The sequence below is a fragment of the Gopherus evgoodei genome, chromosome 5, assembly GCF_007399415.2.
Source record: "Gopherus evgoodei ecotype Sinaloan lineage chromosome 5, rGopEvg1_v1.p, whole genome shotgun sequence".
NCBI classification, from domain to species: Eukaryota; Metazoa; Chordata; order Testudines; family Testudinidae; genus Gopherus; species Gopherus evgoodei.
Window position 1 is genome coordinate 17,345,109 of NC_044326.1, and position 144,179 is coordinate 17,489,287.

Consider the following 144,179-nt stretch of genomic DNA (forward strand, 5'->3'; position numbering starts at 1 on the left):
CGATGTCCGCGGGTCTCCGTGTCGATTCCGGAACTCCGTTCGGGTTGATGGAGTTCCGGAATCGATGTAAGCGCACTCGGGGATCGATACATCGCGTCCAGACTAGACGCGATATATCGATCCCCGAGCAATCGATTTTAACCCGCCGATGCCGCGGGTTAGTCTGGATGAGGGCTTAGATGCTCCTGGAGTACAGCATCAAACTCTGCCATGAGCTCCACACTTTTAAGTAAGTTTCCATTGTTTGGCACATACAGCTGATCTAAAGTGCCATGTAGCGCTAGGTTTTGGGTAGCAAGCATTCTCACAATGGCAATGAGCCTTTTAGAACATTTTGCCAGTAAAGAGACTCTTGCAATCTTCTCTTGATGCTGATCATCTATGGTGGCCTTTAACTTTAGTCTCATCTCAAGTTCTTTCCACCTATGGAATGTTTTCTGGTGATTTGCTGCCTTCTCATGGCATGACAAATTTCTAGCCAGATTTTTCCAGTCCTTTGTTCCTATAGAACCTAATGTGGCTGTAACATTAGACTGGAAGAGTTTGCAACAAAAACAGTATGCAGCATTCTGGGTTTTTGAGTACATAAGCCATGGTCTCTCCACTTTGTCACCATTGGGGATTTCATGCCAGTAATGTGTTGGATGGAAACTTCTATTTTCATTGTCTTTGGGGAACATGAAGTTTTTCACTTGCTGTGGCCCATGCAGGACAAGGAAGTCCCTCAGGCTATTGTTCAAGTGGGTCCACAGTCCTGGATCATCTAGACTTTAAAGAACTAAACTCAGCAGCAGCTGTTTCTTGCACCTCCACCACACTCTTCTCTGATTTACACTTTTCTTCAGGAATGTGCATGGTTACATCCATTTGAGATGGAGATATGGATGCTGCAGTAGCTGCCAGGTCACCTGCACTGTGACTAACTGGAAGATCAGGCATCTCCTCATCACTCACATCCTCACTGGGGCTGGAAGGCTCAGCATGAACATTTGTGTCTATGTATCTCAGGAAAGCTCCTTCCTGCTTAGAAAAGTTTCCTTTGCTTGCTTTCTTTTTCAGAATGCTACCCCAGAGGGGCATTTTCTTCTTTCACTCGTAACTGCTGTTCAGTGCCAACTATAGTGGCTCTCAACACTCAATTGAAGGGGACAAATAAGCAGGCTGGTAGCAGGGCCCGAGCGAGGGAAGATATCAGTGTTTTAAGAGCCTACCTGGCTCCTACTACTTCAATTGCCTGCCTGTTCGCCTCAAGTGGGTTTAGGGAAGCAGCAGGAAACAGGAAGCTCTCTGAGAAGTTGGTGTTAATCTGTCCAGGCTCCTGGGGGTACTAGAGAGGTACATAACAGGCTCCTCCTCATCTCTCTCCCAGCAGCTCCTGCTGCTTTCTGTTATTTCCTCTCACCTTTTCTCCTGCCTGCCTGTTATGTCTCTTGTGCTCTCCTTCCTCCAGCACAGCACTCCACTATCTCTGTGAATCTAGAGCAGAGAGAATACATATGCACTAGCAGCAGACACAATTTTCTACACTCTGGGTCCTAGTGACACCCCTCCACAGTCTGCCACCTGAGGCTGCCACCTCAGTTCGCTTCATGGTAAGGTCAGCCCTGTGAGAGGGCTTCAGGCAGTGCCACTTTATATAGCCAGGGGAGAGGTTATGGCCACAAGGCACGAACGCCACCTCTCTGTGGATACTGCTAGGCAAAATTCTCAGCTCTGGTGTGCTGCACACACGCACACCCCTAGGTAGAATACATGGCTGCATCCATTAGAAGATGAACCTTCCCTAAAACCATTTATGTTGGACACTTACAGGGTCATATTATCACCTTTTACTCTTTGGGCCCATACACCTCCAACTAAATTAATATAGCATTTCCTATTGTCCTCTAGAGGATGCTTATAAATTGATTGTTTAGTACTTTGTTTTAGTATCTTTGTGGGTATCAAGGTTAGGCTGACTGGTCTATAATTTCCTGGGTCCTCTTAATACCTATCTTTAAAAAGGGGAACAATGTTTGCCCTTGTCCAGTCCTCTAAGATCTCATGTGGCAAGGAGTTCCACAGGCTAATGATGTATGAAAAAAAATATTTCTTTTACAAGTTTTTAATTTTCTGCTTTTAAGTTTCATTGACTGTTCCCTTGTTTTCTTTTATGGGAAATCGTCAACAGCAGCATCTAATGTACCTTCTCTAGGTCATTATTTTGTATACCTTTAAAATATTCCCACTTATTAATCTCATTTCTGAAGTAAATGGTCTCAAATCTTTTCATATGGGAATTTCACATGTACCTAATCATTCTCTTTGCTCATCTGTGACCCCCCTATATTTCACCCCTTTAAAACAAGGTGCCCAGAACTGAACACAGAATTCTGGGTGAGGATACATCATGTTAAATTGTTTGCCATCCTATTCCCTATGCATTCTAACCCGTTTGCTTTTCTGGCTGCTGCTACACATTAAGAAGTCTTCATTAAGCTAGCAACAGCCCAGGTTCTTTTTCTGAGTTGTTACAAATAATTTAGGACCCTGTAAGTGTACATGCAGTCCAAAATTATTCCTTCCAAAATATATTACCTTGCATCTGTCAAAACTGAATTTCATCTGTCATTGTGTTACTCATTCACCTAGCTTGGTTAGCTCCCTCTGAAGTTCCTCATAGACTTTTCCAGACTTGACTAACCCCCAAAATTTTGTACCATCTGCAAATGTTGCTACTTCACTACTCAACTCAACTCCTTTTTCAGATAATTGATACATACATTAAACAACAGAAGTCCTAGTACAGAACCTTGTGGCACCCTGCTGTTAGCCTTTGGTCTTTATGAAAATTGACCATTTATTTTTATCCTTTTTTTCATCTCTTAGCTTGTTTCTAATCCCCAACATTACTCTGCATCTCACTTTATGACTACTTATTTTCCTTAGTACTCTCTTGTGAAGGACTTTCTCAAAGTTCTCCTTTATATGGTGTTTTACTGACATGCTCAGAAATTTTAGTACCTTAGAGAGGCATGATTTTATTCCCTCTGTGGAAGTCATGCTAGTTATATACACTGTAGAAAAAATAACCAATACACAAGAGAATATGGACACAGTCTGATACTGCAGTCCTTATTCATACAAAATCCCATTGCAAAGAAGACCCCATTTCTGTTTTATCCCTTGCCATGAGGCAGAGGCACCATGGAACCAGTTATATCTTAATGAACCCACTGCTGTCAGGGAAGGTTCTGAAAGAACATTCGACGGGGCCAGAACCCTAACTGAATTATTTTCAGGCAAGGTAAATTCCATTTAACCTTTGTATAAAGAAACACAAATGTCTTCTCTAAAGCAATTTAAATAAGCATTTTGAGATCTTTCCACTATGTAACAGTAGGGCTGTGAGTGCAGGCAGGGCTATTAGTAGTCAGAAAGATGCAGACCCTTTTCCCTCTTTCGTTTTTTGCTGTTGTTACTATTATCCTCCATTCCATGTAATAATGGGCTTAACATCAAGTGAAACTGGAAATGGAAAGAACAGTGAAAGATGACAGACTTGAAGGGATTTTATTGGGACTATGGGTTACTCCTAAGGTCAGAATCAGTAAGTATAATTACATTCCTGGCCTTTACAACAAATGTAAAGTAACTCCGAGACTTCTTTTGTGTGCTTGTAATTAAACATGCACTTTTACTGCCCTCTGCAGTATTGTGAAGTTACTTTGATTCCAACACATGAAAGCTTATTAAAAACCAGATGCAGATACAAGTCCTCCATTTCTGTATTACATTCCTATTTCTGAAAACAAAACATTTTTCAAAATAAATGGAATAGCCCTTTTTTTACAGAACACAAAAGGGGACTGTGTTTCAACTAATAATTAGAGGTTTTTCATTACCTCTCAGAAATTCATTTCCATACAGACTCCAGCTGATAAAAAACTCCCAACACATACAACTGAACCTCAATTAACCCACAGAGAAAGCTCACATTTTTTGGCTTAAAGCTAAGCTGTATCTGGAGCATCAGAGTGAGACATATTTGGATAAATTAGCTACCTATTGTAGCTAAACATGATTCAAGTGGCACAAATGAAAGGTTCAAAGAATGAACCCAGTATTAGTAATGCAAATATATAACTGTGGGCAGAAATGACAGATGCTGTATCTGGATTATTTAAATAGAATTCATATTTAGATACCACAGTGATTAAATACTGGATGGATTAGACAGGGGCATCTCACCAACACTATTAGCTTCCTCATCCAGTTATCATTTATACTGCACCCAAAGTATCCTTCTGTCTCTCCCTGCTCCAAGAGGTTACAATCTCTCAACCACAACTGGTACTGAGGGGGTTTTGGTTTGTTTCTCTCTGCCTCCCACATATGTTTATCTCAGGCTGAGTTCAGAGGCAAAGATTTAAGATTCATTAATTCATGCTGAGAATTTCAGAACAAAAGTGCATAGATATAACAAAAAGAAATCCAAACAAAAGGGGCCTTTCAGTGAATATAGACATCCATCAGAAAAGCTCTCTGTGGACTAAGCATTGCATGTTTTTATAAGTACTTTGATCAAATATATTGGCACTTCCCAGAAGGACGCACACAGACATTTGGTACAAGGGTTATTAGCTCAAGACTTGCCTCTTTATGCCAATCAATAGCTTCTATTCATACTAGCAGCATGGCAAAGCAGGTATTCTTGCGGATTCTCGAGCAGGTAAAATCCCTTTTACCAAGTATTTGCATAAGATGGACTCTGGTGGTTGAATAGATATATTTTGATTTGGTAAACATTAATTGAACAGAGATATTGTTTCTGATTAATTTTTCTTGTGTTCTGTCATAATAGGTCTTAAACTGAGCATAGGTCCTGGCAGCCCTCCACACAGAAGTAATTTTTACCCAAAATAGCTGCTTGTTGTTGAATGTAAGGATATTAAGGAGACTACTCTATTACTGCACATTCACCGAAACAGGTTTAATTATTCCATGTTTATCCACCAGAGGGCTTTCCTGATTGAACGGCAAGGAGCAGCCTGCAGGTCTGAAAATCTGAAGCCCAGTTTCAATTGCAAAGTGTTTAAATATTCCTTTAGTCTCAAGCATAAAAAAGCAACCTCTTTCTCCCAAATTGATTGTGACCAGTATTTGTTTTAACTAAATGAACCATCAAAACAAATTTCAGAGTGGTAGCCAATGAAGTGGGTTTTAGCTTATGCCCAAATAAATTTGCTAGTCTCTAAGGTGCCACAAGTACTCCTCATTTTTTTTTGCATCAAAACAAATGCTTTTTATATGGCACAGTAGTTGTAAACCAGGAAAGTTACATTCAAGAAAACAAGTCAGTTCTTTTTAAAATATAGAGAGGAGGATGGTGTAGATTATATTTGGAACACATCTAATTACAAACTTATGATTAGAAGCACCCACTGATTTCAGTTGGCTTCATTTTTGGGTATCCAACTTGGAACACAGTGGTTATGAATTTCAGAAGTACTGAGAATCTTCAGCTTTGATTGACCTCAGTGGATGTTCTGGGTGCTCAGCACTTACAGAAATTGAGCTCAAAGTGTCTCAAGCTGAGCACATAAAAACTGAGCCACATAATATCAAAAGCCAATTTTGAAAACATTAGCCTTAGACCACAGACAACCAATGGAGCAGTGAGTTATGTGGCAGTATTGAGCTGATTTTATTGCCTCCATACAACTATCCTACTGAGAAGAACACAGCCGGCTGCCCAAGCTCAGAATTGTCTCCAAAGCAGTGACTGTTACAGCCACATGTTCACTTCCCTTTAGCCCTACTTAATAATAATTGGAGATATATCTATCTCCTAGAACTGGAAGGGATCTTGAAAAGTCATTGAGTCCAGCCCCCTGCCTTCACTAGCAGGACCAAGTACTGATTTTTGCCCCATATCCCTAAGTGGCCCTCTCAAGGACTGAACTCACAAGCCTGGGTTTAGCAGGCCAATGCTCAAACCACTGGGCTATCTCTCCTCCAGTACTTGAGCATTGGCAAGCAAGACTGTAAAAGGGGCTGCTGACAGTTAACTAGGACCATACCATGATCTCATAGTGGTTGTTGGGCACGTGCTTCCCCATCAAAGCAGATCACAAAGGCAAAGAATAAAAAATGTGGAAACATAAGAAGTGCAGATGAATTAGTCGATTGTCTAATTTCCTTCCATCTCACCACTACTCTTGCAGCAGTGAATTATATCTCCCACTATGCCAGTAGGGTAGCTATTATTCCCATTTTACCAAGGGGAAAACACATTGCTACACGCTTTATTATGCAAAATGCCACAAAGATTAAGAAAATAGACAGCAAATCATGGAAGGTGGTGTGGGCCATGAGGTATACTCTGATGGAGCTGAGCAAGAGCCTGTCCTGTTTCAGTTTCAAAAGGAAGTCTAGGAAGTTAGAGAGGGTCACAGTATGGAGTGTCAAGTATTTATGGGAGCACCACATGGAAAGCATTTCCACTTTTGCAGGTAAGTCTTACAAGTGGAGTCACTTCTACTACGGAGGAGGACATACTGGACTTGCTCATAAGAGGCTAGTTCGTGGGTCTTGAATCATGAAGGAACCACACCATAAGGTGGAAATAGGATAATCACTCAGGAACACACCTAGACTATTCATGACATTTGGGGAGCTTATGGATCAGACAGGACTCACAGAGGTTATCAGAATGGGTTTCCAACTGTATAACTGATGGGCAGGATCCCCTGGGAGGCTAATATGAGAGGGAAAGGAAAGGAGTTGGTTTAACAGATAAGTGTTCGGTGAGCTTAAACACAAAAAGGAAGCTTACAAAAAGTGGAAACTTGGACAGATGACTAGAGAGGACTATAAAAATATTGCTCAAGCATGCAGGGGTGTAATCAGGAAGGCCAAAATACAATTGGAGTTGCAGCTAGCTAGGGCTGTGAAGGATAACAGGAAGGGTTTGTACAGGTATGTTAGCAACAAGGTGGTCAGGGACAGTGTGGGGCCCTTACTGAATGGGGGAGGCAACCTAGTGACAGATGGAGAAAAAGCTGAAGTACTCAATGCTTTTTTGCATCCGTCTTCAGAGACAAGGTCAGCTCCCACACTGCTGCATTGGGCAGCACAGCATGGGGAGGTGAGCTGCCCTCAGTAGTGAAAACAAGTTAAGGACTATTTTAAAAAGCTAGACATGCACAAGTCCCTGGGGCCAGTTGCAATCCATCCAAGGGTGCTGAGGAAGTTGGCTGATGTGATTGCAGAGCCATAATCTTTGAAAACTTGTGGCAATCGAGGGCGGTCCCGGACGATTGGAAATGGGCAAATATAGTGTTCATCTTCAAAAAAGGGAAGAAGGAGAATCTGGGGAACTACAGACTGATCAGCCTCACCTCAGTCCCTGGAAAAATCATGGAGTAACTCCTCAAAGAATCCATTTTGAAACACTTGGAAGAGAGGAAAGTGATCAGGAACAGTCAACATGGATTCACCAAGGGCAAGTCATGCCTGACCAACCGGATTGCCTTCTACGATGAGATAATTGGCTCTGTGGGTATGGGGAAAGCAGTGGAAGTGATATACCTTGACTTTAGCAAAGCTTTTGATACAGTCTCCCATAGTATTCTTGCCAGCAAGTTAAAAAAGTATGGATTGGATGAATGGACTGTAAGGAGGATAGAAAGCTGGCTAGATATTCGGGCTCAATGGGTAATGGTCAACGGCTGTATGTCTAATTGGCAGCCAGTATCAAGCAGAGTGCCCCAGGGGTCAGTGTTAGGATATAGATATTCAAGCCTGTCTGGCCTATACTTTAAGAATGTAGGTGTATTCTTATCACTTAGCTAAGTATAGAAGTATAAAAGTAAAAATCAAAATCACTATCTGTGTATCTCTCACTGTGACAGTCTGAGGCCTTGTTTAGTCATATTGAAATAAGGCAATCTGGGGCTGTTAGGAAGGTGATCTGATCTATCACCTCCAGAGAAAGGGAAGAGCCTAAAACATGTATAAGGAAATTTAGTTTGATAGTTTTCTGTCTGGTAAGAACTCACTTATCAATAGGCACAGGTGGAGAACCCTTATGTCTGTATAGATGTAATTGTGAAATCCTCACTTCTGTATTGTTTTGTATGTTTATTTGCATGGTCTCTGTCTGGTTCTGATTGTTTCTGTCTGCTGTATAATTAATTTTGCTGGGTGTAAACTAATTAAGGTGGTGGGATATAATTGGTTAGCTAATCATGTTGCAATACATTAGGATTGGTTAGGTAAATTTTAGTAGAATGATTGGTTAAGGTATAGCTAAGATATTACTATATAAATTAGGGGCAAACAGGAAGTAAGTTGGGATTCGAAAATAAGGAAAAAGGAACCTGAATTTAAGCTTGCTGGAAGTTCAGCCCAATAAACATTGAATGTTTGCACCTTCGGAGTTCGGGTATTGTTGCTCTGTTCATGCGAGAAGGACCAGGGAAGTATGAGAGTAAAAGAATAAGCTTTCTAACCGTCAGTCCTGGGGCTAGTTTTGTTCAACATCTTTAGTAATGATCCGGTTGATGGGATGGATTGCATCCTCAGCAAGTTCACAGATGACACAAATCTGGGGGGAGAGGCAGATATGCTGGAGTGTAGGGATAGGGTCCAGAGTGACCTAGCCAATTTGGAGGATTGGGCCAAAAGAAATCTGATGAGGTTCAACAAGGACATGTGGAATCCTGTACTTAGGATGGAAGAATCCCATCACTGTTACAGGCTGGGGACCGACTGGCTAAGTGGCAGTTCTGCAGAAAAGGACCTGGGGATTACAATGGATGAGAAGCTGGATGGAGAGTCAACAGTGTGCCCTTGTTGCCAAGAAGGCTAATGCCATAGTGGGCTGCACTAGGAGCATTGCCAGCAGATTGAGGGAAGTGATTATTCCTCTCTATTCAGCACTGGTGAGGCCACATCTGGAGTATTGCATCCAGTCTTGGGCCCCCCACTACAGAAAGGATGTGGACAAATTGGAGAGAGTCCGGTGGAGAGCAACAAAAATTATTAGGGTGCTGGGGCACATGACTTATGAAGAGAGGCAAAGGGAACTGGGCTTATTTAGTCTGCAGAGAAGAGTGAGGGGGGATTTGATAGCAGCTTTCAACTATGTGAGGGGGGTTCCAAAGAGGATGGAGCTAGGCTCTCTCTGTGTGGAACCTCCATCCTTAGATGTTTTAAGGCCTGGTTTGACAAAGCCTGGGCAAGATCATTTAGTTGGGGTAGTCCTGCTTTGAGCAGGCAGTTGGACTAGATGATCTTCTGAGGTCTCTTCCAACCGTAGTCTTTGTAAGTCCTGATGTCCAGCAGGTGGGAAAGGCAGCTGACAGTAAGCCTGGTCTGGACCCTTTTAGCTAGAACAAAACACTTGCTATTCCATGTTCTAGTCTGTGACAAGGAGCTCTAGGTTTAGGAATCCCCACTTGTGAAAGATGTTCTTAAGTCTTTTACAGACTATTTGGGATAGTCCGAGGACCGTTTACTGAGGTGAGCTGCTTTGTCAACACCTGGGAGATACAGGGCCAGTGGCGCGATCTGTGAGGAATATACCAAGTCCAGAGCAAAATGTCCTGCCAGCCTGACCTGGCTCCTTTTTACCTGCAGACATAATGCACAGCTGTGGCACTGTGTCAGCACTCAGACTGTGTATCCCTGGAGTAGAGTATAGGCCATATTTTTGAAGGTGACCTAGATGAGCTTCCCCCCAATCCTGAATCTATTACCAGTGTCTTATTAGGTAGAGTTGTAGACAGGGGTACTCTATTACACAACTGAAGTGTTTTTTTCCCCCACCAGTTTAATGAGGACTTCTCACAGGACCATGATTATCGTGTCCATGCAGTGCCTCTCAGATCGGCTGGTCCATAGTAATCCCAGTAAGTGTTGCTGGAAAAAAAAGAAAGATGGTTGCTAAAAGTGAGGGGTGGGGACAGGACACTGTTAGAAACTATCTGCCAAGCTGTGGCATGAAACCTGCTATCGAGAGGAAGACACTGAGTGCACCATATCTGAGGAGGCAGTGGGTTGCCTTTCTCTTCAATGGCTCCAGTGATCTCTATTGTTTATAACAGCATGGAGCAAAGGGAAATTATCTGAAGGAGATTTGAGTTCTGGCTTGCTTTCTCTTTGGGAATGGAATGCACAATCCCAAAGAACGTAAAGCAGCTCTACAGTCCTTTAATGAACAGAGGGCCTTGTTGAGCTGAAGATGGACGACCCACAATCTTGGTTTGGACCTCCCTGAGTATTCTTGATGACTGGAGCCAGGAGGATCTTCATACTGCCACTGTTGTGGCCACGGTGCATGCAGCTGTATCAAATGCATCCAAGCAACCTGCATGGATATTTTAGCTGTATGCTGCCCCTCTGTCATGATGGATTTTAACTCTTTCTATAAACGAAGACAATTTGTTCCAGCGCAGATAATCATATTTTGCCAGACACACTTTGTCATTGGCAATGCACAGCTGGGGAATGTCAGAGTAGAACATATCCAGTCTCTTAGGGTTCTTTTCCCTTGGTGTTATTTTAGTAGCCCTTGCTCTTTGGATCCTTCTTGAATACCCATTATGATGACAAGAGAGCCTGGTGCTGGCTATGAATAAAACTACTCAGAACTTTATAAACTTCAACCCTCATAGCACACCCTGTGAAGGAGGAATTTCCATTTTACAGAGTGGTAAAAAAAATCACACTCTACCTTTCCCCCCGCCCCAATATCATATATAACAGGGGGCAGAGAAAGGAAAGGAACTCATGTCACATGCTCCGCTCTCTAGACCATCTCCTTTCCTAGCATATCTAGCTGTCATGCTATTCCTAGGCATAGCATGCATCCAAGACTTCATTAGATTGTTGCTTTGAAGAAAGCTCAAGCAACTTCATTCTTATTACTTCCACAAGGAAAACATTTTTTTTGTAAAATGACTTGTAAATATTTCATAATATTGAATATTTTTATTTTTAGCAACTGTCCCATACAAAAGCAATAGAAACATTAACTGCTTTCAGTAGAATGTCTGTACAAAGTTATCATTTACAACAGTTTTACATTAAAAACAGTGAATACAAATCAATCACATTCCCTAGAGATAGTTTATTTTCTCTAAGTGTTAGATAAGTTATGTCTATCCATGACTATTTACAGGTACCAAATTTAGGCTACAGCTTAATGCAGCACTGCCACACTTCAGTTTTGTTTTGTTTAATACTGAAACCCTATTTAATTTATATTGTGTCCTTTCCCACCATTACAGAATAAGCTTTTGCAAATGAAAGGAATTTACTTTAAATGAATCAGACAAAAGGAAAACCTTGCAATGTGGAAAAAGCACTTACACAAATATCTTTGCCAATTAAGGGAAATCAAAGGGTAAGTTAGAGACTGGACAGAGGCTGGAAACAAGGACAGAGCCCTCCTTCTAGATCAGTAGTTCAAGTATCTAGTCTAGATCAATAATGAGCTAAAGAATGAATGACAACCTGAAGTTTTACAGAACTATGTTGGAGGGTAGCTGCGTTACCTTTGGCTGTTTTTTCTATGACTAGTTCCATCTTCTGAATAATTACAAAAAGCAGTCTTGTAAAACCATCTGATATACATAAATTAGAAGTCAAAGAGGAAGTTGAATAGAACTTATGTTATGTTTTACACAAATTTGGTCCAGAAAATACGTAGACAGACCACAAATTAGGGAACAGCCCTTTAACTTGCTTAAGCTTCTGCACTATTGACAGGTAGGGAACAACATCCCGTTTGAGAATATCAGGCTAACATTCCACGATTTTTTAAAAGAATGTTTCCCTTAAAACAGCCTGCACAGAGCACCATTTAGCTCACGGTACTGAAGTCTTTAAGTGGCTCATTCAAACAGGCCTCCAAGTCAAATTCGCCTTCCACCTGATAGTCAACATGTCTAACCTTGGTGGGAGTGCCAGAAAAGGTATCCTAGAACAGAAAATTACATTAGTGATTAAGAAATTAAGGTCAGCGTGCACCTCATCTATTTAATATTTCCATCTTCATTTCATTATTTCTGTATTTCATTATACTGTTCTATTTTCACTAAAGTATCATGTGATGTGTTAAAGGCAGATCCATACCAAATTTCAATAACTTAATATTAGTGAATGCTTGAACATATACCACCTTTTAAAAGATTGCCCTTGCGATATTGCACCTATGTATATGGATCCATCTCAAGGCTATACTAAAGCGCTATACAAACAATACTATATCAGAAGCAGCAGAGACTTGGAAGCAAGACTGTACAGAACACTAGACCTTGTACTGCTGTTTTTTTGCTCAAGAGGTCACAACATTTTAGACTACTTAGGGGAACTGAAAAATACTATTTCTTTTATCTTTATTATAGTGAGAATATTTGTCATAAAAATATAAAGTGAGCACTGTACACTTTGTATTTTGTGTTCTAATTGAAATCAATATTTGAAAATGTAGAAAAACATCCAAAAATATTTAAAATAAATTTCTATTAGTGTTCTATTGTTGTTTAACAGGGTGATTAAAACTGATGAATCACAACTTTATCTTGTGATTGTGATTTAAATCATTTGACAGCCCTAATTATTAATTGGAAATATAGTTTAGTTGAATAATTATGGCAAAATATTACTTACATAATTGTCTTGAGAGCTGGCTTGAGATTCAGTAGAATTACTTCCTATGGATTCTGTCTCCATCTCACCAAGATCAACAGGAGTGCTATAAAATTAAAACAATTCAGAGATTTAGAGCAAGTTAAAATCTCCCAATAATGCAGTCTACTAAACTATGGTACAGTTTAAGGAAGTGGTGCAATTCCAACAGCTGTGTCACTTAGGGACCTCACTGCATGCAACACTCAGATGCAATAAAAAAATCCTGCATTGCTTGCAATGAACTTGGTGAATAACTTTAGGAATTCATAACCTTGTGTTCTCTTTTCAATTCAGATGTCAATTTTTGTAAGTTTAACTGTTTGAAATGATAACATGAATCTTACTAAAGAATGTCTGACTCACAAAAGTCACATTAAAGATAAGCAAAACTCTTTTAATCTAAAAATCCACTTGCTGATGCTAGAAACAACCAGTGTGCTCACAGTATGTTTGGAGCAAGAGATCAAAGCAAGATTCTACCAGTTAACACGTTGAGTTGCTGCTGTTCTTCTAGGAACCTGTATAGACTTGGTGGGGGTGCCAGAAAAGGTTTCACCCATTGGTGAGGGGATGACTATCAACTCTGAGGGTCTTCAATATGCAGGAATAGAAACTAGTGAGGAAGCTTGTAGCAACCTGGGAAGAGGAGAGTTTTGCCAGCAGTTTGCAGTGGTCTCCCAGGGAGATGCAACAACAAAAAAACGTGGTTCCCCTCAGCTCAGGGAGTTGGTGAATGAAGAGATCTCTCCTCCCTTCCCTTCTACTAGCAGCCGCTTTTTTTTTTTTGGGGGGGGGGAAGGGCAGGTGGCACTATCTTTAGACACTCCCTTATTTGTTCAGTAGGCAGCTTTTTTAAATGTTCCCATTGTTGCTACAAACAGTAGGAAAGCTAGCTTTGACTTCCCACTGGCATTTTAGCTAGTGTCATCTAGCTCTGCTCAGAACTTGTTTAGAGAGCATGGTAGTAATTTATTAATCAGTGAACTTTTAGAGAAATAGATCTAGCGTAGACAAGGCCTTCAAAAGCAAAGCACAGGATGTTTTCCTCCCCCAACCCAGAAGCAGGTAACTTTGCCTCCGTGCCCCAGTTTCCCCTGGGGAATGAAGATGATGATACTGACTTACTTTATAAAGGATTTTGAGATCAACTGCAGAAAAGTGCGATACAAGAGCTAAATATTACTAAAGAAGTGTGCCCCACCTGCCAGACTGAAGATGTTCTAATCTCCAAGCCACATGCTCTCAATATCTATCACACAATGAACACATGGGGTAGAAAATTCATAATTTGATCTTAAGTAAATGATCAGTTAAGTAAAAAAAGGCTTTGGAATTTTCTTGAAGCTAGGGTTCCCATTTCTGGAGAGACCATACTTTGGAAATGTCAGATGTTTCCTGGGCTCAGATAAATCAGTTTTGGGGGGGGGGGGGGCTTAAAAATGACTATGTACTTAATCTTTAACTTCCTCCTGGGGTAGGAAAGATTCTCCCCCACACACATACACACCCCAAATGCATCCCCCTCAAACCCAGCACATGGTCCCAGCAGCCCATTCTCCCAGGGATTATATTCGCTGGTTGCAGAAAAAAATCATCATCAATCTTGTATCTTACACTGTGCTCCTGTACCAAAGGCTCAGAATTCAAAGCCTACCAACTGCGCATGATAGGGTTGTTATACAATCAAGCACTTAGTCAGGAAATGCCATAATGTAGATTGCACAGGCAACCTTAATTCAGCCCCCTTGTGTATGCATTATACTACTCTCTTTAATTACATGATCATATACTATTTCTTCCACAGCATTCAGGCTCATACACTGCACAGGATGGTGCTGAAGGAATTAATCAGGGTTGTGTGGTGAATGAGGCTGTCTCTAGGATCACTGCCTCATTCACTATAGAAGTAAGAACATATATAGAGAACAAGGCAGGGGATTGCAGGAAGGGAAAAGGATGGCCTTGTGATTAAGGCAGACAAATAGAATCATAGAACTGGAAGGGACCTCAAGAGGTCATCTAGTCCAGTCCCCTGCACTCAAGGCAGGGCTAAGTATTATCAGACTATCCCTGAGAGATGTTTGTCCAACCTGCTCTTAAAAATCTCCAATGACGGAGACTCCCTAGGCAAGTTATTCCAGTGCTTAACCACTCTGACAGTTAAGAAGTTTTTCCTAATGTCCAACCTAAACCGCCCTGGCTGCAATTTAAGCCCACTGCTTCTTGTCCTACCCTCAGAGGTTAAGAACAACAATTTTTCTCCATCCTTCTTGTAACAACCTTTTATGTACTTGAAGACTTATGTCCCCTCTCAGTCTTCTCTAGACTGAAAAAATTGGGTTTGTTTAATCTTCCCTCATAGGTCATGTTTTCTAACCCTTTAATAATTTTTGCTGCTCTTCTCTGGACTCCCTCCAATTTGTCCACATCTTTCCTGAAATGTGGCGCCCAGAACTGGACACAATACTCCACTTGAGGCCTAATCAGCGCAGAGTAGAGTGGAAGAATTACTTCTCGTGTCTTGCTTACGATACACCTGTTAATACATCCAAGAATGAGGTTTACTGTTTTTTGCAACAGTGTTACACTGTGACTCATATTTAGCTTGTGGTCCACTATGACCCCCAGATCCCTTTCCGCAGTGCTCCTTCCTAGGCAGTCATTTCCCGTTTTGTATGTGTGCAGCTGATTGTTCCTTTCTAAGTGGAGTATTTTGCATTTGTCCTTATTAAATTTCATTCTATTTACTTCAGACCATTTCTCCAGTTTGTGCAGATCATTTCGAATTTTAATCCTATCCTCCAAAGCACTTGTAACCCTCCCAGCTTGGTATCATCCACAAACTTTATAAGTGTACTCTCTATGCTATAATCTAAATCACTGATGAAGATATTGACCAGAAACGATCCCTATGGGACCCCACTTGTTATGCCCTTCCAGCATGACTAAACCACTGATGATTACTCTCTGGGAATGGTTTTCCAACCAGTTATGCACCCACCTTACAGTACCTCCATCTAGGTTGTATTTCCTTAGTTTGTTTATGAGAAGGTCATGTGAGACAGTATCAAAAGCCATACTGAAGTCAAGATACACCACATCTATTGCTTCCCCCTATCCACAAGGCTTGCTACCCTGTCAAATAAAGTTATCCGTTTGGGTTGACACAATTTGTTCTTGACAAATTCATGCTGTTACTTAAGCATCACCTCATTATCTTTTAGGTGTTTGCAAACTGATTTCTTAATTATTTGCTCCATTATCTTTCTGGTTAAACAGAAATTAAGCTGACTGGTCTGTAATTCCCCAAGGATGTCCTTATTACCCTTTTTATAGGTGGGCACTATATTTGCCCTTTTCCAGTTTTCTGGAATGTCTGGCTCAGATCTCTCCTCATTCAGCTCCTTGAGTATTCTAGGATGCATTTCATCAGGCCCTGGTGATTTGAAGGCATCTAACTTGTCAAGTAATTTTTGACTTGTTCTTTCCGTATTTTACACTCTGATCCCACTGCATTTTCAGTGGCATTCACTATGTTGAATGTCCAATCGCCACCAACCTTCTTGGTGAAAATCAAAAACAAACAAAGAAGTGAGTAATGACGTCTGCCATTTCCACATTTTCTGTTATTGTCCTTCCCCTCGTCATTGGGTAAGGTGCCTACTCAGTCCTTGTCTTAGCGATTGGCTGAATGGACTTGTATGCTCTAAAGTTTTACATTGCATTCAAAAACAAAACAGTGATGTAACAAAAAACAAATCTACATTTGTAAGGTGCACTATGGTACTTTTTATGTAGTGAATTGAAAAAACCTTTGCAGTGCAAATATTTGTAACACAAAATAAAGTGAGCACTGTACACTTGTATTTTGTGTTGTAATAGAAATCAATATATTTGAAAATGTAAATTACTATATATACTCGTTCATAAGCTGAATATTATTGGTAAAAAATGATGCATCAAAGAGCGAGGGTTGGCTTATAAATAGGTCTACCCCAAAATTTGATGATTTTAAACTCTAGGGAATCATTGAATTGAATATTTAATACATTGTCATCATTTTGTTTCCTTGGAGTGTCGGCAGGCATGGAGCCCCTCAGCTCCCTGTGGCCGCTTTTTGCCATTGCCACAGCTCCCATTGGCTGGCAATGGCAAACCGCTGCCACAGGGAGCTGAGGGGCTCCATGCCTGTGAATGCTCCAGGTAAACAAAACATCCCAACTGGTCAGCAGCTTACCCTGACGGGCCAGGAGCCAGTTTTCCAACCCCTGAAATACAGGGTCGGCTTATGTATGGGTCATACAGTCTTTGCTATTTTTACCAATCCATTTTGGGGGTCAGCTTATAAACAAATAGGATAATGAACGGAGTATATATGGTACAATTGGTATGTATTAACTGATTAAAACTGTAATTTTTTTTTTAGTTAATCGTGTGAACTAACTGTGATTAACTGATTGGCCTATCAATGACAATTGGTTAACAACATAGTAAAAGCCTCCTGATTGATTAATAATTAAAATCACGTTTTAATATCATGTGCTGCAAAGAGCCACTCAAATGCAGGCTCCTGAGCTGCAAGTATTGCTGATTTATACCATTCTGAACATAAGATAGATCTAATAGCTTCCGCCAATTTGTGCTGTGCTAGAACAGTGCTTCAGATATGAAATAATGTTGACAGTGGGGATTGGTTAATCTATTGACTAGAATGGGCTTTAGGTTCTGGCAGGCAGAGCCTTCAAGTCCTTAGTAGTAGCTTCTTGGGTTTACAAAGATATAGCATTCAAATCTGGCAAAAGGTAGCCTGAAGGACTTGGAACAGAAGTTATCCTTAGTGACAATACACGTGGACGCCAGAGGCTTGCTAAATATGGAGAGCCAGGTGAGCCTTACATAGTTTGACTGAAGGTGAACTGAATTGGAACTTAGCTATAAACAGAAAAGTGTTTATATGGTGTGAACATTTAATACTGCTTTAATCACTTTGAAAAGCTGTAGATGAATAAATTAAAATGTTCAGATGAATCACATGATAGCATAGTCATATTTTCTGAAGGAACTGTAATATATTAGAAGAAAAATTGCTTGACTGATACATACATTGCTTGTAAGTCACTTCCTTCTTCAGCAGGAGGGTCCCAAGAATGCAAAGCAACCTTCCACAGTCTGATCTGCTGGTCCCAGGACCTACGGCTATACTTCTTAAATTTATTTGGAGTCCTAGGATGGACCCCTGGTACTCGATGACACCTATTTATTCAGAAAATTATCATGAAAATTCCACTATAGCTTTTCAAATCATCTTTAAAGTGACTGAATTTGTCTAACACTGGAAGTCTATTAAATCCCATTCTTAGAATATTTTGGGTTGGTTTTGAACCCAGGCAGGTATTTAAGATAGCTCAAGTTTCTCTCTCCTTCACCCCATGAAGTTTGGTCTACAAACAAATTAAAATAAGTAACCAAATGTGAAGAATCAGACATGCACAATGTTTACATATTTATAATACACTAACAAAACTTACCTTGGAACTTCTTTAATGTATCTGTCATATGCAATTGTGTTTTTTCCATAATTTATCTGTTTTTGCCTTCTCATCAGAACCACTTCATCTGTCTCAAGTTCTACTGTTACAGTGGATTCCTTTGAATCAGAACTAGAGAAAAAAGATTTGAATTGCATTATATTCTTGTGAGCACCAGAACACAAAAGCCCCCACAGTTACAGCAATTCTTAGACCTGCTGCACCAATTCAGTTTATTTCTAAAATGGCTGTTCAGGATTTTGTTGAATTAGCATGTTACAAGGTGAACTTGTTAAAACAAATTACTTCAAATTGATTATTTACAACAAGGAAATCATGGACATACAAGGAGTTTAAAAGTAACTATTGCAGGATATTTTTCCATTGACATCCAGAGATGAATTTACACTTACCTTCCAGAAGAGGACTTCCTTTCTCTTGCAAATTCATTTATCAAGAGCTTTCTTTTGTATCTAGAAAAGAGTTTATTCAGGATAAATATTTGCTTAAAATATAAGAAAAATGTATGTTACTTTCATAAATTGTTTCCATTGAATAATTAATGTAACTTCTATTAATGTTCATCTTCACTGCAACTTTGGCTGGCTGGCTGGCCTTGCCCACATGCTCAGGGTCTAACTGATCGCCATATTTGGGGTTGGGAAAGAATTTTCACCAGGTCAGATAGGCAAAAAACCCCAGGGTCCCTGCCATTCTTCGCAGCATGGGTCAGTTGCAGGTTTAAAGTAGTGTAAATGGTGGATCTCTGTAACTTGAAGTCTTTAAATCATAATTTGAGGACTTCATTAACTCAACCAGAGGTTAGAGGTCTAATTCAGGAGTGGGTGAGGTTCTGTGGCCTTCAATGTGCAGGTCAGACTAGATGATGATGATGGGTTACTTCTGATTTTAATCATCTTTGAAGTTCAAAATCATAGCTGCACGGTAAGCATTTTTTCGATCATGGAAATGGGTCTTTCATCTCTCTTTTGGAATCTGAAGATTCATCTTTCAAAACTCCACCTAAAGTCTTATCACAGTAATTATCATGAAAACAGATGAGTAGTGGATAGGATGACATTCAAAGATAGTCAATCTCACAGCAAGACAATCCTGAATCTGCTAGACTGTTGGCAGTTCAGTGATGTTGGCCACCTCCTTCCAAAGGACTACATCACTTTTACAGTATTTCTAGGTCTAAGCTGGCCTGGGAACAGAAATCAGAACTTATCTCTTATGGCTGTCATACGTAGGGACATTTCATTATTGTACTGCTGTAATACTGAAGGTAAAAAAGCAGCTAAGACTCTACAAGAAGAGCTATTTTTTGCAACACTAATCATATATAACCTACGGTACCTTGCAATTTCTTTATTAACATTGGTCCTCATTTCATCTTCTTCAACTACAGATCCCCAGTCTGAACATCTTGAAAAGGGCCCAGGACCTTCTGGTGTTGTAAAACTGAAAAACAAAATCTCTGCATGAAAACTGGAATGTTATCCCAATTCCCACACCTAATTAATCTCTAATTTGATAGCTATTTAAAGTATTTTCAATAGAACTGCTTACTTAATGTATTCCTTATGTGTATCCAATCATATCTACATGCACTTATAAAAAAGTCTACAAAGTTTCAGACTAGTTACTATTGCAGAGCTTGTATAGCTTGTGAAGCTGGTGGCCTGGTTATGCTAGAGCGTATTCAGGTCAATTCACTTGTGTACATTGAAGTAATGGTTAGATATATAAGCATGTATTCAGATTTTTAAACTCCATGAAAACTAGGTGAATGTTACTGGCACTGTTTTCATTTATCTATTCCTGTCATAATGTAATAGCAAACATTTACACAGTAAATACCCTGATAACTAAATTACCCATCAAGGAAATCTTGTGAAATGCTAATGAAGGACTTAAGGACTTTAACAAAAAATGCTTATTTCAAAGTGAGTGGCCATTATGCATATGGTGGGAGGTCAAGTCTCTGTGCATTCCTCACACATTGTCTTAAAGGGAAAAGCCCATGTGGGTAGACATAGTCAGCATGCTTTTGTGTAAAGGAGCTATAAATATGGATTCAAGAAATGATCCATCATCTCTGGACTGTTTGGATTCTAACAGCGTAGAATAACTGAACAAGAAGAGGGAGATCCCCAGAATTAATCTAGGTAGCCCTGAAAGTTTATTACATCTTTGTCATTATTGGAGTTATAAACTGATTTACTGGTTATATTTTACCCGCTTTAACCTCTCAATAACTCTTTCTTCTTAGCTAATAAACCTATAGTCAGTTTACATCGTCTTTGGTGTAAGATCTGGAGTATCAACAGATCTCATGTAAGTGGGCTCTTGGGACTGGGAGAAACCTGATCTGGTGTGGTTTTTGGTCTGGGTGGCAAGATAGTCGTAGCCTCTCCAGTCTGACTCCATGGTAAGACTGGTACAGTGAACCAGGTGTCCGCCTTGAGGTAGACACTCACTGTTGAGAGTCACTCCAGACAGTATAACACAGCTATGGGAGAATGATCTGTATTCTGTTATGTTTCTTGCATCAACAAATTGCAGAACTGATAACAGGACCATGCAAGTGTAATTTAAGGCAAGGGAAATGCACAGGTGAGAGAATCTGTCCTGCCAACAACAGACAAGCCACAAACAAAGCTTGACGTTCAGCTGCTAAACTGCGTTTGCAGGGTCACATGGGAAGAAACGTCTTCCTTGTAAATGGAGCACATTCTGAAGCCGTGAAATGGAAGTGGGACACAAACACTGAACTCAATGACAATTCAATTTTCAAAATACTACAAACATTTCAGTAGTATAGCTTCTCGCTTATAATGCTGGCCTCTTCAGTTAAACAAAAACTACAGATTGTGCGGTAGCGAAGGGAAAAAATAGCATGCTTTATATTACATTAAAAGCCACAACAACAGGGGTGGGCAAACTTTTTGGCCCGAGGGCCACATCTGGGTCTGGAAATTATATGGCGGACCATGAATGCCCATTAAATTGGAGGTTGGGGTGCAGGAGGGATGTACAGGCTTTGGCTGGGGGTGCAGGTTCTGGGGATGAGGGGTTAAGGGTGCAGGAGGGAGCTCTGGGCTGGTACCAAGGGGTTCGGAGGGCAGGAGGGGGATCAGGGCTGGTGCATAGGAGGGAGTCAGGGGTGCAGGCTCTGGGCAGTGCTTACCTCAAACAGCTCCCGGAAGCAGTACCATGTCCTCTCTCCAGCTCCTATGCAGAGGCATGCCCAGGTGGCTATCTGCACTGCCCTGTCTGCAGGCACTGCTCCTGCAGCTCCCACTGGCCATGGTTGCCGGCCAATGGGAGCTGAGGGGACAGTGTGCAGAGCCCCTTAGCTGCTCCTGTGTGTAGGAGGCGGAGTGGGGACATGCTGCTGCTTCCCGGAGCTGCGCGGAGCGCTTGCACGTGCAGAGTGGGGCAAGCCCCTGACCCGAACCCCTGCTGGAGGTGGCAAACCCCGGACCTCGCTCCCTGGTTGGAGCTTGAGGGCTGAATTAAAATGTATGAAGGGCTGGATGAAGCCCCCGGGCTGTAGTTTGCCCACCTCTGCACTACAAGCAGCAGATCTGACATTTTGCCTAAATTTTGTTCAGCATATTTCTGGATTTCTTTTTCAGTTACTGCAACTAGAAGGCTGAATAGTCTATCTTTCCTCTAATATGGTGCCCAAAATTGTGCTCAAGACTCCAGGACTGGGCTATGGAAAAAATCAGAGATGGGAAAAGTCCTTTCGGGCAATCTAGTTCATCACTCTGCTGATGCAAGACTGCTTCTTAGAGCACTAGTTCTCACTGTGGCCCCAGGGAGGTGGTGGTAGTGGTTGGGGGGGGCGGGGGTCACAATTTTTTTTTTTTTTTTTTTAAATTCACAGCAGGTCTAGGTTTAGTTAATGAGGAGAAGAGACTGGGATCCACCTCCCCACCCTGATAACCCCACTGGGGTAGGGGACCCTCACACACCTGCTTGTGTCCCAAGCAATAGTGGCCAATATGCTGGCTATGGTGGGGTGTGTGGACACACTCAGTTCCTCACCAGACAGCATTGTGTTGTCTCTCCTGGACCTGCGTGGGTCACTGTGGAGTGGGCTAGATCAGGACTCCTAATGACCACCTTGTCAGTACCCCCCTCGCCTCCCCCCATGTCATAAACAGATAGCTAAAGGTTAACGTCTCTTTCACGTGGAAAGAAGTAATCTGAAACACCTGACCAGAGGACCAATCAGGAAACCAGACTTTTTCAGGTCTGGGTGGAGGGAAGTTTGTGTCTGAGTTCTTTGTCTTCTGCCTATCTCCCTCTCGGCTATGGGAAGGATTTCTCTATTTCCTGCTTTCTAATCTTCTGTTTCCGAGTTGTGAGTAAAAAGATAGGTTTGGTTTTTTGTATTTACATGTCTATAGTTGCTGGAGTGCTTTGAATTGTATTCTTTTTGAATAAGGCTGTTTATTCATATTTCTTTTAAGCAATTGACCCTGTATTTGTCACCTTGATACAGAGAGACCATTTTTATGTATTTTTCTTTCTTTTTATAAAAAGCTTTCTTTTTAAGACCTGTTGGAGTTTTTCTTTAGTGGGGAACTCCAGGGAATTGAGTCTGTGCTCACCAGGGAATTAGTGGGAGGAAGAAGTCAGGGGGAAATCTGTGTGTGTTAGATTTGCTAGCCTGACTTTGCATTCCCTCTGGGTGAGGGAGGAAGAGAGATTAGCTCTCGGTAATTCTGTTTTCCAGGACTGGGAACGGGGAGAGTGGAGTCCCTCTGTTTAGATTCACGGAGCTTGCTTCTGTCTCTCTCTCCAGGAACACCTGGAGGGGGGAAGGGAAAAGGTTTATTTCCCTTTGTTGTGAAACTCAAGGGATTTGGGTGTTGGGGTCCCCAGGGAAGGTTTTTTGGGGGACCAGAGTGCCCCAAAACACTCTAATTTTTTGGGTGGTGGCAGCTTTACCAAGTCCAAGCTGGTAACTAAGCTTGGAGGTTTTCATGCTAACCCCCATATTTTGGACGCTAAGGTCCAAATCTGGGACTAGGTTATGATACCCCACAAGCCCTGCTAGCCAGCAAGCTGCAGCTGCAGCAGCCTGGATGTTGGCCATTGGTGAAAGACCCTCTAGAATAGGACCAGTCTGCCACTTCCCTGACCCTTTCCAGGGGACTGCCCCACTAATCTCTCCACCAGCAGATGTGTCCTCAGTGGGGAGGACAAAGCAGGGATGCCTGTTTCCACCACCCAGCAGTTAGAAAAAATGGGCTCATTACACAATTCCCATGCAGTATGTGAAATCACAATTTTCACAGGGCCCTACCGGTAGACAATTGGCAGTTTGCAGAGTACTTCTCTGTGACCTACAGAAGTGGTTTCAGGACTTTTCTAATCTTTCCAGGGACTTTTCCAAGCATCTTAATTCATACCAATACAGCTATGCTTGGTATGCGTATTATGCATGTTGAATTTTTTTTATTTTATATTTTTAACCACAGAATTGTAGGACTGGAAGGGACCTCAAGAGGTCATCCAGTCTAGTTCCCTGCACTCATGGCAGGACTAATTATCTAGACCAGGGGTCTCAAACTCAAATGATCACAAGGGCCACATGAGGACTAGTACATTGGCCCAAGGGCCGCATTACTGACACCTCCCCTACACCGCCCTCGGCCCCGCCCCCACTTCAACCCTTCCATAAGGCCCTACCTCTTCCAACTCCTTCCCCGCTCCCATTCCAACCCCTTCCCCGAAATCCCCACTCCAACTCTGCCCCCAGGAGGTGCAGGAGGGTGTGGCAGGCGCTCAGGGCAGGGAGTTGGGATGCAGGAGGGATGAGGGATGTGGCCGAGGCTCAGGGCAATAGGTTGGGGTGCAGAAGAGGTACAGCAGGCGGCACAGGGAAGGGGGTTGGGGTGCAGGAGGGGTGAGGGGTGCAGCACGGGGCTCATGTCAGTGTGCAGGTATGGCGCGGTTTGGGTGCAGCAGGGGGCTCAGGGCAGTGGATTGGGGTGCAGAAGGGGTGTGGCGGGGGTCTGGGTGCAGGGTGTGGCAAGGGGCTCAGGGCAGGGGGTTCGAATGTGGAAAGGGTTTGGGGGGTAGGTTCTGGCCTGGCACGCATGGGGGCAGGGCAGGCTCCCTGCTTGCCTGCCCTAGTGCCGCTCTGGGAAGCTGCTGGAACATGAGGGAGCAGGGGCATAGGGATGTGTGGCGCTGTTTCAGGCACCACCCCCAGCATCTCCCATTGGCCGGGAACGAGAAACTGCGGATAATGGGAACTGCTGGAGGTGGTGCCTGAAGCAACATCAACAAACACCTTTGAGCCTTGCCTCTCCTTCCCCAGGTTCTGTCCACTTCCCGGAGCAGCATGGGGGCAAGGCAGGCAGGCAGGGAGCGAGCCTGCCCTGCCCCGCCCCTGGTATGCGTTGGGCCAGAGCCGCTCCAGGTAAATGCGGGGGAGGGTGAGGAGCTCGCGGACCACAGAAAATTACCTCGTGGGCCGTATGTTTGAGACCCCTGATCAAGACCATCTCTGAGAGGTGTTTGTCTAACCCAGGGGTGACCAACCTGAGCCTGAGGAGCCAAAATTTACTAACGTACATTGCCAAAGAGCCACAGTAATACGTCAGTAGGCTCCCATCAGCTCCCCTCCAACAGCCTCCTGCCCACCAGCAGCCCCGTCAATCAGCACCTTCCCCTCCCTCCCTGCACCCCCCCGATCAGCTGTTTTGTGGCATGCAGAAGGCTCTTGGGGAGAAGCAAGGGCATGGCAGGCTCAGGGGAGAGGGTGGGAAGTGGTGAAGCGGGGCCAGAGCCTGTGGCAGAGCCAGGGGTTGAGCAGTGAGCACCCTCTGTGGCACACTGGAAAGTTGGCGCCTGTAGCTCCAGCCCCCGAGTCAGTGCCTATATAAGGAACCGCATATGGCTCTGGAGCCACAGGTTGGCCACCCCCTGGTCTAACCTGCTCTTAAAAATCTCCAACAATAGAGATTCTATAGCCTCCCTAGGCAATTTATTCCAGTGCTTAACCATCCTGATAGTTAGGAGGTTTTTTTCTAAAGTCCAACCTTAACTGCCCTTTTTGTAATTTAAGCCCAATGCTTCTTGTCCTATCCTCAGAGGTTAAGGAGAACAATTTTCCTTCCTCCATGAAAGCATTCTTTAATTGACTGTGCTGATTCAACTACACAGATTACAAAAAAATAAAGAAAGGAGGATGTAATTTAACTGTCACAGAAAGGTAATATCAGCAAAGTGCATTTTTCCCAAATTGTTTACTTAACACTTGCTTTTTCACGTAACCAAGCTCTAGAGCTGCCGCACAAGTCACAGAACTGCATCACAATATAAAACTTTGGATCTATGGCATTACAGTATGTTGCTCCATGCTCTGTCCAGACCAATCTTAAGCATTTTAATCAATAAAGCCATAATCTCCCTTTTGACTGTCGTAAAACCTAACATTCCTCACCATGAGGACACGTTTTCCAATATTCAGCTCAAATTTACCTTTTCTAATTTTATCCCAGTGTTCCTACTTATCAGACCTATTTTGCTGCTCAACCGATGTTTCCCATCTTGGTGGATCAGGGCACAAAGTAGCAGCATGAACAGAGAACAACATATGACCTCAAGTTGATCCCCTTCACGTAGCCTCCCAAAGCTAAAGTAGCTCCTTGGAAAGGCATCCACACTGCTTCCCTGCTCCTGCAGTAGCCCTAAAGCATCCAGTCCTGGGAAAGGCTCCCCTGAGCTTTAACTCATGTCACTCCCCCAAGTCCCTCTTCTCTGCTCACTCATCTCAAACATAAGGTCACATGATGCCCAGACTCTCAAAGCAAATTATCAGCAAGCTGAGCAGATTCAGGCCTTCCGGGGAGGAGGGGTGCCATTAACCAAAAAAAACAAAAAACAGGGCAGAAAAGGACAACCCAGCTATTTATTCATCACAGGAAGATAAAAAGGTATGAAGTCACCAAGCAATGTTTTCCCATCCCTTTGTTTTCACACCCTACTGGTACTTTAATCCCTGTCTCTCCACCTCCCAACGTTACTACATAGTGATATATCACAGGAGGGTTGGAAAGTTAAAATATACTGGTCAGTTTCACCGTTTCTCATGCACAAGAAACACAGGCCTGTTTCAGCTGCATACACTATGGACAAACCCTTTATTAAACATACCTATCCAACCTGTTGTCAGAAGGTCCATACTTGTTTTCATCATCAAAAACGGAGGAATGTGAATCATTTTGTTTTCTGCATTTCCCATCTGCTCCACGTTTCCTTCCTTGAGACCAACGAGCTGGGTGTTGTGGGCTGCTGGGAAATAGGTCAGTCTTTAAAAAGTGAAACTCACATGCTGGCTTTGTAGTACCCTTTTACAGCCACAGTGCAACAAAGGTTGCAATAATAAGCATACGGGCACCACTTTTACCTTGAAAGCAACACCCAGCAGTTCTCTATTTGCCCCTGAAAGGGCTTCAAGTTCTCAGCCAGAATCTGCACAGAAAATACCGTCTTCATGGACGGGAGATAAAAACCTGGGGGTTCTCTTTCCAGTCTGCATCCCCTCCCCCTCTTTTCCCGCAGTGGGAGCTCACGACAAGACCAGGTGTTTCTTCGCCCCCTGCGCGACGCTTCCTTCACCTCAACCGAGCCCCAGGATACTCGCCCCGACTCCGGGTGGTGCTTTCACCAGCCCGAGGAAGTGCCCCGGCCCTGGCGGCTCGCGGGAGGATTCACACCAGGCCCCGTCTGTGGACGAGCCCAGGGACTGCCCCGGAAAACGGAGGCGGGCGGGCTCGGGGTCCCCCAGCCGCGCTTCCCCGCCGATCTGGGGAAACTCGGCTCCCTCCTTCCCTCCCCCACCGCGACGCTGCTGCCACCGCCCCAGCACCCCGCGGGCGGCGGCCGGACCGGAGACACCTGTCTCCCCCCCACCGCCCACCTGCTCTCGCTGCCGCCGCAGCCGTGGGGGCTCCTCTGGCGGAAGGACATGGCGCGCGGGAGGCTCGAGCCCACGGCTAGGTGGGAGCAGCGCCGGTACCACGGCCGGAATGTGCGGTGAGGGGCAGCGGGTCGCTGTCGCAGCCGCCTGAAGTCACTCCGCTCGCGCCTCCCGCCCGCCCAGACTGACCGGGAAGCTGCGCTCCCGCGCGACGCACGCACCCCGCCCGCCTCGTGTTAGAGCGCATGCGCGGGCGGCCAGGGCCCGACCATCGAGGAGAGGGGGGCGAGCTTGGGAGGAGAAAGAACCTGCTGTCTCACGCCGGGAGAGCCCCCTCCCACACCCGTTCAGCCCGGGAAATGATCCATCCCTATCAGCGGAGGTTCGGAACGGGCACATGTCCTCGTACTGGGGGGCATGTTTCTCTCCCCCCCCATGAGTGCCCTCGTGGGCTCGTCCTACAGCTGGCGCCGCGCGCCCTCTCCCTTCTTCCCCTCTGAAGGGCTCCGCCCCTAGGGGGGTGTTGGCGGGAGAATCTGAACCGGGCAGCGGGGAAGGGTTGGATGGTTGCAGCCGGTGGCTTGGCGGCTGTATATCACGCGCCCTGGATCACGGGGCGGCGTGGGGCAGCGGTAGGGGCTCGTGCCACAGCCTGTCATTGCACCCTGTGCACGCCTCCTGCATGACGCCCATAGCGTGCTGCCCCTTGTTTTCTTCAGGTGCCTCTAGTGACCAGATGGCCTGATTTTATAAGGACAGTCCTGATTTTGGGGTCTTTTTCTTATAGAGCATCCTATTACACCCCCACTCAGTGGCGAATTAACAAATTTGCCACCACTAGGCCCTCAAAAAATTGCCGCCACCCCCACGCCAGCTCACCTCCGCTCCCCCATGGCAAGCGTGGGAAGGAGCGGGAAGAAAGGGAGTTGTGGTGCTCCAGGGATGGTAGTGCTGGAGCAGAGGTGAGCTGGGGTAGGAAGCGGTTCCTACCCCCCGGGTTACTCCTCATGCCGGCGGGCCCCAGCTCACATCTGCTCTGCCTCCTTCTAGTGCTACTACTCACTTCTCTCTCCCTCCCAGTACGTTCACCCAGCAAGCCTGGGAGGGAGGTGGAAGTAGGGAAGTGAGGCACACCTGGGGGAGGAAGCAGGCTGGGAATTTGGGGAAGGCGGAGTTGAGGAGAGGGTATGAGCAAATTTGCCACCCTAGGCCTAGGCCTTTTTGGTCTAAGCCATAATATGCCGTTTCCGCCACCCCCTGTCCTGATTTTTCACATTTTCTGTGTGGTCACCCTAGACCGTGCCTTGGGTGGTACTGAGTTGCCTTGCTGGGTTTTTTATCGTACCACAGTGCTCAATGTGGGTGCATTGTATCAGGGTATGGTGCAGTGCTGTGACTGCTAGTAACTTGCGCTGCAAATGCTTGCCCAAACATAGAGTTATTCCAGAATAGCTGTTGCACTTTACATTCACCCTTACCTTATTCTGAATTAACTTTCAAGTTTAGACAAGCCCTAATAGTTTGTATGTTGAGTTACACTGCAGTGTACAGAACTGTATTGCAAAGTGTATTTTGCCTGAGAGCATTTTGTATCACTATCCTAGATGTGTAATGTGCTTCTGTGGATGATATTGTGATGAATTGGTTATACTACACTATATTACACTGCAACACAAGATATATATGTAACATATATCCATTTATATAACATGTATGTGTGTTTTTATAGCTGGGTTGTGTGCTGTCCAAAGAACAAAAGCCCTGTCCCTAAAAGCACATGGGTTTCTCATATTGCTGAGAACTGCACACAGTAAGATTGTGTGCAGTTTCTGTATGTAACATTTACAATACATAAACAAGTTTATTGAACATATGTTGTAATCTGTAAACAAAATATCTCAAACAAACTCTCCTCTTTAAGTAAAAAAAAAGTAACAGGGTGGATAGGTGCAGTCCCCAATGCTTTTCTTAAAAACTAGAAACAGAGTGAGCTGTTAGTACGTCATACTGTATCTAAGCAATGGCTGGTACTAGCTATTTCAGAGGAAGATTCACAAATCCCCACAGCAGGCAGGTAAGAGACCCTGCCCACAGGAAAGTTTCCCCCAAATGCCCAGTAGTAGAGGTTGGTTTTAGGCTGTTCAATATGAGGGTTTGCATCCTTGCCAAGCAATTCAATATTTACTATTATAATTCCATATAGTGTTACTCATAAAAAGTCATCTCTCTTAAGATCCTTTTAATCAACAAGACCTGGTGTATGCCAAAATTTGTTAGCATTAATGGAGAAGCAGCTAAGAGTCCTGCAGCACCTTATAGACTAACAGACGTATTGGAGCATGAGCTTTCATGGGTGAATACTCAATTCGTTGGATGCATGGAGAAGCAGTTTGGGGGACTGCTGTGGAATCCAGCTCCTGTTGCAGAATTTAAGCTTTTTTTTTTTTTAAAACAAAAGTTTTCTAACTCTTATAGCTGTAAAAAAAGCCTTCCAATGTGAATGGAATATAACATAAGAATGGCCATACCGGGTCAGACCAAAGGTCTATCCAGCCCAGTATCCTGTCTACCAACAGTGGCCAATGCCAAGTGCCCCAGAGGGAGTGAACCTAACAGGTAATGATCAAGTGATCTCTCTCCTGCTATCCATCACCACCCTCGGACAAACAGAGGCTAGGGACACCATTCTGTACCCATCCTGGCTGAAAGCCATTAATGAACTTAACCTCCATGAATTTATCCAGTTCTCTTTTAAACCCTGTTATAGTCCTAGACTTCACAACCTCCTCAGGCAAGGAGTTCCATAAGTTGACTGTGCGCTGTGTGAAGAACTTCCTTTTATTTGTTTTAAACCTGCTGCCCATCAATTTCATTTGGTGGCTCCTAGTTCTTATATTATGGGAACAAGTAAATAACTTTTCCTTATTCACTTTCTCCACGTCACTCATGATTTTATATACCTCTATCATATCCCCCCTTAGTCTCCCCTTTTCCAAGCTGAAAAGTCCTAGCCTCTTTAATCTCTCCTCATATGGGATCCATTCCAAACCCCTAATCATTTCAGTTGTCCTTCTCTGAACCTTTTCTATTGCCAGTATATCTTTTTTTGAGATGAGGAGACCTCATCTGTACACAGTATTCAAGATGTGGGCATACCATGGATTTATATAAGAGCAATTCTTTATTCTTTATCCCCTTTTTAATGATTTCTAACATCCTGTTTCCTTTTTTGACTGCCACTGCACACTGGGTGGATGTCTTTAGAAAACTATCCATGGTGACGCCAAGATCTTTTTCCTGATTAGTTGTAGCTAAATTAGCCCCCATCATATTGTGTGTATAGTTGGGGTTATTCCCAATTTGCATTACTTTATATTTATCCACATTAAATGTCATTTGCCATTTTGTTGCCCTATCACTTAGTTTTGTGAGATCTTTTTGAAGTTCTTCAGTCTTCTTTGGTATTAACTATCTTGAGCAGTTTAGTATCATCTGCAAACTTTGCCACCTCACTTTTTACCCCTTTCTCCAGATCATTTATGAATAAATTGAATAGGTTTGGTCCTAGGACTGACCTTTGGGGAACACCACTAGTTACCCCTCTCCATTCTGAAAATTTACCATTTATTCCTACCCTTTGTTCCCTGTCTTTTAACCTGTTGTATAACAGATATGTTGTGTTTTTGGCCTTTTTACTACTGGGAAAGTTAGGAGCTGGAATTCACCCTTTTTGTAGTTCCATCGTGGTAAAATAGCAGTAGTTTTAGGGGAAAGAGATTCTCTCTCTAAGAGGAAGAGAGCAAATATCTTTATTTTAAAAGATATATTAGGTTGGACTTTTGGAATCTGGGCAGGAAAGGAGAGGTCTTCTGCAAACTTGGTCTGCAGGAAGTGATACTGTGGGGAATGGAAACGGGTCTTTCTTTCCTCATTTCCAAAGTCTTAACCACCTCCCATGTCCCTAAGCCCCCTCCCATACCTACCCTCTCTCCCAAAAGCCAACACAGTAAATCTGTTTTTATATAGCCCATATTTCACCTTGCCTCTATCACCATGGGTCTCACTGAAACATATTTTAAAACCCTCCCAGTTCTGCACTGGCCTATCACTTTCCCACCACCAATCTGGTGTTTTTCTAAGGGACCATGTAATAGCCTTGTTCAGCAGTCACAAGAGCTCTCCCCCACAACCATCATGGAACGTGGTGGATTCAACAGCATTGTACTTCTTTCTCTGCTTAAACATGTCTCACCTACAACATCCTATCTGCTGTCTGAATAGCGAGGTGAGGAGAATTACCCCATGGTGTACTCTGATATGTGCAGTATTTTCTTCTGCTTCTGTAGTGTGGGGAGTTGCCTATCTGGTGCTGTAATTGTGGTTAAAGATGGATAACTACTAAAGCTGGATTTCCACCCTGGCCTATCAGTGGATAGCTCCTGAGAGCACTCCCTAGTTAATACAACGAGGAGTCTTTGTGGCACCTTAGAGACTAACAAATTTATTTGGGCATAAGCTTTTGTGGGCTAAAACCCACTTCATCAGATGCATGGAGTGAAAAATACAGTGGGCAGTATATATATACAGCACATGAAAAGATGGTAGTTGCCTTACCAAGTGGGGGGTCGTGCTAATGAGGCCATTTCAGTTAAGGTGGAAATGGCCTATTCTGAACAGTTGACAAGAAGGGGTGAATATCAAAAGAGGGAAAATTACTTTTGTAGTGCTAACAATGCCAATGCAATCAAGGTGGACATCAGCCATTTCTAACAGTTGACAAGAAGGTGTGAGTATCAGCAGAGGGAAAATTACTTTTGTAGGGACTCATCCACTCCCAGTCTTTATTCAGGCCTAATTTGATGGTGTCCCGTTTGCAAATTAATTCCAGTTCTGCAGTTTCTCACTGAAGTCTGTTTCTGAAGTTTTTTTGTTGAAGAATTTCCACTTTTAGGGCTGTTATTGAGTGTCCAGGGAGACTGAAGTGCTCTCCTACAGTTTTTTGAATGTTACAGTTCTTGATGTCTGATTTGTGTCCATTTATTCTTTTGTGTAGAGACTGTCCGGTTTGGCCAATGTACATGGCAGAGAAGCATTGCTGGCACATGATGGCATATATCACATTGGTAGATGTGCAGGTGAATGAGCCACTGATGGTGTTAGGTCCTATGATGGTGTCCCTTGAATAGATATACAGACAGAGTTGGCAATGGGGTTTGTTGCAGGGACTGATTCCTGGGTTAGTGTTTTTGTTGTGTGGTGTGTAGTTGCTGGTAAGTATTTGCTTCAGGTTTGGGGGCTGTCTATAAGTGAGGACTGGCCTGTCTCCCAAGGTCTGTGAGAGTGAGGTATCATCATTCAGGATAGGTCTATTTAGAACACATGGCCTCCTACTATCCTAACCTATTACAACCTTGATGATGCACTACAGCCCCCAACTTATTACAACACTACCCAATTTAATGGCCTCTGCTTGTCTCCCCTCCCTGGTTATTCAAATCATTTCTTGAGATATACATCTAGATATTTCATTCCTTATTTTCCCTTCTTCTCTCTCCACTCCACCATTCAGGTTATGGCGGGAAGACTTTATCAAAGGAGGACATTTTGCAGCACGTGCTGAAGGCTGTCAGACTCAGGATTAGTCTAATCCAGAGGTACACCAGGATAACAATGCTCTTTGGGCATCTTAAATTCCCTTTATGCTGATTTATCTTGGGCTAAGGATCTGGCCCATTATGTATGATTCAATCTGACTTCCACCTGTACCGTATTTAGCTGGTAAATATTAGTTGAAATTGAAAACCAGAAGCCTTCTCAAAATTAATTTTTAAATTCAGCTCTTCAAACAGTGTTTAAACCAAGCTACTTACATTCATTAAAACAGCTTCCTTAAAAGCTAATCAAGTAAACTATAAAATTTTAAAAGTAGATAAAGCACTTAACTAAAATAACTGCACTAAACCTTTGGGAGAAAGTGTAATGTGTGAAAAGTATTTCCATAAACAAAACTGACATTCAACATAAACTCCGGAAATATCTCAAAATCAAATTCTCATCCATCCTGAGAAGTGGCACGGAGAAGAACCACACGGAAACTCATGGAATATCCTCAGATTTAACCTGAGGATGTACACAGCTGCAGTATACAGAGATTTAATACAATGAAAATACTCTAATCTGAAGTGACTGGGTTACAGATCTCTGCCTTTGGACCATATATTTTTGTCTCAATTAAAACAGAACCTCATGATTACAATTTCATTCATAACACGGGATTGGTATAAGACACAAAAAAATCATACTTGGCTGGACAAAATGATATTTGTAGCATAGCACATTATACCTGACAACAATGAATGGACACACTTCTGCCATTAGTGGGAATATAAATGCCACAAGTCTCTAGACATTAAATATTCACACTATGGCAGTGGCACATACTAGTGTAACTAATGCCTGAATTTTCAGAAATGCATGCCCAACACTACTGTGCGTAAAAATGGGGGATTTGTATGCAAATATACAGTACCTACAGTACCGATATTGTGTATGCACAAGGGAATGTAGACCTGCACACACACTTTTAGGATTTCCACCTTAAATCCGTTTCCAGGAAATGATTATTCTATAAATATTTTATTTTACAAAATGAGTTTCGCTATTTTTAAAGATGAACAGTAAAAAGAACTGTTCTAAATATTGCTTTTATCCTAAGGCATGTTAACAGGACAGGATGGATGGAAAATACTTTTAAAGCGATTCTTCAATGCAGGTTATTACTTTCTGTGGAAGATAGAAAAAGGACCTTATTTCTCCTTATACTCTTCAGGCCGCTGACCTGATGAAGCCACAGAAATGGATGTCTATTTCTACACAATATTCACTTAGTCGCCATTAAAGTATGCAAGTCAATTAAAAAGTTGGGGGGTTGTGTAGTAAGAGACCATTGGCCCATTTTTCATTTTCTACTACCTCTAAAGATAAAGCTCATTGAGGTTTGAAAACAGCTGGTTCTCTAGTCAAACATATCCAATAAGATGCTTTCAGAAGTTAGGGGCATGTTGGACTCTTTCAAACAATCTAAACTTCTGAAGTTGTTTATTTTAAAGAATTTACGTCAGTTAGTATTCATGACATTACAAAAACCATTTTATTTGGTAAATATTAGTGAGTCTTCTAATACAGGGGTTCACACAAGACATTTTTTGATGGCCTCTGAGTGTGGCCACCAACTCTTGCTGTCTGACAAATTTTCCTAAAATACTTAATTTACTTTAGGAAAAATAAATAAATAAGCGCATATGCATGTCCAAATCATTGTAATTTATTTATGGAGGGTTCCAGACTCAATAAAAATAATGTACAGTTGCATTTTGGTGTCTCAGCCCCTGCTGCCACCCCCAGGCCCCATAGATCCCTCCCCAGGCTCCCAATCATTCCCCCCCACCCCCAAGCCTCACACCCCAGGCTCATCCCACTCCATGCCTCTTGACCACAATGCCTGGTAAGGCCAGCCCTGCTGAAGCCCCATTGCCCGGGGCAGATGCCCAGAGCTGAAGCCAAGGGAGGGTGGGCGGGGGCCTGAAGCCTCATCAGCAAGGGGAGGGGTGAAACCCAGAGCCCCCCAGCTGAAGATTGGCAGGGGGAGGGTCTGAAGCATGGAGCCCACTGCCAGAGCCCCAGAGGGGGCTGAACGCAACCTCTGGAGTCCTGTAGCTGAAGGGGGAAAGAGGAGAGGGGATGCCCTCTCCTAGAGCACCTGGACACTGCAGGAACGGGCTTCTGTTTGACCCCTCCCCCATCTCTGCCCAGGTGGCTGTCATGGCCACAGGAAAACACTCTGGTGACCACATGTGGCCACATTTGAAAAACACTGTACTTCTATAGATACAGCACTACCCTTAAAACATGCAAGAATATTTTACATTTATGTGTATTAGTACATTTGGTATACTACAATATTATAAAGTGTTACTAAGCTCTATTCTTACGACACAAAGATTCACTGAAATTAAAACTTCCAATCACCTCAAAGAGAGGCTTTTTATAGTTAAAAAAGTAAAGAAATATACAATGAATCTCTTGAGCAAGCTGCTCAGATAAGAAAGCTTATTAAAAAGACATACTGACAATCATCTTATTTTTACTTTATTAAAAAATACTCTGCAATTCTATAGTGCTTTTCATCCAAGGATCTTACATCCCTTATGAATTAAGCTTCATAACACCTCTCCAGTAGTAGATTATTATTCCAAATGGGAAAACAAACATAGAAATTGAGTGACTGTCAGTGGGAGAGCCAAGTTCAGACTCCCATTTCCCTGCTACACCTACTCCATCAAAGACCACACCGCCTTACAACTGCGTTGTGCAAACTTGACTGAAATAAATACGATAATAAAGTATCCTTATCTGCAAAAATTATTACAGAGGGAAAATGCACACACCTATCAGAGAGCAGAATTCAGCCCACTAAGACTGTGTAATATGAGCTAAAAGAATACTGTAAATGTCACTTCAAAATAACCTCCCCACAAACTACTGGAGAATATTTTAAATTATTAGTTAGTGTTGTGATTTTTTTTCCAGACGTAGCACAAGCCTGAAGTTAAGGAATTCAATTTGATTCTAGTCAAATAAAACACTGATGTCAGTTAGCAATTTTTTACGAAGGAGATTCAGATCCACATGATCAGCCTCTGTGTCAAGTTTCCATTACATACAATCTGAAACAGCTGAAATGTGAAACCCAGGAAAATCATCATTATTAATTAATATATAGTATAAATAGTAGCCAGTATTTCATAGTAAAGAGTGAATGCCTAACAGTTGTGATGCATGCTCAAGGGAGTATTTTCCCCAAATACAAATAGTCTGGCAGTTTATATATATGAATATTAAAATAAAAAAGAGGTCTATATGCCATTTCTAAGTGCCCTTAAACCTGTCCACAATACGAGTTTTAACTATATTTGTAACCAGTTCTTGACATGCCTGGTTTGTGTCTACATATCACACAGGCTGTGGATACACCAAAGTTTAAATGAAATCTCTCACTGTTGCAGCTCACTGCTTGTATTACTATGCTTAGCAGAATTGTTTTGTTTTGTTTTTTAAATAATTTTGGCAGATACTACAGACGTTTATTTGTAAGCTTTTTTAAAATATTTTTATTTGTTTGGTTTGAGCATTGGCCTGCTAAACCCAGGGTTGTGAGTTCAATCCTTGAGGGGGCCACTAAGGGCTCTGGGGTAAAAAAAAAAATTGTCTGGGGATTTGTCCTGCTTTAAGCAGAGGGTTGGACTAGATGACCTCCTGCGGTCCCTTCCAAACCTGATATTCTATGATTCTATTTAAATGTTCACCTTTTCAGGAAATGGCGGGGGGGGGAGGGGGAGAGGCAGGGAGGGAGAAAAGAGGGTGGTGGTGGTCCAGACAATAATTATTTAATGACAGTAGATGTTGAGATTCAAAAAGTTAAGGCTACCGAAATGGCATTCTTGCTCCAGCTCCGTTAAAGCCAGCATTACAACATGCTTTATACACATTGAGGTGGGACTCTAATAAGTTCTCAAGCAGCATTTTTCTCACTTTGCCTATCTATAAATTTCAGTTAGTATTGCTGGACATATTTTGTCATCAGTTTGTGCATGTATGGTGAAATCAACGTTTACTGACATTTACCAATAAAAATCTAATTCTTAAAAGCATAATTGTTACCAATGGTGAGATCTCTAGTGTAGAGTGGCTGCTATTATTTTTTACACTACGCCATCTACTTCTGCTCAAAGTGGTCCTACATGACCTACAGTGATTCAAATGCTGGCGACTGCTAGCACCTTGTCTACACTCCCAGTGCTACTATCTACCCCTTGTGGAGCTGCATCAGTGGGAGGTTTTAAGGAAAGTGCCAGAGTAGACAAGGCCACACAGGCGCTAGTACTAAGGTCTTGTCTGCACCAGGAAAATCTCGAGACTTTCTGCATTGGTGCAGCTCCATTGTGGAAGCTGTAGTATAGGAAAGCACAGGCATTTTTACCACTGTGTTGTCTAATCCACACTCTGTCTACACTACAGCTTCAACCACTGCTACCAACAGTGCAAAACCTGCTGACAAACGAGCCTGGTGGGGACACCAGAGGTATGCAAAATTCTCCTATTCATGTTAAAGCAGTGATAAATGTTTATTATCAGGCTTCAAAATAAAGCAGAAAACCAAATCAAAACCTATTTCACTAATAATGGTCATATCTAAAATAGTCAGCATGGCTACACGTTCTTATCCAGTCCTGACATCCCATTCATTTGGAAAAGCAGTTGACTAGGAAAAAGCTACAGGTTTTGACACAGCTGAACATTCTTTTGGATTACTCAGAAAATTGAGATGATCACTGCTCTCCTTCCAGATATGGACAATTCATGCTTAACATTAGCGTTAGCTAGAGAGTGTTGAGACTCCAAACAGGGAAAAAATAGCTTTAGCCATAAGATGCTCTAAACAGCACCAAGAGCACTTCAGGTTAATGAACTGAATAAACGATGCTTTTTGAATAAGCTTCCTTGTATACTAAATATATCTGGAAACAAATTATTTTGTATTTCTATTCTTCTTTGTGCTAAGCTCCCTGCAGAAGTTACACAACTTTGGGAGTTCCTAGATGTCTATAGTAGTTGATCTGTGGGCCTGTTTTGGTGGAAAGGAAAAACACAACACCGAGACATCTGTTTTGAGGAAAGCCCACAAAGATTAACATGGACTTTACAAATGGATTCAAGATGAAGAAAGGTAGGTTGCGATTTGAGCCGACTATCCTTAGCAATAGCAACCTGCTTAGTACATCTTATTATAAAGGAAAATTAGCCCTTAGCTAAAGAATCATTAAACACCAATGCTTAATCCTGTAACTAGAATAGCACTTAAAATTAGCTTACCAGGTTTTCACCTCTGATATAAGGGAAGCAAATAGGGCACTAATATTGGTTTAAAGTGCATCCAAGAGTCTGGAAATGAAAAGCCAAAACCCCCCCACAAAACTCAACAATCTAAAATTTTAACTGTTATGTTAGTGAATAAAAACTGAGAACACATTTGTGAAGTGGGAAAAAATTAAAAGAAAATGTTGGGTTGCCATTCTCAGGGCTCTGAAGAAGAAAACTCCAGAGCTTTTACCTCTTCAGAAGCAGAAGAGCAAGAAATAAATCTAATGGGGCTTGCATCCAACCCTGCTGTGAATACATTCAGATTTCAAAAGGTGAATTGTACCAAGATTATTCATTGTATTATGCAAACATCTAAAATGCAAAACTTGGCTCGGCAGGTTGGACAAGGCACTTGGCTTGATAGCCAGGTCTCTGGGTGCTGCTGATCCTGCCGGCTGGCAAACCATTTCCCCATGCAAGTCAGGCACCACATAGGACGACAGTAACATTGCTGGCATTCTCCTTCGTTTGGCTCTTGACAATTTTTAACAAGCTTGATGTTTGCATTAGTCTGCATACACCCTATACATGGCTCGAGCTCCTATAGAAAGAGAAAAAGGGTAAAGAAGCATAACTGTATAGCAAATTATTGCTTTTATTGTTCTTCAACAACATTTACGAAGCTACTTGAAATGTAATGTTTTTTATGTATTCTCCTTCCCCCAAAAGGAAGGAAGATCTATTGGGTGAAATCCTGACTCCAGTGAAATTAATGGGTGTTTTTCAAGATGGCCAGGATTTCACCCACTGGGAGTTTTCCTGCAAATGTTGTATAACTGAAAAGGACAGCCTATCTGGGCATTTATCCACAGTTAGTCATGTTGAGTGTGCACCTGCAGCCCCCTGGGAAAGGTGCAGGCTGGAAGAACAGTTATTAATGGTTTTATTAACAATAATAATTTGCATTGCCATTGGGCTTTCCAGCCCAGACCCTCAAAGCATTTACGTGGTCCAGCAGATAGGGCACTAAACTGGGAGGATTACACCTGAGTTCTATTCTCAGCTTTTTCAATCATTAGTGTGGCCCTGGGCAAGTCACTTAATCACTCTGTGCCTGACTTTGCTCATCTGTAAAACGGCCTTTATCATACTTACCATACTTTGTACAGCACTTGACTCTATACGTGAAAAGTGCCAAGTATTATTTATAATCAAATTAGCCTCATAATTCCCCTGCAAGATATTATCTTCATTTTACAGAGGGATCAAGTACCTTGCTCAGAGTCACTCAGAGAGTTGAGATATCCTAGATCTCCCAATTCCCATTTCTGTGTTTTAATCCCCAAATCATCACCTCTCTTTTTCAATGTAGACCACTACTTATGGTATCAGTCAGTATCAAGCCAAAACCCAGAAGCCCAAGTACTTTACACCTAAAGATAGCACAAGCTAAAAGGACTGAAATAAAGTGACTCTCTCTCAACCCGACAGCTGTACAGTTCTGAGCCTGAAGGTTTGTTTCCATTGACACTTGGTCCTTAATATTACTGAAGAAAAGATTCAAAATACTGTTTATAATGAAAATAAGATCTAGATTAGGAATCATTTCATGCATTAAAGATCCATAAAGATGTTTAGGCACCTAATTTCCATTGATTTCAAAGGACATTGGGTATTTAAAAACCTTTAAGGATCTGGGCTCAGATCTAAAGTAACTTAGCTCTCCAGAAATACAAGATGTAAGGTGTAAGACTAGCTAAGGCAAATTGTCAAGGCAAGGTGAAATTGATGCCCATCAATTTCAATTACTAATAGGAGTTGTGACTTCAGCTTTCTAGACACCACATGGAAATTTAACTCCATCGTTTCCAAATTCCCCAGGTAAAGCCCTACCGTTGACATTAAATTAAAATAAAACTCCTTATTATGATATTTCCCGTCCTCCCCCTAACTTAATCAATCAATAGCTTCTTTTGGAGCAAACAGCAGAAAAAACAGCCAGGTTTACTTTACTAAATATTTACTGAACTGTAAGATAACCACTATGCAAACACAGTAATCATAAATTTGATTAAGCCAGAAACTACAATTATTATAATGTCAAGTGATTAGAAACTCCCACCTGATTGCTGGGAACAGGGTATGTCTGATTAATTTCTACCAGCGATGTAAAGGTTTCCAGAAACAAGTCACTGAGGCTCTGATGGATCACAACGTTAGCTGCATTACGGATTGGAGCATGAAGTTTCTCTCGTAGTTCCCCATACTCTGTGGAGTTCAACCTAAAGAAGAAAGGATGGAATAGAATGTCATCTCATCATCCATTTAAGTAAGAAGAGAACATTTATCTTGCTTGCTACTTTGAAGCATAACATCAAAAAAGTGAATACCTAGAAAAACTGTGTAGCTTGATGCAGTCTGATATCTAGTCAAAATAAACTTTGGGCTTTTTTTTTTTTTAAATAGGTAGTAAAAGGAAAAGCTTTATTTTCCTTTCCACAGGTCAAGCCAAACCCTGAAACCCTAAACTTGTTCACTTTTTTTTTTAATTATTGTGGCTGGTTCGTGTGGGACCATATTTTCAAAACTGGCTTCTTGTCTTGAGCGCCCAACTTGAGACACCTTTGGCTTGTTTCTTCAGAGATGCTGTGCACCAACACTCCCACTGAGTTCAAATGGAGTTGCAGGTCTATGACACCTTGGAAAATCATGGCCAAGTTCAGTCAAGCTGGGGCTCCAAAAATTGGGACATCACAACCCTGAAGCCACTTCTGAAAATGTTGGTTTTAAGCATGCATGAAAGGGGCTAGTCTGACAATCCTGAAGCGTGAAGCCATCCCTTTAGCTACAGGACAGTTATAACCTGGATGGTGCGTGCTTCTCACACTGGTCATCATCATGCCTCAACTAGACTGAGATGCACAGCTACTAGGGCTCAGAGTGTAGTTCGGACTTCATGCTCATTCAATTCCTTGGCCTCTCTGCCAAGACTGCCAAAAGGGGCCATACAAGAGATAAACCAAAATATTACATAAAACCAAAATAACTCTTGTTCACCAGTAAGTGTAAATCAACTTACTGAGTCTCTTCAGGATTTACATATGTTACCTTGCCCAGTCCCTTCCCCGACCTATTTGCACTCACTTATTTACATCATGTCTAAATTCTAGTTTGTAAGCTCTCTGGGGCAGATATCAGTTTAGTTATTGTTCCTGTCAGGCACATATCACATAGCTAGGTGCAATACAAATAAATAAATAAATTAGGGCTGTCGATTAATCACAGTTAATTCACACGATTAACTCAAAAAAATCACGATTAATCACAGTTTTAATCGCATTGTTAAACAATAAAATACCAACTGAAATTTATTAAATATTTTCGATGTTTTCATACATTTTCATATATATTGTATTCTGTGTTGATTAAAATCAAAGTGTATATTATTTTAAAAATAAAAGAAATAGTATTTTTCAAGTCACCTCATACAAGTACTGTAGTTAAATCTCTTTGTCATGAAAGTGCAACTTACAAATGTAGATTTTTGTTACATAACTGCACTAAAAACAATGTAAAACTTCAGAGCCTACAAATCCATTCAGTCCTATTTCTTGTTCAGCCAATTGCTAAGACAAATAAGTTTGCTTACATGTACAAGAGATGATGCTGCCCTCTTCTTATTTACAATGTCGCCAGAAAGTGAGAACAGGTATTTGCATGACACTTTTGTAGCTAGCACTGCAAGATATTTACATGCCAGATATGCTAAACATGCCCCTTCATATTTCGGCCACCATTCCATAGGACATGCTTCCATACTGATGATGCTTATTAAAAAAATAATGCATTAATGAAATTGGTGACGGAACTCCTTGGGGGAGAATTGTATGTGACCTTCTCTGTTTTACCTGTATTCTGCCGTATACTTCATGTTATAACAGTCTGGGATGATGACCCAGCACATGTTGTTCATGTTAAGAACACTTTCACTGCAGATCTGACAAAATGCAAACAAGGTACCAATGTCAGATTTCTAAAAATAGCTACAGCACTGGACCCACGGTTTAAGAATCTGAAGTGCCTTCCAAATTCTGAGAGGAATGAGGTGTGGAGCATGCTTTCAGAAGTCTTAAAAGAACACCATTCCGATGTGGAAACTACAGAACCTGAACCACCAAAAAAGAAAATCAACCTTCTACTGGTGGCATCTGATTCAGATAATGAAAATAAATATGCATCAGGCCACACTGCTTTGGATTGTTATCGAGCAGAACCCGTCATCAACATGGACCCATGTCACCTGGAATGATGGTTGGAGCATGCGCATCTGGCACGTAAATATCTTGCAATGCCGGCTACAACAGTGCCATAAGAACACCTGTTCTCACTTTCAGGTGACATTGTAAACAAGAAGCAGGCGGCGTTATCTCCTGCAAATTTAAACAAACGTGTTTGAGTGATTGACTGAACAAGAAGTAGGACTGAGTGGACTTGCAAGCTCTAAAATTTTACAATGTTTTATTTTTGAATGCTTTTTTTTATACATAATTCTACATTTGTAAGTTCAACTTTCATGATAAAGGGATTGCACTACAGTACTTGTATTGGTTATTTACAGTGCAAATACTTGTAATAAAAATAAATATAAATAAAGTAAGCACTGTACACTTTATATTCTCTGTTGTAATTGAAACCAATATATTTGAAAATGTAGAAAACATCCAAAAATATTTAAATGATATTCCATTATTGTTTAACAGTGTGATTAATCACAATTAATTTTTTTAATCGCTTGACAGCCCTCAAATAAATAAATGAGTGTTAATGAGTGCCAACCATTGTACTGCTTTGTATGTAGAATTATGGGTAACACAACTGAGATTTCATGTTTCACATAGGCTATACCTACACCCATTAGATCAGGGATTGGCAACCTTTGGCATGCGGCCCGCCAGGGTAAGCCTCCTGGTGGGCCGGGCCGGTTTGTTTACCTGCCGCATCTGCAGGTTTGGCCGTTCGCAGCTCCCACTGGCTGTGGTTCGCTGTTCCAGGCCAATGGGGGTGGCGGGAAGCCGCAGCCAGCACATCCTTCGGCCCACTGGGACAGCGAACCACAGCCAGTGGGAGCCACGATCGGCAGAACCTGCCGACGCGGCAGGTAAACAAACCGGCCCGGCCTGCCAGGGTGCTTACCTGGCGAGCCGCGTGCCAAAAGTTGCCGATCTCTGCATTAGATGGTAACAACTCTGTATCACTATTGTCCAGCAACACTGACTGTGTCCACATTAGGCTATTTTTGCTGAAGTTGCCCACCCTTGCTAACACCAGTTTAGCTCCAAAGGTGGTAGCCACAGTGGCAATGCTAGTTTAGATATGGCTCCTGGGGGCCACCATTGTTTTAAGCACTGCTCAGCATAAATCACCACAACATGGGGCTTAAAACTTGTGGTAGAGGGTAACTTGTCTATACTAAGGCTCTCATATGTGTTCTCGCTAATGGAACTGAACCTGCGGTAGCAAAAGAGAGAAACTGTAGCAAAAAATGTTCTAATATAGACAAGGCCAAAGAGGTAAAGGCTCTATATCCTATTGCTAATTCTCTGAGCTACTTATGTTCTTTAACTAAGATTTTCTTTTTTAAACCTGCTCTTCCCCCATTTTGAGGCAGCACAGGGATACAGCAATTTTGCTTTAAACAGTGATGGCACACAGGAAAAATCAGGCGGTGAAAGGGAATTACTGCTGGATCTTTCTAGGAAACAGAAGCCTCTAATACAAACCACTACACTGGGACTGTAATTTCAGGAGCATGAATAAATCTTATTTGGACAGTGCAGTTTGCAGGGACACAACTAGCTCTTTGGTTCTGTCACAGCCAGAACCAATAAAGAATACTCTTCCATTACTAGAAAGAAATCTTTCAAGGCTAAGGCTAAGCTGATTTAACAGATCAAACTCTTGTCTACAGAGATATAGTCTCTAGTACTCAGCTTTTCAGCCTTTAAAAGTTAAGCTTAAATAGTGATCATACGTATCTGAAAACAACACATCTTGTTTTGACTATATCTTAACTTCAGTAGACTGAGAACCATTTTGATAGGCAATTTAACCTATGATAAAGTAAAAGCAGCAAAGAATCCTGTGGCACCTTATACACTAACAGATGTTTTGGAGCATGAGCTTTCGTCAGTGAATACCCACTTCATCGGATGCATGTAGTGGAAATTTCCAGGGGCAGGAATATATATGCAAGCAAGAAGCAGGCTAGAGATAACGAGGTTAGTTCAATCAGGGAGGATGAGGCCCTCTTCTAGCAGCTGAAGTGTGAAAACCAAGGGAGGAGAAACTGGTTTTGTAGCTGGCTCATGCTCCAAAACATCTGTTAGTCTATAAGGTACCACAGGACTCTTTGCTGCTTTTACAGATTCAGACTAACCCAGCTACCCCTCTGATACTATGATAAAGTAAAATTAATCCTGCCTCAGGGGGATGGACTAAAGGGCCTTGTGAGGTTGAGGTCCCTTCCAGCCCTTCATTTCTGTGATATTTTAACATAGGGCTGCAATCACTCTGAATATTACTCAGTTAAAGTTTCAATATATAGGAGTCTGCAAAAAATTAAAAAGGAAAATGAATAGTTCATGAGAACTGCACTTAGGAGATACTTTAAATGAGACATTCCTGGGATAACATGTATTCGTAATGTGCTGGCTAGAATGTGTCACCACTGCCTTTGGCTGAATGGAATCACATCTGCTCAAGTGTTTGTGATGCTATCTTCTGGTGCCTGCAGACTACAGAGTGGATAAATGCCCTAACCCCCAATGTTTTCTGAAAGTTCAGGGAGAGACAATCAGATGCACCTGACCTGGGAGATGGCTGAGAAGGGTTTAATGAGCAGAAACGGGCAGGGGGTGGAGTTAACTGGAGCAGCAGGAGAGTAGACTACTGAAGAACGAACTAGTAGTGTATTGAGCTGCAGCGGCAGGCAGGTGCAAGAAGCCTTGCAGTGGTTGGAGAAGCAAAAAAGGCAGGGTACCAGGAGTAGAAAGGGAAGCCCAAGTGTTGTTTAGCACTGCTGGCCAGCAGCAGGATGGTAGAAACTGGGGTTGGGTGTGAGGGTCAGTGGAGAGATATGTAAGAGAAACTGAAAAAAATCAATCAACTGTGTGAGAAAGGAATGATACAGCCCTTTGGAGAGCTGCTCCAGTGCACTGCTAAATGAAGAATTATAGCTAAAGATAATGTTGCTGATAGCAAGTAGAGGTATTCCTTCAGTGCAAATGGTAGAGGCCTGTGTGTTCAGGGCAGAAGGTCCTAGGTTCTCATGCTGAATATATGGGATGTCTGGGGCCTTGTTCACACAAGTGAATTTTTACAAAAACTTTCCACTGTTGCCAACAGTGGTGCAGCTCAGCCTGAGGGTATGCACCCATACTGCACACAGTGGGAAGGGGATGTTTTGTCCTATTATGACTTAGTTATGTTACATCTACATTATACTACGGAGATTTGCTATTTTTGCATTTTCTTATTACAAGAACTTTCTGATTTTATAAAAACTATTCTTGGTGATAATTTATTTAGCCACAAAAGGAAAGCCTTGATATTTCTTTGGAAAAAAATTACCAACGTTAAGTGTCTGATTCTTAACAGTGGATGTGACTTTACTATTGCGTCATTAAAACACAATTGAAATAATCAGCTAATGAATCATCTTTGTGTCACCACCTTCAAAGCCCTGCACACATTTGCCCCTCTCTACTTATACTCCTTTGTCAAGGATTGCATTGGGCTCCTCCATCCCCCCACAATCTCCACAGTTCTGCAAATGTTCCAGCTTTGTCAGCTTTAGACACAATCACCCTTGTGCCTTCCTTCATGTTTCCTATGACCTCCCTGAGCTGTCCTGCCTAGTCCACTTTTAAATCTCTCTTAGACAAACCTCTGTCATGCTGCAAGTCAAGTTGATTTGTCTATAGGTTGTCCATTACTGTGGCCTTTTCCTTAAACTCAGGCCATGTCTACATCTAAAATTTTGCAGCGCTGGTTGTTACAGCTGTATTAGTACAGCTGTATAGGGCCAGCGCTGCAGAGTGGCCACACTTACAGCAACCAGCGCTGCAAGTGGTGTTAGATGTGGCCACACTGCAGCGCTGTTGGGCGGCTTCAAGGGGGGTTCGGGGAACGCGAGAGCAAACCGGGAAAGGAGACCAGCTTCGCCGCGGTTTGCTCTCGCGTTCCCCGAACCACTCTGCAAACCGCAGGGAAGGAGACCTGCTTGCTCGGGGGTTCGGGGAACGAGAGAGCAAACCGGGAAAGGAGACCAGCTTCGCCGCGGTTTGCTCTCGCGTTCCCCGAACCACCCTGCAAACCGCAGGGAAGGAGACCTGCTTGCTCGGGGTTCGGGGAACGCGAGAGCAAACCGGGAAAGGAGACCAGCTTCGCCGCGGTTTGCTCTCGCGTTCCCCGAACCACCCTGCAAACCGCAGGGAAGGAGACCTGCTTGCTCGGGGGTTCGGGGAACGCGAGAGCAAACCGGGAAAGGAGACCAGCTTCGCCGCGGTTTGCTCTCGCGTTCCCCGAACCACCCTGCAAACCGCAGGGAAGGAGACCTGCTTGCTCGGGGGTTCGGGGAACGAGAGAGCAAACCGGGAAAGGAGACCAGCTTCGCCGCGGTTTGCTCTCGCGTTCCCCGAACCACCCTGCAAACCGCAGGGAAGGAGACCTGCTTGCTCGGGGTTCGGGGAACGCGAGAGCAAGCCGGGGAAGGAGACCAGCTTGATTACCAGAGGCTTCCTCAGGTATGCTGGGATACCTGCTTATTCCACGGAGGTCAAGAAAAGCGCTGGTAAGTGTCTATACTTGATTACCAGCGCTGGATCACCAGCGCTGGATCCTCTACACCCGAGACAAAACGGGAGTACGGCCAGCGCTGCAAACAGGGAGTTGCAGTGCTGGTGGTGCCCTGCAGATGTGTACACCTCCTAAGTTGCAGCGCTGTAACTCCCTCACCAGCGCTGCAACTTTCTGATGTAGACAAGCCCTCTGTCTACTCTCCTTATACTAAGCTCCTAGAAGTAGGGACCATCCTTTTTCAATGTTTGAACAAGGCATAGTGGATGCCACCGTAAATAAACAACACCACACTGAAATTGATGGATTAGTATCTTAGATCAGGCCTGAATATATCTGCTATTCTAGTTTAGACTTCACCGCCCTCTGACATTTACAATTTGGTCTGTCAGTTATAGCCACAGTCTGTCCCACAGACTAGAAGCTTACAGATTCAGCCATGTAAATGGACACTGTCAGCTACCTTTTCAAATATACAGTTTTAAATATCCTTCTAGAAGCATGAATAAAAACAAACAACAGGGCTTTGTTTGTTTACTCCTTTGTGAGACAGCATTACTAAGGATGTCAGCATCACTAAAAATAGCCTTTGTTAACTACATTTTGCTACAGAACTATAGGCTCATCTAGCTCCTACATGAACAGTGACTTGTAAAACAAAAACAGCAATAGAGAGGGACAGTGTAGAAAACAGAGAATTGGAATTTACAATCCAGAGAACATTCACTAAGAACATAAAAATGGCCATACTGGGTCAGACCAATGGTCCATCTAGCCCAGGATCTTGTCTTCCGACAGTGGTCAATGCCAGTGCCCCAGAGGGAATGAACAGAACAGGTAATCATCAAGTGATCCATTGCCTGTCCCCCTTTCCCAGCTTCTGGCAAACAGAGGCTAAGGACACCATCCTTGCCCATCCTGACTAATAGCCATTGATAGACCTATCCTCCATTAACTTATCTAGTTCTTTTTTGAATTCTGTTAGTATTTTGGCCTTCACAACATCTTCTGGCTAGGAGTTCTTCACATAATACACAGACTGTGTATTATGTGAAGAAATACTTCCTTTTGGTTTTTTTTAAACCTGCTGCCTATTGATTTCATTTGGTGACTTGCAGTTCTTGTGTTATGAGGAGTAAATAACACTTCCTTATTTACTTTCTCCACACCAGTGATGGTTTTATAGACCTCTATTACATCCTCGCCCTTAGTCATCTCTTTTCCAAGCTGAAATTTCCAGTCCTATTAATCTCTCCTTATATGGAAGCTAGCAGGATTTTAAATTTAAAATCAGGTTAAATTTGAGGCCAAAGCTACTTGTCCACTCTTTAAATTAGGTTTGCTTGCAATATGTCACTGTGATATGCTTAGGAGATGTGGTTGTGTTATGTATATTTCAAAGGAAGAAGGAAATCATGGATGAATCATGGCCAATTTTGCTAGAGTCACTGATTTTTATGACAATTTTGACAGAGAAGGTTCCTTGTTCCCTCTTCTCCCCTATCCCTCACCCAGAGCTCTTCTAGTGGCTTCCCTCTCTTTAACATGCTCTGGGAATGAGTGACTTGTTCCTCTGATTGGCCAATATGCCTTCACTGGCTTACAGAGTAGCAATCTCCCTGAACATTTTCCCCCTCTATGTTGAGGATACTGGAGACGACTTTCTCTGCGGGCAGCAAAGGGGAGGTATCAACACCTTAAAAGTTTTGGGATCTGTCACAGCAGCCACAGCAGATATGACACATGTGCTTCCCTAACCACCAACAAATAGCATATACTATACGGCATAACACTGCAAGGTTAATATGTTTTACCGGATATCAAAAGCTTTCACATAGGGATTAATACTGGCAACACGGATGGTGAGGAACTGCACGGGCATGTTTGTATCAGGTGAGAGTTCGTGTTGCCTGGAATCTGTCACCGTCAGATGAATGTCCTGCTGTTGGGCAACATGTAAACTGTAGGTGGTCACTTTCATCACCCAAGTGTCTGTAACAATCACTCTTGCTCCTGGTGCTCCAGTAGCAAACTTGTCAATCCTCCTGAATTCTGTATTGATGGAAGAAGCCACTGCCCGCCAACCAGACTGTGGAAGAGCATGAAAGGCAAGTGTCCGAGCTAAAGGATGGTTATCCCAGCCGTTCTGTGACCAGTAATATGCCAGGATGCCGGTGACTGTTGGAGCAAGAATAGCCAGCAAGAAGAATATTTTCCAGCCTTCTGAGGCCTGGTAAAAATTAAAAAGCTGTTTCTCTGGTGCTGCAAAGCACATGCCAATGTAATAACCTGCAAAGAAAGATATTTGCTTTCAGAAGACAATAGATATAACTAAGATAATATTTTTACTTCAAGGTCCAAGAGAGACAGACAAGGTTTTCATCTCAAGACCAAAAGACCAAAAACATCAACACACTTGATCACGGCCTTGGACAGGCCAAGAGACTACTTACACTTGATCTTAGCTCACACACATTCACACCAATTGATCTAAACGTTCATCTGGCAGGTGTGCTCCGCTCTGGGTGACTTTTTTTTTTTTTTTTTTTTAGGGTGGTGACTTCAATTCCAACCAGGGCTGGCTCCAGGCCCCAGCGTGCCAAGCGCGTGCTTGGGGTGGCATGCTGCGGGGGGCGCTCTGCCGGTTGCCGGGAGAGCGGCAGGCTCCGGTGGACCTCCCACAGGCATGCCTGCGAGGGTCCGCTGGTCCCGCGGCTCCGGTGGAGTATCCGCAGGCACGCCTGCAGGAGGTCCACCGGAGCCGCGGGACCAGAGAACCCTCCGCAGGGACGCCTGCGGGAAGTCCACCGGAGCCGCGGGACCGACGAGCGGCAGAGCGCCTCCTGCGGCGTGCCGCCATGCTTGGGGCGGCGAAATGGCTAGAGCCGGCCCTGATTCCAACTTTCCTAGCCTGAGTCATTAGAAGGCATTTATTTTTACCCAAATTATACAGTTAGTAAAGGGAGGTCATTGCAGTTTTCTGAGTAAATAAAACTATATCCCTGTATAACATATAGTCAAACATAGCCAACTGAGAGTTACCAAGAATAAAAGTCAAGTGGTATGTATATAATATGCAGGTTCCCGAGATGGAATTAATTCCATTATTTAAAATTTGACAGTTTTTTTTAAACTTTATAATAAATGGATTCAGATCTTTGCCTGCACCATACTACCATCCTGAACTACCTTTCTGTGCTTGCTTGTTTCCTTCTCTGGACTTAGTTAATGCCGCCAGAGCAGGTCTTCTGATGACAACAGTCGGAGAGACTTTCTTGGCCAGTGGTGCTGAATGGTTCAGTTTCACAATTCACGCGTAAATGTGATTTCATACCTATGAGATACAAGATTTTCCCTCCCACAATGGATTACTTTGTTTAACACTACAGGTCAAATATTATTTATGTTCACTTACACTGCCTTATTAGAGCAGTGTAGAGACACAGGGCACTACGGGTGAGGTGAATGCAAGACTGTCTTTATTTTCTGTTTATACAGAATTTTACCTCCCTACAACATGCACCCTAGGGGCCACTTTCAATAGCGGCTCTAAGCGTTCACATCTAACGCCTCAAGCAGAACCTCGCTATTTGCACCATTTGCAGGGAAACCCATTATTGATTGTCAGATTCTGCAAATTATGAAGTACTCAGTCAGTTAAAAGGTTGAAAGATATATCTCACAGTATTTTTTCATTGACATGTAGTTTTGTTTTATTTATAATATTCTCTAATATCTGAGTAAATATTCTAATAGTGAATTTTTATAAAACAACGAACTCTTAGTAATACCAGATCTCACTAGAGCATTCTGATATTAGATTTCCACTCATAGGCAGGGCAAGACCATGGTTATTTTGGGTGCAAATTAATGAGGTTCTCATGGATATGATGGAACTGCTTTACCTCACACATACTTCAGATGTGTTTGTGGATTTGCTAAAGAGACAGAAGCGTGTAAAGAAGCCCTCAACCTTCAAGATCTGGTTCAGCCTACACAGCCATACCCATGTCAAGGGGACATAATGCAGCACATTTTTCAAACTCAGTTCAGACAAGCCTACATTCAGTAAAGAAGTAGGGATGCAAATCACAGCAAGTGAAAGAGATGAGAAGGGGAAAAACACTGTCCAGAGATTGACTAAATGATGGCAGACCAGGGTCCAGGGCTTTCCACACACAAATAGTCACCGCTAACTGAAGGTGCAATGGGACAGTCTGACAGCAGCGACTTTACAAATACCTATTTTAATTTGCTATCACCATCTTCCTCCTTACCCACCCTCTCAGTTCTTACCACACAACCTAGCTATCATTAACCCCACATCCCACCCCTTTGCCTTCACTGCAGCCCCATGGCTATTTCCCTCCATCCCCTCCCCTCAAGCTATACTCCCCCGTTCTCCATAGTCCCTTGGTTAATCTCATCCAACCCTACCTGTTCTCCTGCCTGGCCATCCTCCCACCCTTCCCTACAGCCCCCTCCCTATCCTCTCCCCCCCCCTTTCCCTGGCTACTCTCCCCACCACTTTCCCCCACCCCCCCAAACAATCTTCCCCACCTCTACAGCCCTCTGGCTACTGTCCCCCACCACTTCCCCTTCCTCTCTACAGACCCCCCCCAACTATTCTCCCCTTAGTCCTTCCTCACAGCCCCCCCCCCCTCCCGCCTTGCTACTCTCCCTCACCTCTACAGTCCCTTGGCTAATCTCCCTCCCTGCAACTCTCCCCCTCCCCACAGTCCTTCCCTGCAGCCCCCCCCCATCAGATCCTCCCTCCCCGCCACCCTCAGCTGCTTCCCCCAGCCCCGCTCCCGGCCCCGCCTCACCGAGCGGCAGCAGGCCGTGGGTCAGCATGGTGCCCGTGCTCCTCCGCAGGTGGTAGTGGACGAAGGCCGCGTCCTCGCTGCCCAGCCAGCCGGCCAGCAGGTTCTGCACGGTGAGCCCGGCCGAGCGGAACTCGTTGGGGGTGAACACGAAGCAGACGGCGAACACCAGATAGGCCAAAGTGAAGGTGACGGCGGGGCTCTCCATGGCCCCGCGCCTGGCCCGGCCCCGAGTCCGCCCCGGCCCGGCCGCCGCGCAGTTCCCTGGGAGAGGAAGTTGTGCGGCGAGACAGAAGGCGGCGATCCGTGGCGTGGCCTCCGCCCAGCGGGCTACCAGCCCCCAGCAGAGCCGGCTCGGGACCGTCCCGGGGGCGGGGAAGCTACAGCGGGCTGCAAAGCCAGGAGAGGCCCCCCCGGGCCGTGAGCAGCCTTCCCGGCCCGCCGCGAACTCTAGCTCGGCTTTCGTGTACAACCGTCCGCCCGGGTGACGCTAGCCTTGAACACGGAACCAACTCATGAGCGAGTTATCTAAAGTCCTCCCACAAGCACCGGGCTGCTGTTGGAGTCTCCAAGGCAGCGCTGGATCTTCCCGGAGGGAGTGGGGTTCTGGAAGCACCCGTGCTGGGCTTTGTGGGGGCACAGTTGTGTTTGGCAGCTCAGGGGATGGCCCCGGTTCTTAAGCTGCAGGTTTAATTTTCTAAAATTTCCCCCTTTGCAAAGTGGTTCATGGCATGAACACAGAGAAGTTAGCTGAACAAGTAAAATACTCTTTCTGGAAGGCTGCAACTTAACACTACTTTATGTCTTAGAATTCAGAGTGATAACACTCAAGAACCAAAGAGAGACAAAACTGCTCCATAAGACAGAGAGGCACCACTCACCTTCCCCTTGTTCTTTTCAGACTGATTATGGTGCTGCTCCCCATCCCAGATGTCTAAAGTCCCTAGCCTGCAAGTGGACCTGGAACTTCATCCGTCCACATGCACTCTTAAAGTAATAGCTTGCATGTCTGGATTATTTACACAAGTAAGGGTTATTCATAAAAACAGCTGTCCTGGGTCAGACCAATAGGCCATCCATCTAGCCCAGGATCCTTTCTTCTGACAGTGGCCAGCACCAGATGCTTCAGAGGGAATGAGTAGAACAGGGCAGTTTTAAGGCCAGTTCCATCTTCTGGCAGTTGCTGCTTTAGGGACACCTGGAGTATGGGATTGCTTCCCTGACCATCTTGGCTAATAGCCATTGATGGAGCTATGCTCCATGACCTTATCTAAGGCCATGTCTACATCTAAAATTTTGCAGCGCTGGTTGTTACAGCTGTATTAGTATAGCTGTATAGGGCCAGCGCTGCAGAGTGGCCACACTTACAGCAACCAGCGCTGCAAGTGGTGTTAGATGTGGCCACACTGCAGCGCTGTTGGGCGGCTTCAAGGGGGGTTCGGGGAACGCGAGAGCAAACCGGGAAAGGAGACCAGCTTCGCTGCGGTTTGCTCTCGCGTTCCCCGAACCACCCTGCAAACCGCAGGGAAGGAGACCTGCTTGCTCGGGGGTTCGGGGAACGAGAGAGCAAACCGGGAAAGGAGACCAGCTTCGCCGCGGTTTGCTCTCGCGTTCCCCGAACCACCCTGCAAACCGCAGGGAAGGAGACCTGCTTGCTCGGGGTTCGGGGAACAAGAGAGCAAACCGGGAAAGGAGACCAGCTTCGCCGCGGTTTGCTCTCGCGTTCCCCGAACTACCCTGCAAACCGCAGGGAAGGAGACCTGCTTGCTCGGGGGTTCGGGGAACGAGAGAGCAAACCGGGAAAGGAGACCAGCTTCGCCGCAGTTTGCTCTCTCGTTCCCGGAACCACCCAGCAAACCTCAGGGAAGGAGACCTGCTTGCTCGGGGTTCGGGGAACGCGAGAGCAAGCTGGGGAAGGAGACCAGTTTGATTACCAGAGGCTTCCTCAGGTATGCTGGGATACCTGCTTATTCCACGGAGGTCAAGAAAAGCGCTGGTAAGTGTCTATACTTGATTACCAGCGCTGGATCACCAGCGCTGGATCCTCTACACCCGAGACAAAACGGGAGTACGGCCAGCGCTGCAAACAGGGAGTTGCAGCGCTGGTGGTGCCCTGCAGATGTGTACACCTCCTAAGTTGCAGCGCTGTAACTCCCTCACCAGCGCTGCAACTTTCTGATGTAGACAAGCCCTATTTCTTTTTTTGGCCTTCACAGCATCCTATGGCATTGTCACAAGTTGACTGTGAGATTAATGTGAGTAAGAATTGCAGGATTGGGCCTTATGTAGTAATTTCAAGAGTATTTTATTCAGTTGTTTCCAAAGCAATGTTTTATGTCATTGTTAACATTTACATTTTTTAGAAATAAACAAGTTTTATTGGCTTGGTGCTTCATAAATACCAAAGGTCCTTATCCTGCAAAAGGGACCCACTTGTGCAGACCCGTTGCTCACACAAAGTCCTATGCAAGTCCTGGAACTGAATCCTGACATGAGGTCAATGCAGGTGTAGTGATCCACCTACGAACATCTTATTATGGCATTTGTGCCCATGTGAGCATAAGAATCCTTGCAGCAGTGGGACTTGAAATACATAATTGCAATATTTATATTGCAGTAAGATTTTTAAATAATATCTGTGTTGGATTACAGTCATTATTTGCCCAGGTTAAATTTTGTTGTAATAGAGACAGTTGTAGGGCTGTTTCAGTGACCTATGCTCTTTATTAGTAAATATTACAGCATGTTCCTTGTAGCAAACATTTATTTGAAGCAGAATATATTTAGGTCTCTCGTTGGCTTTCCTGAGCACACCAACATCAGCCCCTGATTGTGAGCCCCTTGAAGCCAGTCGGGAGAATTTGGTGCTTAGCCAGCGGGAGCGAGATGACAAAGTTCTCATGTTAAACCCTCATCCCTAGAAAACTACATTTCCCAGCATGCCTCACGCAGCATCGCTTAGTCCTTGAGAGAGTTGGATGGGGAGCGTTCATTAGCTGGGTGCCCCTCCCCCAACCCCCTCTCTGATTGGCCTGTTCATACCGAGGCCACCTCTGATTTGATAGGTTCCTGGCCTGTCATTGGCAGAGTCGAGAACATTGACATTTGAAATCCTGAGGCGGCTACCGCGGCGGCGAGTGGTTGGGCTGGTTGTTTGCCGCTGACTGGGAGAGCGGCTGCGGGGCGAAGAGGGGAGACAGCCGGGCAGCCGAGCGCACAGGCAAGGCCTCAGGCCTGGAACTTGCCGGCAGGTAGGAGCCCCCCCCTCGCCTGCGGGGAAGCTGGCGGGGTGGTGTGGGAGCCGGGAGGCGCTGAGGTGTCTGGGTGGGTTCCCCGCTGAGGGAGTCTGGGGTGTGGGGCTGGGAGGGCGATGTCTGTATTTTAGGGTGGGGGACTAATGGGACTCCCTAGGCCTGGCGGGTTTGGCTCATGCAGAGACGCTACGGTGAAGGGGTCCTGACAAGGGGGGGCGGGGGCGGCGACGTTCGTCTGTCGGCCTCTGCGCCTCACAATCTCCCGTCGCCCCCCTTCGCTCTCTCGAGTCTGCTCTCCCTTCCCCGTTGTTTCAGCTCAGGGGTAACGTCTGTGGCTGCTCGGTGCGGCACTCGCTGCTCCGTTATTGGCTCGGCTGGTAACCGAACGCCTCGGTGATTCACCAGAAAAAAAGACCCTCTTTTGTTCCCGTGAAAAGCGTTACAGGGGCGTGGGGGAGGGACAGGGGGTTTAATCATCAGCTGACCCGGCAATGGCATGACCGGGATCTCCTCTGCTCACTGGTGAGGGTGTGTCACTGTAAGCACATTCCTTTGAGTTGTGTATTACTTTTGCGGGCTTGCCTTTGGGGCTGGAACTTACTAAACATGTGGTTGGTAAGTCTGAGAAAATTAGCCTAGCGATCCTCTCTTATACTTGTAAATGAACATCGATTTTCATTTACATTTGCTGTTAACTTAAATGTTTTTTTTCTTTTACATTGGTATTGACATCCCAATGACTATGCTCTTACTGAGTGCTAAATCTAAGAGCTAAATTTTTTTTTAAAACTACTTTTCTTTGGCAATGTGGCATGTTTTACACTTGTGCCCATGGTATCTTTAAATATCATTGTTATTCTATGACCGATTCTCAACCTATTTGCCATTGTGGGTCACACATCCAGCTCTCTGTGTGTTATGTGGGCCACATCCACACAATATATACAGTAATACCTGTATGGTCCTGAGGATGTCGAATGGGCTGTAGCCAAGTGCAGATGGGGCCCCAAGTGGTCTGTGGGTTGAGAGCCACTGTTCTATGAATTGTACATAGACAACCTGCACATGCCAGGATAGAACACTGGGCACGCAAAGCACTGAAGCTACCTGTTCCTCATGTCCTGTGTTCTGCTGAACAACTGAAGGCATTACTCATAATGCTCGACAGAAGTCTCTTCTCTCTATGCTGAATATTCAATGCAAACTTTTAAGTATGCACAACTGTATGAGTATTTGGGTACGCTGTTGCCATGATCTTAAAGTTTGACATATATGCCAAAATGTACTACTAAACAGTTTTAACTGCGCATCTTCTAATTTCAGGTTTTGTGCATTTTGAGTCATACACAGCACTTGGTCTGAGAAACTTGAGTTGACCTTTTTATCTAATGATATTGACAATTTTGAATATGCAATTGCAGATTGGCACCAATGCATTTAATTATCTCCTTCACTAAAACCTAAAGCAATTAAATATTAAATTGTTGAGATTTTATATATACAAGGCAGAAAACTTAGTGATGGCTTTCACATACTAACTCAATCACATTTATGCGTAACAATTCTTATTCAGTTGTATCTCATGGTATACTAATATTTATGCAACTGGATCAAGTTATAGTTTTCACAGCAATTAACTTGTGTAGGTAAGATCTCAACCAAATCTTACATTAAAGTAGTCCACTCTCTGCAACACTACTTCAGAGATCAAGTATTTACAATGACTTTGTTTCAGAATGTAGAAATGGTTGCTAATGTATGGAAATCTGGGTGTGTGTGAGGGGTATCTTTAACTTACTTAATGCTGGATCCCTATTGTGCACATCATATGTCTTTTATTGCCTTTTCCAGCACAAGGAAAGGCAGCTACATTGAATAAGTAAACAAGTTTTTGAATGGTCCTTCTTGTGTAAAGAGATCTGGTATTAAAAGGATGCTGTTACCTTAAATCTTATCTTAGACTTTCTATTTTATGTACTGACTACTTAGAATATTACAACTACAACTCTAAAAATTCAGTTCCCTGCTGCTCACAGGTTTGTGCGTGTTCACCCCTCACACACCTTTGGCTTGGACAAAAAGCAATGAGGTTAACTTCACTTGATTGTCAGAGCTGTAATTTGGGGCCAAAGTTTGAATTGACACTGTCCCTTTAAAACAAGATGACTACAAAGAATAGCAGATGTGTTAAATCCTGCTAAACTTTCTTGCATACCCTGTCCATTTAAAAAATAAAACAAAAACAAAAAAACCCTCATAGATAGCTCTTAAACATTCAAGAGTAATACTAAGCATCTGTAACTATTATCACAGTCTTAAGCACAAAAAGACAGACTAATGAAAAGAGCAACAAAGAGTCCTGTGGCACAGACTGAGGTGCCACAGGATTCTTTTTTTGTTGCTTTTTAGAGATCCAGACTAACACAGCTACCCCTCTGATACTTAATGAAAAGAGTGTCTGTCAGAAATTGCCAGAGTTAGTCCAGTGCCAGGATCAAAAATACTAGCATTTTTACAATAATTATTGAATACTTGCTTTCACTGTGCTCTAAACTTACCCTTCTTTTGTCCTTGATATAAAACCCACTGAAAAATAAGCATACTATAAATTGTGCTCCCCTAGATCACTCAAAACCAATCAGCCTACAAAGTCCGATGAGCTGTGTATCAGCTCCTTTATATCAAAGGTAACGTTGAATAGAAAAATTATATTCCCTATAAAGCTCTTCTGGTTCTCATGCTTAAAATATTATACATAGGATCATATTTACATAGAACCATAGTATTTATGTGTCTTATTGTGTCTGCTTGAACTGTTGAGTCACTATTTATATTTGAGAAAGATGAATAATTGACATCCCGAGAAAGTCGGAGGAAATGCATATTACACCTATATGCCTTCTGAACCATTTCAGAACATTAACTATCAAAAGCTCTGCTCAAATAAGGAGTTTCTAGAGCTTAATCGTGATGCATAATAAATAAAATGTAGAAATTTAGCAGGCATTCTGTTTCCCCTGCAAAAACTATGGCTACGCCTAGCTTGAATGTCATGACAACTGCATGTCTGCACATTCCTGTCAGGTTTGGGTGAAGGGAGGGGAGGGAAGAGAACTGTAGTGACCATGTTGTGTTTAAAAGGCAGAATTGCTGATGTAATATTGTATGTATCTGCTTTTTCAATGTATTGTAGTATGTTAACTTGCATAAGGATTTAGAATATTTGTAAAACTCAGTTCTGTGTCTGTTAGGCCATGTCTACATCTAAAATTTTGCAGCGCTGGTTGTTACAGCTGTATTAGTACAGCTGTATAGGGCCAGCGCTGCAGAGTGGCCACACTTACAGCAACCAGCGCTGCAAGTGGTGTTAGATGTGGCCACACTGCAGCGCTGTTGGGCGGCTTCAAGGGGGGTTCCGGGACGAGAGAGCAAACCGGGAAAGGAAACCAGCTTCCCCGCGGTTTGCTCTCTCGGTCCCGGAGCCAGCCAGCAAACCGCAGGGAAGGAGACCTGCTTGCTCGGGGTTCCGGGACCGAGAGAGCAAACCGGGAACGCCGCGGTTTGCTCTCTCGGTCCCGGAGCCAGCCAGCAAACCGCAGGGAAGGAGACCTGCTTGCTCGGGGTTCCGGGACCGAGAGAGCAAACCGCGGCGAAGCTGGTTTCCTTTCCCGGTTTGCTCTCTCGGTCCCGGAACCCCGAGCAAGCAGGTCTCCTTCCCTGCGGTTTGCTGGGTGGCTCCGGGACCGAGAGAGCAAACCGGGAAAGGAAACCAGCTTGATTACCAGAGGCTTCCTCCTTCCACGGAGGTCAAGAAAAGCGCTGGTAACTGTCTACATTGGATTACCAGCGCTGGATCACCAGCGCTGGATCCTCTACACCCGAGACAAAACGGGAGTACGGCCAGCGCTGCAAACAGGGAGTTGCAGCGCTGGTGGTGCCCTGCAGATGTGTACACCTTCAAAGTTGCAGCGCTGTAACTCCCTCACCAGCGCTGCAACTTTCTGATGTAGACAAGCCCTTAGTCTTTCACTAGCAGGCCAGGCTGACTGTTATCTGAAAGCACAGTTGTCTCACCACACCCTCTCATTCATGTTGTGGACATGTAAATGTGTTTATTTTCTAGAATGAGTCTGCAGATTTTAAATAGCGAAAACATCAACGATGATCTAACAGCAGAAAGCTGTTCCTTCCTTTTCCCGTCACCAGAGTCCACAGGGAGACCTTCTATCCTTCGTCCATCACAGAAAGAAAATCTGCCGCCAAAAAGTGTATCAAAAGCTATGAAGGTATGTCTGCATTTATGTTAGCTACTTCCTTCTCACTCTTTCAGGACCTCACTCTTAAGAGAATAAATCATGTATATTTTGTCGGGGGCATACAAATATTCAATCAGAAACTACTTTTTTTTTTTCTGTTTTTGTTTTTTGTTTTTTTTCCACTGCAAAGGTAACTTTTCAAACTCCTATGCGGGATCCTCAGACTCACAGAATCCTAAGTCCTAGTATGGAAAATAAACTTGAGACTACTTTCACACTAGATGATTGTACTGAAGTTCCAGGAGACCTTCATCTGTCTGAATCCAGCAATGCTGCGTGAGTAATACACTCTATCTTCTTGTAAATTATTAAAGCTATTAAGAGTGACTAGTTTGTGAATGCAATATATGTTGAGGATCACTATGCAGACAAATTTCTAATGAGAGATAATCAACTCTGACACTTTCATACTTGTCAGCAAGTTCTAAATTGTACAAGAAAAGCAATCTGGTGCTGAAATTAAAAATGATATGGGGAGCCTACATAGCTGGAGCAAAAATACCCTAGTAATAAGCAGTACTACAATAGTAATTCCTGTGTTCTGTTCTCAGCGCTTTCACTGATACTGGTCAAAGGAGTCTGACTAGAGGCAATGCTTGAGTTGTACCTATAAAACGATGCTGTGAAGACAAGCCCTTAGCCTACACCTTTTAATACATGTACATGGCTAAAAAAAATTTTTCAGTGGTACTCACTTGTAAGTAGGGCTGTCGATTTAATCGCAGTTAACTCATGCAATTAATTCAAAAATTAATCACAATTTTAATCACACTGTTAAATTTCAATAGGTATTTCTATTTTGTTAAATATTTTGATGGTTTTTCTACATTTTCAAATATATTGATTTCAGTTACAACACATAATACAAAGTGTACAGTGCTCACTGTTTTTATTATAAATATTTGCACTGTAAAAATGATAAACAAAAGAAATAGTATTTTTCAATTCACCTCATACAAGTACAGTAGTGCAGTCTCTTCACCATGAAGTCAAGTATCAGAGGGGTAGCCGTGTTAGTCTGGATCTGTAAAAGCAGCAAAGAGTCCTGTGGCACCTTATAGACTAACAGACGTATTGGAGCATGAGCTTTCGTAGGTGAATACCCACTTTGTCGGATGCATGTGGGTATGCATCCGACGAAGTGGGTATTCACCTACGAAAGCTCATGCTCCAATACGTCTGTTAGTCTATAAGGTGCCACAGGACTCTTTGCTGCTTTTATCCTGAAAGTGCAACTTACAAATGTAGAATTTTTTTGTTTTGCTTTTGAACGCAGTTAATTAACAATGTAAAACTTTGGAGCCTACAGGTCCACTCAGTCGTACTACTTGTTCAGCCAGTCGCTCAGACAAACAAGTTTGTTGACATGACCAGGAGGCAGTGCTGCCTGTTTCTTGTTTACAATGTCACCTGAAAGTAAGAACAGGCATTCGCATGGCACTGTTGTAGCCAGCATTGCAAGATATTTACGTGCTAGATGCGCTAAAAATTCATATGTCCCTTCATGCTTCAGCCACCATTCCAGAGGTCATGTGCCCATGATGATGGGTCCAGCTTAACAATCCGAAGAAGTACTGACCGATGCATGTTCATTTTCGGCATCTGACTCAGATGCCACTAGCAAAAGGTTGATTTTCTTTTTTGATGTTTCGGGTTCTGTAGTTTCTTCATTGGAGGAGTATTGCTCTTTTAAGACTTCTGAAAGCATGCTCTACACCTCGTCCCTCTCAGATTTTTGGAAGGCACTTCAGATTCTTAAAACCTGGAGTCGAGTGCTGTAGCTACCTTTAGAAATGTCACATTAGTACCTTCTTTGCATTGTGTCAAATCTGCAGTGAAAGTGTTCTTAAAATAAAGAACATGCTGGGTCATCATCTGAGACTGCTATAACATGAAACATATGTCAGAATGCGGCTGAAACAGAGCAGGAGACCTACAATTCTCCCCCAAGGAGTTCAGTCACAAATTTAATTGATGCATTATTTTTTTAACAAGCATTATCAGCATTGAAGCATGTCTGCCAAAGTGGTGCCCAAAGCATAAAGGGGCATACGAATGTTTAGTATATCTGGCATATAAATACCTTGCAATGCTGGCTACAACAGTGCCATGTGAACGCCTGTTCTCACTTTCAGGTGACATTGTAAACAAGTGGGCAGCATTATCTCCTGCAAATTGTAACCAAACTTGTCTTGTGTGAGCGATTGGCTCAAGTAGGACAGAGTGGACTTGTAGACTCTAAAATTTTTACATTGTTTTGTTTTTGAATGCAGTTATTTTTTGTGCATAATTCTACATTTGTAAGTTCAGTTTTCATTATAAAGATATTGCACTACAGTACTTGTATTAATTGAATTGAAAAATACTATTTTTCTACAGTGCAAATATTTGAAATAAAAAATAATATAAAGTGAGCACTGTACACTTTATATTCTGTGTTGTAATTGAAATATATTTGAAAATGTGGAAAACATCCAAAAATATTTAAATAATAGTATTCTGTTTAACTGCATGATTAATTGCTTGAAAACCCTACTTGTATGGCTTTCCCCGCCCCCCTCCAGAAAATCATTATCCAGTTCTTTTTTAGTCAGCTTGGAGATAATCTTTGACTAGTGGTCAAATTCTGATCTCAAACCCATGCAGCTCCTCTGAACTGAACAGCAGTATTTGGATCTAGATCTTAGCTGTAACTCATATGCCAACTGAACTTCTTGCTCCTATATCTCTAAATGTCCAGGTCTGATATGCAGGGATTAAGTGACTTCTACAATGGCAAAGTGGAACATTTATTGATGGTGTTGTACAGTCATGATTCAGGCACAAATAACAGCATCTCGAGAGCTACTGCTTTTGTTGTAAAAGCAGCAAAAAGTCCTGTGTCACCTTATAGACTAACAGAGTGCTTTTGTTGTGTCTCCTCTCCCTTTCCTCATGCTACAATGAGACTGCTTGTGTTGCTGCACAGTCTAGTGCTGTATTTGTGGTAAGGAGCATCCGGACTTACTTTATGACTAGGAGGAAGAAAGCACTACAGACGGAAACTTTCAAAGAACGGCACTGTGGTGCATAGTTCTCAGGCTCGTATTGGTTAAGTACTGAAAGAAGATGGGAAGGGTCTGATTACTTAAACAACAAGTCTTGCAGAGACTCACAGGATGGGAAGTCCATAGTGAACCATATCCTTTCTTGCTTCCAACTTTGTCACGCTGGAACGTTAACTGGTTGGCTTTTAATTGTTTTCCTGTATAGCTTTTCTGTGTGTGGCATTCAGGTAACTATTTTCGTACTCTCTTTTTTGCAGAAGAGGCAAAACAATGGGAGGAAATACTTTTTCAGGAAGTAATGTCTTAATGCTCTATAGTCTGTACATGAGCTATAAATAAGCGAACTTGAGCTCATGGGTGAAATGGGAATGTGTCTGTGATTATGCATAATCTTTCTATAATCTATTCACTTACAGCAGTCAGTCATATCTCTTCTCCCCCCTCCCCTTGTGTTTTTCCTTGCCCCTCTGTTTTTAGTAAGTCTTAGCATTCAACTTCTGTATTCAGAGCAGTCTATGAAATTCTGGCATACATGTTTCATAGATTTCTGGGAGGGGAGGGAGTGTTCACTGACAGCAGGGGATAGGGGAGTCAACAGTGACTAGAGAAAGCAAAGGATGGAATGGAAGAAGTGAGTCATGTTATTACTTGATAGATTATGCTGATGGTCACCCCCCATTCTTACAAAGCTTATATGAATATTTACAGTAGATACAGTAATGGTACACATTCCTGGACTAAGTATTGTAGGGGTTTTCAGTACTACTGGTTCTTTACTACTGCAGTACATATTCAGCCTATCCAAAGAGTTATGCTCTGAATTTCAACCTCTCTCTTGTAAAGCATTCCTGGGTGGGGTTGAGGAGAAAAAGAAGGGGACTCAGCCGTGTGTTTCTATATGAGCACAATGTGGTGGAGGAGAACTGACTTCTTTAGGACAGATCTTGCTGGCTTTTCTCTAATCCCTGAATAGCAAGATACCAGGGTGGTAGGCTCTTTAGAAATCGGTCAAATTCTCTTGCTTTTATGGTGATCTCAACCCTCTCGCATCCAATTCTTTTTGTATAGCATAAAGCTTTGCAAATTCTGGCATATGAGCTTGAAAATGGTTTTGTTTTTTTTTGTTGTTTTTTTTTAAATGGTGTCTTAATTTATAATTAGCTAGCTATTTTAACACTGATTTTATTTCTTTGTAACAGAGATCAACAAGCAACTGAATTTGAGATTAAGACTACTAGAGAAAATGAACAAGTGCAGGAGGAAGCCAGTGTCACTCCTTATCCAGATGATGAGATGCCAGTGAAAAGCTGTGGTACATACAGCATTGATTTTGATAACTTAAACAACATCAATCCATTCCAGAGTTCCTCTCAGATGCAGAATTCTCATGAGAGCCTAAAAGAGTCTCCTATATTATCTAGCAACCCTGAAAAGGTTTCTGAGAAAAATGATACAAATTCGCTGTCACTGGATGAAACACTTCCTGTTACTTCCCCACTGACTGCTGCAGTGTCCGAGAGAACAAATCTAAATGCAGACACCCTTATTGGTGTGACAAAAGAAACTGTTTCCATGGATGTAGTGGTGTCAGATAATGAATCCAAACCAATTCCTAATGACGCTGACCAGGATATAAAGACCATCTCTGAAGTCAGCAAAACCAGTTCTTCCAATGGATCAACACACACACAGAACTCTCCACTACCTGTACAAGGGACCTACAACCTTGACCCTAACAGCGCTGATGTAACACATCCTTTCAAAACTAGTGGATTAAAGCTACAGAATTCCCCAGTAGCAGAAAGAACTTCAAAAGTGTCAAAACCTGAAGAACAGGCTAGTTTCTCCAAAGCTGAATCTGTAAAACTAGAATTTGACTTCACTGATAACGCATCTAGTAAAAGGCCACCTCCTAGAAAACTAGGCAAAAGACCTGGAATTAAGCCTCCTTCCAAGAAAACTGCTACAGCTCTAGGGAAAACACTGGAGAACTCAGAGGCAAAAAGCAAGAGTAAAACAGAAAATGAAATTCCTGTTTCCAGTGCATCTTATAAATTTGACTGGGAAAAATTTGATGATCCAAACTTTAATCCATTTGGAGGAGGTTCCAAAGTTTCTAGCTCACCAAAATGCCCTAAACCCAACACTGAAAAAGCTAATCAGCAAGAGGAACAGGATAGTACCTTACCAAAAAGGGAATCTCTTCCGACAGAGCAGATTAACAGAATTGTTGTTGCAGATGAGACTGCTGAAGAAATAGTGCCTGAAACTCAGTAAGTAAATCTTTATGATTGAACTTGTAGAACTGCCTCAAAGACATTTCAGGGCAAGATGATGCCAAAAATTCATGAGTGCAGAAATCTGTACAGTTCTGAGAAATCTGTGCTTGTGCCTGTGAACAGATTTGTGTGTGTGTGTGTGTTGAGATAGAGGTATTTTAATTTAGACTGTCTTGCTTTAGAAAGTTAATGAAAGATAAAAGAGCATCAGATCTGTGTGCTTGCTCTCCCTTCACCATTGCCCCCGCTACTCCTTCAAAATAAAAATTGAATGGGAAACAGGGTAGATATACTGATCTGTCACACTCCTTCCACTGTAGATGTTAAAACTTGGAGAGCTACCAGATAATGGCTGGTTCAGTAGCAAGGAGTGGAACAGACTGGACAATTGTTCTGTTTTACACTCTTAGCCTAAAATCAGTTCCTCAGTGGGGTCAGAACTTCACCTCTGGTACCTACCCCTAATATTCTTAGGGCATAGGACAAGAGTTGGCAAGGAAGAAATGACACTCTTGTTCATCCTATTATTCTATAATAGGGAGTTAACACTGCTTTCTGTTGTGAACACGATCTGTAATATAAATGCTTCTCACAAAATCTGGAGCTGGAAGAAAAAGTGATAATATCAAGGGACTGGGAGCCTTCCTCCTTTAGTTAATTTTAGGGGGTAGGGTGTTTGTGTTGAATTCTGAAGTCCAGTTTTAACCACTTATATGCCAACAACTTTACTACGGAACATATTGGAAACAACTAGCTGTTTATCCAGAGTAGAATCTATTTCATTTGATGGGTTCATTTGACAGGAATGAGTATTATGTGTTCACTGTCCTGGTCACACATACAGAGCCACCTATTACTGTTAAATTAGGATAAATATTAAATTTACACTGCCATCAGCTAAAGTATTGGACTGCTACAGTGAGGCTTTATGGAGTGTCCATAAAAACTTTGCTACGGATATTAGACCATGTTAAGAGGAGGGTGGGAAACCTTTGCGTTCTGGGGTTTAACTCAAACAGAGCAGTTTTCACAGAAATGCTGCAGGTTTTAAAAGTAGAAACTCCTTTAAATCTAATCTCCCTGCTTTTTGTTAATGGAAAAGGCTGTTTGATTCTATGGCAGTCATGACTTTCTGTACATCCATGATAGTATTCTAGCTTTCATGGGAGAGGTATGTAAATTCATTCTTACCTGCTGATTGGTTTTTGTTAATGGAGAGCTTGTTGCTATTTAGAGACCATTATATCAGTGGTGGGGTCAGGGTAAGGCAAGCTGTCAAACTTCCTATGCTTAAATGACTCTTAGCCAGGTCTAGGAACATGTTTAGACCTTTGAACTGATTAGATTACTATGACTTTAACTGTTTTAGTAGCTTCCCTGAAGAAAAACCAAGCAAAGATGAAGACAAGTCTGTAGTTCAAGCAAAAATTGAAGAGAAATCTACAAGAGAACTAACTATGGTAATGTGTATCTATATTTAAAATATCCAGTTTTTGGTAAAACCGTTATGTTAAAACAGTTCTCTATTTCTAATAAAGTTGCTGTTCTCCCCTTCTTGCATTCCCTTCAGCCTATAACTGTAACTCTTACAGATCCTCAGACTTCTACAGTGAAAACAAAATTGATTTTTAAAAACCGTTGAAAAGAGGGGTTGGGCCCTGTCTGTGCAAATCCATAAACTCAGCCTGACATAAATGAAGGGATCAAATCAGTATTGTGGATCATAGCTATCTAAAATCTCTTGATTTAGTTGACAGCATAAAGTGCAGAAACTGAAAACTTAATGTTCTGCTTGATGATGAACAACACAATGTATTGGGTTAACAAATTCCTGCTGCTATTGAAATCTTTCCCATGGACTCTATTCTGGCTAACCTTTTTAACTGTTGTATAACAAACTGATTTAACCATCACTAATGTGTTTTAAGTGCCATAAATATACTATGCCACTCATACTCCCAGTGTTCCATATTACAAACTAAGTGTATGTCTGCCTTCCAGGAGAAAAAAGCAAGCTCAAATACCTCACCAGTTAATGCCCACAGTCAAGGTAACTTGCCTTTAATTGGCAGTGGAACATCCTCTTTGGTTGATCAAGAACATGAAGCCAGTTGCAAGAAAACTGAAATGGCAGTTGATATAAATGATCCAACAGTAGTCACTGAGTCTGAAGAGTACTTTAGACCCTCAACTGAAGGTAAGAGGCGCTGCAACAGAACTGGACACACATGCTGTTAAAACAGCTCTGTATGCTGTTTTCTTCTACTTCAGTTTAAGTTATAGGAACATCTTATTACCAATTCTAGTTCTTAATGTTTCATCCTTCCTATCTTTAAAGGGGTAATCCTTAAATTCAGACAGGTAACTTTTTTCCTAAGATTATTGAAACTGAAAGGCGTTTGAAGAAAAGATTTGTTACACTAACCCTTGAAAGCATTGTTTATGGTCAGTTTCCCTCTCATAGTTTACTTTGACTGTTTCCTTTGTGCATGTACAACCGAATAGCTCTTTTTAAAGTTGGGGGGTGAGGGAGAGGAGTAATTTTGTTGTTAAAACTGGTATCCAAAAGTACTTCCCGCCTCTCCCTTCAAAAACTGACTAGATTTCACGTTGACATTGCTTGATGGGACAATAGACACTAAATAACCAGGGGCCAAATCCAGTTGTAATCTAAACAATACCACTGCACCTGTTTAGTGACAATTAGGTTTCTAATGGGTTTCACTTGGCATTAGAAAAGCACTTTAAACTAGGTTCAACAGGGACAGGTGAGCAAAGCCCACAGGTAAGTGGGGAACATGGAGACCCGGGAGATGCCTCGGAAACAGGAGGGAGCGTGGGCTATAATGGCAGAGAGAGAGGAGGATCAGGGCAAAACTGGGAGGCAAGATCAAACCAGTATCTTAGATGCCTATATACAAATGCAAGAAGTATGGGTAATAAGCAGGAAGAACTGGAAGCGCTAATAAATAAATACAACTATGACATTGCTGGCACCACTGAAACTTGGTGGGATAATACACGATTGGAATGTTGGTGTGGATGGGTACAGCTTGCTCAGGAAGGATAGACGGGAAAAAGGGAGGAGGTGTTACCTTATATATTATAAATACACTTGGACTGAGGTGGAGATGGACATAGATGGAAGTGTTGAGAGTCTCTGGGTTAGGCTAAAGGGGTAAAAAACAAGGGTGATGTCATGCTAGGAGTCTACTACAGGCCACCTAACCAGGTGGAAGAGATGGCTGAGGCTTTTTTTAAACAACTAACAAAATCATCCAAAGCCCAAGATTTGGTGGTGATGGGGGACTTCAACTATCAAGATATATGTTGAGAAAATAATAACACCGTGGGACACAGACTATCCAATAAGTTCTTGGACTGCATTGTAGACAACTTTTTTTATTTCAGAAGGTTGAAAAAGCTATTGGGGGGGAGCTGTTCTATACTTGATTTTAACAAATAGGGAGGAACTCGTTGAGAATTTGAAAATAGAAGGCAGCTTGGGTGAAAGTGATCATGAAATCAGAGTTTGCAATTCTGAGGAAGGGTAGAAGGGAGTACAGCAAAATAGAGACAATGGATTTCAGGAAGGCAGATTTTGGTAAGCTCAGAGAGCTGATAGGTAAGGTCCCATGGGAATCAAGACTGAGGGGAAAAACAACTGAGGAGAGTTGGCAGTTTTTCAAAGGGACACTATTAAGGGCCCAAAAGCAAGCTATTCTGCTGAGTAGGAAAGAGAAAATGTGGCAAAAGACCACCTTGACTTAAGCACGAGATCTTGCATGATCTAAAAAATAAAATGGAGTCATAAAAAATGGAAACTAGGTCAGATTACAAAGGATGAATATAGGCAAACAACACAGGAATGCAGGGGCAAGATTAGAAAGGCAAAGGCACAAAATGAGCTCAAACTAGCTATGGGAATAAAGGGAAACAAGAAGACTTTTTATCAATACATTAGAAGCAAGAGGAAGACCAAGGACAGGGTAGGCCCACTGCTCAGTGAGGAGGGAGAAACAGTACAAGGAAACTTGGAAATGGCAGAGATGCTTAATGACTTATTTGTTTCAATCTTCAATGAGAAGTCTAAAAGAGTGCTAACACAATGAATGCTTATGGGAAGTGAGTAGGTTTAGAAGATAAAATAAAAAAAGAGCAAGTTAAAAATCACTTAGAAAAGTTAGATGCCTGCAAGTCACCAGGGCCTGATGAAATGCATCCTAGAATACTCAAGGAGCTAATAGAGGAGGTATCCGAACCTCTGGCTATTATCTTTGGAAAATCAGGGGAGACAGGAGAGATTCCAGAAGACTGGAATAGGGCAAATATAGTGCCCATCTATAAAAAGGGAAATAAAAACAACCCAGGAAACTACAGACCAGTTAGTTGAACTTCTGTGCCAGGGAAGATAATGGCACAAGTAATTAAGGAAATCCTCTGCAAACACTTGGAAGGTGGTAAGGTGATAGGGAATAGCCAGCATGGATTTGTAAAGAACAAATTGTGTCAAACCAATCTGATAGCTTTCTTTGATAGGATAACGAGTCTTGTGGATAAGGGAGAAGCGGTGGATGTGGTATACCTAGACTTTAGTAAGGCTTTCTGATAAAGTCTTGCATGATATCCTTCTTGATAAACTAGGCAAATACAATTTAGATGGGGCTACCATAAGGTGGGTGCATCACTGGCTGGATAACCGTACTCAGAGAGTAGTTATTAATGGTTCCCAATCATGCTGGAAAGGTATAACAAGTGGGGTTCCGCAGGGGTCTGTTTTGGGACCAGCTCTGTTCAATATCTTCATCAACGACTTAGATGTTGGCATAGAAAGTACGCTTATTAAGTTTGCAGAGGATACCAAACTGGGAGGGATTGCAACTGCTTTGGAGGACAGGGTCATAATTTAAAATGATCTGGACAAATTGGAGAAATGGTCTGAGGTAAACCAGACGAAGTTTAATTAATAAAGACAAATTCAAAGTGCTCCACTTAGGAAGGAACAATCAGTTTCACGCATACAGAATGGGAAGAGACTGTCTAGGAAGGAGTATGGCAGAAAGGGATCTAGGAGTTATAGTGGACCACAAGCTAAATGAGTCAACAGTGTGATGCTCTTGAAAAAAAGCAAACGTGATTCTGGGATTCATTAACAGGTCGAGAAGCCATTCTTTCACTCTCTTCTGCGCTGGTTAGGCCTCAACTGGAGTATTGTATCCAGTTCTGGGCACCGCATATCAAGAAAGGTGTGGAGAAATTGGAGAGGGTCCAGAGAAGAGCAACAAGAATGATTAAAGGTCTTGAGAACATGACCTATGAAGGAAAGCTGAAAGAATTGGGTTTGTTTAGTTTGGAAAAGAGAAGACTGAGAGGGGACATGATAGCACTTTTCAGGTATCTAAAAGGGTGTCATCAGGAGGAGGGAGAAAACCTGCTCACCTTAGCCTCTAAGGATAGAACAAGAAGCAATGGGCTTAAACTGCAGCAAGGGAGATTTAGGTTGGCCATTAGGAAAAAGTTCCTAACTGTCAGGATAGTTAAACACTGGAACAAATTGCCTAGGGAGGTGGTGGAGTCTCCATCTCTGGAGATATTTAAGAGTAGGTTAGATAAATGTCCATCAGGGATGGTCTAGACAGTATTTGGTCCTGCCATGAGGGCAAGAAACTGGGTTTGATGATCTCTCGCGGTTCCTTCCAGTCCCAGAGTCTATGAATTTATGTTCAGAATTATTTTCCGTTCATAAAAACACAATTACCAAAGTGCCAGCTATATAAAACACAAACTTATTGAACAATCTTGACACTTACTTCATACAAACCCAAAGCGGCCACCCTGTCCTTGTTGTAGTACAACTGGCGTTTCTGCATTTTCATACCATTTTAAATAGAGAAATCAAGTGCAGATTTGCAATTTTATTTAAAAAAAAACAAACAAACTTCTATAGTATACTGCATAACTCAACTCAAAAGATTGTGTACATTCAAAACTAGAAGGCTAGGTCTGTCATTGCACCTTAAGTTTACTTGGTCCCCTTTTACAATCTATCACCAACCTCTTAATACTCAGGTTGGTGGATCATTTTGGAAAACAATGACTATGGTAATAGCAGCTGTGTGTCAAGTATCAGAGGGTAGCTGTGTTAGTCTCGATCTGTAAAAGCAGCAAAGAATCCTGTGGCACCTTATAGACTAACAGACGTTTTAGAGCATGAGCTTTCGTGGGTGAATACCCACTTCCTCAGATGCATGTAATGGAAATATCCAGGGGCAGGTATATATATGTGTGCTAGCAAGCAAGCTAGAGATAACGAGGTCAGTTCAATCAGGGGGGATGAGGCCCTCTTCTAGCAGTTGAGGTGTGAAAACCAAGAGAGGAGAAACTGGTTCTGTAATTGGCAAGCCATTCACAGTCTTTGTTCAATCCTGAGCTGATGGTGTCAAATTTGCAAATGAACTGAAGCTCAGCAGTTTCTCTTTGAAGTCTGGTCCTGAAGTTTTTTTGCTGCAGGATGGCCACCTTAAGGTCTGCTATAGTGTGGCCAGGGAGGTTGAAGTGCTCTCCTACAGGTTTTTGTATATTGCCATTCCTAATGTCTGATTTGGGTCCATTTATCCTTTTCCGTAGAGACTGTCCAGTTTGGCCGATGTACATAGCAGAGGGGCATTGCTGGCATATGATGGCGTATATTACATTGGTGGATGTGCAGGTGAATGAACCAGTGATGGTGTGGCCTAACCAGATCAGCCACACCATCACTGGTTCATTCACCTGCACATCCACCAATGTAATATACGCCATCATATGCCAGCAATGCCCCTCTGCTATGTACATCGGCCAAACTGGACAGTCTCTACGGAAAAGGATAAATGGACCCAAATCAGACATTAGGAATGGCAATATACAAAAACCTGTAGGAGAGCACTTCAACCTCCCTGGCCACACTATAGCAGACCTTAAGGTGGCCATCCTGCAGCAAAAAAACTTCAGGACCAGACTTCAGAGAGAAACTGCTGAGCTTCAGTTCATTTGCAAATTTGACACCATCAGCTCAGGATTGAACAAAGACTGTGAATGGCTTGCCAATTACAGAACCAGTTTCTCCTCTCTTGGTTTTCACACCTCAACTGCTAGAAGAGGGCCTCATCCCCCCTGATTGAACTGACCTCGTTATCTCTAGCTTGCTTGCTAGCACACATATATATACCTGCCCCTGGATATTTCCATTACATGCATCTGAGGAAGTGGGTATTCACCCACGAAAGCTCATGCTCTAAAACGTCTGTTAGTCTATAAGGTGCCACAGGATTCTTTACTGCTTTTAGCAGCTGTGTGTGTAAATCTGTGCATAGATTGAATTGTCAACAATATACTAAAAAGGGAAGAGTCCATAGAAGAGCAGCATGTCCATTCTTGAGGATACATCCATGTTAAAGATGCACACAGGCTTTTCAACTTCATCAAGATACTTGAATCATTGTGTTTAACCTTCCCCCTCCCCCGAAAAATATATGTATCGTGAGGTTTTTTAAGAGGAGAGTGGGGTTGGTGTTGCTGTGTGTTTGTGTTTTTTAAATGCAAACTCTTTCCCTTCTAGGCTGAAGTTCAAAATTCATTTCTCCTGCTAACAACTTAATCTAACGGGGGACAGGATTTTTCCCATTGCTTTCCATCAGTTTAATATCAATGACGCTTTCCATCCTGCTCTATTGTCAACTGTATGACAGCATTAAATCATTTTTATTAATATATTTGTCCTTTCCAGTTCTAGGAATGGGCATAGAAATAGACTACCTGGAACAATTTGGTTCATCCTCAGTAAGTATCTAATATTTAAGCAGCTAAACTTGTTGGCTCAAGAGTAGGGCCAGGAGAGAACAAGAAGATCTAAGCCTTTCTCCGCTAGGTTGCAGGTTCAAATGTGGCCCAGTTGGGAGTAGCAGTTAAAGTACCATCTCGTGAGTAGATAGAGACAATGGGTTGAGCTCAGTTTTTCACATGATTCTGCGGCCCTCCAAAACTAGCTGCTGTCCTTGTTGGCAGTCTAGCCAAGGCTGAGGTTAGGCTTATTCAATCTTCTGGAGAGAACACACCACTTGGAGTTTCAGGGTTGGCTATGCTACAAAGTAACACATCCTTCAATGTGAGTAATCTCTCACCTATCTCCCCCCAGTTTAAAGAGTCTGCTTTGAGGAAGCAATCACTGTATTTGAAGTTTGACCCTCTGTTGAGAGACAGCCCCAAAAAGCTGGTTCCTGCTACTACTGAAACAATAAGCACATGTGTAATCAATGCACCATTTCAAAGTGGGTAAGTAAAGATTTTAATCTAAATTAAAGCCCATAAATTTGGTTTTGAACGCACTCTAATTTTAATTGTTTGTTTGTTTGTTTGTTTTTAGTCCTCTTTCTGACTTCAGTAGACTGCCTTTGGCAACTCCAAAGTCTGAAGTGAAGTCTCTTCAAAATGAAGAAAAGCCTAAAGGACTAGATCTTCTGGGAACTTTCCCAGCTCCAGTAAGTAAATCATAAACATGTCAATTTTCATGTTAGCAGATGTTTTTGGATGAGTTCTTCTAGTGGGAAGAATAGACAACCTTTATCACTTCTTTCCTGCTCAGTGTTCCTGCACTGCTGTGGGTTAGTGTTTTGGTGTTACAGTTGCCAGTACCCTCAAACAGGGCACATGCATTCACTCTGTACTGGATGAATGGCATTACAAGTATTGCTAAGAGATTTTAAATGGCTTAATACATATAGGTTGCCTCTGAGTTTTAAAATGACAAAGGAGCTGTGACAATGTATGGAATCTGGGGTACACCTGAGGATATAATGAATATCCATATTGTAATGATATGCTTTGTAAGCTATCTGCAAAAATGTTATCATTTGCCAGATCTGATTATTTCATTTATGCGTTTGTTATAAGTTATAGATACGTATGTCTATATTGCGCTATGCTTCTGGGTGACACCCGCAGACAGTGACACCCCTAGACAGCCTAGTCTGCTTGATGGCCCATTAAGGACCATCAGCTAAACAACTGACCTGTTGAGAGAGGGTAAGGGGATACACCTAATGACTCAAGGCATGCAGGGGCATGCCTATGGACAGAAAAGGCTTCCAAGCCATGTGCAGGGCAGAGTATGTTTGAAACAAAGGAAGCACAAGCTGCATGGCAGAAAACTGTAAAAAGGCAGCTGCATCTTCTCCATTTTGGGTCAGTCCTGCTTCTTACCTCTGGAGGAACTTTGCTACAAACAGAAGCTCTGAATAAAGGACTGAATGACCCATCCAAGCTGTGGATGTATTCCAGAGGGACTTTCAAGCCATCATACTACCAATACTGCTAGGAGCCCGATATATGGGCTTTGAAGTCTTTATATATATATATATGTAACTGTCTTACCCTTTAACACCTTTCTTCTGGTTCTTTCTTTTTTTCCCCTTTATAATAAACCTTTAGTTTTAGACACTAAAGATTGGCTGGCAGCATGGTATTTTGAGTAAGATCCAAACCTATGCTGACCTGGTAATGTGGCTGACCCTTTGGGGTCAGAAGAGCATTTTGTATGTGAGTAGAGTTTTTTTTTTTTTTTTAAATAATTTAACTTCCCATTATACTGGGACTAGGTGCTGACTGGAAGCCAGAGAACTGGAATGCAATAAGAGGGCTGTGTGACTTTTTTTTTTCTTCCTCTTTTGCTTCTTGATAACCAATGTGGGAAATCAGTTAATCACTGGTTGAGGAGATTAACTTCAGTGTTACCCACTAGTCCTGAGTATCTGCTCTCCCTTTTGCAGCCTGCCTTGACCTTGGCATTTCCAGTGCGGGCTGCCCCAGGCACTATGGTTCCCATTGGTACAAACTTGGTCGGATCCACAGGATCAGAACCCCATGCTATTCCAAAATTGAAATTAACTGTTAACACTCAGTTTTTAAAGTTAGTTAGCTGGCCAGCCCTGTACAACTAGCCCTGCCTGCCACACCTCAGATGGGATGTGTGGTTTAGTTAGTGGAACCAGCTGTAGATGGAGGAGCAGATTCCTTTATAAAAAGCAGCAGGAAGCTGCAGAAAGGGGAGTGCTCAGGGAGAGATACTAGAGATTGCTGGGAGTGAGCAGGTTCCAGGATGGAATCCTGAGTCTTTAGGGAAAAGAGCTTCAGGTAGGGAAGGCCTAGGGAGACACTTAGCAGGAAATGCAGAGTGCAGCCTTGATGGAGGTTTGAGAACTTTTATTATTTTGATTACTCTGATAAAACAATCCCCAAGGAGGGTTGTGCTGAACTGTAGAATTTGTTTAGGTAGCTTGATTGACAGTGGTGAAACTATTAGTAGAGCCAGGTACTGGCAGAGTAATCTTAGGCCATGAATGGGTGCTCAAGAGGCAGTTGGCCCATTCATATTTACAATATTTTCTAGCCCCAATACTGGGTATCAAAACTAATTTACTTTTTAATGATTAAGTGAACTGTTACCATTGATGTCAAAACAAGCTTGATAGTGACTCTGGTGAGGGGGCTTCTGCCGTATAATTGTGCTATATAATAGCATTTTTGTTAGAGCTTTTGTTTTACTATGGCAAGTAAAACCAAATCTCTAAAAATGTCTTCCACACCCTGAATTTCTAATGTCTAGGTCATCTCTTCCCAGAGAGCAGTTAAATGTAACAATCTCAACATATTTCATGTTTGGCTCAAAATTACGCTAAGATATTGTGTGGCCAAGTACAGCAATTCAGGATAAGGAGGAAATTCTAACACTAAGCACTGGTCTTCTGGGGAGAGGAGAGAATCGCCCTTGCTTACCATAACCTTAAGCTAAATTCTTACAAAACCTTGTATGACCAGAAGCATTTTGTACACGATCCTTTAAACTAAACTTAATTAAATGGTTCTCTGATACCTAATAGCATTGATCATATCTCTGAAAATTGGCGCTATTAATGGCGTGCAATGTCTCTGATGTTAAACACTAAAACAGTCTTGCTCTTGGATAGTGGACTCCTAGACTGGTGTCATTACATGTTGCCTTTCAATCCCTAGAGGCAGCTCAAATTCTTCTTCGAGTGATTGCTCATATCCATTCCAGTTAGGTGTACGCGCCGCGCGTGCACATTCGTCGGAAAACTTTTACCCTAGCAACTCAGTGGGCCGGCAGGTCGCCCCCTAGAGTGGCGCCACCATGGCGCTCCATATATACTCCTGCCGGCCCACCCGCTCCTCAGTTCCTTCTTACCGCCCGTGTCGGTCGTTGGAACAGTGGAGCGCGGCTTAGCTGACCTCCACTTCCCTAGCTACTCGTTTTCTCGTATATAATTATGCAGTTATAACCCTTTTATATATATATTTGTATGGTTATACGGGTTTTCTTTGCTAACATGGTTAGTTTAGTTAGCGGGGTTCAGGAAGTAGCCCCTTCCATGAGCCCAGTGCCGGAGCCATGCATGGCTCACCGGGTTTTAAAAGGGGCCCGGCCTGCCAGAAGCCGCGGCCGAAGAGAGATCTACATGACTCCTGTTTGAAGTGCCTCAGGGAATCACACTTGACAGATAAGTGCCCCATTTGCAAGGCTTTTAAGCCGAGAACAAAAAGGTGCGGGACTTTCACTTACCCCTCCACCTTGGGCGCCGAGCGATATTCAAGCGGCGGGCAGAAGCGCCTCCTCGGCACCGGACCCCGCCGGTACTACCAAGGCCTTTCGGCACCGACCGTCGCCGGCACCGATGTCGACTCGGCACCGCTCCCTTCTTCCGAGGTCGAGAGAGTCTACGATTCCTGCTGGTGCCTGGCGGCTCCCCGGCACGCGCCGTGGTTGAGCCCGCTGCTTCCGTGCCACCTGCATCGCAGCCAGAGAGCTCGCCTAAGTTGCGTTACCCGGCACCGACACCTGCAGAGGCACCGATGACTTCGGCTCCGTCGATTCCAGTCCCCCAGGACCACGAAATCCGGTGCCTGGCAGCTCCCCGGCTCGCGCCGTGGTAGAGCTTACTGCTCCTGCTGCTTCTGTGCCAACTGCACCACAGCTAGAGAGCTCGTCTAGGATGGCTCGCCCGGCACCGACGACGTCGCCACCGTCGATCCCGGTCCCACGAGGGCCGTAGAATCCGGTGCCTGACGGCTCCCCGGCACGCGCCGTGGTTGAGCGTATTGCTCCTGCTGCTTCCGTGCCAGCGGCACCGCAGCCAGAGAGCTCATCCAAGTCGGATCGCCCGGCGCCGACACCTGCTACGGCACCGATGACGTCGACACCGTCGATCCCGGTCCCACAAGGGCCGTAGAATCCGGTGCCTGACGGCTCCCCGGCACGCGCCGTGGTTGAGCGTATTGCTCCTGCTGCTTCCGTGCCAGCGGCACCGCAGCCAGAGGGCTCGTCTACGTTGGATCGCCCGGCACCGACACCTGCTGCGGCACCGATGGCGTCGGCACCGTCGATCCCGGTCCCACAAGGGCCGTAGAATCCGGTGCCTGACCGCTCCCCGGCACGCGCCGTGGTTGAGCGTATTGCTCCTGCTGCTTCCGTGCCAGCGGCACCGCAGCCAGAGGGCTCGTCTACGTCGGATCGCCCGGCACCGACACCTGCTGCAGCACCGATGGCGTCGGCACCGTCGATCCCGGTCCCACAAGGGCCGTAGAATCCGGTGCCTGACGGCTCCCCGGCACGCGCCGTGGTTGAGCGTATTGCTCCTGCTGCTTCCGTGCCAACGGCACCGCAGCCAGAGAGCTCGTCTACGTCGGATCGCCCGGCACCGACACCTGCTGCGGCACCGATGACGTCGGCACCGTCGATCCCGGTCCCGCAAGGGCCGTAGAATCCGGTGCCTGACGGCTCCCCGGCACGCGCCGTGGTTGAGCTCCTGCTCCGGCTGCTTCCATGCCAACGGCACCGCAGCCAGAGGGCTAGTCTAAGTCGGCTTGCCCGGCACCGACAACGTTGGCACCGTCGATTCCAGTCCCACAAGGGCTATCGAATCCGGTGCCCGACGGCTCCCCGGCACGCGCCGTGGTTGAGCGTATTACTCCCGCTGCTTCAGTGCGGACGGCACCGCAGCCAGACAGCTTATCTAACTCGGTTCGCCCGGCACCGGCACCTACCGAAGCTCTGATGACCTCGGTACCGTGGATCCCGGTCCCACGAGGGCCGTCGAATCCGGTGCCTGACAGCTCCCCAGTACGCACTGTGGTTGAGCCTGCTGTTCCCTTCACGCCGGAGATGTTACCAACGGCGAGGGCTCTCAGTGCCATGACAGAGTCAGTGCTGCCTGACCCGGGCACCGCCGGTACGGGTAATACAGTCTCTTCAGGGGACTGTCCCCTGTCAGCACAGCAGAGCGGCACCGTTCATGATCACGGTCCCGCAGACACTCCACGTCCTGTCGGCACGCCGGACGCCACTGGCAGTCCCGGTGCTGTTTTCCTCGGTACTGGTCACACTCGCTGCACCGGTCGGTATCCCGTTCGCCGACCCGCTATCGGCACCGTTCCGACCTCTGGCACCGGGGCAGGTACCTTGACTCCTGTAGCCCTTCTCCGAGCCTCGAGATCTCGGTCGACCTCCCGACACCGTTCTGGTTGCGGGTCTGGATCTCGTTCCAGGTACCGATACGCCTCCCGATGCCGGTCCCCGGTGCCGAGTTGGGCAAGGTCCGAGTGAGTCAGAGACTCTGCCTGTGCCTTTTTTTAGTACCTCCATGGCCGTCCGGACGCGCATCTGTGTCATCCCATATGCGCAGATTTTATGCTCAGGACCACGATCCTGATATGATGGCCAGCGGGCGCCAGCCCCGAAGCAGAAAGAGGCTTGGCGAATGCACAGGCTTGGCCGCCAGGTGTACTCTGCAGGGGCCCTGCAGCTCTGGGTAGCAAAGCAACAAGCCTTGCTTAGCTGCGATAATTATAGCACCTGGATGAAGGAGTTTCTCCCTCAAAACTCCCACCTGGAGTTCGCTACCGTCTTGGAGGACGAGGGAAAGAAGGTTCCCAGAGCGTCCCTCGTTGGACGCAGCAGACTCTGCGGCCAGCACTCTGGCCTTGGGTGTCGCCATGAAGTGCATTTCATGGCTTCAGGTTTTAAACCTCCGGCCGGAGCTGCAGTATGCCATTCAGGATTTACCCTTTGTTGGTAAAGGCATCTTCGCGGCAGAGACAGCCCCAGACTGCGAAGCCTGATGGACAATAGGGTCCTAATGCGTCTCAGCATGTATACGCCAGCGACCAAACGCAAGCCTTTATGGCCCCAGCCGCCATACTCTGTGCCTAGCCAGAGGCAGAACTCTGGCAAACGGCAAGGCCAAGGTGGTCGCAGACAAACGTCAGGACCCCTAAAGAGCCAAAGTCAAGGTCCTTCACAATTACCACTGGGACCAAAGACGGACCTTCCAAGGTTCGCCTGAGGGCGGTGTACCAGTCGCAGGACGGGATCTCGATCCCGCTTTCTCCTGGCATGGCCCCAGTTACTTTCAGATCGCTGGGTCCTGCGCACGATGGAGCATAGGTACCACCTTTAATTTGCTCCAGCCCTGTCCCCCTTCAGCGGACGAAAGGGGCAAGGGGTTTTCCCCCGTTATGCCCTAGTCCCCCACTCGAACACAGGTCTCAGACCTCCCTGGTCCTGCATGGACTCAACCGGTTTAGGATAAGGTTGAAGTTCTGCATGGTATCCCTGGGAACCATTATTCCATCCTTGCCTCCTGGGGGCTACTATGCCGCCCTGGATATGAAGGACGCGTACTTTCGCAATGCCATCTTCCCTCCGCACGGGAGATGCCTCCGCTTTATAGCCAACGGTGAATACTCCCGGTTTACGGCCATAGTCGCCGCCTACCGTCGCTGATGTCGGATATGCGTTTTTCCGTATCTGGACGATTCGCTTATCCGAGGAGACTCTGAGACACAAACCACTCAGCCCGTGGACATCGTCATGGTCTTATTCACAGGTCAAGGCCTGCTGTTTACTATAGAGCAATCCACTCTGGTTCCCACGCAGAGGTTGGGCTTCCTAGGGGCTATCCTGGTCTCCTACCTAGCCGGAGCCTGCTTATCACAACTGCGGTTTTAGGCGATGGCAACAATCATCTGAGGTCTGAAGGCTTTCCCAACGACCTCAGCTCGTTCTTGTCTCAGTCTCCTGGGTCCATGGTTGCCCGCAAGTTTGTAACCAAACACGCCAAGCTCCGCCTCCGTCCTCTCCAAGTCCGGCCCACCTCGGCGTACCGCTTGGACAGGGAGCCAATGGTCATGGTAGTCACCGTTCCCTCGAACGCCTTAGGCTCCCTAGAGTGGTGGCTAACTCCCTCCTTGGTGTGGACAGGGATGCGGTTTCATCCGCCCCAGCCCTCACTGCCCCTGACGGCGGACGCATCATCTCTCTGCTCGAGTGCTCATGGTCACCTCCGAGCTTAAGGCCTTTGGTCTTCTAGGGAGCTGGCATTCCTCATTAATGCCCCAAAAATGAGAGTAGTCCGCCTGGCATGCCAGGGGTTCCAGCGGCAGCTGCGAGGCCGTTGTATCTCGGTGTTTACAGCCAACACAATGGCCAGGTGCTTCATAAGTATTCAGGGGGGACATAGTCCTCCCCCCAATTTTTGTCAGGAGGCCATTCATTTCCGGGTCTTTTGCATGGCCCACTCGATGGAGCTGGCGACGTCCTTTCTCCCAGGCGTTCGGAACGTCTTACCTCTTTGACTCAGCAGGTCTTTCCTGTCTTACGAGTGATCACTCTGCCCCATGTGAGGCGTCCCGCTTTCCGGAAGTGGAGATGTTTCCTCACACAGACCTGTTCGCTCACCGCGAGAGCAGGAAATGCCAGGTGTTCTGCTCCTTCCAAGGTCTCTCCTCGGAATCGCTCTTGGACGCATTCCTGATGTTGTGGAAAGGCCAACTGCATTATGCCTTCCCACTGTTCCCACTGGTTCATTAGGTCCTGCTCAAACTCCGCAGGGGCAGAGCGCGCATCATCATGATCACTCCAGAGTGGTCCAGGCAGCACTGACATACCACGTTGCTCGGCCTGTCAGTCCAGACCTCATCACTCAGGGCAATGACAGGCTTCGTCACTCGGACCTGCAGCCTCTTCGCCTCACGGTGGCTGCTGCGTACCTGAGTCGGGGTGACAGGCAGCCTTCCACCTGGTCAACGTACCGGGCCAGGTGGAAGCGTTTCTTTTACAGCTGCAATACGCTCGATCTTGCTCCTGCTGAGGTCTCGATCCCCTCTATTTGGCCTGCCTCTGGCCTTCAGCGGCAGGACCTGGCGGTATCATCGCTGAGGATACACTCAGCAGCCATCTCTACCTTCCAGCAGGCTAAGATGGACGTTCAGTGTTCTCACGCTCTATGGGTTCGAGGTCCCTCAAGGGCTTGGAGCGCTTGCACCCTCGGGTGCGCCGCCCAGCCCCGACCTGGGACCTCAACCTAGTCTTGGCCAGACGGGTCTCTGAGATCAGAGCTCTTACGGGGGTTCCGCCGTACACTAGGTTTCACAAAGACAAGGTGCAGTTATGACCGCACCCGGCTTTCCTCCCTAAGGTGGTTTTGGCCTTTCATGTTACCCACAGCTCAACGCAATGGGCACAACCGTTGCACTCCTTGGACATCTGTGGAGTGCTCGCATTATATTGTGCTGACAGAACCATTTCCTAAGGTGCCCCAGCTCTGTCCCGGTAGCGGGCCAAAGGGAGGGCTTGCTTGTTGTCCTCTCAGAGGATCTCATCTTGGGTGATGGCGGACATCCACACTTGTTATGATTTGGCTCATATTTCCCCAAGCCACATCACCGTGCATTCTACCAGGGCTCAGGCTTCATCTGCCGCCTTGCTGGCTCGTGTTTCTACCCACGAGATCTGTCGCGAAGCTCCATTGGTCCTTGGTCCATACCTTTGCTTCGCAGTATGCCCTGGTTCAGCAGTCAAGAGAGGCTGTAGCCTCTGGCTCAGCAGTTTTATTCTGCCACATTTCACTCCGACCCCACCGCCTTTGTAAGGCTTGGGATTCACCTAACTGGAATGGATATGAGCAATCACTCGAAGAAGAAAAGACGGTTACTCACCTTTGTAACTGTTGTTCTTCGAGATGTGTTGCTCATATCCATTCCACACCCGCCCTCCTTCCCCACTGTCGGAGTAGCCGGCAAGAAGGAACTGAGGAGCGGGTGGGCCGGCAGGAGTATATATGGAGCGCCATGGTGGCGCCACTCTAGGGGGCGACCTGCCGGCCCACTGAGTTGCTAGGGTAAAAGTTTTCCAACGAATGTGCACGCGCGGCGCGTACACCTAACTGGAATGGATATGAGCAACACATCTCGAAGAACAACAGTTACAAAGGTGAGTAACCGTCTTTTCCCTTTTCAGTCAAAGCATTCTTTTCTCATACAGCTGACCCCATGTAAGGTGAGAAATGGGTTTTCACTGCAGTTCCTTTGCTTCCTGAATAAGCAGCACTCTGTGTACCAAATTCTACAATTAAATGTAAAGTTTTAAACTTGACTGTCCTTGTATAAGTCTTTATGTGGATGTAGGTCTGTTTTTTGCCCAGCAGTAACGCTTAACTTGCTGTGGGGCAGGAGGGTGCTGTTTCTGTATCTGCTGTTCATGAATAGGCAAATAGTGCAGTGTGCTGCATTGCAATATAGCTATAGTAGTTTGTCAAGCTAGAAAAATGACTAAGCAGTTTATGGGGATAGTTTTGGGGTTAAAATAACGTGAGATAATCTGAATAGAAGATTCTAGTGTAGCTGATGTGGTAGCCACTCAAACTTTTTTTTTCTTCTTCTCCACAAAGGATGCAGTTCCTCTAATTCCAGATATCTCAACCAGTAACGCTTCACCGCTCTCTCCTTTTTCTGTGCCAATCAACACTGCAGTTGACGCTATTATAGAAGTGCTGAAATATAGCCAAAAAGATATGGATGCAGCTGTTGAAACGGTTAAACTAGAGGTAAGAAGAAAGTTTTAAAAACCTTTAGGAATGTGGCACTTACTTTGAAAAGGCTTGTCATTATAACATTTCCTCCCTTTTAGTTACTCAGCATATACTGGGCATCTATTTCAACACGTTGTTGTGTGTTCTCTCTCTCTCTCTCTCTCTTCCCATCCCCTGCTCCTTTAAGTTTTGAAGTACAGTGTCCCATTCCTAATGAGTTACTGCTTGTTGCTTACATGGGTAGAGTAGCCTGCACCAGCATCTTCAGAGCTGGAGCTAGACCTGCCATACCCCATGTGTCAAATCTTCTAGACTTACTACCTTTTTGTAAGTAGGCTCCATCCAGGAGACTCTACTAGCAAGAGACCTTTTGCCTTGTTTGGTGCTTTCAGAGAAATTTCAAACTCCCACATAAATGGACTAATGTAATTTTTATTCCAAAACAAGCTTTGGTAAACATGAAGCAAGATGGCACTTGCCTCAGCAACTTGATCCTGGGCAAGCAGTGTGGAGGAGAAAAGGAACGAAGTCCGCCAGCTGTACTGAACTATAGGTTGTGGGGACCATATTTCAGAGGAGCAGTCAGCCATGGTGAAAGATCCTTAAAGAGAGCCAGGTTATGGCAGATGAAGCCACAGGTTGGCTCCCATTTTTTTTGTTGGAAGGGACAAGGAGTAATATTAATGTGACCACCGCTCTTCATGCTACAAAAGGTGTTTGTCTTGAAACGGGGATTCAGTGTGAATTTATGAACAGTGTAGCCATCCCTAAATTACTGCACTTGCTCTTAAAATACTAAATAAATTGTGGAATTTAGATTAAACATCCAACTTAAGATACTTTTGTCAGAGTGCTCACTTCTTACATATCTCTTGTCCCAAATTATCTCTGCTCAGGCGTTGTCTGGTTACATAAACTGGTGGAGGTGTGCTTTGTATATGGATAGCTTCTGTAAGTGAAATTTCAGATTTAATCGTTGCTTTTCCTTGTCTTCGTAGAATTTCTTCAGCAAAGGTTTTCAAATTCTCAAGTGCCATTGAGAACAATAGGGCAAGAGTACAGAATGTCCTTAGTAAAGATGGCCAGTACCTACAGTCCATCTGCACTTTTTAGTGTTTCCGCTCTTCTTCCAGATAGCCTGGGATGCACCATCTTTTCTTAGACAGTTTGGTTCCCCACTGGGACTGACTCCAGTGAGAGGCAGAGGCTATATTTGCCAAGAGCAATATTTGTGACAAGAACAAGAAATGATAGATGGCTTGAAAATACAGTTCTTGATGATTTTCTCTGAAGGAGGAAGGTGATATGTGTTGTGGTTTTTGTTTGTTTTGTTTTGTTTTTTTAAATGCCCAGTAGTGACAACATGAGGGGAAGAATCTTATGTTTACAAAGCCGTTTCTTCTAATCTGGAGCTACAAACACTAATATAACTTCATGGTTATTGCATGGCTTCACTACAGAACAGAGTCATGTTTGTCTGGGGGGCCTTAACTGCAATTTATAACTTAAAAGAGAGCCAACCATTCTAAACTAAGACTGTGAATTTCCTGGGGTTATAATGCTTGCTACTAAGATAGTTCCCGCATAGCTAATGTGGTGTTGTGGTTTTTTGGTTTTTTTTTTTCTCAACTGTAACTACATCTTAATATAACTTGTCTAAGAATGTAAAGTTATCCTTGTTCCCTCCAAATTTGTGTGAACACAAAGATTGATTCAACCTGCAAATTGACATTAACCTGAATAGATTAAAAAAGCTGGCTGCATGCTGTGAGTCAATAGTGTAAAACCCCAAACAGTGAGGGAGTAAGATGCCCTATATCACAAATTAGGGGAAGTCTACTTGGGGGCAGGGGGGAAACAAATCTGTGATCAATGTATGAAGAAATAGTAAACTTAATCTTGCCGTGTGGTGCAACAAACACTAGTGCTGCGTGTACAGGGATAGCATTGGAAGGTCACTTTTTTGTGTGAATCTTTTTGATTTAGAAATGTTGACTTACAGTGAACCATAAAACTAGTGATAACACATCACTCAGTCTACTGATCTGTCTCTGACTGTGACTTGTACTAGAGCTTTCTGCCATAACTAACACTTATGAAATAGTGTCCATAGGGAAAATTTTACCTTCTGTCAACAACTCCTTAAGTTACCCTTCAAGTTGTTCTGAATGTCAGTTTCTCAATCCCTGTTATATATAATATACATTTTTTTTTTAAGGTTCAAGAAAAGCAGATGGAAGTTTTAGAATGGAAAAAGAAATATGACAGGCTTTATATGGAATACCTGGAAATGGGGTAAGTGCCTGCTAATTGTACAGCTTGACTTACTGCTTTTGATTGCTTTCTCTAATGTATATTCAATATTGTCTTTTAGAAAAATTGTTGCAGAGTTTGAAGGTACAATAACCCAAATGATGGGTAAGTATACTGAGTAAATGGAACACTACTTGAGATAGGCTTTTGCTTAGACCTGAAGGGCACTCTAAATGTATAGCTGGCTTTGACCTAAGAATATCTAGCACTCTTCTGGCTAGTACTTTAGTCATGCTGTCAATACTGCATTACATGTTATACTTGTATCATACTGAATCCTTGGAACAGAGATCAGAGCTGGAAAAGTTGTTGTGTGTTTATGGACAGATTTCTAAAGTAGCGTGTGCACAGTTGTATTAATCTTAATTACACAACTAGAGTACTTACATGTTTGCTTGACTTGTACAGACACATGCGTGTAGCAAGGTAGGTGTCTGATTTGTACCAAACTGAGGCATGCACAGTAATGGCTGCAATGTGGCCCATAGCTGTTCAACTCAAGAAGGTCTGTTGGAAGCTACAAGTTCCAGTTGCTTACTAAGCAACGTCCACAGCTTGATGCTAAATGAGAATAATCTGTTCCACTTCTGTAGATCACACACAGCCATATCACTTCTGACCAAATGTCAGTGGAACCCTCTGGTGGACACTTCTTGTTTCAACTGTAGTTTGTATACGTGACTTCTAAACTGCAAAGGCATCCATTAACATGTCAGCCAAAAGCTTGTATCTTGAGTCATAAGAATATGAGACTGGCCATACTGGGTCAGACCAGTGGTCAATCTAACCCAGTTTCCTATCTTCCGACACTTCGTTATTCACTTTCTCCACACCATTCAAGATTTTATAGACCTCTGTCATACTCCCTCCCCTCCTTGGTCATTTCTTTTCTGAGAGGAATAAGCCCAGGTTTTGTTTGTTTGTTTGACTGACTGACTGCCACTGCATATTGACCCCGTGTTTTCAGAGAACAATCCATAATGGACCCCAAGATTTGTCTTGAGTCGTAATGGCTAACTTAGACCTCCTCATTTTGCATGTATTGTTTAGATTATATTTTTGAACGTGCAATACTTCGCATTTATCAACATCTGAATTTCATATGCCATTTGGTTTCCCAGTCGCCCAGTTTTAAGAGATCCCTTTGTAACTCTTCAGTTAGCTTTGGACTTAACTATCGAGTAACTTTGTATCCTCTGCAAATTTTGCCACTTCACTGTTTGACCCCTTTTTCCAGATTTATGAATATGTTGAACAGCACTGGTCCCAGAACAGATCCTTAGGGGACACTATTTATATTTTTCCATTATGAAAATTGACCATTTATGAATCTACCCTTTGTTTCCTGTCTTAACCATGAGAGGACCTGCCATCTTTCCCATGACTGCTTACTTGCTTAAAAGCCTTTAGTGAGGGACGCTGTCAAAGGCTTTCTGAAAGTTCAAGTACACTATATTAAGTGGATCACCCTTGTCCACATGCTTGTTGACTCCTCCACCAATAATCCAAATAGATTGTTGAGGCATTGTTTCCCTTTACAAAATACATCTCACCTCCTCCCCAACAAATCGTGTTCATCCATGTCTGATATTTCTCTTTACTGTAGCTTCAACCAGTTTGCTTGGTACTGAAGTTAGGCTTACTAGCCTATAATTGCCAGGATCATTTCTGGAGTCTCTTTAAAAAAAAAAAAAATTAGTGTCACATTAGCTATCCTCCAGTTATCTGGTACAAAGTGACAGGTTACATACCACAGTTAGTAGTTCTGCAATTTCATACGAGTTTTCAGAACTAGTCCTGATCACACAGTTTAATTTATTCAGTTATTCCTAAACTACTTCTATTGACACTCAATCTGAGACAGTTCCTCAGATTTGTCCATTAAAAAGAATGGCTCAGGTGTGGAAATCACCCTCTCATCCTCTGCAGTGAAGACTACAGCAAAAAATTCATTTGGCTTCTCTGCAATGGCTTTGTCTTCCCTGAATGCTCCCTTAGCCTCAATTGTCCAGTGGTCTTACTGATTATTTGGCAGGCTTCCTGCTTCTGATGTACTTTCTATTAGTTTTTTGCTAGTTGCTCTTTTTGGCCTACCTAATTGTACTTGATTTGCCAGAGTTTATGCTCCTTTCTATTTTCCTCAATAGGATTTGACTTTCAATTTTTAAAGGATGCCTCTTTAACTCTGTTTTAGCCTTGGTGGCTTTTTTCTTCCTGTTACTGCTTAATTTGGGGTACACATTTAGTCCTCCTTTTAAGAGTAAGCATGCTAAATCTGTCCATAATTTAGATTAAATCCTTAATTAAGGAAGACTCACGTTTACAAGAATGACAGTTCTACGATGCTTGTCCTTTAAAGAGAATGCTTCAGGAAAGGTAATATGGCCGAGTGTGCTGATAAGAATTAAAGGTTTAGTAAGGAAGGTCTCATTATGCTACAGTCATGTCTGGTCCTATGTCTTTAGTAACTGGGATGAGGTGGTGCTTTGCTTTAAGAAAAACAAACACTCAGCCCTGTTATTTTTTCCCCATCTTTTAGAGGATGCCCAAAAACAAAAGGAGCTTTCAAAAAAAGAAAACCAGAAGATGCTGGAGGAGAAACAGCAAGTTCTGTCAGATCTGAACTCCATGGAGAAGTCTTTCTCTGAACTCTTCAAACGATTTGAAAAACAGAAAGAGGTTATAGAAGGCTATCGCAAAGTAAGAGATGATGGAATGACACTGGTACTGTGCTTCCAAATCCCTGTCAAGACTGAGGAAATAGCGGATATTCTAAAACATCTCACTTTACACTAGGTGTTAGGTTGTCACAGTCAAAATTAGACTCCCCCTAGAAATGTGGCTGGCTAACATATCAAAGATGTTAGTACTTGGGCTAGACCAAGTTCAAGTCCATGTTTTAAAATGCAGTAAGTAGGGTTTTAAAAAAATCCTTTTTTGTTTTTTAACTGAAAGCACTCCATACCTTCTTGTCACATTTTGATGCAACTCTGAAGACAGCCTAGTTCAGTGTCCCATCCTTTTCTATCATTAACAACTGAACAAGTGACTCGGGAGGAGATTAGATGTGTCCAAAGACAGCGTCTCTGGATTATTCATAGGTTCCAAGGCCACAGGAGGTCAGACTAGGTGATCACAGGAGCCAAGACCATTTCTGCTAGAAGGATCTGGTTCAGGTTCAGGAGAAGTTTGCCTATTACACTAGCCCTTGGAGACCCTAACTTCTATATCGGGACTCCCTTGCGCCAGAACGGTACGAACCAAGGTGGACCAGGCTTTTGCTCTAAAGAGTCTCACTTAAACCCACTTGTTCTGTCCGATCTTAAAGGTAAACTAACAGGTTGAGGGATAAGTGGGAGGAAAGACAAAGGTAACATCACATGTGCACTGTCCAATCTATGGTACTAGTGACAGGTTGGATTCACTTGCCTCCTTATATAAAAAGGACGTGCTAGTGGCACTCCATAGCTATGGTTTAGTATGTATTATGTTGTCATGACCAGCTCCTACAGAAAGTTGCATTACAGTTTTTGTGAGGGTGGAGTGTTATATACTTCTTCTTCAAGTGGTTGTTAATGTCCATTCAAAGTAGGTGCGCGCATGCCGCGTGCACGCCAGCCGGAAGATTTTCCCCTAGTAGCGTCCATAGGGTCAGCTCAGGCACCCCCAGGAGTGGTGCCACTATGGCGCCCTATAAAGGGGCCCGCCGACCCTCCACCCCCTCAGTTCGTTCTTACCGCTGGTGATGGCTACCTGGAACTTCTCTTCTCTTGCATAGCAATCTGGCAGTGTCCTATCCGTACTGTTTAGTCTGTGTATTCAGTTATATTATAGTTAGATCTTTGTCTATAGTTTTCGTAGTTGGGGGAAGTGTCGTCCCCCCAGTCTTCGTCACCTGCTGAGGCATGCCCGGGTCCCCCGGGTTCAAACTCTGTGAGGACTGCGGGAAATTCATGCCCAAGAGCGACCCGCAATCTGCGTGCTTGAGGTGCCTCGGAGAGAGCCACCAAAAGGACCAGTGCTCTATCTGTAGAGGCTTCCGCCTGCGAACTCTCAAGGACAGGGCTCAAAGACTTAGAGTCCTCCTGATGGAGGCGGCCCTGCGACCACCCCTGGACCCAGAAACGGCTAAGGCGGGCCCCAGCACGTCGTCCTCGCTGCAGAGTGTTCCGGCACCAGCATCAGGACTTAGGGCGAGCCCAGGTCGTCCAAGACCCGGCACCAGGCGGAGTAGGGTCATAGGAAGTCGGCCTCAGTGTGGCACCGCTCAACTTTGCCAGTGCCTGCCAAGAAAAGGAAGCCGGTGAGGGATCGGTCCCCCCACCAGGACCCAACCCCGCCCCCGGGGCTAAGCAGACAGGCTGGGTTACAGCCCCCGGCTGTTCCGTCGACTCCCGCACTGCAGAGAGGGCGGTCGAGTCCGGACCAGCCTAATTCTCCGGGCCTCAGCGGAGACATATGCCCCCCCGTCAACACCGGAGGTGTTCGAGGCGGCCTCAGACCTGATGGGTCTCCCGGCACCGGCCTCCCCACGTCGTCGGGAGTTGCCTACTGTGGTCCACCCACCAGTACAATCTAGAGGCAAGCCGGCCATGCTATTGCCTCCCTCCCTGCACGGAGCTGCGAAGGTGGCACCGGACCAGAGGAGAGGCTCCTCGTCGCCTCGGCGCCGCTCACTTTCGGCACCAGGCATCGCTCCCCCCAGGTCCTCAGACTCAGAGGGGGACTCCTATCGCTCCAGCAGGTCGCAGAGCTGGAGAGTGATGTGAGGGGCGAGCCACCAACATTACCCGCAGTGGCAGCAACGATGGCAGCCGCCCTCGCAGTGGCCGTTTTGGACTCCTGGGCCTACCATCAGTCGGTAGGCCAGGCATTTGGCCCTTGGTCACGGTCGGCTTCGGTGTCCTCGACGTCAGTGGCCCTGGCGCAGCTGTCTCCCCCACCGGCACCGTCGCCAGGGAGGGATGTGCCATCGTCTAGTTCAGCACCCCCTAACCGGGCAGCGCAGCGGCTTTAGTTCAGGCTATGCTGGCACCGCATGATACACCAAGTTGCTCACTGGCGACCCCGGTACCGGCTGCGGTGCCGCATTTGGACTCGGAACCGGCACCGCAACCTCAATACCGTGTGCCTCATGCACTGGAGGAAGGGCCGCTCCATATAATCTCTTCGTCATCCTCCCCAGACGAGGCGGTCTCGGGCATGGCTGCGGCTCCGGCCCTAGACGACACTCTAATTCTCCAACAATTGCTTTGGTGAGCAGCTCAAAGCCTCGCAATCCAAGCAGAGGAGCTCGAGGTGGACGCGGACTCTGTAGTGGACATCCTGGCCCCCTCAGGGCCATCCAGGGTGGCCCTCCCGCTGGTAAAGACGATAGCGGATACGTCCTGCACCCTATGGCAAACACCAGCCTCATTGGCCCCTATTGCCAAAAGGACAGAGCGGCGCTACTTCGTCCCCTCTAAAGGGCACGAACACCAGTACACCCACCCTCCCCCCAACTCCCTGGTAGTAGATGCGGCTAACCAGCAGGAGCATCAAGAGTTTCAGGGGTCAAAACCAAAGAGCAGGAATGCAAAAAGACTTGAGCTGTTTGGCAGGAAGGTGTACTCCACGGGGGGACTCCAACTCCGTATTGCCAATCAACAGGCAATAGTAAGCCGATATGGCCGCAACACGTGTTCGGCCATGCCAAAGTTTGTAGAGCTCCTTCCCCAGGACTCGAGGTCAGTTTTCGGCCCAAGTGGACGAGGGCAAACTGATCTCTCAAGCCTCCCTCCAGGCTGCCTTAGATGCAGCAGACTCAGCCTCACACACCCTGGCCACGGGCCTGGTCATGTGACGGGGCACCTGGCAGACCTGCCCTATGAGGTCCAGCAGACAACTCAAGACCTTCCCTTCGAAGGGCAGATGCCGTTTTCAGAGAAAACGGACAAACGTCTCCATAGTTTAAAGGACTCGAGGGCCACGCTTCGCTCGCTGGGCTTGCATACCCCTGTGACCCAGCGCAGACAATTTAGGCCGCAGGCGACCCCTCGCCCATATCAGCCACAGGCCCGCCAAGAGCTGGGGCGCACGCAGGGTAGAAATGGCAGGAGGCATCATCGGCGTCACCCCTCCGGCCAGGCATCTGGCCAATCAAGACCACCATCTGGGCCTAGACCCCCTATTTGATGGTACAGTTGAGGGCGACCTACCAGTCGAGACTCTGGATCCTCCCACTTCTATCGTGCCTGGTCTCTAATTACGTCGGACAAATGGGTGCTCTGCACGGTAGAGAGGGGGTATTCTATCCAGTTTTCCTCCCTCCCGCCCCACCAACCCCTTCCCCGTCCCTCTTCAGGGACCTGTCTCACGAGCAACTTCTGGTTCAAGAAGTGAAGTCTCTCACGGAGGCAGGGGCGGTGGAGGAAGTCCCGCGGGAGCGCAGGGGCAAAGGCTTCTACTTCCGGTACTTCCTTGTACTGAAGGCAAAAGGGGGGCCTGAGACCCATCCTAGACTTGTGGCGGCTGAACAAGTCTGTGAGGAAACTCAAGTTCCGCATGGTCTCCCTGTCCTCAATCATTCCCTCCCTGGATCCAGGAGATTGGTATACCGCCCTTGACTTAAAGGACGCCTATTTACACATCGTCATAATTCCACGGCACCGCTGCTACCTCAGGTTCGTCATGGCTGGCGTCCATCTGCAGTTCACGGTGCTCCTGTTTGGCCTGTCAGCTGCTCCCAGGGTCTTCACAAAGTGCATGGTGGTCGTGACGGCCTTCCTGCGCAGGCACGGCATCCAGGTATTCCCCTACCTGGACGACTGGTTCATAAAGGGCAGCTCCAAGGAGCAGGTAGAGACCCAGGTGCTGTTCATCAGGCGGACCTTTCCTGATCTGGGCCTCCTCTTGAACAATGCCAAATCCACCCTGTCTCCAACGCAACGCATAGAGTTCATAGGAGCGGTTCTGGACTCCACACACGCCAAAGCGTATCTGCCGGAGTCCAGGTTCCGTGCAATTTCCAAGCTTATCCTCGGACTGCACCGCGCCCCGATGACCACGGCGTGAGTTTGCCTCCGGCTGTTGGACCACATGGCGGCAAGCACCTATCTGGTGGTCCAGGCCAGACTCCGGCTCCGCCTGCTGCAGTCCTGGTTGGCGACAGTCTATCGCCCAGTCAGGGACCCCCTGGACTCCATGGTGTCCGTTCCCTGCTTGGTGCTGCGCTCGCTTCAGTGGTGGCTCAACCTGCGGGAAGTCTGCACGGGTGCTCCCTTTGCTTCCCCGCAGCCCTCCCTCTCCCTGGTGACAGACACCTCGGATCAAGGTTGGGTGGCGCACCTGGGATGCCTCAGGACACAGGGCTTATGGTCACCGGAGGACCTTTAGTTGCATATCAATGTCAGGGAGCTGAGAGCGGTCCGCCTGGCGTGTTTGACCTTCTGGTCTCACCTGGCCGGCAGGTGTGTTTTCAGTCCTTTCAGACAACACGGTAGCAGTCTTTTTTATATCAACCAACGGGGGGCGCACGCTTATCTCCCCTCTGCAGGGAAGCCCTCGCACTGTGAGATTTCTGCATCCACAATGCCACTCACCTGACGGCGTTCTATCTTCCCGGGGAGCAGAACAGCTTGGCGGACACCCTCAGCCACTCGTTCCAGGGTTACAAGCGGCCCCTCCAATGGGATGTGGTGCGCTCAATTTTCCAGCTCTGTGGCTTTCCCTGGTTAGACCTGTTTGCCTCAAGGGAAAACAAGAAGTCCCAACGGTTTTGCTCCTTTCTGGGCCACAGTTGGGGGTCTCTGTCGGACGCTTTCCTTCAGCTATGGGAAGACGGCCTGCTCTATGCCTTCCCTCCGATTCCCCCCTGATACACAGGGTGCTTTTAAAGATTCGCAGGGATCGTGCCAGGGTAATCCTGATAGCTCTGGCGTGGCCGCACCAGCATTGGTACACATCACTCATGTACATGTCCGTTCAGGCGCCCCTGACGCTGCCCCTACTCCCGGACCTGACCATGCAGGACCAGGGCTCCCTCCGCCATCCGAACTTCGAGTCCCTTCACCTCACAGCCTGGATGCGCCATGGCTGAACCCGGTGGAGTTGCAGTGTTCCGAGCAGGTCAGGCAGGTGCTGCTGGGTAGCAGAAAACCATCAACTAGGGCCGCCTACTTGGCTAAATGGAAGCACTTCTCCATCTGGTCAGGTCAGCGGGGTCACGACCCTCTAGGGGTTCCAATTCCCGTTGTTCTTGACTATTTGCTTCTCCTAAGACAACTGGGCCTCTCCCTTTCCTCCATTCGCATATATTTGGCAGCCATATCCGCTTTTCATCCGGGAGAGGGGGGTACCTCAGTGTTCGTGAACCCACTGGTTGGGCGTTTCCTCAAGGGTAGGAACAGGCTCTTCCTGCATGTGCGTCAGCCAACCCCTGCTTGGGACCTGAACCTGGTCCTCTGTCCTCTCGGGGCCTCCCTTTGAGCCTCTGGCCTCGTGCTCCCTGCTGTACCTGTCATACAAGACTGCCTTCCTGGTGGCCATCACCTCGGCCCGACGGGTGTCAGAGCTTCGAGTGTTAACATCTGAGCCCCCGTACACAGTCTTCTAAAAGGACAAGGTCCAACTTAGACCTCATCCGGCTTTCCTACCCAAGGTCGTTTCACAGTTCCACATGGGCCAAGATATCTTTCTCCTGGTGTTTTACCCGAAATCACACACCTCCAGCAAAGAGCGGAGGCTACACTCCCTGGATGTCCGCAGGGCCTTGGCTTTTTACATAGAGCGTACCAAGCCGTTCAGACGCTTGACCCAGCTCTTCTTCGCAGTGGCAGAGAGGATGAAGGGCCTACCGGTCTCCTCTCAGCAAATCTCTTCGTGGATCACAACCTGCATCCGGGAATGCTAAGACCTCTATCCCTCTGGTCACGGCTCACTCCACTAGGGCGCAGGCCTCCTCGGCAGCATTCCTGGCTCAGGTTCTGACTCGAGAGATTTGTAGAGCGGCCACGTGGTCCTCCATCCACACGTTCTTGTCTCACTATGCCATCACGCACCAGGTTAGGGACGATGCAGCGTTTGGTTGCGCAGTACTCCAGTCAGTAGTGGCCTCTGACCCCACCTTCTAAGGTTAGGCTTGTGAGTCACCTACTTTGAATGGACATGAACAACCACTCGAAGAAAAAACAGTTACCCACCTTTTTAGTAACTGTTGTTCTTCGAGATGTGGTGTTCATGTCCATTCCAGCACCCACCCTCCTGCCCCTCTGTCAGAGTGCCGGCAAGAAGGAACTGAGGGGGTGGAGGGTCGGCGGGCCCCTTTATAGGGCGCCATGGTGGCGCCTGAGCCGACCCTATGGACACTGTTAGGGGAAAATCTTCCAGCTGGTGTGCATGCGGCGCGCGCACACCTACTTTGAATGGACATGAACAACACATCTCGAAGAACAACAGTTACTAAAAGGTGGGTAACCATTTTTTCTATTCCCTATTTCCTGGTTGGTTGGTTGGTTTTTTTGTTTGTTTGTTTTTTTTAATGGCTTTGCGCCTACCTCCTTTAACTAAAAGGTCAAAATCACTTTTGTCACTAGTGTCTTGGTCAAGTTCTGGGGCAGAGTGTCTTTCTCGCTTCCTACCCTTCTTTTTATAGCAGTCTCTGCTATGTGTCTCGAGCACACAGGGGTCACTGGAGGCCTGATGCCTTGTGGGGGTCCCTTTGCTAAAATCCAGGTCTGGGGTGGCAGGGGAAACTTACTTCTTTTTCTCCTCCCATCTCACTAGTGACTTTTGTTGCACTGCATGGTTTCGTACTTGGTATTAAGTATTTAATACTTGATTCAGCCGAAGCAGGGTCCAAATCCTGAATTTTCCCCATCATCTGTTTTTGCCTTTCTTGGAAGAGGGTGGATTTAGCCTTAGCTTGAGCCAGAGTAGGGGGTATATTGATTCAATGAATAGAAATGGCACAGAATGGAAAAACTTTCAAGAACATAGTGGCTTTTGGTAAGAGAAGGGATAAAGTTGAGGATACAAATGGATGAATTTCTCCTTTGTTGGCATTTTGAAGATAAGTGAGTCTAAAACAGAGGTGGGAGAGAACAAGTGGCTGGGTGTTGAGGAAAGATCTGACATCTGCTCTGCCCTTAAGTATTTGTATTCTTGAACAGGAGTTTAAAAAAAAAGCGGCTTGTCTGCCTATGGGGTAATGTGGTTAAATGCAAACAACCATCTTGACATTAACTGAACTCTCCCATTATATTGGGATAGAATGAAGAGGCTTTGAAAAAATGTGCTGAGGATTATCTTGCAAGGATCAAGAAGGAAGAGCAGAGATATCAAGCACTGAAGGCACATGCTGAAGAAAAACTGCATCAGTGAGTATTTTCTCGTTCTTAGTCCCTGATGTTTACTTTGTATGTAGGGTGAATTCACAAGCAAAACTTCCTTTTACTTCAGTGGGACCAGGATTTCACTTTAGTGTCTTAATCTCAAAACCTCTCAAAAATACTTGAACCACTTCTAAAGTGGAAGACCTACCTTGACTTCAGACCTAACTTGCTAGCTGTTTTGAATTAAGTCAGATTTAAACGTTAGCTCACTTTCATTCCAGAGCAAATGAAGAGATTGCCCAGGTACGGAGCAAAGCCAAGACAGAGTCTGTAGCACTGCAAGCTACTTTGCGAAAAGAACAAATGAGGGTACAGTCTCTAGAAAGAAGCCTTGAACAAAAGGTCAGTTTAAGTATCTGCTACTTGAGTGGTTTTAAACTTGTAATAAGCTAAGTTATAAACTCACATCAGAACTAATGTTCTTCTTCGAGTGATTGCTCACATCCATTCCAGTTAGGTGTGCGCGCCGTGCGTGCACGTTCGTCGGAAACTTTTTACCCTAGCAACTCCAGTGGGCCGGCAGGTCGCCCCCTGGAGTGGCGCCGCCATGGCGCCCAATATATATCCCTGCCGGCCCGCCCGCTCCTCAGTTCCTTCTTACCGCCGTGTCGGTCGTTGGAACTGTGGAGCGCGGCATAGCTGTCCTCCACGTCCCTAGCTCTCCTAGTTATCTATCGTTTATCTATCGTTCATCTCTAGTTCCATTATAGTTGTTAATTAGTTTAAGTAGATAGTTAAGTTAAATAGTTGTTAAGTAGTTCTTCGCCGGGGGCTTAGCCCTTCCCGGCACCCGGCGCCAGGCTCATGCCTGTTTCGCCGGGCTTCAAGCAGTGTGCGGCCTGCAAGAAGCCCATGCCTACCAGCGATCCCCACGAAGCATGCCTGAAGTGCCTCGGGGAATCGCACAGATCCGACAAGTGCCGCATCTGTAAGGCTTTTAAGCCGAGGACAAAGAAGGAGAGGGATCAAAGGCTCCGGACTCTCCTTATGGAGGTGGCACTTGACCCGACGGCTTCGCAGGCCGTGGTATCGGCGCCGGCACCGGATCGCACCGGCACCGAGAAGACTCCCCGGCACCGACCCTCTCCGGCACTGGAGTCAGAGCCAAGGCCGTCGAAGTCCGATACTCCGGCCAGGCAGACCCGGCTAGAGCGCCCGGCCTCGACATCGGCCGCGGTGCCGCCAGCACCGTCGACTCTGGGCCCGGCGGGTCCGTCGAGTCCGGTGCCGCCGAGCTCCCCCATGAGATCTGGGGTTGAGATAATGGTCCCATCCACACCGGAGACCTTCGCCTCGGCTCGGGACCTCATAGCACTGACTGAGCCCACTCGGCTGCCACCCCCGGTACCTCCGGTGCGGGTCGTGTCCAGAGGCAAGTCCATGATGTCGGCACCGCCTAGAGACACTCGTTCACGATCCAGGTCCCGACGTCTTGGGCGCTCCAGATCCCGACGCCGCTCGCAGTCCCGGCACCGCTCCCCTCAGCGGTACCGGTCGCACTCGCGGCAACGGTCGACATCGAGACGATCGCGGTCAGGTTCCAGTCGTCGAAACCGGCACCGCGATTCCAGGAGCAGGTCCCGACGCTACTCGCCGCACCGGTCGACCTCCCGGCACCGAGCTGGTGGCAGGTCCCGGTCGACCTCCCGGCACCGAGCCGGTGGCAGGTCCCGGCACCAAAGCGGCGCCCGGTACCGATCCGGATCCCGGCACCGTGACAGAACCCGATCCCGATCCCGGCACCGATATGACTCCCGGCACCGGTCCCCGGCACCGAGACGATCCTCCGTGCCGACCCGCGCAGACCCTTACCATCCAGGGTCGGCCCCACCATGGCCCTCGAGACAGCCGTCCGTATCCTCCCAAACGGACAGCGGGTATGCGCTGGGCACCGACCGGCAGGCGGCGCTGTTCGGTGATCCGCCGCTGCAGGACCAAGGCCCACAACAGTGGGGATTCTGGATACCCTGGGCATACCATCAGGCCCAGGGCCCCCAGCAGCTCCCTGCTAGGCCGGCGACTGCGGAGCGTAGGGCTCCTGAAGCCTCATTGTCTCGCCCCCCCTCCCTCCCCGGAAGGGGAGGGAGGGTCCAAGCAACAAGACTCCGCTGTGGCTCCTGAGGCAGAGGCGAGGGCTGAGGAAGACCCACAGTTAGACACTCTCGTGCCTGGGGTCTCCTCATCCTCCTCCCCAGATGAAGCAGTGGCGGGTACCTCCTCCAACAGTCCCCCCCAGCTGGATCTCAGGGCGCACCAAGACCTCCTCAGGCGATTAGCTCAAAACCTGAGTCTGCAGGCCGAGGAGGTCTCGGAGATAGAGGATCCAATTGTCACCATCCTCTCTAATGATGCTCCCACCAGGGTCGCCCTGCCCTTCATACGAACCATCCAGGCCAATGCCAACACCATCTGGCAGTCTCCGGCCTCCATCCCTCCGACAGCGAAAGGCGTCGAGAGGAAGTACATGGCCCCTTCTAGGGGATACGAATATCTCCATGTACACCCGACTCCGTGTTCACTGGTGGTTCAATCAGTGAACGATAGGGAGCGTCATGGCCAGGAGGCTCCAGCCCCCAAATCCAGAGAAGCCAGGCGGATGGACCTCCTCGGCCGTAAGGTGTATTCGGCTGGGGCGCTGCAGCTCAGGGTTTCCAACCAGCAAGCCCTGCTGAGCAGATACGCCTTCAATTCCTGGGTGGCAGTGGACAAATTTAAGGAGCTGCTGCCACAAGATGCTCGCCAAGAGTTTGCGGCCATCTTGGATGAAGGCAAGAAGGTCGCACGCACGTCCTTGCAAGCCTCCTTGGACGCTGCGGACTCGGCTGCCCGTACCCTCGCGTCAGGAGTTACGATGCGTCGCATCTCCTGGCTGCAGGTTTCCGGCCTTCCGCCGGAGCTCCAGCATACTATACAGGACCTTCCTTTCGAAGGCCAGGGCTTGTTCTCTGACAAGACAGACCCCAGACTCAAGAGTCTGAAAGACAACCGGGTCATTATGCGGTCCCTCGGGATGCACACCCCCGTGACGCAGCGTAGACCCTTCAGGTCGCAGCAACAACAACAGCGCAGACCGTTTTCCCAGTTCCGCCAGCGGCAGGACCTTAATAGGCGCCGCGGCAGGAATGGAAGGCGCATACATTCGGGGAACCAAGGGGGGCAGAACCAAGGCTCCTCTAAGCCCCCGCCTGGACCTAAGCCTTCATTTTGAAGGTGCGCCCGAGGGCGCAGTAACAGTTTCCCTAATGGATCCTTTCCCCCCGTTTTCCAACCGCCTTTCGTTTTTCTTCCCGGCGTGGTCCCAAATAACATCGGACCGCTGGGTCTTAAGCACGGTGCAGACGGGATACCGCCTGCAGTTTGTTTCATTTCCTCCTTCCCGCCCTCCTTCCTCGTCCCTCTTCAGGGACCCCTCTCACGAGCAATTCCTTCGGCAGGAGGTGCAGACGCTCCTCAGCAAAGGAGCTATAGAGGCGGTTCCGGAAAGCGAGAAAGGCAAGGGGTTTTATTCCCGCTACTTTCTGATCCCCAAGGCCAAGGGAGGCCTCAGGCCTATCCTCGACCTGCGAGAGCTCAACAAATACCTGGTGAAGTTGAAGTTCCGCATGGTATCCCTGGGGACCATTATTCCATCCCTGGATCCGGGAGACTGGTACGCCGCCCTCGACATGCAGGACGCGTATTTTCACATTGCCATTTGGCCACGCCACAGACGTTTCCTCCGCTTCGTTGTGGGGGCTCTTCGTTATCAATTTGCAGTCCTCCCATTTGGCCTGTCCACGGCCCCGAGGGTGTTTACAAAATGCATGGCAGTTGTCGTGGCGCATCTTCGGCGCAACCGTGTCCACGTGTTCCCTTATCTGGACGACTGGTTGATTCGGGGCACGTCAGAACAACAAGTCAACAGCCATGTCCACGTGATCACCAGCATGTTCGCAAGTCTGGGCCTCTTGATAAACACGGACAAGTCCACCCTGAGGCCCACTCAGAAGGTGGAATTTATCGGGGCCGTCCTGGACGCCACTGTGGGCAGGGCCTTGCTGCCACTGCAACGGTTCCAGACCATGGCGGCGATCGTTCAACGTTTGCGGTCAGCCCCATTGACGTCAGTGCGGACATGTCTAACCCTGTTAGGCCACATGGCGGCGTGCACCTTTGTGACCGATTACGCTCGGCTCCGCATGAGGCCTCTCCAGCTGTGGCTTATCAGTCATTACAGGCCGGCAAGGCAACCGTTAGACATGTTAGTCACAATCCCCCAGAAAGTCTTAGATTCTCTCGGCTGGTGGTTAGACCAGTCCGTATTATGTGCGGGCCTCCTCTTCCACCCCTCTCAGCCCTCGGTATCCCTAACAACGGATGCCTCAGATCTAGGCTGGGGGGCCCACCTAGGGACCCTGCGGACGCAGGGCCTGTGGTCCCAGGAGGAGGTGGGGCTACACATCAACATGCGGGAGTTGAGAGCGGTCCGCCTTGCTTGTCAAGCGTTTTGTCATCAGCTTCAGGGTCGTTGTGTCGCCCTGTTCACAGACAACACGACGACCATGTACTATATCAACAAGCAGGGCGGCACCAGGTCCTCCTCCCTGTGCCACGAGGCGATACGTCTCTGGGACTTTTGCGTAGCCCACTCCATTCACCTCAGGGCTTCTTTCCTCCCTGGAGTACAGAACACGCTGGCGGATCGGTTGAGCAGATCCTTCCTGTCACACGAGTGGTCCCTTCGCCCGGACGTCGCTCTCTCCATTTTCCGGAGGTGGGGTTATCCCCGGGTGGACCTCTTCGCGTCCAAGGGGAACAGGAAGTGCCAAGCGTTCTGCTCCTTTCAGGGCAGGGAGCCGGGGTCGATAGCGGATGCCTTCCTCATCCAGTGGTTGACCCACCTGTACTATGCGTTTCCCCCGTTCCCTCTGGTCCACAAGGTCCTCCTGAAGGTGCGCAGGGACAGGGCTCTCATGATCATGGTGGCCCCGGCATGGCCCAGGCAGCACTGATACACCATGCTGCTAGACTTGGCCATAGCCGACCCAGTTCCCCTGCCCCTTCATCCGGACCTGATTACCCAGGACCACGGGACCCTCTGTCACCCGGACCTGCAGTCGCTGCACCTGGCGGCGTGGCTCCTGCGTGGCTGACTGGTTCTGAGCTGCGCTGCTCCACGCCTGTGAGGGAGGTGCTCTTGAGCAGCAGGAAACCGTCCACAAGAGCCACGTATTCGGCAAAATGGAAGCGCTTCTCCTGTTGGTGTGTAGAGAGAAATCTCCGCCCTATGGAAGTTTCGGTGACCGAAATCTTAGACTACGTTTTTGGTCCCTCAAAGGGCAAGGTCTGGCCATATCGTCGTTGCGAGTCCACCTAGCAGCTATCTCCACCTTTCACCCGGGTGCGGACGGTCGCTCTGTTTTTTCTCACCCGACGGTGTCGAGATTCCTTAAAGGGCTGGAACGTTTATTCCCTAACGTCCGTCCCCCTGCTCCAACCTGGGATCTTAACCTGGTGTTGTCCCGGCTCATGGGGCCCCCCTTTGAGCCGTTAGCTACTTGCTCCCTGCTTTACCTCTCTTGGAAGACTGCCTTTCTAGTAGCTATCACCTCAGCTAGACGGGTGTCGGAACTCCAAGCCCTTGTGGTAGACCCCCCATATACGGTCTTCCACAAAGACAAGGTGCAGCTTAGACCACACCCTGCCTTTCTACCCAAGGTGGTCTCAGCCTTCCACGTCAACCAAGAGATTTTCCTCCCGGTTTTTTTTTCCCGAAACCTCACTCCTCAGGCAGGGAGCAGCAGCTCCACACGCTGGATGTCCGTAGAGCTCTCGCGTTCTACATAGAGAGGACCAAACCCTTCCGCAAATCCCCCCAGCTTTTCGTGGCGGTAGCGGACCGTATGAAAGGGCTTCCTATCTCCTCCCAGAGGTTATCCTCTTGGGTTACGTCCTGTATCAGGACCTGTTATGACTTGGCCCATGTCCCTACGGGCCGTGTGACTGCGCATTCTACCAGGGCGCAGGCGTCGTCACTAGCTTTCCTCGCCCGTGTGCCCATCCAGGAAATCTGTCGGGCAGCGACCTGGTCATCGGTCCACACCTTTGCTTCCCACTACGCCCTGGACCAGCAGTCGAGAGAGGATGCGGCCTTCGGAACTGCAGTGCTCCGTGCCGCGACTTCTCACTCCGACCCCACCGCCTAGGTATGGCTTGGGATTGACCTAACTGGAATGGATGTGAGCAATCACTCGAAGAAGAAAACACGGTTACTCACCTTTGTAACTGTTGTTCTTCGAGATGTGTTGCTCACATCCATTCCACACCCGCCCTCCTTCCCCACTGTCGGAGTAGCCGGCAAGAAGGAACTGAGGAGCGGGCGGGCCGGCAGGGATATATATTGGGCGCCATGGCGGCGCCACTCCAGGGGGCGACCTGCCGGCCCACTGGAGTTGCTAGGGTAAAAAGTTTCCGACGAACGTGCACGCGCGGCGCGCATACCTAACTGGAATGGATGTGAGCAACACATCTCGAAGAACAACAGTTACAAAGGTGAGTAACCGTGTTTTCTCATGAGTACCACTGTGAAATAGAAAGGAGTCGGTGGCATCTTAAAGACTACCAGATTTATTTGGGCATAAGCTTTCGTGGGTAAAAAAACCCTCGCTTCTTGAGATCTGAAGAATTGGGTTTTTACCCACGAAAGCTTATGCCCAAATAAATCTGTTAGTCTGTATCCACAAAAATAACAAGGAGTCTGGTGACCCCCTAAAGACTAACAACTACCCCTTGATACTGTGAAATAGGAGTCTGAGACATAAAATCAAAATTTTGGTATGGCAGAACCCTTCGATACTGAGAAATGCAATCCATCTACTCTTGCAGAGGGATCTATTGTGAATAATGGGTTCATTTGCATAGATGAGCCTCAGAAGTGACTAACAATATATAGACTTCCAAGACTGGATACTAGCTGAACTGTTGAAATGGTGTAACTAAAATATGGGTTCAGGTTGAAAGTGAACAGTACACCTTGTCCTGGGAATATATCAGTTCTAGAAGCATTTTGATATTAATAGCACAGACTTTTTTTTTGTACTGGCGACCCCTTTCACACAGCAAGCCTCTGAGTGTGCGGCCCCCACCCCCAGCCTTATACATTAAAAACACCATTATAAATGCTGGAGGCAAAGCAGGGTTTGGGGTGGAGGCTGACAGTCTGCGACCCGATTTCTCCCCCCCGCCCCCCCAGTAATAACCTCATGACCCCCTGAGGGATGGGTCCCAACCTCCAGCTTGAGAATCTCTGGACTATCATGTTCCAGTCTGTAAACTTGTAGACCACTACCATCCAATAGACAGTATTGTTGGCTGACATCTCTTCAATGGTCTGAATAGTTAAGTCTGAAAATCCAGTAATCTGCAAGTGCAGGGTTTCATATTTGCATGTAAATTGTTATTGCATAGTCTAATGGCACAAATGGGCTTACCAAAGATTGGTGGCTCATTGTAAATTCTTCAAATACTCACTCATTCATGCAAAGCTTTTTCCCTGCTTTTGGTATGTCAGCAAAACCAATGCTTGTCACTAGCATCCTGCTCCTATATTTAACTGATACTATAGTGCTGTTGAAAGGAACAGAGTGGCAACTAATTCTGTGATGCTACTGATGTTTGGTGTGTCTTCCCCTGTCATGGAGGGAAGTCCTGCACCCAACCTACTTCCTCCAAATTAACTAACTTTTTAAAATTCTATGTAGGGGGATCACACTTTCCACTTGTCATCATAAGGATTAACTAGTAGCACCACAGAAGCATTTTTAAATACTCTTTGCTTTAGGAGAATGAAAGCATTGAGAAACAGCATCACCCATGCTATAAACATAGTTACACATTGAATTGCTTCAGCCATTTAGAAAGTGGAAAAACAGGCACCAGTAGTAGGTATGCTGAAGGCTGTATCTTTTATTTAGTTGTAAAGAGAACGTACAAAAGTGTGCAACAGTCTATCAGAGAATACAGTCTAAATTTTAGACACTGCTTGGAAAGTTAAGGAAACAATATAATGTAGCTGACCCTTCAAAATCTAATAGAGAGATGCCTCCTTAGGATGCCTTGTTCCAAGTCTTTATTGCATTTACAGTAGTTGAGCATTTTGCAATGGAACTCCTGTTCCACACAGCTCCAGAGGTGCTATGACTCCTGTGACTGCAATTTCATGATATGAATGTGTGTTGCAGTTTGTTCTTGACTCACTAATTCTTTGTCTTCTTAACAGGCAAAAGAAAATGATGAACTAACAAAAATCTGTGACGACTTGATTTTAAAGATGGAAAAAATCTAGTATTTGGACTGTTGTACATATGTTCACTCTGATTCATTCTGTCCTCTTTTCTGTGTGTTCAATGACTTTTTAATTATGTATGTTGAAAGTAATAACAAGTAATAAAAAATAATAGATTTCACTGGCACTTGTTCCTTCCCATAATGTTGGCTGTATATTGGCTATGAAGGTGGAGTGTCTGCCTAATTTAGAAACTCACTAGAATGAGTAGGTTCACCCTGTCTATGAAAAGTCATTGAATAAATGAGCAAGTGTAAATTTCACTCAAATTTTGTAAATAAAATAAATTTGGACACTCTCTCATGGCTCTGCCACGGCTAAGGGATTAAATCTCCTCAGGAGCTCTGGACTAAAGGTCTCAATGTCCCACTGGCTACACCAGCCCTCTGTTTGCCTTGCAGTTAACAAGATGTGCACCCCAAATACCCCTGAAGCATTCCCCTATGATATCCAGCCCCTGACACTGATTACTCACAGAAATCCCAGATACTTTGTCCCCAAAGGAGCGGCATACCCCAGTTTTACCTTAAATCACCACTTGGAATAAAACAGAAGGTTTATTTAAGAAAGAATAAGGATTTCTCTAGAACTCAGTGACAGAAAAATATAATTACAATACAAAAGTCATAAAACCCAGACTAAGGCCTGAACTTGCTAATAGGAAAGTTAACTATCTAAGTAGGCCTCCCCCACCATGTTCATCCTACAGAGCTGGCTAGTTTAACAAGAACCAGGATCCAGTTTTTCATGGAAAAAGCCCAGATTCATTGGATCCAAAGTGCCTTTTCTTCATCTCATGTTATACTCAAAACAGTTTCTTGCCTTTATTCATAGGGTCGTCCCTTGTCTGTTTTAATGTTTCAATTGTTTTCAGTTGTTTGTTTGGTTTTTTTTGAGGGTTTCCTGTTAATAAGACAATGGTAGACAGTTGAGCATTGCATTACATCACTGGCTAACCAGTGCCAACTCCTTCTGGTATAAATAGAACATCACTAAGTAATTGATTACTCCTCTTAACCTTAAGAGCATAAACTTCAATATAGTTACATTATCCCTTAAACTGCCCCTTCCCATCATGCCAGGATAATTAACATTGAGAAGCTGCAAGCTTTCAATAGAAATCTTACATATGTCATTTTATGGACACTAAGCAATGTATTTGACATGAGTTTGTCAGGTCTGAGAGGACAGTTGTTTGCAAAGAACAGGGGACCCTTGATCAAGGAGCTGTTGTGACACATCCTAAAATAAAGGCATTTGAGATTCAGTTCTTAAACCACCGCTCCTGTTTTGAAATGTGGCTGAAGGCCCTGCAGTGTTTCCTATTACATTCAGCACTGGAGGGAGGAATTTTGCCACTCATATGCAACTTTGAGTACAACATGGAGCGTCACACTACAGGGGCAAGCACTAATCAGTCCATGCTAAGGCAGCTTTGACCTCTCTCCCTCTCTACAGCCCTGTATTATTCTCTCCCTGTTCAGACTGCTTTACTACTCGTTTTGTTTTCCTTACTTAAATTAATTTAGTGTTCATGAAAGTGACACTCATATGGTAGTAACCTGTTCACAGAACAGGTACCTCACATACAGCAAACATTTCACATACTTTCCTCTGCCTGTTTCAACTTTTGCCAGCAGGGATAGCTGGAGGATATTGACTTTTGGTCTGATTTGCAGTGGACTTAACCAGCTAGCCTTGTAGTGGAAAACTCTCTGCTCTATCAGTGGTCTTAAGATATATTGCTCACTAAGAATTAATATTCAAAGAAAAATATTACCATTAAACATTTTTTGGGAAACTAGTTACTGTGATGAACCTTCACGGATTTCATGATTTTTCTAAAAAAGACTGCAGTACCCCATGTTTCCACAAGATGTAGCTGCTGCCCCTTTAAATAGACTATATTTTATCTGTAATGTGAGGAAACTATACCTAGTCAGTTCTCTCTGCAGGTGCAATACATAAGATCTCTGTTCTTCAGACACTCATGAATTAACGATTCATTGTTCTAATGAAGGTTTTTACGTGATGGGCAAACAGAGGCAAAGGGAAATGTACCTACTGATATATCTGTTCAACGATCCCTCTGTTATGATTAGGGTTGACAGATTTTTTTTTTAATCAAACTCGTTTTCACTGTACAGACACAAAGTGATAAACATATTCCACTGATAATTATTAAAATTTATAGATATGCAGTGTAAAAAATGCTGCTTGAGAACTTAGTTTAATTTAAGAATAGTTACTTTATTTTTTTTGACATTGTGTTAATTATAGAGCACTCCCTTTTGAATCTAAACATTTACTGACAATTGTCTGCCTCCATACATTCTCATAATGGGCAATGTAAATTGCTTAAAAATCTTAAAATTCATAATTTTGTGCAACTGAAAATTTAAATGAACATTAACAATTGTACAAAATAAACATGAATTTTGACTAGGAACTTAGAAAATGTCACTTTTGGGAAGTGATTGATGGGATAGTACAGTATATACAGAGGAAGACATAAAGCCTGAATGTTCCACCGGCTTAGCTCTCTCTTTGTATTCTTGAACACCTTGGATTATGGAAAATAAAAGAAACCTTGGAGATATAGTCCAAAAGGTAAGCAAAACAAACCTGTGCCCATGTCACTTTGCAGTGTGATCCTGTCAGCTCTTACAGCCTTGAGCTGTACCAATATTTAAATGGAGAACTCTAAGGATCCTGGCTACCAAAGGAAGTGGGGTTAGTGATTTGGCAGATGGTACTTGACTGGAGTTGTTAAACCTTCGTTTTGACAGCTTGAGATCATTAAAGATGCCACAAAAGTTAGCATTAGGAGCATTAAATCTGGCGTTTGAACTACATTTCAATTCGGATAACTATATTCTGCCTGCCAAAAATTCTCCTGGCAGTTGCAGTTGGGTTATGTGATCATGTTCTAAACCGTGTCTCCTGCTAATTGCTGCCTGCTTGCTTCCATCTAAGTAGCTGCATTTTTATTTGTGGGTGAAATGTATCTCCCTTGCTTAATTCATACAGGTGGTATGAGGCTTTATTTAATGTTTATAAAGTACTTTTTGATCCTTGTATGAAAGATGCACTTGAAATGCAAGTATACGTATGTCTTTTCACTGAGCATTCTTTTTACTGCCTGTGGATCCTCAAAGCCTGAGCACCCCCTTATGGCAGAATTTATGCTGTTGACTCTTTGTACTATGTATAGAGGCTTGGATATGCATTTAAAAACACTTGACTATATTACATTGGTGAGATATGATTGTTTTCATGCAATTTAAGAAGATTTTTTTTTTTAACCAAATGGAAATGAGGTCTTCTAACATGGACGGTGTATGGGTGCTATGGGCAAAGGACACGGGACCTGACTGCTGTCACTTACAAACCAGGAGAAAGGTGGGTTTTGTATCACTGTAATTCTGTAGGCTGAGAGAAGAATCAGACTATTTTTTGATCCTGATGCTGTAGACACTGGGGCCTACAGCTTCAAAAATACTTATGTGCCTAAGTCCACCATTAGTGACTACTGCTATTCTCAAAACTGCTACTCAGCGGCCACTGATTAACATTTGCAAAGTCACCTAGGTTGATGCTGCCCCATAGCTAATATACTGCTTAGAGTTGTATCTCAAACCCAAGTCCTGGAGGCCCCGAACTGGGATGCTCAAATTAGGTGTTCCCTCACCATTCTCACCAGCAGGGTCTGTGCAGCTGAGATTTTCTTGGCGTGGAGGAATTTCAGTACAGTTATAGCTGTGTGAAACTGAACTATTGCAGTGCTGATCAGACTCAGTTCACATCTCTATATATATATATATATTTTTTTTTTTTAATAAGGCTGCATTTTTAACCTTGTATTCTATATCTGAATAGTAGTCATGACTGGAGAACAGGTATTGAAGAGTATGTGCTGTTTAGGAAAGACAGAAATAAAGGCAAAGGTGGTGGAGTAGCATTGTACATCAATGGTGAGGTAGACTGTAAAGAAATAAGAAGTGATGGAATGGATAAGACAGAGTCTATCTGGGCAAAAATCACATTGGGAAAGAAAGCTACTAGAGCCTCCCCTGAGATAGTGCTTGGGATGTGCTATAGACCACCGGGATCTGATTTGGATATGGATAGAGACCTCTTTAATGTTTTAATGAAGTAAATACTAATGGGAATTGGGTGATTATGGGAGACTTTAACTTCCCAGATATAGACTGGAAGACAAGTGCTAGTAGTAGTAATAGGGCTCAGATTTTCCTGGATGCAATAGCTGATGGATTCCTTCACCAAGTAGTTGCTGAACCAACAAGAGGGGATGCCATTTTAGATTTGGTTTTGGTGAGTAGTGAGGACCTCATAGAAGAAATGGATGTAGGGGACAACCTTGGTTCAAGTGATCATGAGCTAATTCCGTTCAAACTAGATGGAAGGATAAACAAAAATAGATCTGGGACTAGACCCTTTTATTTCAAAAGGGCTAAATTAAAAAAATTAACGAAATTAGTTAGGGAAATGGATTGGACTGAAGAACTTGTGGATCTAAAGGCAGAGGAGGCTTGGAATTACTTCAAGTCAAAGTTGCAGAAACTATCAGCAGCCTGCAACCCAAGAAAGGGGAAAAAATTCTTAGGCAGGGGTTGTAGACCAAGCTGGATGAGCAAGCATCTCAGAGAGGTGATTAAGAAAAAGCAGGGGTTTATCACAGGATGATTATGAGCCGCCAATGTGATATGGCCATGAAAAAGCTAATGTGGTCTTGTGATGCATCAGGCAAGGTATTTCCAGTTACACAAGGCACTGGTGAGACCTCATCTGGAATACTGTGTGCAGTTATGGTCTCTCATGTTTAAGAAGGCTGAATTCAAACTGGAACAGGTACAGAGAAGGGCTACTAGGATGATCCGAGGAATGGAAAACCTGTCTTATGAAAGGACACTGAAAGAGCTTGGCTAGTTTAGCCTAACCAAAAGAAGGCTGAGGGGAGATATGTTTATAAAGAGCAATCATATCAGAGGGATAAACACCAGGGAGGGAGAGGAATTATTTAAGCTCAGTACCAATGTGGAAACAAGAACAAATGGATCTAAACTGGCCATCAGGAAGTTTAGACTTGAAATTAAATGAAGGTTTCTACTAACAGAGAAATGAAGTGGACAAAGTTTTCCTGCTGGGTGTCCGAGCATGGCATCTCTCCCTCACGTTCTTCCATATAGGCTGTCCTGGACTATCTGCTTCATTTGAGGAACCAGGGCCTGGCACACTCTTCCATTAGACTGCATCTAGTGGCCATCTCTGCTTTTCACTCACCAATCCAAGGACAGATGGTGTTATCCCATGACATGATGGTCAGATTCTTGAGAGGGCTCGAGAGACTCGTCCCACAGTAGGATATGAACTTAGTTTTCTCTAAGCTCACTGGCCTGCCCTTTGAGCCGCTGGGTTCCTGCTCCGTTTCCCATCTATCATGGAAAGTTGCGTTCCTGGTGGTGGTGACGTCAGCAAGACAAATCTCAGAAATTAAAGCCTTGACCTCAGAATTGACGTACACGGTCTTCTACAAACATACGGTTCAGTTGCGGCCCCACCTGGCCTTCCTGCCAAAAGTGCTCTCCACCTTGCATATGAACCAGCACATCTTCCTCCCGGTGTTCCATCCGAAACCGCAGAAGACCAGTGAAGAGAGGCATCTTTACACCCTGGACGTGCGGAGGACCTTGGCTTTCTACTTAGAACATATAAAGCCTTTCCAAAAATCGACTCAACCATTCATCACTACAGTAGATAGGATGAAGGGTCACCCGGTGTCCTCGCAGAGGATTTCCAATTGGATCACCTTGTGCATAAGGACCTGTTATGACTTGGTGGGGGTTCTGTCACCGCCAATTGTCAAAGCCCACTCGATAAGAGCACAGGCATATTCAGCAGCCTTCCTAGCACACATCCCTATCCAGGACATCTGTCGAGCCACAACATGGTCCTCTGTTCACATGTTTACTGCTCATTCCGCCATCACTCAGCAGGCCAGAGATGACGCTGGATTTGGTAGAGCTGTGTTGCAATCTACACGTCCGTGAATTCCTACCCACCTCCAGCGGTATTGCTTTGGAGTCATCTCATACGGAATGGACATAAGCAAGCAGTCAAACAAGAAAAGACAGTTACCTGTTCTGTAACTGGGGTTCTTCGAGATGTGTTGCTCACTTCCATTCCGCAACCCGCCCTCCTTCCCCACTGTTGGAATTTCCGGCAAAAAGGAACTGAGGGTTGGGGGGAGCCGGCGGCGCCCCTTATACTGCACCATGCTGGTGCCACTCCAGAGACAGACCCCTATGGATACTGCTGAGGGAAATGCTTCTGGCAGTGGTGCATGTGGTGAGTACGCACACCTAATATGGAATGGGCACGAGCAACACATCTCAAAGAATACTAGTTACGGAAAAGGTAACTCCTCTTTTCCCCACCCCTGCTCTCGCACAACAAGGTTCTGGCCCATGACTGCAGCTCCTAGGTGCTATTGCAATACAAATAATAAAGGAGGAGAAAATCCATTCATGAAGCACTGCCCATCAGCCTCCTGCTGCCCTGATGTCTTCAGTCAGATTTGACTCAGTCCTCACTCAAGGAAAATTTCATCAGTCACTAATTTTCCTGAGTGAAAACCAGACAAAGCTTCAGGCTTTATTCCCAGTGCATTTACAAACATGGCATAAATATGTATTTAAATGGCAAACTTTAAGAGGTGTTTGTCCTTCAGTTGACTTTGGTAATGGGCACCTAATTAGCCAATTAATCCTTTCTCTGTCTGAGGGATACTGTATCCTGTCCTGGTTAACTGTTCTAATGTTTGTCTTGTCACTTTGTTAACAGCTAAAAGAAAGAACTTCAGCTTTTCATGGGCTGTTTTATCTCGGTCCCCAAAGAAATCCACACCATTCTTCACAAAGCCAAGCACCTGCAAACCAGCACATAAAGAATGTTTTTCAAATCAAGAGTCCAATTCCTACTAAAGTGAAGATACTTTCCCTTCTCCTTTCCTGACACCCCCTCCTCTAGTAAAGTTTGTACTTTTGGAATTCAATCAACCCATTTTCCTCTGTGTAGAAGTGACAACCTCTCCATTTTCCTCCTGGGGGATGCTGCACAAGCCAAACGGAGAACAAAGACAACAGAAAAAGAGGTAAGTCCATCGCCAGTGAGCATATTACACGTATTCTTTAGAGGAAATGTGCCACTCATAGTCCCAAACAACCTGATGGGTTTAATTAGGCGTAGTCAATGAAAATTTGAATTTCTTCTGTAGACCTGTATATGCCATCTCTGGGATATAGTCCCCCACTTAGACAAACATGTGCCAGGATGCAAAATAAGCTAATGTGCAGAGACCATTAAGATTTACAGAGACAAAAAAGAAAACATTTGAAATAAGTTGGTTTTATAGATTTCATTATGCATAAAGCTCCACTCATGTCTCCTTCTTGACTAAAAATCCCCAACACCACCTCTACCTTTCTTTTTGTTAATAAAACAGGACTGATTCTGTTTCTCGAGAGGTAAGGAGCAAACTGTGGCCAGATCAATGTGATGAAAAGTAGGGTGGAAAGCTCACGCATGGCAGCTGATGGTTTTACTTATAATTGTGTCTTCATGATTCAGTAACAAAAGCGAGAGCTATGTTTGGGTTGTAAATCTGAGTCTAAAAAGGGAACCAGGGCTCAGATCCTGGGCTCCATCCAGCACTGTTCAGGTGATGAGGATGCAAAGCTGGCTTTGAGACATTTTTGCCTCCTGTTCCCTCACCTTCTACTGCTAGTCCATTTCTGAACTTTACATAGTCATGATCTTTTCTGGATAAGAAGGGTGTAGTCTGTAGAGGGGCAGTGTACCCTAGTGGGTAAGGCATGGGACTCAGGAGACATGGATTCTGATCTGCTGTGTTATCTGCGCTTCCTCTGTATGCCTTAGTTTTGCCATAGGTAAATTGGGAACAATGATACAAATAGGGAGGAACTCGTTGAGAATTTGAAAATAGAAGGAAGCTTGGGTGAAAGTGATTATGAAATCATAGAGTTTGCAATTCGAAGGAAGGGTAGAAGGGAGTACAGCAAAATAGAGACAAATGGATTTCAGGAAGGCGGATTTTGGTAAGCTCAGAGAGCTGATAGGTAAGGTCCCATGGGAATCAAGACTGAGGGGAAAAACAACTGAGGAGAGTTGGCAGTTTTTCAAAGGGACGCTATTAAGGGCCCAAAAACAAGCTGTTCCAATGGTTAGGAAAGATAGAAAATGTGGCAAAAGACCACCTTGGCTTAACCACGAGATCTTGCGTGACCTACAAAAAAAAAAAGGCGTCATATAAAAAATGGAAACTAGGTCAGATTACAAAGGATGAATATAGGCAAATAACACAGGAATGCAGAGACAAGATTAGAAAGGCAAAGGCACAAAATGAGCTCAAACTAGCTATGGGAATAAAGGGAAACAAGAAGACTTTTTATCAATACATTAGAAGCAAGAGGAAGACCAAGGACAGGGTAGGCCCACTGCTCAGTGAGGAGGGGGAAACTGTAACAGGAGACTTGGAAATGGCAGAGATGCTTAATGACTTCTTTGTTTCGGTCTTCACTGAGAAGTCTAAAGGAATGTCCAATATAGTGAATGCTTACGGGAAGAGGGTAGGTTTAGAAGATAAAATAAAAAAGAGCAAGTAAAAAATCACTTAGAAAAGTTAGATGCCTGCAAGTCACCAGGGCCTGATGAAATGCATCCTAGAATACTCAAGGAGTTAATAGAGGAGGTATCTGAGCCTCTAGCTATTATCTTTGGGAAATCATGAGAGACAGGGGAGATTCCAGAAGACTGGAAAAGGGCAAATATTAGTGCCCATCTATAAAAAGGGAAATAAAAACAACCCAGGAAACTACAGACCAGTTAGTTTAACTTCTGTGCCAGGGAAGATAATGGAGCAGGTAGTTAAAGAAATCATCTGCAAACACTTGGAAGGTGGTAAGGTGATAGGGAATAGCCAGCATGGATTTGTAAAGAACAAATCGTGTCAAGCTAATCTGATAGCATTCTTTGATAGGATAACGAGCCTTGTGGATAAGGGAGAAGCGGCGGATGTGATATACCTAGACTTTAGTAAGGCATTTGATACGGTCTCGCATGATATTCTTATAGATAAACTAGGAAAGTACAATTTAGATGGGGCTACTATAAGGTGGGTGCATAACTGGCTGGATAACCGTACTCAGAGAGTAGTTATTAATGGCTCCCAATCCTGCTGGAAAGGTATAACAACAAGTGGAGTTCCGCAGGGGTCTGTTTTGGGACCGGCTCTGTTCAATATCTTCATCAATGATTTAGATGTTGGCATAGAAAGTACGCTTATTAAGTTTGCGGACGATACCAAACTGGGAGGGATTGCAACTGCTCTGGAGGACAGGGTCAAAATTCAAAATGATCTGGAGAAATGGTCTGAGGTAAACAGGATGAAGTTCAATAAAGATAAATGCAGAGTGCTCCACTTAGGAAGAAACAATCAGTTTCACACATACAGAATGAGAAGAGACTGTCTAGGAAGGAGTATGGCAGAAAGAGATCTAGAGGTCATAGTGGACCACAAGCTAAATATGAGTCAACAGTTTGATACTGTTGCCAAAAAAGCAAACGTGATTCTGGGATGCATTAACAGGTGTGTTGTAAACAAGACACGAGAAGTCATTCTTCCCCTTTACTCTGCGCTGGTTAGGCCTCAACTGGAGTATTATGTCCAGTTCTGGGCACCGCATTTCAAGAAAGATGTGGAGAAATTGGAGAGGGTCCAGAGAAGAGCAACAAGAATGATTAAAGGTCTTGAGAACATGACCTATGAAGGAAGACTGAAAGAATTGGGTTTGTTTAGTTTGGAAAAGAGAAGACTGAGAGGGGACATGATAGCAGTTTTCAGGTATCTAAAAGGGTGTCATCAGGAGGAGGGAGAAAACTTGTTCGCCTTAGCCTCCAATGATAGAACAAGAAGCAATGGGCTTAAACTGCAGCAAGGGAGATTTAGGTTGGACATTAGGAAAAAGTTCCTAACTGTCAGGGTAGTTAAACACTGGAATAGATTGCCTAGCGAAGTTGTGGAATCTCCATCTCTGGAGATATTTAAGAGTAGGTTAGATAAATGTCTGCTAGGGATGGTCTAGACAGTATTTGGTCCTGCCATGAGGGCAGGGGACTGGACTCGATGACCTCTCGAGGTCCCTTCCAGTCCTAGAGTCTATGAGTCTATACTTGCCTCTTCTGTGTAAAGATTTTTGAGATGTGTGGACTTTAAAAGCTAGGAATTATTATTGTTTTCCATGTTCTAGCTAGAGGCAGTACGGTGCTAGCATTTTAAATCTTAGCTGCCCAGATCTTTGGAACCTGAAAGGGGGTTCTAAAGAGGATGGATCTAGACTGTTCTCAGTGGTATCAGATGACACAACAAGGAGTAATGGTCTCAAGTTGCAGTGGGGGAGGTTTAGGTTGGATATTAGGAAAAACCTTTTCACTAGGAGGGAGTGAAGCATTGGAATGGGTTACCTAGGGAGGTGGTGGAATCTTTTTCCTTAGAGGTTTTTAAGGTCAGGCTTGACAAAGCCCTGGCTGGGATGATTTAGTTGGGAATTGGTCCTGCTTTGAGTAGGGGGTTGAACTAGATGACCTCCTGAGATCCCTTCCAACCCTGATATTCTATGATCTCATGTTAGAAAAATGTCATTTTTATAAACTAATTAGCCATGAAACCTCACATCTGGTAGAAAAGGACTCACAAGTCTAGTTTCTATGGAAATGTCTATAAATAAATAAAATCGGTTCCAAAATTCTAGCCTCTGTGTCTCAATCAGCAGTTTCTTCTCAAACAATGGAACACATTGGATGGAAATGATGTAAATCAGAACCCCAAAATCAGAAATCTCCAGAACTTTGTAGAAATTAGGATCTGACTGTACTTTTACTAGTTCTAGAACCATAATAATGTCATAATCAAGGTCCTGTGTCCTCTGCGATATTGTGGCTATGGAACTTGCCGCAAAATTCACCCTTTGGTGCGGAATCTAAATTTGTATTAAACAAATTACATTTGTAGCCCTTATGTTTATGAATAAACCTTCCAGTGTAAACCTGGTTTAAACCAATACAGCTCTGCTTTCAATCAGCCTGAAACAATAACTCTAAGGGAACTCTTGGTAAGGCAAGTCCCATCTTTTCATGTTCTCTGTCTATATACATATCTTCCTACTGTATTTTCCACTCCATGCATCTGATGAAGTGGGTTCTAGCCCATAAAAGCTTATGCCCAAATAAATTTGTTAGTTTCTAAGGGAAGTGTAAACTGCCTCCATTCATACCAAGATGTTATGTCTGAAACCTACTGATGGAAACTTACATGTCAGTGTTAGTTATTTCACAACTGACAATTTTCATAGATTTCAAGGCCAGAAGGGTCCCACTGTGGTCTGACTTCCTGTATAACACAGGCCATAGGACTCCCCCATAATAATTCCTAGAGCATTTTAGCAAAACTAAGCTGCTTATCATCATACAACTTCAAACTGCTTCCATTCCCTTCCCAGGTTTCAAAGCCCCAAATGTTCTCTGCTTTGCAGACCTTCCCTCTAACTTCTGTAATGCAGTTAGAGTTATAAAAAATGAGATCAGGTCCTCAGCTGGTAGTCAAAAGGCTATGCCAATTTACATCAGCCCTGAGGATCTGGCCCAGGCTCTTATTCTAATACAGGTATTGATTAATTTTATTATCATAAAGACAAAATGGCTTAATCAAGATGACCTCAAAACATGGAGTTACCTGGTGGCTGCAACCAAAAGACAAAGAAAGAAAATAATTGAAAAGTGCTGAGAATCACCAGTGACACGCAGAGTGGTATTGATTTAAAATGAGCGAAATGTGCAACTTCCTCCTTAAAAACCAAAGTGAAAGCAGGTTCCCGTTTACTGTAAATTAAGTGTTTTGGAAGAAACACTGACTGACAATTACTATGAAGATTAGAAGTGCAGTTTAGTAGGTCACTGCTAATATTTAGAAAACATACATTCTCTTGATCTTTCATATATGACAATTACAAAACACTGCAGCTGGTACTTTACAGTAAACTAGCTTACACCGCAGTTCCCATTCCTCAAACCTGATTTTTCAGTACTTTGAATTAATCAACATGAGCCCTGAGTGTTATTAATCTCTTTCTGATGCTTTATGTCCTGATGGTGACAATGATATAAGCAGGAACTAGGAGTCAGTTTGTCTGCTTGAAATCTGTAATTCATTCCTGCGCGTTTTCGTAAATCTCACCTCGTTCACGGCTTGTCCTATTTGAGACACTCTGGGAAAGTGCTTATGCATTCCATTTTGGCCAATTACATACCATGCAGAACAAAGCAGCATCATAGCCAGCACCTTGGTTGATGATCCAGTGACGGATGACGGAGAAATGCTCGTGACTGGCGATTAACTGGGCCAGGTTTCATAACTGTATCATGAAATGCACTTATTTACTTCTGTAAGAACTTGAGAGGATTGTGTTCAACCAGGCTTCAGAGAAAAGCTTAGTATGTATCTGTACTTGAAAATAAATATTGTTACTAGTGGGCCAGATCCTGGAAGATGCACAGTCTCCTCTGGAAGGTGCTGAGTTCCCACAACTCCCACTGAAGTCACTGGGAATTGGGGACACTCAGTACTCCAGAAGATCCAGCCCAAAATTTGTGTTTGAAGTGAGTGAAAAATCCATATTAGAAGAAAAATGTAGTCACAGATGTTGAGGGGTGTGTGTCTGAATCTGTGCCTACACACACAACCTTAATATCTTGTCAACTTTCTATGTAATATCAGTATAGCTATAGATGATATGCATGTATATATCTGTCTATCAATAGCCTTATTATTTAATATTTATCTATTCCTATTTATCCAGGAACCTGTGGGGTTAGGTGCTCTACTAACATGGAGGTAGATATAGTTCCTATTGCCTTAGTGGTTCTCAAACTGTGGTCCATGGAGCACTTACTTGGGGGTCCAAAAAGAGGTGGTAGGTTATATAGTGTTGGCTTCTTGTTTCAAGCTGCTAAATCACCTTATAAGAAGTTCAAGATACTTTAAGGAGAAGATTTTCAGAGACACATATGAGAGCTAGGTACCCAACTCCCACTGGCGTCCAATGGGAATTGAACACCTAACTATCCTTTGAAAATCTCCCCTAACAAATACTTTCTTAAAATAATTTTGTGTTTTCCCATAAGCAACTGCTGTAGCTGCCTCAGGGCTGTTATGTGACTGTGAATGAGAAGGGCAGGTGTCCATTAGCTAATTTCTTCCAGATCACTATGAGGTAGTCCAGACTGTAAACAAGTTGGAAAACTCCAGTGTTAGCTAAATCTGAGTCCTAACCACCTGCCTGAAGTACTTGTGTGTGTGGATGCAAAGTGTTTTTCAATGAATTTGAATAATTGGTGTCCACTTCTGACTAACTTCTCTAAGGTAGTGCCCACAATTCAAGAAGGATGTTAATAAATTGGAGAGGGTTCAAAGAAGGGCCATAAGAATGGTTAAGGATTAGAAAACATGCCGTATAATGGTAGACTCAAGGACAAAAATCTATTTAGCTGAAGAAAGAGACGTTTAAAGGATGACTTTTACTGTCTGTAAGTACCAACATGGGGAACAAATATTTAACGGTGGGCTCTTCAGTCTAGCAGAGGATACAGTCCAATGGCTGGAAGTTGAAGGTAGACAAATCCAGTCTGGAAATAAGATGTACATTTTTAATGGTGTGAGTAATTAACCATTGGAACAATGTATCCAGGGTAGTAGTGGATTCTCCATCAATGACAATGTTTAAATTCAGATTGGATGTTTTTCTAAAATATCTGCTGTAGGAATTTATTTGGGAAGTTCTTTGGCCTGTATTATATAGTAGGTCAGGCTAAATGATCACAATGGTCCCTGTTAGCCTTAGAAACCATGAAACTTCTCTAAGTTAGATAAGGCCTCTACAAGTGGAATTTGTTCCATCAGTATTGTGGGCTTTAGGCAATCTGTAACCATCTCTTGCCCTTGTGTGAAACTACTGTCCATTCAATTAAAACCTGCGCTCGCCGTTATATTTTGTTTCTTAACCTTTTACTGAAGATAGTTTACTGCTACCTTATATCTTGGCAGCAAAACAAGTAATTACTTCAGACTGCATCTTTCACATCAAGTGCTGTGATTCAAGCCCAATAAATATGGAGGCAGTTACAGATCCATTGAGAGGTGAATTACTTTTTGTTAGTCTTAAAACGGAATAATTAGTACGATCTGCAATTTGCTTTGACTGCTAACAAGAAAAAAATGAAGGCCCCTGGAAGGAGCATTAGATCGAGAATATAGTGGGAAATAAACTGGGCTGGCCAGACAAAGGGTTCTAGGACTTTGGCCCAGGTACTCATTGGTATTTAGGTGCCTTACTCCAATTGAAATCAATGGGACTTGGATGTCCAAGTACCATTGAGGATCTGGACCTTTCTGCCTACTTAGGGCTGACACAGATAAATGGCCTGGAGGGGCTGGGGTCAGCACACTCAGCAATAGCACTGAAGTTTCAGCAATGAGCCTGTCTCTGGGCCCAGGCAGGTATGTTGGAAGGGCCTCGAGCGTGCCCCCTTGTGGGCCACAGAAAAGTGAGGCAGGCATGCTAGGGCTGCTCCCCGAGAGCTCAAGGAGAGTTGTTGGCAGCATTCTAGCTGGTGGTGCTCTGTGGAAAAGACCCACTTGTGCACAGTGCAGGACAAGTTAAAATGTAACGTTCTGTTCGTTTGATGTGATCTACACAAGACAGACCGAACAGACCACAGATACACACTGACTTCCTTAGGGGGGGAAGCCAAAGGTCATTTATTGACTTTGGTTGTGAAACTTTACCATCTGTTGATGTGCTTGCATCCCAGTGTGAAAGCCAAGAGGGAAGGACAGCACAAAGTGAGAGCCAATGTCACCACACCTGTGCATGTGAACAAGATAGGCCAACCGCTGCTCTCACTTACTCAGGTGAAACCCTATTGAAGTCAGTCATAGCGGGGAACATGGCTCACTCTTTTATTGTCCCGCTGTACGTAACTTTGTCCCAAGCCATTCCCCTTTTCCCCAGGAGTAGCTTTTTTACTGGATAATAGACCAACGGGACACATTTCACTGGATTTTTTGCATGGAAGCTGGAATTATATTGATTCAATAGGCCTAACTCCATTGGAGATTTGTCCCAGTTCCATCCAGCAGTGTTAACTGCATGCATTCAGGCTCCTAGTGTAGACATGATGTAAGTCATGATTGGCACAGGGACCGTTTGCTTGGGGTTTAAGTGGGAGTAAGATACACTAGTGTAAACACTGGATTTGCCTGTTAACAGTAGAGGGGGTTACACTCATGGCTGTCATTTGTTCTAATCCCTGAAAAGACAAAGTCATAGTCATGGTATGGAGAGAAAGGGATGGGACAGGACACCTCACTTCCTGCTGCTTGAATACAGTATTCATCTGCTAGGAAAATATTACTTTTAATTATTATTATTTATTATTAATTCCAAGGAAACTTTAATCTCTTATAAAGCAAATGGGCCAGATCCTCTGATGCAGTAAATTGTGCGGCTACACTGAAATAAAATGCTTATGTCAGCCAAAGAGCTGGCCTATGGAATGGCCAATAAACAGCTTCCCAGCCATTTCCTTCCTAAACAAAACAATGCAACAGGCCAATGTAATTGAAAGTTGTGTCTCTCCTTTATCTAGCTCTCCAAAGCTTTTCAGACTAATCAATAATATACCATTCTCTTTACTGCCAGCTTTCCACTTAAAGCAATGTAGCAATGATCTCTCATGTACAAATAGAGCAGAGGAAGTTGAACAAGAAATTCCTTTGGATTAGATCTGATATATAGCCAGCCAGCAGAGAAGACTGAATGACAGTGCAAACCTAAGAGAGGTTCAGAGAGCTTTAATGATGCGATGAAGGTGATACACTTCCTCTAGATTAAATATTACCTGGGACAGAATACACAAAAGGGCAATGAGAGTTTTGTTTCAAAAGATCTACCAGAGAGAGGATTGGGCCCATAAACTGTTAAATTCATGGAGCCAGGTTCATTTCTTCCTCTCTATTCTGTGCCAAGCTCACAGATCCTGATCAAAGCATACTGAAGCCAATGGGAACCTTCCGATTGACTTCAGTGGGTTTTGGGTTCAACCCACTGTTGGCAAAGAATAAATAATCAATACTAACAATAATGAAGTCAGTATACTATCTGCCTGTTAAGAAGACCCAGCTTCTGGGAACTGATTATACTCACAGTTCCCAGGAAGTGCATAGAACCTCAGCTCCATCCCTAAATTAGACACAGGCAGACAATACACAGTATTGCTGATCAAAAACATGCAGAAGTTAAGAGTCAGGCCCTCAAAATCATGAGATTTAAAAAAAACTAATACATTTTGAGTTCTTTTCATTTCCCCGTCTGGTTTATGGACCTTTAGGATTTACATTTACAAGATTTTCTCTGATGCCAGGAGCACTAGAAACTTTTATTTTTCAAATGACCAACAAGATTCTTTTTTAGACACATGACTCCATGTGCTGGGGCTTTATGCAAAACACCAACTATCACAAGAACTGGCAACACTGCAGAACTCAGTGTCCCTGTCCCAAGTCCTTCTGCCCCAGAAAGGCACCCCAGCCCTTCATACACTCTGTTGGCACTAGAAAATATTAGCAAAAAAACTCCCACTATGGCTACCAGCAGTCCACTTGCATTGTTGATAACTCCAGTGTAGGCAGGGTCCAGTGGCTCTGGCATTTTAATCATCATGACATTTAGACACAGCTATGTCTAGGCTAGGGCTCACTCCTGGGAAGTTTTTGCTAAAGGCCCCTTGTATAGATACTGCCTTATGCTCTGTGTTGAAGCACAGAAAACCCTGTCTCTCCACCCCAGCATGAGTCATCAGAAATATCTCTGCATTATTATGCACAATTCTAACACCTGACATTAGGGTGACTCAGGATAAGAGCCTTGAATTCTTATGCAGTATCTTAGCACCTGTCATCCTGGTGCTCTGTGGTATAAAATGTGCGGCTGAGCAGAGTGAAAATAAGTAGGTCCTTTCCACTGCTAACTTCTATTATTATTTAATGTATTTATGTCACTGCAGCACACATAGGAACCCCAGAGAAGGATCAGGGCCTCATCATCATAGGTGCCGAACAGGCATATAGCAGAGAAGACATTCCATGCCATGGACAGCTCATCATCTACATGAGAGAGAGAATGTAAGAGATGGACAAAACAGACAAACGAGATCAGGACGGACTGGGAGTCTAAGGTAACCATAAAATGAAGAAAGTTAAGCAGGAAAGCAGAAGTCTCAACTACCCTCTTCCCTAACCAGTGACAAAAAGAGGTGAATTTTGACAGGGAGTTTCTCTCATGCTAACGGGATTCTATAAAATGACATGGATCTTCAGTCAAACATTGGATGTTTGAAGACTCACACCTGGGTTCTAAAACGCTCTCTATCTGTCCGTAACTTGCTGAAAGACAGAGATCCAACAAGTGGATTTTGTTTCCTTTTTAATCCTAAAAAGTCTCTCCTGACCAACTGCTGCAGAAAAGTTTGGGTTGTTGGCTGGGGTTTTTTTTGCAGTGCAGAAAGGAAACAAGAAGCTTTTTCAGCCCCTTTTTGCTGTCAAGTTTTTTCTGTTTGCAAAGAGGTTCTTTTCTCATGTGTACTGTGAGAGCCTACATACCAGAAAGTGATTGATCCTGCATAGTAAACTGTAGGTGACCTGAAAAAGTATAAAGTGTATTTTCTTGGCCATTCAAAAACATGCTACAAAATCTGTTTGTCTGTTTATTGTGCCTTATTTTCATTTGCCAAGGAACAGCATGTACACTTTTGCTTTTTCAAAGGATATTGTGTATGCTAATAACAAGGTACAGCTTGGTTCCAAGACACTGCCAAGTATCATTGCTCAACAGTGACAGAAATTTTCTCTCTTTCTTTCTTTTCATTCTTCTGTTCCCTCTTTAACCCTGACTACATAAGCTATGTGAATGCAACAGTAATCATGATAGCAGTATAGCCCTGGTGTAAAGACTAATGACACAGATACCCAAATTATAGCTCTAGTGTATTTTCTTACTTGTTTATTTCTTATTGCGGTCTTTCCCTTGAGACGTGTTTCCCACATATATTTGAATCATGCTCTGGTATAGCTGTTGACATTTGTTTTTAACTTGTGTAACTAACATACTTGCTGTTGGGAGGAATGCCATTGTTTGGTCCATTTCTTAGCCCTGCATTGCGTGAAGCTGCCCTTCTGGGAACTTTGGGCGCAGGGGCGGCTCTAGGCTTTTTGCCGCCCCAAGCATGGCAGGCAGGCTGCCTCCGGTGATTTGCCTGCGGGAGGTCGGCCGAAGCCACGGGACCAGCGGACCCTCCGCAGGCAAGCTGCCGAAGTCACCCTGCCTGCCGCCCTCGTGGCGCTGGCAGAGCGCCCCCCGCGGCTTGCCGCCCCAAGCACGTGTTTGGCGTGCTGGGGCCTGGAGCCGCCCCTGTCTAGGCGTGAACTATATTTTTAAACCTTCCATTTAAGCGACCTGATTTTTCAGGTGATTCTAGAAAGTGAATGATATCTGGGAGGAGGAAAATCCCATTCTTGTTATAATAGTGATGACTATCACCTGTAGCTTTCCTGGGATGAGCTCAAGCTTAATATTCTTCTTACTAATTTCTTCTATGCAGTGGGACATCTTGGTGAGGATGGAAGCTAAGTTGCCGTCAGAGGAGATGTACAATTGTTACCTGGCACCTGAGGCAGTGGTGTTTTGTGATCTCTCTGAATGGTCGTGGGTAGATTAGAAGAGAAAGAGAGAGAGAGAATTGAACCTTGTGGGACTCCTTATGGAAGGGATATGTCTGACAAGCAGGGGGTGTCCTTGTGCCCCTTTGGCTCTGTCTGATAGGAATGAGGCTCCAGCATAGGACTGTCCCAAGCACTCCCATGAGATGGTGAGTGTGGGCAACCAGCACTGTGTGATCTCTAGTGCTGAAGGCAGCAGTGGGCAATCTAGTCACCTAGCTTCTTCCATAATTCCCTAGGGAACCACAATGGGGCAGCAGAATTCAGTGCTTTCCATCAGCAGTTCGTGGCAATATTCTTCTAGTTCACCAGCCCCTGGCTCTGTTAGGGAGACTGTTTTCTCTTCCAGGGTCTTCAGGAAGTTTTCATAGATTTCACCTATTTATTCATATATCCACTAAGATTTTCACACTGCCACCCATTACCATACGTATCTGAGCACCTTTCATATAAACTCCATAACAACAGCAAAATCCCTAGTGGGTTTCATTGAGTCTCTGGCTCTTCACCTTTTATGGGATCAGAGTCCTGGTTGAGGGAGATTTTTTGGGAGGTTGGTTGGGTTTTGGAGGGTTTAGAGAATAAAAGCAGTGCTGGAATCGTGAGTGTCACTCATGGCAGACAGGCTGTCTCAAAGAGGAAGGTATTGCAACATTTTCTAAAGATGGTCAGACTCTGCATTCACCTGATCACCTCTGGAAGTTTGTTGCATAGCCAAATCTCCTCGACAGAGAATGCTTTATCCCCAGATCTCACATGCTTCAGTCTTGCTGTTTGTGATCTGCATTGCCACAGAGGAGTGCGGCTGTTATGATGAGCCATAGATTGAAATTTGGTCTTTGATGGGATCCATCACCTGCATTGAGAATTAGGGTCAAGGCCATAAGTTGGTATTGGAAACTGACTGGGAGCCGGTGGAGGGGCTTGAACATGGGCCTGATGTGCTTATAATAGTCTAAGCCACACAGATAGGGGACAACAGCATTCTGTCGCAGTGACAGCCTGTGCATCATCTTCACATGCAGCTTCAGATATAGTGAATAATGGTAATCTAGCCTGGAGGTGGCAAATGCATGGATCAGTGTGGTCAGATCCTTGTCCACGCAGAAGGAACAAAGTTTCCCAGCAAGTTGGAGGTGAAAGAAGGCATTTTTGGAAACCAATGTTACTTGTTCATCCAAGCTTAGTGAGGGGTCAAACAGGACCCCAAGACTTCCCACCACTTTGATGAATGTGGGCTATATATCTTAAATGGAAGGTGGAGACAATGTCTTAGCCAGCTTTTCGAAGTGTTTCCTTTTCTAGTCAGCATCACCTTGGTCTTGCCTGGGTTCTGCTAGAGGCAGCTGCTCTTTATGCAACAGCTAATTTTCTGTAGGCGTTCTACCACAGTCAATGGCCCCTATCTTGAAAACTTCTCCATGGTGATGCAGGGGTCGTCTATCTGCAGGATTGGATGGATCCCTGTGGAACCCCACATGCGAGGGCCTAGAGAGAGGAGAAACAGTTACCCATCACCACTCCTCTGAGTTCTGCTGGGGAGAAACAATTTGAAGGCCAAAAGGGGACCATGATGGTAATTTAGTCTGGCTTCCTGCATAACACAGGCCGGAGAACCTCACCCAGTAATTTCTGCATCAAGAGCTTCTGAGGATGCTCTTGGCTGGCCATGGTGAGGGTAGACACCCTTAGTCTGTGTCTGAGGAAGGGGAGATCTAAGTGTGGGGTGTTTTCAGTGTGACTGGTGTCTAATCTTAGGCAGAAGATGCGGTCTTAACAGCCAGAGCTTATTTTAGCTATAAATAGTATCTAAGTTTGTAGAAAAAATATGTATTATTTCAGAAACAGCTGATGATCAATATAGAAAAGAATAGATAGCAGTGCACGGCCCAGATTGTCAGCAGGTATAAATGGGCATAATTCCATTGAAACCAATGGACAATGCCTATTTATGCCAGCTGTGGATATGACTCATGATGTCCTAAGGGACAGAGTAAGGGCTGTTCAGTCAGTAGTAATGGTTTCATTTCTGGATTTTTGAGTGTTATAGGGCCTGATGTGACCCAAGTATTCCTTACTAGTGTGAACAATCCAATAGATATCAATGGGCCCTCACTCATGGGAAAAGATTACCTGCATGAGCAGGGTTTTCAGGTTTAGGCCTTAATTTAGCAACGTTAGTTCCTGATTCAGTAAGGCCCTTAAGCACATTGAAGCCAAGCGTATGCGTAGACTTGTATTCAAGTATGCCTACTGAATTGGGCCCTTAATGTTTAATGTAATTTTTGTGTTTAATTTCTTTAGACAAATTAGAACAGTGCACTGAACAAACAGATATTATTGAGGAAGGCAAGAAGCTAAAGTCATTATTTTGGCCTGTTAAGTTTAATACAAAATACAAATATTGGCAGTCTCATGCCACCTGAATCACATGCCTGTGATTGTAATATGTTGAGTCAGGAATGCCTATTAATACTGGGTAATTCACTTGGGTGATGTTTGTAAACGGCAGACAGAACGAATTCCAAAATACTCCAGAGAAGCCCCTTAATAAAAAAAACAACAAAAAATTGTTGTTTTCTATTTGCTTCCAAGAAACTTTGAATAGGCCTTCTTTGCTTGTCCACACTGGAGCAATATAACTGGAGAGTTTGGCAGAAAACCACATACTGGCAGAAATCACCAATAAAAGCTCATGGAGTGAGTCAAAAAATACAAATAAAAAAGTCACACGGTATCATTTTTTAACTTTGGGCAAGTTGTGTTGAATCATTCCAAGGGTTTGTGACCACCATGGGATCTGAAGGACATTTATCTTGTTTGAGCTGTTTTGCACTGTAAAAATAGATTTCCCACTGCTGAGGAAACCATTTCCTTTGTCACAAGTCTGTCTCACCTCAAGTCTAGCCAGGAGACAAGGGAGACATATTGTCACAACAGGAACTAAACAAAAGCTAAATTCAATGAGACGCATAATATAGGGGTTCTGTAAAATAACAAAGCTAAATATGACTGAAAATATCTTCGCTTGGGATGTCTTAGATGTGCCAAAACGGGGCATCCATTCACTGCTGAAGGGAAGTTCTTCCTACTCTTTAGCTGGAGTAGAGATGGTCAAAGCTTTTCTAGTGGAACAGTTTTCCCTCAGAAAATGTTGATTCATTGAAATAACATTTCATGAGAATATATTGATTTTGTTCACATTTTCAACAGGAAATTATCAACATTTTTCACAGTTGTAATTATTGAAAGTTCTTTTCGAAAGGGTGCAACATTTTAATTTCAGTTTTATCATTTCAATTTTGGTATTATATTACAAATGTTTCAGTAAGGTTGTTTTGATGTTTCCAAAACATGGAAATTTTCCTTTTTGCAATAAATTTCAAAATTTTGACTTTGTCTGCCGATTCCAGGCAAAAGGAAATTTCCAAATGGCAACATTTCAAAAAACCCTACATCCAAGGACCCCTGAATTTTGGGGTGTTCTGAATCCAGATCCTGACTCAAATGTTGCCCTCTGAACATATCTTTAGCCACTGGGTTCTGAACTCGGGGTCCATGGCGTGCTGGGGGGCCTGCAAGCAGGTTTCAGCCCTGGGCGGTGGGGCTTGGACTTTGGCTTCAGTCCTGCACAGCAGGGCTCAGGGTGGGAGGGAACACCACCTCCACCCCCAGACTCACCTCAGTGAGCCACCCAGTCTATCTGGGTTGCGGGGAGGGAGAGGGGGAGGGCAGCGCAAGCAAAAATTGCAGTGTCACTGCAGAAGAGAGATTTCCCCTTATCATTAGAAGGGGCTGCCTGACAGCCATTGATTCCACAAACAGGCCAGCAACTAGCCAAGGAGACAGACCACTGCTCTGCCCTGCTACAGCCGCACTTCAGGAGCAGGGCTAAATGGAAGGCAGAAATCAATTGGGGGGTTCATGACCCCGTTTCTTCCCCTCCTCTCATTGTGTTGCCCATGGTTGGGGGTCAGCAGGTTTGTCTATTTAAGTTTAGGAGTCCCTAGATAAAAAAAGGTTGAGAACCACTGTCTTTAAGAATCACCACCCTTTGTATGGTCGCCTGAATCCCAGAGGGAAAGAGCACTTTACAAAGCAGCTGGATCCCACTCTCACAGATGTCAAGGGAAGTTGCTCATAGGATCAAGGTCTTAGAGTCAGACTTTCAGCACCCAGCCCCTCCCGCTGAGAAACATGGGTGCTGAACGTTTCTGAAAATCTACAGCCCTTTCAGTTAGGTGCGAGCTGAGCTCTTTTGTAAATCTGTCCCACTGGCAGGCTGAATGGCAAAGGAAGCAGAATTAAGCCTGTGTCTGGAGCACCCCCTCCTCTTCCACTGCACCAGACAAGTAGATGGGCATGCAGAATGCATATGCGACTCATTAGTGGAAATTCTAAGGTATTTTTTGTTTGTTTTTTAGCTCCAGTAGTGAATGATGTGGGGTCTTAACAGCAGGGTACTAGTCTCCACTCCCTGTATAAGTGCGTTATTTATACTGTGACTGTGTCTGTCATCTGCTTTGTAACACCTACTCTGCCTGTGCTTTACCTGTTCTGTGGAGAGATGATTTCAGATTCTTGGGGCTTGGCAACCCTCCCAAGCACTCAGTTCAAACACCAAAATATCCCACGTGACAAGAGGAGCGCTTTCATGGGCTCATTCCCTCTCCCTGATGCGCTTGCCCAGGGACATCTTTCACAGAAGCCGTTCCATTTTGCCTCCCCTTTAAACTCACCAACATTGATCAAGCAAACTGGCAGGCTGGACCCCAGTGAGTGCCGCTTTGTTGTAACATAATATATGAATCCTGGCTGCGGGGACTGGCTTTAAGACTGTAGTGGAACAAATGGTACATTGTTTCCCCTGGCCTTTCTCTGACCTGGCTGGCATACTGCCTTTTCTGTCAGCACCCAGTAGCACTCTTAATGACTTTCTTCTTTCTTTCTTTCCCATCATTTACTTGGTTTAACACTCAGCCTTTGAATCTGTTAGGTATGTGTGGACTTGATCTCAGGCCCATTAAAGTCAATGGCAAAACTCCCATTGACCTCAGTGATGCAGGAGCAAACTCTATATAGGCATATTTCCAGCTCAGCTATAGATACATAATTTGTATGATTTTTTCCCAGGCAAGTTGCCACACAGTCTATCGTTTTTACTGAGCTTTTCTTCCTGAAATATTTTTAATCTGGTTAAAAATGCTAAAGCAACTTCACAAAGTGAGTGTAGTAAACTGCATCTGACTAAACATTAAGTTGCTGTAAATCAAACTGCATTCTCTTGCTTGAAGTTCAGTCATCCTGTTCTAATACCATCCAGCACCTATTGTCTATAGCTCTCAGAGCACTTTATAATGGTAGCTAAGTGGTTTTATGGCCAATTGCTAGATGGGGAAATTGATTTGGGTTGTAGCCACTTATTGCTATGTGAATCTGGACAAGACACACAGATCAACATTTTCAATCTTTGATGTATAAGTTTGGCACCTTGATTCTTATTTAGGCACCTAATTAGCTGAAAACAATTATGAGCCAAATCAGCTAGGAGAAAAATTTAATCAGAAAAATGTGAATGATGATTGAGAATTGCTTAGGAATACTTTATTAGCTGTCCCCAAAAGCTACAGTCCTAACAATCAAGGAAGAGAAGCAAAGGAACACAAGGAGAAATCTATAGCCAGCAGAATTAAGGACAATAAGGAGTTTTTTAAAAAGTATATTAGGAACAATAAGAATCCTAACAATAGTATTGGTTCATTACTAGATGGAAATGTTAGCATTATCGATAATAATGCAGGAAAGGCAGAAGTGTTCAGTTAATATTTCTGCTCCATATTTGGAAAAAAAAAAAGATGATGATAACACTCTTTCCATTCCACTACTATCTCGGTAGGATGTTAAACAGCAGCTACTAAAATTAGACATTTTAAAATCAGCTGGTCCAGATAATTGCATCCAAGAGTTTTTGAAGAGCTGGCTGAGGATTTTCAATGTTGATTTTCAATAAGGCTTGGAATACTGGGGAAGCTCCAGAAGACTGGAAGAAAGCTAATGTTGTGACAATATTTAATAAGGGTAAACAGGTGACCTGGGTAATTATCGATCCCAAGCAAGATAATGGAGTGGCTGATATGGGACTCGATAAATAAAGAATTAAAGGAGAGTAATATAATTAATGCCAATCAACATGGGTTTATGGAAAATAGATCCCATCAAAATAAATTGATATAGTTTTTTAATGCAATGGAATTTTTAATAGTAGGGTATTTAACCATTGGAACTATTTACCTAAGGTTGTGGTGGATTCTCCATCACTGATAATTTTTAAATCAGGATTGGATGTTTTTCTAAGAGATCTGCTCTAGGAATTATTTTAGTGATGTTCTATTCAGAGGACCAGTCCCATGCATGGGTGGGCAGTGTGGGGGCTCAGAGGACCAGCCCCCCGCATGGGCAGGCAGCATGTGGGCTTGGATCAGCCCTGCGTGTGGGGGTGAGAGAGGGAGGATGACCAGAGGGGGAAGCAGCGGGGGGGAGGGCAAGGTGACCAGATGTTCCGATTTTATAGGGACAGTTCTGATTTTTGGGTCTTTTCCTTATATAGGCTCCTATTATCCCCCACCCCCGTCCCCATTTTTCACACTTGCTGTCTGGTCACCCTAGGGGAGGGGCTTGGGCCTGCCCAGGGCACCAGTGAGGAGGGGGACCTCAGACTGCCCCCACTCCCCCATGAGCTGGAGGCAGGGAGGGCTTGGGCTGGCTCAGGGGGTTCCCATTTTCCCTTTGGGAAAATATGGTGACCCAATCCCTTGGCTAGAGCATGGAGCAACTCACCCTAGGTGAAAAATTTGTTACACATTTGGGATACGGGGAAGGATTGGGAGGGCAGGGGATTAGAAAGTTATTGCATGAGCTCTCCAATTCCTGAGCTGCTCTCCTTCATTCTCTGGCTGCACCATTCCAAAACATAAAGGCAATTTCTTAGTGAGCAGCCAGTATTGATCCATAGGCCAGCTTGGGACCTGCTCCATCTCTGTGTATTTTTATTGACTTGGGTGGGATATGGATCAGACTGTTAGTCACCGGAGTGGCTGAAGGAAACAAATCAGTGTAATAGAAATCACCCTAGTTCTAAAGGTGCTCTTGATTTAAAGCTGCAAGGAAAGGGCAGAATGGGCTTGTGATTAAGATACTGCGATGAGACTTAATGTATGTGGGCTCAGTTCCTAGCTCTGCCACTGACTTCCTGTGTGAGCAGAAGCAAGTCATCTAATCTTTCTGGGCCTCAGTTCACCATCTGTAAAATGGGGTTAATAATACAGGGTACTGGCAGAGTAAATTAATTAATGTTCATGGTGTGCTCAGAGACAACCGTGATGGCAGGCCATAGAAGTAGGTTGATTTAAAACCAGGTTCATTTTTATCTAAGAAATATACAATATCCAGGGAAATCCCTCCTAGGAGCATAGGACTGGCGGGGACCTCCTGGGTCATCGGGTCCAGTCTCCTGGTATCACAGGCAACACTATCATATAATCCTGCTCATAAATGTTTCAGACTCCAGCTCAATGAAACAGTTACCTTTGAAGGTTTTCTTCAATAACCAGGTATGTTTGCCTTAAGGAGAAGGCGATAACAAGCTTAGTGTCTTTCAGAAATCCTGTATCATCAGCCTCAAGAGTTCAAACATCTATTCTGTTCTCCATGGGTTCTCCACCATAGTATCTGAGCCCCTTCTAGGAGGGCATTAAGCAGTGTGACTAACATCTGTTACATGTAGTTCATTCTGTGTCTCATCATCTCCTCAGGGGGAGAAGTGTGTGTGCAGTGTTTTGTTTTGGTGGAGTTTGTTTTAAATGTACACCATAAATCAGACCCCAAAACTCATAAGGTGGGCTTAAAAGTTGTAAGTTTTTTTTTAAAGAAGAGTGAATGCTGTGTTCTTTTTGTCTTCTAGTTTCTAAACCTTTGTGTTCCACCATGAAACTAGTTAGTCTTGAAACTCAATTTTTTCAATGAAAGCTGAGATTGTCACCTAATCAGCTGACTCCAGGAGCTGGAGTTTTCAGGAAAAAAACACAAGACTCACAATAAAAGCATAAGAGTTGGCAGCACTGAGGATCAGCCAGGGCATTTACACTTCAGCCCATAATTTGAACACAAATGTCCAGAGGTAAAAAGGCTAGTGTGTTAATCTACCCTCTCACCTGGCAGCCTCCTTGCAACAAAACAGATTGATGTAGCTTGAAGGGATACTTACTCTGCAGACAGATCCCATTTAGTGAATGACAGGAAAAAAAAACAAAATCCCACCCTCCTAAAACTAGCATTGAAATGTCTCAGCAGAATAAATAGAACCACTACATAAACCCCACTGTTTACTTTTGATGCACTCACTCGCTATTTACTGCATACTTAAATCACAGGCCTTTCAGTCATGGAGCTGACTGTTTGCTCATGGTTATATTTGTGTCCCCAGCAGTCCTTAAATTGTTGAGAGGGGCAGAAGTCAGTGGGCTGAAGTATGGGAAAGAGTTTGGACTGTAACAGAGCAAGATCTTCAAAAACTATCTGAAGGCAATATTCTTAGTTTCTCAGCAGCTGTGACTCATTGATTAGGTGTTAAACACCAGAATGAACCTGCTCATACTGCACTGAGCAGAAACATACCTAAGTCTGCTAATGGTTAAGTGAGATGTAACCCTTCTGCCAGATGGTGTTGGCAGCAGCCAGGGTGGGTTCAAATAGCTAGGGGGTTCCTCTGAAAAACTAACAAACACATCGGCTCAATCGTCCACCCGGACTTACTGGGGTCACTAAACACCTTCTCTGGGTGCCCTTAATAAGCAAAATTTCCCCACTCACCAGCACTATGAAACAGAGAAAACTTTATGAATGGAAAAGAGAATGCAGCATCAGTTAGGGAAAACATAGCAACAATATATACATGAATGATAAAATAACTCTCCAAAGTAACTTTAGCAGTAGTGCCCTCTCCTCCCTCACTCACATCAAATAGGCAAATGTCCTTTTGCCACCTCTCTTCCCCCTTTATCATCTGCTAAATCCCACTCACAGTTTCTTGAGGTGCACTTGGACCAGCCTGTTTTGAGTCTCTTAGGAAGTCCTGTCCTGAGACTCCACCAGTTAAAGTGATTTCAGCTTTGAGTGACTGGATAGAAGAGGCTTAACGAAGGTTCACTTAGCTTCAACAAAGAGCTCTGTGTTGCTTCCCAGCAAGGAGGCACCTTCCCCTCCTATAATACAACGCAGGAGTTGGGGAATCACTAACCTTTAGGACTCTCAAGCAAAGTCCTTACCAGAGGGGATTCACTCCTTGCCACAAACTAGGGAGCCGTTTTCCCCTTCTGATTTTTCACTGCCAAATGAATTCTGAGTTGGTGACCATTTATGGTGTGGCTCCCAACGTGTCCCTGGAGGAATTCTGGGTAGAAAACTTACACATATAAGGCTCTTTTAGTAGCTGTACTTCCCCCTATTCACCAACAGATGGGGGCAGAGCACTGTTTTCCTTTCTGAAACTTCAGGCCACAGGGCTTAACAGATACAAATCAAACCCAGATGTACTGCACCTTACAAGGCAGGATGATTGGGGATTTTCCCCTGCTGAGAGTTCTCAGCAACTGACTGAAATATTACACACAAAAAATGATGTTAAAAGAACATTACTAAGGTTGAAAAGTCAAGCACTTAACAGTTATGAATTTCCAGAGTTAAGGTTGCCCATGAAACCTCACTTCAGTCCCTGATGTATATGCATCGTGATATGGTCTTTGATTACATGCTCACATGCTATTTTTTTGCATAGAACCCTTGCCTTATTCAGTGCACAGAATGGACAGTGCTCACTTCATGAGCATCTATTCAATATTTATTTTCTCCTCATTGTTTAATGAGTGGCCAGAGGCCCTATTTACTGCACCCTAATCAAAACCCTGCTCTGAAGACAGAATTATTAATTTCCTCATGGGCTTTGCCATAGCATTCATCACTGTAGTACACAACAACCAGTGAGGGGAGAGAGTGAGATTATCCCCTAGTTACAGATAGGGATCTGAGGAACACAGAGATTAAGGGAAATGATCTATTGTTTTTGGGTAGAGAATTTGATATGCCTAAAACCTGAAATTTTAGATTACTTAGCATTACATAAAACCCAAACTATTCAAGGCGCCGCTCCTGTTGACTTCACTAACAGCTGTGAATGCTCAGTATTTCTGCAAATACAACCTCAGACTCCCAAATCAGGCACCCAGAAAATTAGGAACACACAGTTAGTTAGCTCCTTTCAAAAGTTTGGTTTCAGTGACTTGTCCAGCATCACACGGGAACTCGGCAGCAGAGGCAGGAATAGAATTCGACTCTTCAGGTCAGTACTCAACATGCCTTAACCATCCTTTCTCTTTCTGCAGTCTCCTGCCTCGTTCACTGGGCACCTTCCATCCCACCCTGTGTGTCCCCCATTGTGTACTCCATGAGGTGAGGGCAGCCTTGCCTCCTGCTTCTCTAGCTTTCCTCAAGCAGGTCCTGCAGGAGGATGTTTTCTGCCCGTCTCTCACCTGTGGCTCTCTGGAACTGATCACCAGCCCCTGCCCCCCAAACCTCCCCAACTGCCCACAACACACAACCTATATTGGCTGAACACCATCCAGCTGGTCTGCCTCTGACCCGCACCCAGAAAACATCTGTATATGCTGGTGCTTCATGCCATCCATATCCTCGCCTTAGTGTCCTGCCCCGACACCAAGTAGCAGGATCTGCTGCCATCTCAGGAGACTCAGGAATCCTGATGGGCCAGCATGTACTCCACTCTGGTCCCATGGCCTGCTGGAGACATCAGCTGGTGGCTCTTTCATGGAGACATGAGCATGGGCATATATTTGCCATGGTTAATGAACTCCCCCAACACCTTCTCCTTTCTGAGGTGAGAAGGAGACTCTGGCACATATCTACGTTGGATGTGTCAGGTTGCAGCACCCCAAGTGCAGTCTCTGAGGTTCAGACTGCACTTTTCCCCACCATCGAAATCCTAGCACATGCCATCCATGGACTTCCTCATCAACCTTCTCCTGGAGCTGGCCAAGACAGCCATCCATCATACCAGGAGGAAGAAGCTTGACAGAGAGTGGCCTGTGACAGTGGGGCCTACTTCTAATCCCTTGTCCAATCACACCTCCAGGCACTCCTCCTCTGGGCAGTTTCTATTGACTCCCTAGAAGAATTTGAGGAGTAGTGGGCACTGTCTGGAGTATTTACTTCTGGCTTGGGTTCACTGGCCTTTAGCTTTGGGTAGGCTTATACTTGACATCTCCTGGCAGCCACAATAGGTACACACCTTCCATCTTATCCTGCACATCCCCCATCATATGGTTCCTCCCTGGATAAGGTGGAGCTTAACCTAAGCTCACCCATCCCAATACCTGCAATAGGTACCTACCATCCAACTTCTGCCACAAAGAAGGCAGGGGTCCTACAGACACAAGGGCCTTCTTCACTACACAGTCCTGATACATCCCCAGAACAGGTTCTTCTTCTTCGAGTGATTGCTCATATCCATTCCAGTTAGGTGTGCGCACGCTGCGTGCACGTTCATCGGAAGATTTTTTACCGTAGCAACACTCGGTGGGTTGGCTGGGCGCCCCCTGGAGTGGCGCCGCTATGGCACTGGATATATACCCCAGCCGACCCAACCGCCCCTCAGTTCCTTCTTACCGCACGTGTCAGTCGTTGGAACAGTGGAGTGTGGCTTAGCTGACCTCCACTCCCCTAGCTACTCGTAGTTTCTCATTCATTTTCGTGTATATAGTTATAATCCTCAGAGAGAGAGAGAGAGAGAGTTATATGTTTCTTCCTTAATGGCATAGTTAGTTTAGTAATAGTTAGCGGGGTTCAGGGAGTAGCCCCTTCCCCGCACCCGGTGCCAGAGCCCATGCCCGGCTCACCGGGTTTCAAACTGTGCTCAGCCTGCCACAGGCCGATGCCGACAGGTGATCCACACGACTCCTGTTTGAAGTGCCTCGGGGAATCGCACTTGACAGCTAAGTGCCCCATTAGCAAGGCTTTCAAGCCACGAACAAAAAAGGAGCGGGACATCAGGCTTAAACAGTTCCACATGGAGGCGGCTCTCACCCCTCCACCTTTGGCACCAAGCGCTGGTCAGTCGGTGACCAGAAGAGGCTCCGCGGCATCGGACCGCACTGGTACACCCAAAGACTCTCGGCACCGGATGTCGCTGGCACCGAAGTGGGCTCCACGACGCTCCCTCTCCCCGAGGTTGAGAGAGGCCAAGAATCCTGCTGCTTCGGCACTGCCCGCACTGCAGCCATAGAGTACGCCTAGGTCGGATTGCCCTGCGCCGACACCCACTGCGGCACCGACTAAATCGGCACTGTCGATTCCGGTCCCACAAGGGCCGTCGAGTCCGGCACCTGTTAGCTCCCTGACGCATGTCGCGGTAGAGCTCACCATGCCGTCCACGCCAGAGGCGTTCTCAGTGGCGAGGGACCTGATCACCTTGACAGACTCAGCACTGCCTCTACTCCCAGCACCGCCGGTGAGGGTAATCCAATCCATAGGCAAGCCGACCTTGATTAGACCACCCTCTGTCAGCGCAGTGAACCGGCACTGCTTATGATCGTGGTCCCGCAGACGCTTCAGGTCCAGATGGCGCTCCTGCTGTTGACGCCGCTCACAGTCCCAGCACCGTTCTATTACACGGCACCGGTCAGACTCACGGCACCAGTTGGACTCCCATTCACAGGGTCACTACCTGCGGCACCGCTCCAGGCACCGTGCCTCCCGAAGCCATTCACGATGCCAGGATTCGAGATCTCGGTCGACCTCCCGGCACCGATCTGGTCGCAGGTCCCGCTCTCGATCCCTGTACTGATATGCGTCCCGGAACTGGTCCCTGATTCGTAGGGGAGCAAGGTCCTTTGGAACATCTGCACAAAGCTTCTCTGCTCCTCCATGGCCATCCAGACATACGTCAGTGTCCTCCCACACGGACAGCTACTATGGCCAAGACGGCGATTCCGATGTGCCCACCAGAGTGTTTCAAGAAGCCCGGTCTCAGGACCCAGGACCTCACCGGTGGTCCTTTTGGACACCTTGGGCATACCACCAGGTCCAAGGTGCTCTGCTAGTTCAGGCCCGCTCCGCTTCATCAAAGCACCGAGCACCAGAGGCCACAGTTAGCCGTCCTCCTCCACCCGGGACTGAAGCACCATTAGTCCACCCACCGGGTTCCCCGGTGCTGCTGGAGCAGGAATCGGTGCATGAGCAAGAGACCATACAGGACCCACTCGTCCCCGGCATTTCATCTTCTTCCTCTCCAGATGAGGCAGTGGCAGGGACTTCCTCCTCAGGGCCGCCTCCAATAGACGTAAGAGCCCATCAGGACCTCCTCAGGAGAGTAGCACTCAACATGAACCTCCAGGTGGAGGAGGTCCTGGAGGTCGAGGACCTTGTAGTGAGCATCCTGTCGGCAGATACCCCCTTAGGGTGGCTTTGCGCTTTATCAGGACCATCCAGGCCAATGCAGACACCTTATGGCAGTCCCCAGACTCCATCCCACCTACAGCAAAGGGGGTTGAGCGTAAATACACGAAACCCTCTTGGGGGTACGAGTATCTATATGTCCACCCTCCTGGCTAGTTGTCCAATCGGTCAATGAGAGGGAGCGCCATGGCCAACAGGCACCAGCCCCAAAGTCAAAGGAGGTTAGGCGAATGGACCTACTCGGCCACAAGGTGTATTCGGCAGGTGCCCTACAGCTCCGGGTGGCAAATCAGCAGGCTCTACTGAGCCATTATAGCTACAACACCTGGGCAGAGGTGGGTAGATTTACTACTCCCACCAGGAATTCTCTGCATTCCTAGAGGAAGGGAAAAAGGTGGCCAGACCCTCCCTCCAGGCTTCTCTAGATGCGGCCAATTCGGCAGCCAGAACTCTGGCCTCCGGTATCACCATGAGACGCATCTCATGGCTACAGGTTTCCAACCTCCCGCCTGAGTTACAATATACCATCTAGGACTTACCCTTTGATGGTAAGTGTCTGTTCTCGGAGAAGACTGACCCCAGGCTACAAAGCTTGAAAGACAACAGGGTCATTGTGCGTTCTTTGGGCATGCATACACCTGTGACCTAACGCAGACCTTTCCGTCCCCAGACTCACCGCCCGTACTTTGTGCCCAGACACAGGCAAGACTTTAGCAGATGGCGCGGGCGGGGTGGCCGTAGACGCCAGTCTGGACCCCAAGGGGGCCAAAACCACGGCCCTTCAAAACCACCAGCGGGACCTAAGTCTGGCTTTTGAAGGTACGCCTGAGGACGGTGTACCAGTTTCAGGACAGGATCCTTTTCCTCCCTTCTCCAACCGCCTGTCCTACTTCCTCCCGGCGAGATCTCAATTGACCTCAGACCTCTGGGTCCTACGCACGGTAAAACAAGGCTACCACCTCCAATTTGTTTCATCCCCACCTTCCCACCCTCCAACCCAGTCCCTCTTCAGGGACCCCTCTCACGAGCAATTCCTCCTACAAGAGGTGCAGACGCTACTCGCCATAGGAGCAATAGAGGAGGTACCACAAGACGAAAAGGACAAAGAGTTTTACTCCTGTTACTTTCTGATCCCCAAGTCGAAAGGAGGCCTCAAGCCCATCCTAGACCTGCGAGGCCTCAACAAGTTCGTGAAAAAGTTGAAGTTCCGCATGGTCTCCCGGGGGACCATTATCCCATCCTTGGATCCTGGAGACTGGTACGCTGCCCTCGATATGAAGGACGCGTACTTTCACATCGCCCTTTTTCCTCCACACAGGAGGTATCTTCGCTTTGTAGCCAACCACCAGCACTTCATTTACGGTCCTCCCCTTTGGCCTCTCCATGGCCCCAAGGGGGTTTACAAAGTGTATGGCCGTAGTCGCCGCACACCTCCGCCGATGTCGGATACACATATTCCCATATCTGGACGACTGGCTCATCAGAGGGACCTCCGAGACACAGGTCAGGCAGCATGTTGGCATTGTCAGGGACCTATTCACACGCTTAGGCTTGATGCTCAATACGGAGAAATCCACACTGGTCCCCACACAAAGGCTAGACTTCATAGGAGCTACCCTGGACTCCAATCTAGCCAAGGCCTACCTACCTTAGCTGCGATTCCAGGCAATGGCAATGATCATTCGAGGTCTGCAGAACTTCCCGACGACCTTGGCTCGCACCTGTCTCGGTCTCCTAGGTCACATGGCTGCCTGTACTTATGTGACCAAATATGCCAGGCTCCGCCTCCGACCCCTCCACGTGGCTCAATTCGGTCTACCGTCCGGGCAGGGACCCAACAGACACAATAGTCACCATTCCCCCGAGCACCCTACGCTCCCTCGACTGGTGGCTAACCCCCTCCCTGATACGTGCAGGGTTACTGTTCCATCCGCCACAACCCTCACTGTCCCTGACGACGGACGCGTCATCTCTCGGATGGAGGGATCACCTCGGACACCTTCGTACCCAAGGCCTTTGGTCATCGCAGGAGTTGACGCTTCACATAAAAGTCCGAGAGCTGAGAGCGGTCCGCCTGGCGTGCCAGACATTCCAGCAGCATCTACACGGCCGTTGTGTCTCAGTGTTAACAAATAACACAACGGCCATGTATTATATCAACAAACAGGGAGGAACTCGATCTTCCCCCCTCTGCCGGGAGACCATCCGACTCTGGGACTTTTGCATAGCCCACTCGATAGACCTGGTAGCGTCCTTTCTCCTAGGGGTTCGGAACACTCTAGCTGATCAGCTGAGCAGATCCTTCCTCTGTCACGAATGGTCGATAAGACCAGATGTTATTCATTCGGTCTTCCAGAAGTGGGGCTTTCCCCACATAGACCTGTTCGCCTCTTGCACGAACAGGAAATGCCAAGCGTTCTGCTCCTTCCAGGGTCTTTCACTGGGATCAATCTCTGATGCATTCCTCATGTCGTGGAAACACCGGCTGCTCTATGTCTTCCCTCCGTTTCCGCTGGTTCACAAGGTCCTGATAAAAATCTGCAGGGACAGATTGCACCTAATCATGATCGCTCCAGCGTGGCCTAGACAGCACTGGTACACCACACTGCTCAACCTGTCAATAGCCAGCCCAATTACCCTGCCTCTCCACCTGGACCTCATAATGCAGGACCACGGCACTCTTCGCCACCCGGACCTGCAGGCTCTTCACCTCACGGCGTGGCTCCTGCGTGGCTAAGCAGGTCAGAGTTACGCTGCTCCGCTCTGGTACAACATATACTCCTGAGTAGCAGAAAGCCCTCCCCTCGGTCAACATATCTGGCCAAGTGGAAACGTTTCTCCTGCTGGTGTGAAACACAGAATACTACTCCCTCTCAGGTCTCGATCCCCCATATCTAGGACTACCTCTGGTCCCTTAAGCAGCAGAACCTGGCGATATCTTCTTTGAGGGTGCACTTGGCGACCATCTCCACATTCCATCCAAGAGAGAGTGGCCACTCCGTGTTTTCCTACCCTTTAGTTACTAGATTTCTCAAGGGCCTGGAGCGCCTTTGCCCCCAAGTACACTGTCCTGCCCCTACCTGGGACCTCAACCTAGTCCTAAACAGGCTTATGCTCCCGCCATTGGAGCCGTTGGAAACTTGCTCACTGCTATACCTGTCCTGGAAGACAGTTTTTCTAATAGCCTTTACATCGGCCAGACAGGTCTCCGAACTTCGAGCGCTTACGGTGGACCCACAGTATACTGTCTTTCACAAGGACAAGGTACAGTTGCGAGCACAGCCGGCGTTCCTCCCTAAGGTGGTGTCGGCCTTCCATGCCAATCAGGACATCTTCCTTCCGGTATTCTTCCCGAAGCCTCACTCATCTCGACGGGAACAGCAGTTACACTCCTTAGATGTCCGTAGGGCGCTCGCTTTTTATATCGATCGGACGAAGCCCTTCCGAAAATCCCCCAACTCTTCGTTGCAGTGGCTGACTGGATGAAAGGCCTACCTGTCTCCTCCCAGAGGATCTCCTCTTGGGTGATGGCGTGCATCCGCACGTGCTATGACCTGGCTCATGTTCCCTCGGGCCATCTCACTGCACATTCTACCAAAGCTCAGGCTTCATCAGCCGCCTTCCTGGCCCATGTTCCAATCCAGGAGATATGTCGCGCAGGTACCTGGTCCTCGGTCCACACCTTTGCTTTGCACTATGTCCTAGTCCAATAGTCTAGAGATGATGCAGCCTTTGGCTCAGTGGTTTTGCACTCTGCCACATCTCACTCCGACCCCTCCGCCTAGGTAAGGCTTGGGAATCACCTAACTGGAATGGATATGAGCAAGCACTCGAAGAAGAAAAGACAGTTACTCACCTTTGTAACTGTTGTTCTTTGAGATTTGTTGCTCATATCCATTCCAAACCCACCCTCCTTCCCCACTGTTGGAGTAGCCGGCAAGAAAGAACTGAGAGGTGGTTGGGTCGGCAGGGCTATATATCCGGTGCCATAGCGGCGCCACTCCAGGGGTCGCCCAGCCGACCCACCGAGTGTTGCTAGGGTAAAATGTCTTCCGACGAACATGCACGCGGCATGCGCACACCTAACTGGAATTGATATGAGCAACACATCTCGAAGAACAACAGTTATAAAGGTGAGCAACCGTTTTAACCTGTGCACTAAATACATCCTGCACACCACAACTCCCAGTCAAGATTTCCTTCCTCCCTTTCCCCTCCAACCACCTCCTGTCTCAGTCTCTCTTCCCTTGCCCTCCACACTCCTTGTTCCAATCGAATTCCCACCTTACAGAATTGCATGTTGTTTCCTGCGCATTTGAATCAGGCACCTTTCTCCTCCATGCTGTGCAGGTCCACAGAGAGACACTGAGAACACAGGAGAGACAGGCTTTCTCTTCCCTCAGGTCAGGTGCCAGGAGCCAGTATGACCAGCAGTCGCCCAGAGCTTCAATTGCAGGGAAAGCCCTGATCAGCCGCCGGCTGGAGCACAGTCAGTGTGAACGGATTTTTTGGAAAATGTAGCTGCCAAACTCTAGCAAGTTTCTACTGAGCACATGCAAACTGCCATTTTTCAAAGGCTTATAACTTGGCCAAACTTGGGTGGATTTTCATGGGGATGGAAAAGGGCACAAAGACCACCCCCCTGTCAAATTTTAAGTCCCTTTCCCAAAATATGAGGACGCTAGCACTTCTCAAAGAAAAGGTCACCAGAATTTTTAATATGGGCAAACCAATATATTTTTCACCGGTCTCATTCTCGAAATCAACTGGACTGTTTAGCTGACATTTTCAACAAACAAAACAGCAACAACCCTTCTCACCCCCAAACAAAAACAACAACAACAACAAAAAACAGAACAAAAAACCAAACACAAAAAACAACATCAAAAAATAGAATCAGCCTGAGGCAGACACTTGGCATGAAAAATTTCAGGCCAAATGGTTATATTTTGGCAGAGTTATAAGCAACTGAAAGTAGGTTCTTATCATGGGAAGTGCTGGGCAACCTTAATGATAGATGGTTCTACCAGCCCTGCCTATAGTACATGGCATGAGCCAGGCCCTCAGCTGGTGTAAACTGGCACAGCTCCATTGAAGTCAATGAAGCTGATGAGCAGAGGATTTCTTGCATAAACTTTCTTTAAACTGATTTTGTGTTTTATAGGGATATTTTCACAGGAGTTTTAAAATGTATATAGTAACTGTTTGTCCCCTCTTCACTCTAGTGAAGCACCTGGCCCCACTCGATGGGTTGGCAAAACTGCCCCCTACAAGCCCATTGGAAAAATGTACCATCAATTGTGGACATCTTGCCTTTTGAGGATTACACCCATGACTTGCAAGCACTCCTACCAACACCACCTTGTCTTCAGACTGGCTTTTAATGCCTGACTCCATTAGCCTAGAGTACAGCCAATCTTTGTCCATTCCCCAACCCTCCAAAAGCTCTGACTGAGCACCTGGTTAGAGCTGAAAGCTAAGATAAATAATTCCCATAGTGTCATCAGACTTCAGGTCCCTGGGGCAAGGGTTGCTAATACTGGAGACAATTTGTACAATACAGTCTTGGGCATACTGCCCACTCCACCCCTTGCATCCCACAGCTGGGAGAATTAGTCCATTACATGAACAGCTGTGAACAGCACATAAAAATGGGTGAAGGTAACAATATTATACAGTGATTTGATAATCTCATTTCCATCATGTCTTAGATGCCCCAAGGACAGAACTTCCCCTGTGTCCATCCAGCATCTTTCATTGGTACTGTAAGGCAGTTAGATTTCTGTAGATGTTCTCCAGAATGTCATTGTAATGCTCATTTTATAGATGGATGTGTCAAATATTGTAATGGTCAAGTAACTTATTTTTTATATATTGGGATAAGTGACCCATAGTAATAAGTCTGCTACTCCCTTACTGATAAGTACAAGTGGACACCTTTGCCTGTATGAGTCCAAAACTAAAGTGATCTTGTGCAGTATGTACAATATTTTTCTTTTTTTCTGTATTGTGATCTGATAATGAGTGCATAGGTAAGACAAATGCAATGGGCCAGATTCTGATCCCATTTGCAATAGTATACATTTGGAGCAATGCCACTGACTTCAGTGCAGTTACTCCAGGTTTGCATGGGTGTAAATGAGATCAGAATCTTGCCCTAAATTTCAGGCCCAGACCTTACAAGCTGTTCCATGCTGATTAACTCCTGCAATCTTGACTTCGATGGACTACACTGGCATAAGAATCTACTTGGCTGCATCATTTTGCAGCACCGTGTCCTTAGTCTATATCACCATACAGTGATCAATTCAATGATCATATAACAATGTACTGAAGTTATGGGCCAGATCCTCAGCTGGTGTAAACTGACACTGCTGAAGTCTATAAAGCTGTGCTGATTTATACTATCTAAGGATCTGGCCCTAAATATTTTTCTAATAGAAAAAAACCAAAGCCAAGTTTTCAAATGGTCCAACTTTGCATTACCAGGCTGCACAACAGAAGAGCAGTAAACATTTTTTAAAAACGGTGCTTTTTTTTTGTAATGAGAAATATATTTTTGATGTAAAAGGACTGGCGAAGCAACAGACTGCAGCTCTGCAGGCTGATTTCACGATAGCTTTTTTACTGATGGAAGTTAATGCCTTAAAAGTAATGGTGCAGCTGATTCAAACCCACAAATGTATATCCTATCCTTATTGCTCACTGTTGTTACAGTTCCCCTTTTAAGAGAGGAGCTTAGCACTCCATTTAACAGCTCTTTAAATGCCAACAGAGCATAAATTAAATGAACTGGAGAGGTATGTGTGTGCATGCGCAGTCTCTGAGCCTTTTAGTCAGAAGTAGAGCAGGGATTTTGCTCCATATTACCTCTTTGGTCTCTGCGCTTTTGAGCAATCTGGACCTTACCACCATGAACTCTAAGTTTGATCCATGACTCAAGATGGAAGCTATTGCATTTATTCTGGCTTTCTTTAGTCACGCCATGGAAAGAAGAGAAAATAAGAAAAGGTGGGAGAAATAAGCCAAGTTGTTTCTGAGGGTACGTCTACACTATGGGATTATTCTGATTTTACATAAACCGGTTTTATAAAACAGATTGTACAAAGTCGAGTGCACGCGGCCACACTAATCACATTAATTCGGCGGTGTGCTTCCATGGTCCGAGGCTAGCATCGATTTCCAGAGCGTTGCACTGTGGGTAGCTATTCCATAGCTATCCCATAGTTCCCGCAGTCTCCCCCGCCCCTTAGAATTCTGGGTTGAGAGCCCAGTGGCTGATGGGGCAAAAATCATTGTCGCGGGTGGTTCTGGGTAAATGTCGTCAGTCATTCCTTCCTCTGGGAAAGCAACGGTAGACAATCATTTTGCACCCTTTTTCCCTGGATTTCCCTGGCAGACGTCATAGCACGGCAACCATGGAGCCTGTTCAGCTTTTTTTTTTTTACATTCACTGCATGTGTACTGGATGCCGCGGACTGAGGCGTTACTCCAGCGCTATACAGCAGCATTCATTTGCTTTTGCATGATAGCAGAGATGGTTACCAGTCATTCTGTACCATCTGCTGCCAGTGTAATTTGGCAATGAGATAATGGTTATCTGTCCTTCTGTGCTGTCTGCTGCTATCATGGGTGCCCCTGGCTGAGATTGGCTGGGGGTGCAAAAGCAAAACTGGGAATGACTCCCTGAGTCAATCCCTCCTTTATGGTTTCTAAAAATAGAGTCAGTCCTGCCTAGAATATGGGGAAAATGTACTAGAGAAGCAGTGTATCAGAGAGTACAGCTGCTCTGTGTCAGATCCTGCAGAAATGATGAGCTACATGCCATTCACGGGGGTGCCCCTGCAACAACCTTCCTGGGCTACCGTGGCAGTGTCCCTCCCATTTGTGTCATGAAGTAATAAAGAATGCAGGAATAAGAAACACTGAGTTTTTAGTGACATAAAATGAGGGGGAGGCAGCCTCCTGGTGCTATGACAATCAAAGCAGAACATTAAGCAGTGTGAGGGAGAGGAGCCCAGCATCTCACTGCTATGATAGTCCAGGCAGTACAGAATCTTTTCTTTTCACATGAAAGGCGGGGGACTGATTGAAGCTCAGCCCCTAGTTGCTATGATGAAGACGGTTACCAGCCATTCTGTACTAT

General features: G+C 45.1%; 3 protein-coding genes across 5 annotated transcripts; 1 reads left to right on the forward strand and 2 right to left on the reverse strand.

The window, feature by feature from the left end:
* Window positions 1-10,963: 10,963 nt before the first annotated feature.
* SLBP (stem-loop binding protein) lies at window positions 10,964-27,361 on the reverse strand. 2 transcript variants are annotated; one of them, XM_030564281.1, is made up of 8 exons: window positions 27,163-27,361; window positions 26,397-26,534; window positions 19,569-19,673; window positions 18,623-18,682; window positions 18,210-18,341; window positions 17,785-17,934; window positions 12,661-12,745; window positions 10,964-11,968 (listed from the first exon to the last, which is right to left on the reverse strand). In XM_030564281.1, exons 1-8 carry the CDS (start codon window positions 27,210-27,212, stop codon window positions 11,852-11,854), a joined length of 837 nt encoding a protein of 278 aa, XP_030420141.1. In that variant the 5' UTR covers window positions 27,213-27,361; the 3' UTR covers window positions 10,964-11,851. The 2 variants fall into 2 exon arrangements, with proteins under 2 accessions (XP_030420141.1, XP_030420143.1); XM_030564283.1 differs by having other exon boundaries at window positions 26,397-26,531; window positions 27,163-27,360.
* Window positions 27,362-37,200: 9,839 nt separating this feature from the next.
* On the reverse strand, window positions 37,201-52,269 carry TMEM129 (transmembrane protein 129). The gene is made up of 4 exons (XM_030563982.1): window positions 51,765-52,269; window positions 48,753-49,227; window positions 40,205-40,364; window positions 37,201-38,683 (listed from the first exon to the last, which is right to left on the reverse strand). Exons 1-4 carry the CDS (start codon window positions 51,967-51,969, stop codon window positions 38,435-38,437), a joined length of 1,089 nt encoding a protein of 362 aa, XP_030419842.1. The 5' UTR covers window positions 51,970-52,269; the 3' UTR covers window positions 37,201-38,434.
* A 2,635-nt stretch (window positions 52,270-54,904) lies between these two features.
* Window positions 54,905-103,879, forward strand: TACC3 (transforming acidic coiled-coil containing protein 3). 2 transcript variants are annotated; one of them, XM_030565511.1, is made up of 16 exons: window positions 54,905-55,012; window positions 59,139-59,301; window positions 59,462-59,607; window positions 63,578-64,651; window positions 66,027-66,117; window positions 66,659-66,854; window positions 72,423-72,475; window positions 72,831-72,967; window positions 73,059-73,173; window positions 82,435-82,590; window positions 84,794-84,870; window positions 84,950-84,993; window positions 87,428-87,588; window positions 95,137-95,243; window positions 95,480-95,600; window positions 103,516-103,879. In XM_030565511.1, the coding sequence occupies exons 2-16, from the start codon at window positions 59,140-59,142 to the stop codon at window positions 103,579-103,581; spliced, it is 2,706 nt and encodes a 901-aa protein (XP_030421371.1). In that variant the 5' UTR covers window positions 54,905-55,012; window position 59,139; the 3' UTR covers window positions 103,582-103,879. The 2 variants fall into 2 exon arrangements, with proteins under 2 accessions (XP_030421371.1, XP_030421372.1); XM_030565512.1 differs by having other exon boundaries at window positions 66,030-66,117.
* Window positions 103,880-144,179: the final 40,300 nt, after the last annotated feature.

Coding starts and splice junctions, on each gene's coding strand:
- SLBP (XM_030564281.1), bottom strand. CDS start 27,212: ATGTCCTTCCGCCAGAGGAGCCCCCACGGCTGCGGCGGCAGCGAGAGC. Junction 18,683..19,568: donor GTTAATAAAGAAATTGCAAG/GTACCGTAGGTT, acceptor ACTCTTTTCTAG/ATACAAAAGAAAGCTCTTGA. Junction 18,342..18,622: donor AGGAAGTCCTCTTCTGGAAG/GTAAGTGTAAAT, acceptor TTTTTTCTCTAG/TTCTGATTCAAAGGAATCCA.
- TMEM129 (XM_030563982.1), bottom strand. CDS start 51,969: ATGGAGAGCCCCGCCGTCACCTTCACTTTGGCCTATCTGGTGTTCGCC. Junction 40,365..48,752: donor GTGAAAGCTTTTGATATCCG/GTAAAACATATT, acceptor TTTCTTCTTTAG/GTTGAACTCCACAGAGTATG. Junction 38,684..40,204: donor ACCCTGTTCCCAGCAATCAG/GTGGGAGTTTCT, acceptor CTCTTTCTATAG/GAGCTCGAGCCATGTATAGG.
- TACC3 (XM_030565511.1), top strand. CDS start 59,140: ATGAGTCTGCAGATTTTAAATAGCGAAAACATCAACGATGATCTAACA. Junction 59,302..59,461: donor GTGTATCAAAAGCTATGAAG/GTATGTCTGCAT, acceptor TCCACTGCAAAG/GTAACTTTTCAAACTCCTAT. Junction 84,871..84,949: donor ATGGAATACCTGGAAATGGG/GTAAGTGCCTGC, acceptor ATTGTCTTTTAG/AAAAATTGTTGCAGAGTTTG.